Here is a 144,179-nt window from a genome sequence, read left to right on the forward strand (position 1 = left end):
CTGATGAATACTGCATTTTTGTAAAGTTTAACGATTCCGTGAGTGTAGACCGCTTTCTGGCAAAATTTGGTTATGAAACGGAATTCATACACCTTGATGGTACTAAAAGTACTGTAAAACTCCGGAATTCCGAGTCTGTAATTAGGAATGTTAGGGTTTTGAATATTCCCATAGAAGTAGACAACTCGAAAATTAAAGATGTCCTTTCAAAACATGGGGTTGTCAGGCAAATGGTCAACGAAAGGTGGGCTTCGCATTTCAAGCTGCAGGGCTTTAACGGCATTCGCTCCGTTGAGATGGAAGTGAAGGTAAACATTCCCTCCGACATCTTTGTTGACGGGCACAAGGCGCATGTTATGTACTCAGGGCAAACCCCTGCATGTCATGTATGTAACGAGTCTGGTCACCTCCGTCAGGACTGCCCTCGCCGTGTCTTTGTGCTAACAAATAACCTTACGCAACGTCGGAAATTAACACTCAACGATTTGTTGCCAGCCAGTAATACAACAGAGCCGGCGGCTGTCGTGGATCCTGTTACTACCTCTGAAAATGTTGCACTTAATGTTAATGACTTTCCGTCTTTAAAACCTGCATTAACTGCTGAAATTCCGTCCCGTGACAGCGAGATTCCCACTAAAAAGCGTCCTCTAGAGGACACTGAAAAAAATGTTGATGAGGACTCTTCCTGTGAAACACCCGTTGCCAGGAGGCCGAAGCCAAGTCCTGAAGATCTGTTGGAAGCGGAAAAAGGAGATGGAATGCAGGTCGATGTGGCTCCCACTTCCGCACAATGACTTACACCGCCACGAACAAATAGTGACGCAGCTGGTAGTGGCCTTTCACGGAAATGTGACCCTGAGCCTGAGGTCACGACTGAAATAACCGCATCAAGTGCACAGCCCATACAGTGCGAACAGTACGAGGAAGTACCAAGTAAACAACCTGCTGACTCCGAAGCGCAACGCCTCGCCGAAGGAGGAAATACACAAGCATCACCGCCTCGCCAGCAAGACAGCACAACAGACACCACGCCGGAACCAAATATTGACGACTCGCAAGCCACGGCCGTTGCCCCATTCAGCCACTGCCGGCGGCAGCGACCGACACCGGGTCTTGCTGCCCCGCGTCATCAAGCGAAAGCCACACCAAAGAAGAAAGATTGGTTGGTTGGTTTGGGGGATTAAAGGGACCAGACTGCTACGGTCATCGGTCCCTTTGTTCAAGTACTAAAAAAACACCCACAGAGAATAAAATACGAGTAACAGAATAGAGCACAGACGACACGGAACAAGAGAAACTGAGACAAAGACCAGACAAAACGAACTAAAAGCACACAGAGTGTGACGGTGGTTGGCCGACCAGAGAAATAAAAAAGGAAAAGCCAACCACTTGAAACACATTAAAAAATCAGTTTAAAACCGGAGGCCAAAGGCCAGAATCAACACAAAACAATAACATAAAAACAGAAACACTCAGATTAAAGAATAAAAACCCCCTGCCCGGAGAAAACGTAAAACTAAGTCAGCCATAGCCGAGTCATCTGTTAGAAGGGCAGGGAGCGAGTCAGGCAGTGCGAACGACTGCCTGAGCGCAGCTAAAAACGGACACTCCAATAAAACATGAACCACGGATAATACGGAGCCGCAGCGACATAGAGGCGCGTCCTCACGGCGCAGTAAGTGGCCGTGCGTAAGCCGAGTGTGCCCAATGCGCAGCCGGCAGAGGACAACAGACTCCTTGCGAGAGACCCGCAAGGAGGAGCGCCACACACCGGTAGCCCACTTGATGGCCCGAAGTTTGTTGCGTGAAGGCAGGGCGCGCCATTCAGTGTCCCAAAGGTCCAGAATTTTGCGGCGTAGGAACGCTCGCAAATCTGTCTCCGGGAGGCCAACGTCCAGAGATGGTGCACTAGTCGCCTCTTTCGCCAGCCGGTCAACATTCTCGTTGCCGGGGATCCCTACATGGCCTGGGGTCCACACGAAGACCGCAGAGCGGCCGCAACGCGCAAGAGTATGCAGGGACTCATGGATAGCCATCACCAGACGGGAACGAGGAAAACACTGGTCGAGTGCTCGTAAACTGCTCAGGGAATCGCTACAGATGACGAAGGACTCACCTGAGCAGGATCGGATATACTCTAGGGCTCGAAAGATGGCGACCAGCTCAGCAGTGTAAACGCTGCAGCCAGCCGGCAAGGAACGTTGTTCGGTTGGTTGGTTGGTTTGGGGGATTAAAGGGACCAGACTGCCATGGTCATCGGTCCCTTTTTCCAAAGACAAAGAACACCCACAGAGAATAAAAACAAGGAACAGAAGAGATCACAGACGATACAGAACAAGAGATACTGAGACAAAGACAAGACAAAACAAACTAAAACCACACAGAGTGTGACGGTGGTTGGCCGACCATAGACATAAAAAAGGAAAGGCCAACCACGTAGAAACACATTAAAAAATCAGTGTAAAACCATAGGCCAAAGGCCAGAATCAACACAAAACAATAAAATAAAACAGAAACACTCAGAGTAAATGATAAAATCCCCCTGCCCGAATAAAACGTAAAACTAAGTCAGCCATAGTGGAGTCGTCTGTTAAAAGGGCAGGGAGCGTAGCAGCCAGCGCAAATGTCTGCCTGACCATAGCTAAAAGGGGGCAGGCCAGCAAAATGTGGGCCACTGTCAAAGCTGCCCCACAGCGACATAGAGGAGGGTCCTCCCAGCGCAGTAAATAACTGTGTGTCAGCCGGGAGTGGCCAATGCGGAGCCGGCAAAGAACTACTGAGTCCCTGCGAGTGGCTCGCAGGGATGACCGCCACACAGCCGTCGTCTCCTTGACAGCACGGAGTTTATTGCGCATTGGCAGTTCGCGCCATTCATCGTCCAATAGCGCCAAGATTTTGCGGCGGAAGACTGCCCGCAAATCAGTCTCTGGGAGGCCAACGTCCAGAGATGGCTTACTGGTGGCCTCTTTCGCCAGGCGGTCAACATGTTCGTTACCCGGGATACCGACATGACCGGGGGTCCACACAAAGACCACAGAGCGGCCGCAACAGGCGAGAGTATGCAGAGACTCGTGGATAGCCATCACCAAACGAGAACGAGGGAAACACTGGTCGAGAGCTCGTAAACCGCTCAGGGAATCGCTACAGATAACGAAGGACTCACCTGAGCAGGAGCGGATATACTCTAGGGCACGAAAGATGGCGACCAGTTCAGCAGTGTAAACGCTGCAGCCATCCGGCAAGGAACGTTGTTCGGAAAGGTCCCCTAGAGTGAGCGCATATCCGACACGACCAGCAACCATCGAACCGTCGGTGTAAACAACACCAGAGCCCTGATACGTGGCCAGGATGGAATAAAAGCGGCGGCGGAAGGCCTCTGGAGGGACTGCGGCCTTAGGGCCCTGTGCCAAGTCGAGCCGAAGGCTAGGGCGACGAACACACCATGGGGGTGTATGCAAAGTAGCCCGGAAAGGAGGTGGAACAGTGAAACCCTGGAGCCCAGAGAGAAGCTCTTTGACGCGGACCGCTATTGTACAACCAGACCGGGGCCGACGTTCTGGCATACGGACGACCAACCGCGGGAACAGGAGGCGATAGTTTGGATGCCCGGGCGAGCTTAGAACATGGGCAGCATAAGCGGCCAGCAAACGTTGGCGTCGGAACCGCAGTGGAGGTACACCTGCCTCCACTAGTACGCTGTCCACAGGGCTGGTGCGGAAAGCACCAGTGGCAAGGCGTATCCCGCTGTGGAGAATCGGGTCCAGCACCCGTAACACAGATGGGGATGCTGAGCCATAAGCCAGGCTCCCATAATCCAGACGGGACTGGATTAACGCCTGGTAGAGCCGCAACAGTGTAGACCGGTCGGCGCCCCAGCGGGTGTTGCTCAAGCATCTCAGAGCGTTTAGATGCCGACAACACGTCTGTTTCAGCTGCCGGATATGAGGCAGCCAAGTCAACCGGGCATCGAAAACCACCCCCAAAAACCTGTGGGTCTCCACCACAGCAAGGAGTTCGTCGGCAAGATAAGGCCGCGGCTCAGGATGGACTGTTCGGCTCCGGCAGAAATGCATAACGCAGGTCTTGGCTGCCGAAAACTGAAACCCATGCGCTACAGCCCAAGACTGCGCCTTACGGATAGCGCCCTGTAGCTGACGTTCAACAGCTGCAATGCCAGTAGAGCTGTAATAAAGGCAGAAGTCGTCAGCATACACGGAAGCGGAGACAGAATTTCCCACGGCCGCAGCAAGCTCGTTAATGGCTATTAAAAACAGACAGACACTTAAAACAGAGCCCTGTGGCACACCGTTCTCCTGGACGTGGGAGGAACTATACGAGGCCGCGACTTGCACACGGAAGGTACGACACGACAGAAAATTGCGGATAAAAATCGGCAGAGGACCCCGAAGACCCCATCCATGAAGCGTAGAAAGAATGTGATGACGCCATGTCGTATCGTACGCCTTCCGAATGTCGAAAAAGACAGCGACCAGGTGCTGACGGCGGGCAAAAGCAGTACGGATGGCCGACTCCAGACTCACCAGATTGTCGGTGGCGGAGCGGCCTTTACGGAACCCACCCTGAGATGGAGCCAGAAGGCCCCGAGACTCCAGTGCCCAATGCAAGCGCCGGCTCACCATCCGTTCAAGCAACTTGCGAAGAACGTTGGTGAGGCTAATGGGACGGTAGCTGTCCACCTCCAGAGGGGTCCTCCCAGGTTTCAAAACGAGGATGACAATGCCTTCCCGCCATTGCGACGGAAACTCCCCCTCGACCCAAAGACGGTTGTAAAGATCGAGAAGGCGCCGCTGGCAGTCCACTGAAAGGTGTTTCAGCATCTGACAGTGGATGCCATCTGGCCCAGGAGCGGTATCAGGGCAATCAGCAAGGGCACTGCCAAATTCCCACTCACTGAATGGAGCATTGTAAGATTCCGGGTGGTTGCTGCGAAATAAAAGGCTCCGACGTTCCAGCCGCTCTTTAATGGAGCGGAAGGCCTGGGGGTAATTCGCAGAAGCGGAACTCATAGCAAAACGCTCTGCTAAGCGATTTGCAATGACGTCGGAGTCAGTACAAACTGCTCCATTCAGTGACAGCGCAGGGACGCTGGCAGGGGTCCGATAGCCGTAGACGCGTCGAATCTTGGCCCAGACCTGCGAGGGAGTGACATGGAGGCCAATGGTGGACACATACCGCTCCCAGCACTCCTTCTTGCCTTGGCGGATAAGGAGGCGGGCCCGCGCACGCAGCCGTTTGAAGGCGATAAGGTGGGCTAAGGAGGGATGTCGCTTGTGACGCTGGAGCGCCCGCCGGCGATCTTGAATCGCTTCAGCGATCTCAGGCGACCACCAAGGCACAGCCTTCCGCCGAGGGTACCCAGAAGAACGGGGAATGGCAGATTCGGCGGCAGTAACGATGCCGGTGGTAACAGATTGAACCACCGCATCAATGTCATCAGTAGAGAGAGGCTCAAAGGGGCAGTGGAGGAGAACAAATCCCAGTCAGCCTTATTCATAGCCCATCTGCTAGGGCGCCCAGAAGAGTGACGCTGTGGTAGTGACAAGAAGAGCGGAAAGTGGTCACTACCACACGGGTCGTCATGCACACTCTATTGGACAGACGGTAAGAGGCTAGGGCTACAGATGGAAAGGTCAATGGCGGAGTAGGTGCCATGCGCCACACTGAAGTGTGTGAAGGCGCCATCATTTAACAGCGAGAGATCGAGCTGCGACAACAAATGTTCAACGATGGCGCCTCGACCTGTGGCCACTGACCCACCCCACAGAGTGTTATGGGCGTTGAAGTCGCCCAATAGCAAAAAAGGCGGCGGCAATTGGGCGACCAGTGCAGCCAGGACATGCTGCGAGACATCACCATCCGGTGGAATGTAAAGACTGCAGACGGTAATAGCCTGTGGCGTCCATACGTGTACAGCGACAGCCTCTAAAGGCATCCGGAGAGGGACAGACTCGCTGTGCAGAGTATGAAGGACACATATGCAGACGCCACCAGACACCCTTTCATAAGCTGCTCGGTTCTTGTAATAACCCCGATAGCCACGGAGGGCGGGGGTTCGCATCGCTGGAAACCAAGTTTCCTGGAGAGCAATGCAGAAGAAAGGGCGAAGGCTGAGAAGTTGGCGGAGCTCAGCTAAATGGTGGAAAAAGCCGCCGCAGTTCCACTGGAGGATGGTATTGTCCATGGCTGAGAAAGGCGTGAAAGGACTGGGAAGGCAATTTACGCCGCTTGTTCACTCACTACCACCGATTCAGTACCCGTACGAGAGGCATCCATGGCGTCTGAGGGACCAGCGAGATCAAGGTCCTCAGCGGACGCTAGAATCTCGACTTCATCCTCAGACGCAGAGCGCGAAAGGTGCGGTGGTGTTGGTGCCACCGCAAGTTCTTTGGCCTTAGAGGTCTTTCTCTTGGACTTCTCTCGCTGAACCTTGGGTTTCACTGGCTGGGAAGGCTTCACCGATTCAGTCTCCGGGACAGAGGAGGATCGTGAAGCCCTACGCCCGGCCGCTGGTGAGGACCTATGCCACTGATGGCCGTCATCCTTCCCGCTGGTGGAACCCTGGGAAGGGAGGGTCCCAAGGGAACTCTTACGGGCGAGAGTAGCCGAAGAAGTTAGACGCTTCTCCGGCTGAGAAGCGGGGACGGACGTCCCCGACGGGTGGGAGGAGGTTGATCCTGAGGTAGGTGGTGCAGGAGCAACCTGTTGTGTAGAGCCCCCCACGGGCAAGGGGGCAGGAGGAGTCTTACTGCTTATCGAGCTGGCTGGAAGTCTCGAAACTGATGGAGCTAGCACAGATGTTGTAGCAGCTGCATAAGAAGATGTCATTCTCACAGGATGGAGTCTGTCATATTTCCGTTTGGCCTCAGTATAGGTCAGCCGGTCCAGGGTCTTATATTCCATGATTTTGCGCCCTTTCTGAAAGACTGTGCAGTCAGGCGAGCAAGGTGAATGGTGCTCCCTGCAGTTGACGCAGATGGGAGGCGGGGCACATGGAGTATCGGGATGAGATGGGCGTCCGCAATCTCGACATGTGAGGCTGGAAGTGCAGCGGGAAGACATATGGCCGAACTTCCAGCACTTGAAGCACCGCATCGGGGGAGGGATATAGGGCTTGACGTCACATCGGTAGACCATCACCTTGACCTTTTCCGGTAACGTATCACCCTCGAAGGCCAAGATGAAGGCACCGAAAGCAACCTGATTGTCCCTCGGACCCGATGAACGCGCCGGACGAAATGAACACCTCTACGTTCTAAGTTGGCGCGCAGCTCGTCATCAGACTGCAAAAGGAGATCCCTATGGAAAATAACACCCTGGACCATATTTAAACTCTTATGCGGTGTAATAGAAACGTTAACATCCCCCAACTTGTCACAAGCAAGTAACCTGCGGGACTGGGCGGAGGATGCCGTTTGTGTCAGTACTGATCCAGAGCGCATTTTAGACAAGCCCTCCACCTCCCCAAACTTGTCCTCTAAATGCTCGACGAAGAACTGAGGCTTTGTGGAAAGAAAAGACTTCCCATCAGCTCTCGTGCAAACTAAGAATCGGGGCGAATAACTGTTACCTCCATCCTGAGACTTACGCTCTTCCCACGGCGTGGCTAGGGAGGGGAACGTTTTCGGATCGTACTTCTGAGCATTAAATTGAGCCCGAGAACGCTTAGAGACTGCTGGCGGCTGGCCGCCAGCGAGAGATGATGTACCACGCTTCATTGCGGGTCATCCGCCCTGATGCCACCTACTGCGACCAAGGGCCCTCCCCACGGGCGCCACCCAGCCACAGGAATAGCCACCTGGCAGGATGGCCATTGCCGGGAGTCCTGATGCCCCAGGGAGATGGGCATCTACTCCTTGGCATACGTGGGGAGTGAACGGCGCAGGCATCAGTAGAGCGATCCCTGTGTCGTCAGGGGGCTACAACCAAGAGGGTACATGGCGGCCCCACCACAACGGACTGGCTACCGTGCTGGATGTTAGGTGACATGTGGTCCATGGGCGTCGTCAGTGCACAGTGCACAGTGCTTGGCAGAAAGTGCACGCAGGGGCACATCGATGCCCAAGAGATGGAGAGCGGGCAAGACTGCAATGCAACGACGAATAAGATGGCGAAAGTTCTCAACACAACATGGACACAATGCACCAAGTAAGGCGCCCTTCCCCAATCGGCTCGCTATTCGGAAAAATTTTGAGATATGGAGGTCAAACCCGACAGGGGACCATCACATAAGGCCGAAACGTTTGAGACTCCTTTTAGTCGCCTCTTACGACAGGCAGGAATACCGCGGGCCTATTCTAACCCCCGAACCCGCAGGGGGGGAACGTTGTTCGGAATGGTCCCCTAGAGTGAGCGCATAACCGACTCGACCAGCAACCATCGAGCCGTCGGTGTAAACAATGCCAGAGCCCTGATACGTGGCCAGGATGGAATAAAAGCGGCGGCGGAAGGCCTCTGGAGGGACCGAGTCCATGAAGCGTAGAAAGAATGTGATGACGCCATGTCGTATCGTACGCCTTCCGCATGTCGAAAAAGACAGCGACCAGGTGCTAGCGGCGGGAAAAGGCAGTACGGATGGCCGACTCCAGGCTCACCAGATTCTCGGCGGCGGAGCGGCCTTTACGGAACCCACCCTGAGATGGAGCCAGAAGGCCCCGAGACTCCAGTACCCAATTCAAGCGCCGGCTCACAATCCGTTCAAGCAACTTGCAAAGAACGTTGGTGAGGCTAATGGGACGGTAGCTGTCCACCTCCAGAGGGTTCTTTCCAGGTTTCAAAACGGGGATGACAATGCCTTCCCGCCATTGCGACGGGAACTCCCCCTCGACCCTAAGACGGTTGTAAAGATCGAGAAGGCGCCGCTGGCAGTCCACTGAAAGGTGTTTCAGCATCTGACAGTGGATGCCATCTGGCCCAGGAGCGGTATCAGGGCAAGCAGCGAGGGCACTGCGAAATTCCCACTCACTAAATGGAGCATTGTAAGATTCTGGGTGGTTGGTGCGAAACGAAAGGCTCCGACGTTCCATCCGCTCTTTAATGGAGCGGAAGGCCTGGGGGTAATTCGCAGAAGCGGAACTCATAGCAAAATGCTCTGCTAAGCGATTTGCAATGACGTCGGAGTCAGTACAAACTGCTCCATTCAGTGAGAGCGCAGGGACGCTGACAGTTGGCCGATAGCCGTAGACGCGTCGAATCTTGGCCCAAACCTGCTATGGAGTGACATGGAGGCCAATTGTGGACACATACCGCTCCCAGCACTCCTTCTTGCCTTGGCGGATAAGGAGGCGGGCCCGCGCACGCAGCCGTTTGAAGGCGTTAAGGTGGTCGAGGGAGGGGTGTCGCTTGTGACGCTGGAGCGCCCGCCGGCGATCTTTAATCGCTTCAGCGATCTCAGGCGACCACCAAGGCACAGCCTTCCGCAGAGGGGACCCACAGGAATGGGGAATGGCAGATTCGGCGGCAGTAACGATGCCGGTGGTGACCGATTGAACCACCGCATCAATGTCATCGGTAGAGAGAGGCTCAAAAGCGGCAGTGGAGGAGAACAAGTCCCAGTCAGCCTTATTCATAGCCCATCTGCTAGGGCGCCCAGAAGAGTGGCGCTGTGGTAGTGACAAAATGATCGGAAAATGGACACTACCACACAGGTCGTCATGCACACTCCATTGGACAGACGGTAAGAGGCTATGGCTACAGATTGAAAGGTCAATGGCGGAGTAGGTGCCATGCCCCACACTGAAGCGTGTGAAGGCACCATCATTTAACAGCCAGAGATCGAGCTGCGACAATAAATGCTCAACGATGGCGCCTCGACCTGTTGCCACTGACCCACCCCACAGAGGGTTATGGGCGTTGAAGTCGCCCAATAGCAAGAAAGGTGGCGGCAATTGGGCGACCAGTGCAGCCAGGACAAGCTGCGCGACATCACCATCCGGTGGGATGTAAAGACTGCAGACGGTAACAGCCTGTGGCGTCCACACGCGTACAGCGACAGCCTCTAAAGGCGTCTGGAGAGGGACAGTCTCGCTGTGCAGAGTGTGAAGGACATATATGCAGACGCCACCAGACACCCTTTCATAAGCTGCTCGGTTCTTATAATAACCCCGATAGCCACGGAGGGCGGGGGTTCGCATTGCTGGAAACCAAGTTTCCTGGAGAGCAATGCAGAAGAAAGGGTGAAGGCTGGTAAGTTGGCGGAGCTCAGCTAGATGGTGGAAGAAACCGCTGCAGTTCCACTGGAGGATGGTGTTGTCCATGGCTGGGAAAGGCGTGACGGGACTGGGAAGGCAGATTACGCCACTGGGTCACCTGCTGCCTCCGATGGAGCATCCGTGCAAATGCCATCCATTGCGTCCGCGGGACCGGCAAGAGCGAGGTCCTCAGCGGACGCCAGAATCTCCACCTCGTCTTCAGAGGCAGAGCTTGTAGGAAGCGGTGGGATCGGTGCCACAGCAATACCGTTGGTCTTGGGGACTTTCTTCTTTTTCTGCTTGTCACGCTGTGCCTTCGGCGGTTCAGGCTGCATGGGCTTCACTGGGTCAGTCTCAGGGACAGACGACGACCGCGAGGCCCGACGACTAGGGACTGGCGGTTGTTTCAACCACTTGCGGGCTTCCGCTTTTCCACTGGTCGGAACTTGCGAAGGGAGGTCCCCAAGGGATCCCTTCCTGGCGAGAGCAGCCGAAGAAGTCTTACGCTTCTCCGGCTGGGAAGGGGGAGCTGATGTCCCCGAAGGTTGGGAGGGTGTTGCTCCTGGAGAAGATGGAGCAGGAGCAACAGGGTGTGAAGTGCCCCCCACAAGCAAGGGGGCCGGTGAATGCTGACCGATCTTAGAGCCGATTCGTGATGACGGGAGAACCGTCGTTGCAGCAGCGGCGTAGGTTGACGGCATTGCCACAGGATGGAGCCTCTCATATTTCCGTCTAGCCTCGGGGTAGGTCAGCCGGTCCAATGTCTTATATTCCATTATCTTCCATTCTTTCTGCAATATCCTACAGTCCGGCGAGCAGGGGGAATGGTGTTCTCCGCAGTTAACACAGATAGGAGGCGGGGCACATGGAGTATCGGGATGCGAAGGACGTCCGCAATCCCGACACGTGATGCTGGAAGTACAGCGAGATGACATGTGCCCGAACTTCCAGCATTTAAAACACCGCATCGGAGGAGGGATATATGGTTTCACATCACAACGGTAAACCATCACCTTAACCTTTTCGGGTAAGACATCACCCTCAAAGGCCAAGATGAAGGCACCGGTGGCGACCTGATTATCCCTCGGACCCCGATGGACGCGCCGGACGAAGTGAACACCTCGTCGTTCGAGGTTGGCGCGTAATTCATCGTCGGACTGCAGAAGAAGATCCCGGTGGAAGATAATACCCTGGACCATGTTCAGACTCTTATGCGGTGTGATGCTAACGGAAACATCCCCCAACTTGTCACAATTGAGCAACCTCCGTGACTGGGCAGAGGATGCCGTTTTTATCAACACCGATCCAGACCGCATCTTGGACAAGCCCTCCACCTTACCGAACTTGTCCTCTAAATGCTCTACAAAGAACTGAGGCTTCACAGATAGAAAAGATTCCCCATCAGCTCTGGTACACACAAGATACCTGGGCGAATACGTCTCACTGTCACGCAATGCCTGTCGTTCCTCCCATGGTGTGGCGAGGGATGGGAACGATTTGGGGTCATAAAGGTTACCTTTAAAATGGGCTCTCGAACGCTTAGAGACTGCTGACGGCTGGCCGCCAGCGAAAGATGATGTACCACGCTTCATTGCGGGTCATCCGCCCTGATGCCACCTACTCCGACCAAGGGCCCTCCCCACGGGCGCCACCCAGCCACAGCAAGGGCCACCTGGCAGGATGGCCAGTGCCGGGAGTCCCGATGCCCCAGGGAGATGGGCAACTACTCCTTGGTATACGTGGGGAGTTAACGGCGCAGGCATCAGCAGAGCGATCCCTGTGTTGTCAGGGGGCTACAACCAAGAGGGTACATGGCAGCCCCACCACAACGGACTGGCTACCGTGCTGGATGTTAGGTGACATGTGGTCCATGGGCGTCGCCAGTGCAGAAAATGGCCCTGCACAGTGCTTGGCAGAAAAAGCACGCAGGAGCGCATCCATGCCCAAGCGATGGAGAGCGGGCAGGACTGCAATGCAACGACGAATAAGATGGCGAAAGTCCTCAACACAACATGGACACAATGCACCAAGTAAGGCGCCCTTATCCAATTGGCTCGCTCTTCGGAAAAATTTTGAGATATGGAGGTCAAACCCGACAGGGGACCATCACATAAGGCCGAAACGTTTGAGACTCCTTTTAGTCGCCTCTTACGACAGGCAGGAATACCGCGGGCCTATTCTAACCCCCGAACCCGCAGGGGGCTGAGAAGAAAGACATCAAGAAAAAGAATATTAAACATGAAGTCATCAGGGCCAACACTGACGAGAAGAAAGAGAATGGCCACAGTGACATAGCAATGCATTGTCGGGATTTCAGGATACTTTTCTTCTCAAGCTCTTTGTTTAAAAGCAGTGCAAATTTTTCTAGGAATTTAGTACATGTAATGGGCACACAGCTTGTAAAGATCGTGCCCTGTAGGGAAGCACTTTGCTGCTATAATCATACTGATCCTCATCCCAAATAGCTTCTTATGATATGTCTGTGATGCAAGCTTATAGCATTACTGCTATTAACATTAATTAAATACAGTCACCCTTGAAATTGGCAGCACTAAAAGAATTCTTGTACCAGTCTGGGATGGATATCGCGTTGTTACAAGAAGTTGCGATAAAGGAATTTCGGATCCCAGGCTTTTTTGAAATTGTTAATGTTTCTACAGAAGCCAATATCGGTACAGCCATTCTTATAAGGGAAGGCATTCCGGTGACTGAAATCGAACGACTAGAATCAGGAAGAGCCATACGCATAAAAATATTCGATGTGACAGTGCTTAACCTTTACGCCCCATCAGGAAATTCCAACAAATTGGATCGTGCGAAGTTTTTTCAAGATGAACTGATTTATTTATTGAGGAAAAATCCGTGTTCTCTTATACTAGGTGGAGATTTTAACTGTGTTTTAAACCAGAAAGATGAACAACGCAACTTCAACTACTCGCCACAGTTATAAATGTTAATAAGTGATCTACACCTTAACGATGGTTGGTTTGTGGGATGAAAGGGACCAGACTGCGATGGTCATTGGTCCCTTTTTCCAAATACTAAGAAACACCCACAGGGAATAAAAACGATTAACAGAATAGATCACAGACAACACAGAACAAGAGAGACTTAGACAAAGACCAGACAAGACAAACTAACATCACACAGAGTGTGACGGAGGTTGGCCGACCATAGAAACAAAAAAAGGAAAAGCCAACCACCGAGAAACGCATTAAAAACTCAGATTAAAATCGTAGGCCAATGGCCAGAATCAACACAAAAGAACGTAACAAACACTTGGAGTAAACGATAAAAACCCCCTGCCTGAATAAAATGTAAAACTAAGCTAACCATGACAGGGTCATCAGAAAAAAGGGCAGGGAGCGTATCAGGCAGCGCAAACGTCTGCCTGACCACCGCTAAAAGGGGGCAAGCCAACAAAAGGTGGGCCACTGTCAAAGCCGCCCCGCAGCGACACAGAGGAGGGTCCTCCCGACACAGTAAGTAACTGTGTCTCAGCCAGGAGTGGCCAATGCGGATTCGACAAAGGACGACTGAGTCCTGGCGGTTGGCTCTCATGGATGACCGCCACACAGTCGTCGTCTCCATAATGGCACGGAGTGAACTTCGCGGCGTAAGACTGATTTGCGGGCAGTCTCCGGGAGACCAATGTCCAGGATGGGTTCACCAGTGGCCTGTTTGGCCGGCCGTCAACATGTTCATGTTCATTGCCCGGGATAGCGACATGACCGGGGGTCCACACGAAGACCACAGAGCGGCCGCAATGGGCAAGAGTATGCAGGGACTCATGGATAGCCATCACCAGACGAGAAAGAGGGAAACACTGGTCGAGAGCTCGTAAACCGCTCAGGTAATCGCTACAGATAACGAAGGACTCACCTGAGCAGGAGCGGATATACTCTAGGGCACGAAAGATGGCGACCAGCTCAGCAGCGTAAACGCTGCAGCCATCCGGCAAGGGACGTTGTACGGAATGGTCCCCTAGAGTAGGCGCATAACTGACACAACCAGCTACCATCGAACCGTCAGTGTAAACAATACCAGAGCCCTGATACGTGGCCATGATGGAATAAAAGCGGCGGCGGAAGGCCTCTGGAGGGACTAAGTCCTTCGGGCCCTGTGCCAAGTCGAGCCGAAGGCAAGGGCGAGGAACACACCATGGGGGTGTACGCGAGGTGGCCTGGAAAGGAGATGGAAGAGAAAATCCTAAGCCCAGAGAGGAGCTCTTTGACGTGGACCGCGAGCGTGCAACCTGACCGGGGCCGACGTTCTGGCAGATGGACGACCGATTGCAGGACGAGGAGACCATAGTTTGGATGCCCGGGCAAGCTAACAACATGGGCAGCATAAGGGGCCAGAAAACGTTGGCGTCGGAACCGCAGGAGAGAGACACCTGCCTCCACTAGTATGCTGTCCACAGGGCTGGTGCGGAAGGCACCAGTGGCAAGTCGTATCCCACTGTGTAGTATTGGGTCCAGCACCCACAACGCAGATGGGGAAGCGGAGCCATAAGCCAGACTCCCATAATCCAGACAGGATTGGATTAACACCTGGTAGAGCCGTAACAGGGTAGATCGGTTGGCGCCCCAGCTGGTGTGGCTCAAGCATCACAGAGTATTTAGATGCCGCCAACAGGCCTGCTTAAGCTGCCGAATATGAGGCAGCCAAGTCAACCGGGCATCAAAATCTACACCCAAAAACCTGTGGGTCTCAACGACAGCAAGGAGTTCGTCGGCAAGATAAAGCCGCGGTTCAGGATGGACTGTTCGGCGCCGGCAGAAATGCATAACGCGGGTCTTGACAGCCGAAAACTGAAAACCATGCGCTACAGCCCAAGACCGCGCCCTGCGGATGGCGCCCTGTAGCTGACGTTCAACAGCTGCAATGCCAGTAGAGCTGTAGTCAAGGCAGAAGTCGTCAGCATACACGGAAGCGGAGACAGAATTTCCCACCGCTGCAGCGAGCCCGTTTATTGCGATTAAAAACAGGTAGACACTTAAAACAGAACCCTGTGGCACACCATTCTCCTGGACGTGGGAGGAACTATATGAGGCCGCGACTTGTACGCGGAAGGTACGACACGACAGAAAATTGCGCATAAAAATCGCCAGAGGACCCCGAAGACCCCATCCATGAAGAGTAGAAAGGATGTGATGACGCCATGTCGTATCGTACGCCTTCCGAATGTCGAAAAAGACAGCGAACAGGTGCTGACGGCGGGCAAAGGCAGTACGGATGGCCGACTCCAGGCTCACCAGATTGTCGGTGGCGGAGCGGCATTTACGGAACCCACCCTGAGATGGAGCCAGAAGGCCCCGAGACTCCAGTACCTAATTCAAGCGCCGGCTCACCATCCGTTCAAGCAACTTGCGAAGAACTTTGGTGAGGCTAATGGGACGGTAGCTGTCCACCTCCAGAGGGTTCTTTCCAGGTTTCAAAACGGGGATGACAATGCTTTCCCGAAATTGCGACGGAAACTACCCCTCGACCCAAAAACGGTTGTAAAGGGCGAGGAGGCGTCGCTGGCAGTCCACTGAAAGGTGTTTCAGCATCTGACAGTGGATGTCATCTGGCCCAGGAGCGGTATCAGGGCAAGCGGCTAGGGCACTGCGAAATTCCGAATCACTGAATGGAGCATTGTAAGATTCTGGGTGGTGGGTGTGAAACTGAAGACTCCGACGTTCCATCCGCTCTTTAAAGGAACGGGAGGCCAGTGGGTAATTGGAAGAAGCGGAACTAAGAGGAAAATGCTCTGCCAAGCTGTTGGCAATTTCGTCGGAGTCTGTACAAACTGCTCCATTCAGTGAGAGCGCAGGGACGCTGACAGGGGTCCGATTGCCATAGAGGCGTCGGATCTTGGCCCAGACCTGCGATGGAGAGACATGGAGGCCAATGGTGGACACATACCGCTCCCAGCACTCCTGCTTGCTTTGGCGGGTAAGGCAGCGGGACCGCGCACGCAGCCATTTGAAGGTGATGAGGTGTTCAATGCAGGGATGTCGCTTGTGACGCTGTAGCGCCCTCAGGCGACCACCAAGGCCCAGTCCGCCGCCGAGGGGACCCAGAGGAACGGGGAACGGCAGATTCGACGGCAGTAACGATGCCGGTGGTGACGGATTGAACCACCGCATCAGTATCATCATTAGAGAGAGGCTCAATAGCGGCAGTGGAGGAGAACAAGTCCCAGTCAGCCTTATTCATAGCCCATCTGCCAAGGCGCCCCGAAGAGTGACGCTGTGGTAGTGACAGGAAGATCGGAAAGTGGTCACTACCACACAGGTCGTCATGCACACTCCATTGGACAGACAGTAAGAGGGTAGGACTACAGATCGAACGGTCAATGGCGGAGTATGTGCCATGCGCCACACTGAAGTGTGTGAAGGCACCATCATTTAAAATCGAGAGATCGAGCTGTGACAATAAATGCTCAACGGTGGCGCCTCGACCTGTTGCCACTGACCCACCCCACAGAGGGTTATGGGCGTTGAAGTCACCCAGTAGCAAGAAAGGTGGCGGCAATTGGGCTATCAGCGCTGCCAGGACATGCTGTGAGACATCACCAGCCAGTGGAAGGTAAAGACTGCAGACAGTAACAGCCTGTGGCGTCCACACCCGAACAGCAACAGCCTCGAAAGGTGTCTGGAGAGGGACAGACTCGCTGTGCAGAGTGGGAAGGACAGAGGCAGACGCCACCAGACACCCTTTCATAAGCTGCCCGGTTCTTATAATAACCCCGATAGCCACAGAGGGCGGGGGTCCGCATTGCTGGAAACCAAGTTTCTTGAAGAGCAATGCAGAAGAAAGGGTGAAAGCTGATAAGTTTTTTTTTTTGTGGTTTTAGGGCGCACAACATCAATGGTCATTAGCGCCCTGACTACGTTAAGAATGCACCGCGAAGCACAAGTTTAAAACAACTAAAATGGAAAACACGATAAAAGACAGACTGACAGGCATAGGATTAAAAAACAGCATCATCAAATGTCCTTAGAGAGGTTTGTCAAATTGATAAAACGAAGAACACAAGCAGCTGCTTGTGGGTCATCCGCTAAAATGGCATCTAAAGTACATGGCAGGTTAAGATCTAGACGCAGTGTGTTAAAATCCGGACAGGACATTAAAATGTGGCAGACCGTCAGCAATTGCCCACATGGGCAGAACGGCGCCGGCGCAGCCGTCAGCAGATGGCGATGGCTGAACCGGCAGTGTCCAATGCGTAACCGGGCCAAAACGACCTCCTCCTGCCGAGAAGGGCGGGAGGAGGACGTCCAAGCCGCGGGAAGAGGTTTCAAGGCCCGAAGCTTGTTGTCTGTAAGTGCAGCCCAATCGGCATGCCACAGCGATAAAATGCGCCGACAAATGACCCTACTACAATCTGATGAAGGGACACGACAAGAAGCTGTCCGAGGCTGGAGGACAGCAACCTTGGCCGCGGCATCTGCAGCTTCGTTCCCAGGGATACCGACATGGCCAGGGACCCACATAAAGCTAACCGGAGAACCGACGTCCACCAGCTGCTGAAGAGAGCGTTGGATCCGGTGCACGAAAGGGTCAACCGGATACGGATCACTGAGGCTCTGGATGGCGCTCAGGGAATCGGAGCAGATGACATAAGCAGAATGTCGGTGGCGGCAGATGTAAAGAACAGCCTGGTAGAGGGCAAAGAGCTCAGCTGTGAAGACCAAACAATGGCCATGGAGCTGGTATTTGAAACTTTGTGCCCCGACAATAATAGAACACCCAACCCCGTCATTGGTCTTTGAGCCATCTGTATAAATGAAGGTCATATTGATGAACTTTGAACGAAGTTCAACAAAACGGGAGTGGTAGACCGAACCGGGGGTAACCTCTCTTAGGAGCGAGCTGAGGTCAAGGTGAACGCGGACCTGAGCCTGGAGCCAAGGTGGCGTGTGGCTCTCGCCCACTCGAAAGGTTGTAGGGAGTGAAAAATTAAGGTGTTGAAGGAGGCGACGAAAGCGAACTCCAGGGGGTAGCAGGGCAGAGACATACAACCCGTATTGACGGTCGAGAGAAACGTCAAAAAAGGAACGATAAGACGGGTGGTCGGGCATTGACAGTAGCCGACAGGCATACCGACAAAGCAGTATATCGCGCCGGTAGGTGAGTGGCAATTCGCCAGCGGCAGCATGAAGACTCTCTACGGGACTAGTATAAAACGCTCCGATCGCAAGTCGTAAACCCCGATGTTGTATGGAGTTGAGGCGGCGTAAGATGGATGGCCGTGCAGAGGAGTATACGAAGCTCCATTATCCAGCTTGGAGCGGACGATCGACCGATATAGACGAAGCAGGACGGTTCGATCAGCTCCCCACGACATACCACTGCGAACACGGAGGACATTTAAAGAACGGGTACAACGGGCAGCCAAATATGACACATGTGGAGACCAGCTAAGTTTCCTGTCAAATGTAAGACCTAAAAATTTTGTCGTCTCCACGATTGGGAGAGCAACGGGACCGAGTCGTAAGGACGGTGGTAGAAACTCTTTGTAGCGCCAGAAGTTAATACAGACCGTCTTCTCGGCAGAAAAACGGAAGCCATTGGCGACACTCCAGGAGTAAAGACTGTCAAGAGAACGCTGAAGATAGCGCTCCAGGACACGTGTACACTGGGCGCTGCAATAGATGGTAAAATCGTCCACGAAAAGGGAGCCTGATACATCAGCTGGGAGGCAATCCATTATTGGATTGATCGCGATGGCGAAGAGAGCGACGCTCAAAACTGAGCCCTGTGGCACCCCATTCTCCTGGCGAAAGGTGTCGGACAGGACAGAACCCACACGTACCCTGAACTGTCGATCCATTAAAAAAGAACGAATAAAAAGAGGGAGGCGACCGCGACGGCCCCATGTATGCATGGTGCAGAGAATGCCCGCCCTCCAACAGGTGTCGTAAGCCTTCTCCAAATCAAAGAACACAGCCGCGGTCGGGCGCTTCCGCAAGAAGTTATTCATAATGAAGGTCGACAAGGTAACCAGATGGTCAACAGCAGAGCGGCGCGTACGAAATCCACATTGTACATTGGTAAGTAGGCGTCGAGACTCGAGCAGCCAAACCAATCGAGAATTAACCATTCGCTCCATCACTTTACAGATACAGCTGGTAAGCGAGATGGGTCGATAACTGGAAGGCAAGTGCTTGTCCTTCCCCGGCTTAGGAATCGGGACAACAATAGACTCGCGCCAGCATGCGGGAACATGTCCCTCAATCCAGATGCGATTGTAAGTACGAAGAAGAAAACCTTTACCCGCAGGAGAAAGGTTCTTCAGCATCTGAATATGAATAGAATCAGGCCCTGGAGCGGAGGACCGTGATCGGCCAAGTGCGTTTTCGAGTTCCCGCATGGTGAATGGGGCATTATAACTTTCACGTTTCGAGGAGCGGAAGTTAGGTGGCCTAGCCTCCTCTGCCTGTTTGCGGGGGAGGAAGGCAGGGTGGTAATGAGCGGAGATCGAAACCTCGGCGAAAAAGCGGCCGAAGGCATTGGAGACATCCTCAGGGGCCACAAGGACGTCATTCGCGACCGTCAAGCTAGAAACTGGTGAGTGGACCTTAGTGCCAGTTAGCCGGCGCAGGCTACCCCAGACAACAGAAGAAGGAGTAAAACTGTTGAAGGTGCTTGTGAAAGCAGCCCAGCTGGCTTTCTTGCTTTCTTTAATAATACGACGACACTGAGCACGTAATCGTTTATAATTGATACAATTCGCCACTGTAGGGTGGCGTTTAAAGGTGCGTAAAGCACGTCGACGAGCACGTAAAGCGTCTCTACATGCTGCAGTCCACCAGGGGACCGGTACGCGACGTGGAGAAGTAGTAGGGTGAGGGATGGAATATTCAGCAGCAGCGAAAATGACTTCCGTGAGGTGTGCGACCTGACGATCGCAGCTTGTGAAGGTTTGATCCTGAAAGGTCGCCCTGGAAGAGAAGAGCCCCCAGTCTGCCTTGGAGATGGTCCAACTAGAGGAGCACGGAGAGGGGGTATGCTGCAGGAGATGGATAACACACGGGAAGTGGTCGCTCGAATATGTATCAGAAAGTGCATACCACTCAAACTGGCGTGCAAGTTGGGGAGTACATATAGAGAGGTCTAAATGGGAATAGGTGTGAGATGTGGCCGAAAGAAAAGTAGGGGCGCCAGTATTGAGGCAGACAAGATTGAGCTGGTTGAAAAGGTCTGCTAACAGGGAGCCCCTCGGGCAGGATGCTGGAGAGCCCCAAAGGGGATGGTGGGCATTGAAGTCTCCAGTTAACAAAAATCGGGCAGGTAGCTGAGCAATAAGCTGCATCATGTCTGCCCTGGTAACGGCAGATGACGATGGAGTGTAAACGGTACAAATGGAAAATGTAAAAGTGGGGAGAGTAATGCGGATGGCAACTGCCTGCAGGCCGGTGTGCAACGTGATGGGATCGTAGTAAATATCATCCCGGACCAGCAACATAACCCCTCCATGAGCCGGGATACCTACCACAGGGGGTAGGTCAAAACGCACAGTGGTGTAGTGTGCCAAGGCAATTTGATCGCATGGGCGTAGCTTCGTTTCCTGAAGGGCTACGACGAGCGGACGGTGCAAGCGGAGCAGCAACTTCAAGTCCTCTCGGTTGGAGCGAATGCTGCGAATATTCCAGTGAACAAGTGCCATCGTAAGAAGAAAAGGAAGATGAAAGAAGGGGTCACCTCGAAGGCCGCTGAGGGCCTGGCTTCGAGCAAGCACTGCCGCCGCTATCAGTAGGCGGACAGTCATCGTCCACTGGGTCTATAGGTTCATCGGCCATCTTGGGAAGATGGCCGGGAGGGGGAGCTTCCTCCGCCGGTGAACGGCCAGATGTTCGGCTACCAGCGGTGCGGCAGGGCGAAACGGATGACGGCCTGGGGCGGCAACCGCTGGGTGGCGCAGGAGAAGAAATGCGCCGTGGCGGAGAAGGAGAACTGTGCTTCCTATGAGCCTTCTTGGAAGGACGTTTGGTGGAAGTACCGGTCGAAGGCTGGGAGGTCGAGGTACGTAGGAAGTCTGCACGGGACGGTTCCTTCTTGAAGGCCCGTGCATCTGACTTCTGGGTCTTCGTCTTGGCAGAAGCTGATGAAGGTGCTTGTGTCTGAGGGGTGACGGGAGGAAGAGGAGACGTCGACCGCGCGATCTTAGCACTGGCCGAACGGACGACCGTGGTGCTGAAGGTCAGATCGCATGTCTGGGTTGCCACCTTCCTGGTAGTCTGAGGAGAGGCGAGGACAGTACTGTATTTCCCCGCTGGGAGCAGCGTGGGCTTCCTACTAGCCAATAGCTTGCGAGCAGCCGAGGTGGACACTTTCTCTTTGACCCGAATTTCTTGGATACAGCGTTCTTCCTTATAGACAGGACAGTCGCGGGAGGATGCGGCATGGTCACCCTGACAGTTCACACAACGAGGAGACGGAGGTGGACAGTCACCCTCATGGGCATCCTTGCCACAAGTGACACATTTAGCCGCATTTGAACAAGACTGTCGAGTGTGATTGAAACGCCGACACTGGTAGCAGCGCGTAGGTGTCGGGACATAGGGGCGAACAGAAATAACCTCGTAGCCCGCCTTGATGCGCGGTGGCAGCTTAAATACTATCGAAGGTCAAAAAAAGTGTCCGGGTCAGTACAAGGTCATTGTTGACCTTTTTCATGACCCTATGGACAGCCGTCACGCCCTGCTCAGCGAGGAATGATTGAAGCTCCTCGTCAGTCAATCCGTCGAGGGAGCTAGTATAGACCACACCACGACACGAATTGAAAGTTCGGTGAGCCTCCACCCACACAGGGAACGTATACAGGAGTGTGGCCAGAAGCAGTTTTTGTGCCTGAAAGGCGCTCTCAGTTTCTAGTAATAAGGTACCGTTACGCAACCTGGTACAAGATTTGACAGATCCGGCTATGGCATCTACGCCCTTCTGGATAACGAAAGGGTTGACAGAGGAAAAATCCTTTCCGTCCTCAGATCGAGAAACGACGAGGAACTCTGGGGCAGGCGGTAGTACTTTTGTCACTGGTGGCTGGTGACGTTTCCATTTTTGGGCAGAAGTCGAGACAGATGGAGTGAAATCCATTGCGGAGGAATCCGCCATGATTGCCAGCGTCTCCGATAGCGCGCTCCTTCCTTGTGGGGACCCTCTCAGAGGGCACTCCCGCCTTAGGTGAATGTTTACACCTCAGGTCACACCTCCCGAGAAACAAACGGAGGGACCAATCGGCATGGTCAGAAGGTATCAGCTCAGGCAATCACCCCTCCCTGGGCCTGGCCTTTACCAGGGGGTACGTGCGTGCCTTACATGTCTACCCAGGGCGGGGAATTACGCGTTACCCAGTCACCGGCTACGCGTGCGAACGCGTGGGTCGGCCTTCAGGCACGCACAGGGAGGAAGGAAGAAGAGGAAAAAGGAGAGAGAGAGGGAGAGGGAGGACAGACTGTCTCAAACGCCGAGGCGGAGACCAGAGAAGGCAAGGAGAAGAAGGTAATGAGAAGGCAAGGAGAAGAAGGCAATGAGAAGGCAAGGAGAAGGCAAGGAGAAGGCAAGGAGAAGGCAAGGAGAAGAAGACAAGGGAAAGGGAAAGAGTAAGGAAGACAGTGAGGTGGAGAAGAGCAAAGAAAGGAACCAACCAAAGGAAGGAAGAAACGAGAAGTGAAAAAGCAAAATGACCGCAAATAGAGGTCGTGGAACCGTCCGTCTCCGGACGCAGGCGCTAACGACCCCCTTAAGGGGGTGGGATTCCTTTTAGTCGCCTCTTACGACAGGCAGGAACACCTCGGGCCTATTCTAAGCCCCGGACCGACAGAGGGGAGGGGGGGGGGCTGATAAGTTGTCGGAGCTCAGCTAGATGGTGGAAAAAACCGCTGCAGTTCCACTGGAAGATGATATTGTCCATGGCTGAGAAAGGCGTGAAGGGACTGGGAAGGCAATTTACGCCGTTTGTTCACTCACTGCCACCGATTCAGTACCCATGCGAGTGACATCCATGGAGGGACCGGCGAGATCAAGGTCCTCAGCGTACGCCAGAATCTCGACCTCATCCTCAGACGCAGAGCTAGAAGGTTGCGGTGGGGTCGGTGCCACCGGAAGGTCTTTGGCCTTAGAGGTCTTTCTCTTTGACTTCTCTCACTGAACCTTTGGTTTCACCGGCTGGGAAGGCTTCACCAATTCAGTCTCCGGGACAGAGGAAGATCGTGAAGCCCTACTACGCCCGGCCGCTGGTGGGGGCTTATGCCACTGTTGGCCGTCATCCTTCCTACTGGTGGGAGCCTGGGAAAGGAGGGACCCAAGGGAACCCTTACGGGCGAGAGTAGCCGAAGAAGTTAGACGCTTCTCCGGCTGAGAAGCAGGGACAGACGTCCCCGATGGGTTGGAGAATGCTGCTCCTGAGGTAGGTGGTGCAGGAGCAACCGGTTGGGTAGAGCCCCCCCACGAGCAAGGGAGCAGGAGGAGTCGTACTGCTCATCGAGCTGGCTGGAAGTCTCAAAACTGATGGGGCTAGCACAGTTGTTGTGGCAGCTGCGTAAGAAGATGTCATTCTCACAGGATGGAGTCTGTCGTATTTCCTTTTGGCCTCAGTATAGGTCAGCCGGTCCAGGGTCTTATATTCGATGATTTTGCGCTCTTTCTGAAAGACTTTGCAGTCAGGCGAGCAAGGTGAATGATGCTCTCCCCAGTTGACACAGATGGGAGGCAGGGCACATGGAGTATTGAGATGCGACGTGCGTCCGCAATCTCGACATGTGAGGCTGGAAGTGCAGCGGGAAGACATATGGCCGAACTTTCAGCACTTAAAGCACCGCATCGGGGGAGGGATATAGGGCTTGACGTCACAATGGTAGACTATCACCTTTACCTTCTCCGGTAATGTATCACCCTCGAAGGCCAAGATGAAGGCACTGGTAGCAACCTGATTGTCCTTCGGACCCCGATGAACGCGCCAGACGAAATGAACACCTCTACGCTCTAAGTTGGCGCGCAGCTCGTCATCAGACTGCAAAAGTAGGTCCCTATGGAAAATAACACCCAGGACCATATTTAAACTCTTATGTGGTGTAATGGTAACGCTAACATCCCCCAACTTGTCACAAGCAAGTAACCTGCGTGACTGGGCGAAGGATGCCGTTTGTATCAGTACTGACCCAGAGTGCATTTTGGACTAGCCCTCCACCTCCCCAAACTTGTCCTCTAAATGCTCGACGAAAAACTGAGGCTTTGTGGATAGAAAAGACTCCCCATCAGCTCTCGTGCAAACTAAGAATCGGGGCGAATAACTGTTACCTCCATCCTGAGACATACGCTCCTCCCACGGCGTGGCAAGAGAGGGGAATGTTTTCGGATCGTACTTCTGAGCATTAAATTGAGCCCGAGAACACTTAGAGACTGCTGGCGGCTGGCCGCCAGCGAAAGATGATGTACCACGCTTCATTGCGGGTCATCCGCCCTGATGCCACCTACTCCGACCAAGGGCCCTCCCCACGGGCGCCACCCAGCCACAGGAATAGCCACCTGGCAGGATGGCCATTGCCGGGAGTCCTGATGCCCCAGGGAGATGGGCATCTACTCCTTGGCATACGTGGTGAGTTAACGGCGCAGGCATCAGTAGAGCGATCCCTGTGTTGTCAGGGGGCTACAACAAACAGGGTACATGGCGGCCCCACCACAACGGACTGGCTACCATGCTGGATGTTAGGTGATATGTGGTCCATGGTCGCCATCAGTGCAGAAACTGGACTGCACAGCACAAGGTGGAAAGTGCACGCAGGAACGTATCCATGCCCAAGAGATGGAGAGCAGGCAGGACTGCAATGCAACGACAAAGAAGCTGGCGAAAGGTCTGATCGCTAGATGGACACAATGCACCAAGTAAGGCGCCCTTCCCCAATCGGCTCGCTCTTCGGAAATATTTTGACAGATAGAGGTCAAACCCAACAGGGGACCATCACATACGGCCGAAAAGTTTGAGACTCCTTTTAGTCACCTCTTACGACAGGCAGGAATACCGCGGGCCTATTCTAACCCCCGAACCCAGAGGGGGGGGGGGGGCAAGAGTTCAGAAAGGGAATAGCCTAAGACGGTAGGTACAAGAATTGCCAGCAGAAAGTAGGTGCCTGGACTTCGATACGTCTGAGTATGTACAGGCACACAGGAAAGGCTCATGCGACGTCCTGACTCTCTGCAGACGTAGAGTAGCGCATCAGGAAGGGTACACTTGGCAAGTGTTGATATGAGCGAGCACACCGCCAGCTTAACGCCAGTCAGCCTCTGTGGCCTAATGGATACAGTCAGCCGGCAGCGACCGTAGCGGTCGGACGCAGGTTGTTTACGCTCTCGCCTTTGGCGGTCGCGTATTGTTTGTTAAGTGTGCGGTTAGCTGCGTTGTTTTAGTGTGGAGTGATGAATTGCACTCGATTATAATGGATCAACTTATACAGTAAGACACGTTGAAATTGAGTTTTGACACAAACTATGCACGACTCAAGTCCTTTGAAGTTGAGTTATTTATTAGAGACGTTATGAAAATCACTATTGATATTGTTGGCATTCACCTTTCTATCGTCAGCAGTACGGTGTACCTATAATTGTTGAGACCCGAGAAATGCGAGAAAGTAATTCAATCTTGAGAAGGAGTTTTAAAGTTCAACCATTCTGACGGCAATGTTGGTGATGTCAGAGTTTCGCTTGCTGGTCTTTGAGTGAGAACTGTTCGAATATTTGAATTACACTTTCAAATATCCGCTGACCAAATTAATGCCAAATTGAGGGAATATGGAACGGTCATCAGCAATATGGCAGAAAAGTGGTCGAATATGCACATTTTCCCGGCGTTAAACGGTGTCCGGCAGGTGAAGATTGACATGTTGAAGCACATTCCGTCCTACATCACTGTGTATGGTGGTGGTAGTGGTGGTGGTGGTGGTTATTGGGATGGGTAAGGAGGACTAAACAGCGAAGGTCCTCAGTCCCCCATTCCGAAAACGACAGATTCACGAAGCAGGTAAAACCCCAAGGGGAAGGAGACTCCCCCCAGGCTCTAAAAGAACACAAATGCAGCAACGAACACTACAGACACGAAGAGTACAGATGAACACCAGACAAAAACAAACACATGAAAAGAAGATGGCCGGAGACTGGTTGACTGACCACGAGAACAAAAAAAAGGGAAAGAGTCAACTATCTGACGACACACCAAAACAGCAACAATTATTGAGAGACGCGAGGACAAAAGACACAGAAAGGGAAAGGTGCAGCACCTCCCTAAATGGAACCATAAAAAGGACTACCACGGATAAAATGTAAAACGTCATCAGCCATGGAGGCATCGTCGCATAAAACCAAAGGCAAATTGCCCGGGAGATTAAAAGACTGCCGGAGGGTGTGCAGTCGGGGACACTCCAACAAAATGTGGGCGACCGTCAGCCGGGACCCACACCGACACAGGGGGGATCCTCCTGACGCAAAAGATGACCGTGCGTCAGGTAGGTATGGCCGATTCGGAGCCCACACAGGATAACAGAGTCCCTGTGAGAAGCCTGCAGGGAGGACCGACACACATCAGTCGTCGCCTTAACAGCCCGCAGTTTATTCGGAAATGTCGTGCCAGGCCACTCAGCAGTCCACATCCCAAGCACCTTATGGCGCAACACCAACTGTTGATCGCGAGCCGTGAGGCCGATCTCCAAAGCTGGGACGTCGATCGCCCCTTTGGCCAGCCTGTCAACACGTTCGTTCCCCGGGATGCCAACGTGACCTGGCGTCCAAACAAAGACCACCGAACGACCAGAACGGGCAATGGCGGAAACAGACTCCTGAATGGAGGACACCAGAGGAGAGGAGGGTTAGCAGCGGTCGATGGCCTGAAGGCTGCTCAGGGAGTCACTGCAGATGACTACGGACCTACCTGAGCAGAAACGCATATGCTCAAGAGCGCGCAATATGGCCACCAGCTCTGCAGTAAAAATACTGCTGCCAGCCGGCAAGGAGCGCTGCTCAACATGGGCACCATGAGCAAAAGAGTAGGCAGTGCGACCATCAACCAGGGAACCATCAGTGTAGACAGTCTCACAGTCCGAAAATGAGGCGAGGAGAGCAAGAAAACGGCAACGGAGGGCCACAGGCGGAACCGAGTCCTTGGGTCCCTGTGCCAAGTCCAGACGGATGGACGGCCGGGACAAACACCAGGGAGGCGTAGGTGCACGGACCCGGAAGGGAGGCGGAAGAGGGAATGAACCCAGTTCCGACAGCAGGTACTGGACGCGGACAGCTATGGAAAGCCCAGACCTAGGGCGCCTCTCGTGTAGATGGAGGACCATGGCAGGGAAAAGCAGGCGACGATTGGGATGGCCTGGCGAGCAATGCACGTGGACAGCATAGTCGGCGAGCAAGCGATGGCGGCGAATCCGCAGTGGGGAACCCCGGCCTCCACCAGTAGACTATCCACGGGGCTCGTACGAAAGGCGCCAGTTGCAAGCCGAACCCAACAGTGGTGTATGGGGTCTAACAACGTTAACACTGAGGGTGATGCAGACCCATAGGCCAGGCTCCAATAATCAAGCCTGGACTGCACAAATGCCCTGTATAATCGCAACGAAGTGCAGCGATCTGCACCCCAAGATGTGTGGCTCAGGCAGCGGAGGGCGTTGAGGTGCCGCCAGCCCTTTTGCTTCAGCTGAGTAATGTGAGGAACCCATGTGAGGCGGGCATCAAAGACGAGTCCTAAGAAGCGGCAAGTGTCCACCAATTCAAGCAGGTGGCCATCGAGGTAAAGTTCAGGATGAGGGTGGACCGTCCGACGCCTGCAGAAGCACACAACTCTAGTCTTGGCTGCAGAGAACTGAAAACCATGAGTCAGAGCCCATGATGCTGCCTTGCGAACAGCTACTTGCAGCCTGCGTTCGGCAACTCCCGTAGTCGTGGAGCTACAGGAAATGAAGAAGTCGTCAGCATAGAAAGAAGTAGACACCGACGACCCCACAGCTGCAGCCAGACCATTAATGGCCACTAGAAATATGGACACGCTCAACACTGAGCCCTGCGGGACCCCATTTTCCTGTGTATAAAATGAACTAGAGGCGGCACCGACTTGCACCCGGAAACAGCGTCGCAATAGAAAGGTTTGAAGAAAAGCCAGGAGCCGATCACTAAGACCCCACTCATGCAACGTAGCAAGGATGTGATGCCTCCATGTGGTGTCATACACCTTCCGCAGATCAAAAAATACAACAACGAGATGCTGACGTCGGGCAAAAGCCCAATGGATAACCTATTCCAGCTGCACCAAATTGTCCGCAGCAGACCAGCCCCGACGTAAGCCACCCTGAGATGGAGCGACGAGACCGCGCGACGCAAGGACCCAACACAAAGGCCGCCCCACCATACGTTCGAGCAATTTGCACAAAACGTTGGTGAGGGTAATGGGACGATAGCTGTCCACCGCCAGTGGGTCCGCACCGGGCTTCAAGATGGGGACAGTAAGACCCTCTCGCCATTTCGACGGGAACACGCCCTCGCTCCAAATGTGGTTAAAGATGGTGAGAATGTGACTCTGGCAGTCCCTGGAGAGATGCTTCAGCATCTGGGCGTGGATGCAGTCTGGTCCTGGTGCTGTATCAGGGATATCGGCGAGGGCAGCGAGGAATTCTCTCTCGCTGAAAGGAGCATTGCATTTTTCAGAACGATGTGTAGAATGATAACGGCGTCTGCTCGGCTCGCTCCTTTAGAGAGCGAAAGGCGGGGGGATAAGTTGCAGTCGCAGAGCTCTTAGCAAAGTGCGCAGCAAGGTGTTCAGCAATGGCGGCAGCGTCCGTGCAGACAGCGCCGTCCAAGGAGATCCCAGGGACACCCATAGGGGTCTGGTATCCATAAATCCGCCGGATCCGGGACCACACGAGTGAGGGGGAGACAGGAGCACAAGGATGAGACATACCTCTCCCAGCACTCCTGCTTACGCCGTGCAATAAGACGACGGTCCAAGGAAGGCTCAGAGCCTCTTAAAGGCGATGAGGGTCTCCAGAGACGGGTGCCGCCTATGACTCTGGAGAGCCCGCCTATGGTTGCGAATAGCCTCAGAAATCTCCGGCGACCACCAGGCTACAGCCTTCCTCCAATGGAGTCCAGAAGAGCGGGGGATGGCAGCCTCGGCCACCGAAATGATTGACGTGGTCAAGACACGGACCACCTCGTCAATGTCACGCTGTGGGGGAGACTCAATGGTTGCAGCGGAAGTAAAAGCCGGCCAGTCTGCCCTGTGGAGAGCCCAGCGGGGCAGGCGCCCAGAAGAATGACACTGGGGCAGTGACAGATGGGTTGGTCACTACCACACAGGTCAGGATGCACTCTCCAGTGGAGGGATGGGACAAGTCCGGGGCTGCAAAGAGAGAGATCGATGGCCGAGAACGAGCCATGGGCCACACAGAAATGCGTGGGAGCACCGGTATTCAAGAGGCTAAGGTTGAGCTGAGCCAACACATGCTACACGGGATGACCGCGGTCATCGGAGACAGTCCCACCCCATAGAGGATTGTGGGCATTGAAATCGCCCAGCAGTAAGAAAGGTGGCGGCAATTGGGCTATCAGTGCAGCCTGGACATGCAGCGCGACATCACCATCCGGTGGAAGGTAACGACAGCAGACGGTAATAGCCTGCGGCGTCCACACCCTAACAGCGACAGCCTATAAAGCTGTGTGTAGAGGGACAGACTCACTGTGAAGAGAGTTAAGGACATATGCAGACGCCACCAGACACCCTTTTATAAGCTGCTCGGTTCTTATAATAACCCCGATAGCCACGGAGGGCGGGGCTTCACATTGCTGGAAACCACGTTTCCTGAATAGCAATGCGGTAGAAAGTGTGAAGGCTGATACGTTGTCGGAGCTCAGATGATGGAAGAAATCGCTGCAGTTCCACTGGAGGAGGATATTGTCCATGTCTGAGGAAGGCATGACGGGACTGGGAAGGCAGATTACGCCACTGGGTCACCTGCTGCCTCCGATTGAGCAATTGTGCTAGTGCTTTCCATGGCGTCGGAGGGACCGGCGAGATCGAGGTCCGCAGCGGACGCCAGGACCTCCACCTCATCCTCAGACGCAGAGTTGGAAGGTTGCGGTGGGACAGATGCCACTGCAATGTCAGGATGCTTGGGAGCCTTTTCCTTCAACTGCTTTGCATGCTGTGCCTTTGGAGGGCCTGGCTGGGAGGGCCCCACTGGGTCAGTCTCAGGGACAGACGACGACCGTGAAGCCCTATGACCAGCAATCAGTTGTTGTTTCAGAAATTTGCGGGTGTCCGCTTTGGCACTGGGCAAAGCCTGGGATGGGAGGGCCCCAAGGGACCCCTTCCCGGCTAGAGTAGCTGAAGAAGCCTCACGCTTCTCCGGCTGGGAAGGGGAGACGGATGTCCCCAACGGTTGGGGTGGCGTTGCTCCTGGAGTTGATGGAGCAGGAGCAACAGAGGGGGAAGTGCCCCCCACAACAAAGGGGTCTGGTGCATTCTGACATAGCTGAGAGGCAACAGTATGTGATGACACGGGAGAGGTTCGAATTGGTGTTGCAGCAGCGGCATAGGTGGGTGTCATTGGCACAGGATGTAGCCACTCATATTTCCGCCTCGCCTCGGTGTAGGTCAGGTGGTCCAGGGTCTTACATTCCATTATCTTCCTTTCTTTCTGGAAGATCCTACAGTCCAGCGAACAGGGGGGTGGTGTTCTCTGCAGTTAACACAGATAGGGGGCAGGGCACATGGAGTATTGGGATGGGAAGGACGTCCGCTATCTCGACACGTGATGCCGGAAGTACAGCGAGATGATGTGCCCGAACTTCCAGCATTTAAAACACCACATCAGAGAAGGGATATACCTGTATAACTTCACATCACAACGGTAAACTATCACCTTAACCTTTTCGGGTAAGACATCACCCTCTAAGGCCAAGTCCAAGGCACCCGATTAACCCTCTGACCCCGATGGATGCGCCAGACGAAGTGAACACCTCATCGTTCTAGGTTGGTGCGTAGTTCATCGTCGGGATGTAGACGAGGATTCCTGTGGAATATAATACCCTGGACCATGTTTAAACTGTTATGGGGAGTGATGGTGACGGAAACATCCCCCAACTTGTTACAAGTGAGCAACCTCCATGACTGGGCAGAGGATGCTGTTTTGATGAGAACTGACCCAGAGCGCATTTTGGACAAGCCCTCCACCTCCCCGGACTAGTCCTCTAATTGCGCCACAAAAAAGTGAGGCTTGGTTGGCATAAAAGATTCACCATAGACCCATGTACAGACAAGGTACCAGTGTGAATAATTTCCACTGCTGTCTTTAGCCATGCGTTCCTCCCATGGAGTGGCCAGGGAGGGAAATAATCTTTGATTGTATTGCTTGCCATTGAGGTTAGACCTCGATCGCTTAGAGACTGATGGTGGAGGCCCACCAGCGAGAGATGATGTACCATGCTTCATTGCGGGTCATCCGCCCTTATGCCACCCACTCCGACCAGGGGCTCTCCCCACGGGCACCACCCAGCCGCAGCGAAGACCAACTGGCAGGATGGCCTTTGCCAGGAGTCCCGATGCCCCAGAGGGATAGGCATTTACTCCTCTGCATACGTGGGGAGGTAACAGCTCATGCATCAGCAGTGCGATCCCTGTGTAGTCAGGGGGCTACCACGAAGAGGGTACATGACGACCCCACCACAACGGACTGGCTACCGTGCTGGATGTCGGGTGTTGAGATATCCATGTACATCACAAGGGTAAAGATGGAAGTGCACAATGGAGGGAATGTATGCTATCCGGAACACCCTGCAGCAGATGTGGCTGGAAGCTCGATGTGAGTCCAACTCCATGAAAATATCAGGTTTGCCAGATCTTAGGGCAAGATGGATTTAAGATGCGCCACATACGGTGTCCTTCCCCAAAAGGTACGCACTAACGGATAATTTGGAAGGGTAGTGGTCAAACCCCTTAGGGGACCATCACATTAAAGGCCAAAACAGATTAGACTCCTCTTGGTCGCCTCTTACGACAGGCAGGAATACCTCGAGCCTATTCTTACCCCCAAACCCACAGGGGGAGCGCCCAGAAGACTGATGCTGTGGCAGTGACAGAAAGATCGAAAAGTGGTCACTACAACACTGATCGTCATGCACACTCCAGTGGACACTAGGTAAGAGGCTAGGGCTGCAGATCGAAAGGTCGATGGCGGATTATGTGCCATGCGCCGCACTGAAGTGTGTGAAGGCACCATCATTTAAAATCGGAAGATCGAGCTGTGCCAAGAAACGGTCAATGGTGGCGCCACGACCTGTCGCCACTGACCCACCCCCAGAGGGTTATGGGCATTGAAGTTACCCAGTAACATGAAAGGCGGCGGCAATTGCGCTATCAGTGCAGCCAGGACATTCTGTGGAACATCACCATCTGGTGGATCTCCAGCTGGGAAGGGGGAACAAATGTCCACGATGGGTTTGGGGGGGGGGGGTGGCTCCTGAAGAAGATGGAGCTGTAGCAACAGAGCGTGAAGTGCCCCCCCACCATCATGGGGGCCGGTGGATTCTGACGTAGCAGAAAAAAAATGGTTCAAATGGCTCTGAGGACTATGGGACTTAACATCTATGGTCATCAGTCCCCTAGAACTTAGAACTACTTAAACCTAACCAACCTAAGGACAGCACACAACACCCAGCCATCACGAGGCAGAGAAAATCCCTGACCCCACCGGGAATCGATCCCGGGAACCCGGGCATGGGAAGCGAGAATTCTACCGCACGACCACGAGCTGCAGACTGACGTAGCAGAGATCCAGCTGTATGTGTCAACACGGGAGATGATGATGCAGCAGCAGCAGCATAGGTTGATGGCACTGGCACAGGATGTAGCTGCTCATATTTCTGCGTAGTCTCAGTTTATGTCAGGCGGTCCAGGGTATTATATGTCATTACCCTCCGTTCTTTCTGGAAAAGCCCACAGTACAGTGAGCTGGGGGAATGGTGTTCTCCATAATTAACACATACGGTAGGCAGTGCACATGGAGTATTGGGATGCGAAGGATGTCCACAATCTCAACACGTGATTGCGGAAGTACATCGAGATGACGTATGCCCAAAATTCCAGCATTTAAAATACCACATTGGAGATGGGATATACGGTTTCACATCACACCGGTAAACCATCACCTTGACCTTTTTGGGTAAGGCGTCACCACCGAAAGCCAAGTCGAAGGCACCGGTGGCTACCTGATTATCCCTCGGACCCCGATGGACGTGCCAGACAAAATGAACACCTCGTTGTTCTAGGATCGCACGTAGTTCAACGTCTGACTGCAGAAGAAGATCCCTGTGGGATATAACACCCTGGACCATGTTTAAACTCTTATGGGGCGTGATGGTAACTGAAACATCCCCCAACTTATCACAACCGAGCAACTCCCATGACTGGGCTGAGGATGATGTCTTGATTAGAACTGACCCACAGCGCATTTTGGACAAGCCCTCCACCTCACTGACTGTCCTCTAAATGCTCCACAAAATACTTGGGCTTGTTCGCCATAAATGGTTCACAATCAGCTCGCGTACAGACTATGTACCGGGGTTAATAATCTGCACTACCTTCTTTAGCCATACGTTCCTCCCATGGAGTGGGCAGGGAGGGCAATCATCTCGGATCATATTTCTTCCCGTTGAGGTTACACCTCGACCGCTTGGAGACTCCTGGTGGAGGCCCACCAGCGAGAGATGATGTACCACGCTTCATTGTGGGTCATCCGCCCTGATGCCACCCTCTCCGAACAGGGGATCTCCCCCACAGGCGCCACCCAGCCACAGCGAAGACCACCTAGTAGGATGGCCTTTGCCGATAGTCCTGATGCCCCAGAGGGATAGGCAGCTAATCCTTGGCATACGCGGGGAGGTAACAGCTCAGGCATCAGCAGTGCGATCCCTCTGTAATCAGGTGGCTACCACCAAGAGGGTTCATGACGACCACACTACAACGGACTGGCTACCGTGCTGGTTGTTGGGTGTCAAATATCCATGTGTATAGGGAGCAAAGATGGAAGTGCACAATGGAAGGAATGTATGCTACCCAGAAACCACTGCTGCCGATGTGGCCAGAAGCTCAGTCTAAGTCCAACTCGATGACAATAACGAATATGACAGATCTTAGGGCAAGATGGACAGATAATGCACCACGTAGGACGTCCTTCCCCAAATGGTACGCACTAACAGAAAATTTTGAAAGGTAGTGGTCAATCCCTTAGGGGACCATCACATCTAGGCCGAAACGTTTGAGACTCCTTTTAGTCGCCCTTTACAGCAGGCGTTAATACCGCTTAGTGGCAGAAAGGTAAAACTTCTATTGCTTTAATGTAGCTCCATTTATATTTACGCCAAGCATGTGTTTTATTTCATAAGGGAAAAACCAGTACAAACAAATACAAACTCCTTTTTCCTCTATTTTAACTATTTTAAGTAAAGATTGTCACACAGGTGAAAATGTGGGAGTATCTCAGGAACGGGTATGGGGAGACATCGGGCCCAGTTCTCAAATTTTTGATGTATGCTTGCCGTGCCCCCACCTGCCTGGCACGGATTATTTTCACAGAAAAAAATGGTATATCAATGGCAAAAAATATGCACAGCGCACTGAAAAAAGTGGCTAAGGATCTGAGAGAAAAGTAGTTAACCCTCCGAAAAATGTGGTTAAGGTGCTGAATAAACAGGTAAGGCGTCCGGCTTGGATAAAGAAAAAGGAAAGAAGCAAAAGTCATTGGGTGTCCTAAACTGGGGAATGTGGCTTCCAGTCCCCCAGAGGTACCCGTTTTGCTCACTGGGGCAAAACCACTCTCTCCACACTCAGAAATGTCGTCTGCTTCAGCCATTACATATACGAGTGCTTACAGCGATCACAGTTATAGGAATATATAAACTTAGCGATAGCCTTAAACGAAAGAACGGCCATACATCCATTATTAATCGGCAGCGACATAGAGGAGGGTCCTCCCAGCGCAGTAAAAAACTGTGTGTCAGCCGAGAGTGGCCAATGCGGAGCCGACAAAGGACTACTGAGTCCCTGTGGGTGTCTTGCAGGGATGACCTCCATGCAGCTGTGTCTCCTTGACGGCACGGAGTTTATTACGCGTGGCCAGTTCGCACCATTCATCGTCCCATAGCGCAAAAACTTTGTGGCGTAAGACTGACCTCAAATCAGTCTCTGGGAGGCCAACGTCCAGAGATGGTTTGCTGGTGGCCTCTTTCGCCAGGCGGTCAACATTTTCATTGCCGGATACCCCAACATGGCCCGGGGTCTAAACAAAGACCACAGAGCGGCCGCAACGGGCAAGAGTATGCAGGGACTCCTGGATAGCCATCACCAGACGAGAACGAGGGAAACTCTTGTCGACAGCTAGTAAACCGCTCTGGGAATCGCTACAGGTAACGAAGGACTCACCTGAGCAGGAGCGGATATACTCTAGGGCACGAAAGATGGCGACCAGCTCAGCAGTGTAAACGCTGCAGCCAGCTGAGAAGGAACGTTGTTCGGAATGGTCCCCTAGAGTTAGCGCATAACTGACACGACCAGCAACAATCGAACAGTCACTGTAAACAATGCCACAGCCCTGATACATTGCAAGGATGGAAAGAAAGCGGCGGCGGAAAGCCGGCAGAGGGACTGAGTCCTTCGGGCCCTGTGCCAATGCCAGCTGAAAGCGAGGGCGAGGCACAAACCACGGGGGTGTATGCTGAGGTGCCCGGAAAGGAGGCGGGAGAGGTAAAGCCCCAAGCCCTGGGAGAAGCTCTTGGACGCGGGCCGCGATCGAACATCCAGCCCTGGGCCTGTGTTCTGGAAGATGGATGTGCGACTGTGGGAATAGTAGCCGATACTTAGAATGCCCGGGCAAGCTGAAAACATGGGCGGAATAAGAAGCCGGCAAACGTTGGCGGCGTAATCGCAGTGGAGGGACACCCGCCTACACAAGTATGCTGTCCACTGGGCAGGTCCGGAAGGCACCAACGGCAAGGCGTATTCCGCTGTCTAAGATGGGGTCCAGCATCCGCAACACCGATGGGGATGCTGAGCCATAAGCCAGGTTCCCATAATCCAGCCGAGACTGGATTAATGCCTGATAGAGCCGCAACAGGGTAGATCGGTCGGCGCCCCAGCTGGTGTGGCTCAAGCATCGAAGAGCATTTAGATGCCACCAACATGCCTGCTTAAGCTGCCGAATATGAGGCAGCGAAGTCAACCGGGCATCAAAAAGTACACCCAAAAACCTGTGGGTCTCCACCACAGCAAGAAGTTCGCCGTCAACGTAAAGCCGCGGCTCAGGATGGACTGTTCGGCGCCGGCAGAAATGCATAACGCTGGTCTTGGCAGCCGAAAACTGAAAACCGCGCACTACAGCTCAAGACTGCGGCTTCCGGATTGCGCCCTGTAGCTGACGTTCAGCAGCCGCAATGCCAATAGAGCTATATTAAAGGCAGAGGTCGTCAGCATACAGCGAAGCGGAGACAGAAGTTCCCACCGCTGCAGCGACACCGTTTATTACTATTAAAACAAGCAGACACTGAGGACAGATCCGTGTGGTACCCCACTCTCCTGGACGCGGGAGGAACTGTGGGAGGCTGCGACTTACACGCGGAAGGTACGGTACGATAGAAAATTGCGGATAAAGATCAGCAGAGGGCCCCAAAGACCCTATCCACGAAGCGTAGAAAGGATGTGATGACGCCATGTCGTATCGTACGCCATCCGCATGTCGAAAAAGACAGCTACCATGTGCTGACGGCGGGCAAAGGCCGTACGGATGGCAGACTCCAGGCTCACCAGATTGTCGGTGGCGGAGCGGCCATTACGGAACTCACCCTGAGACGGAGCCAGAAGGACCCGTGACTCCAGTACCCAGTTCAACCGCCAACTCACCATCATTGAAACAACTTGCAAAGAACGTTGGTGAGGCTAATGGGGCGGTAGCTGTCCACCTCCAAAGGGCTCTTGTCCGGTTTCGAAACGGGGATGACAATGCTTTCCCGCCATTGCGACGGAAACTCACCCTCGATCCTGAGACGGTTGTAAAGGTCGAGGAGGCGTCGCTTGCAGTCAACTGAAAGGTGTGTCAGCATCTGACAGTGAATGCGATCTGGCCCAGGAGCGGCATCAGGGCAAGCGGCAAGGGCACTGTGAAATTCCCACTCACTGAATGGAGCGTAGGATTCATTAACACCCGAAGAAGATGTTGCCGTTGAGGAGCGCTGAGATGTTGAAGCAGTTGGTTATGAATGGAATCTGGGCCAGGGGCCGTATCATGAGAAGAAGATAGAGCAGAAAGAAATTCCCATTCAGTAAAAGGTTCGTTGTAAGATTCTTACTCTCAGGTGGTGAAACATAAGGTGGGAGCTTCAACCCGCTGTTTTTGATGAAGGAAAGCAGCTGGATAGGAGGCTGACGCTGATGCCACTGCAAAATGGGTCGCAAGATGCTCTGCAAGAACTAATAGGTCCGTACAAATGCCATCTGGGAGGTGAAGGCCTGGGAGGGTGGACTGCCGATGGCAACCTTGGAGAGAGCGAAGTGTTTTTTTTTTGTGGTTTTAGGGCGGAAAACTTCTATGGTCATTAGCGCCCAGCCCGTGACTTAGGAAACAGTAAAAAACCGAAATTGAAAACCAGCAGCAATGGGAACAAAGTCATAAAATTGGAGAAACTAAAAACAGAAGGAATGCTTAAAAATCTACTACAGAAAGGGGTTGGTTGTCCCCAAAAAAATCTTCAAATGACTGACGTCATTTCACTGTCACGAATAAACTGGAGAACGCGGTCGGCTGAGCGCGTGTCATCTGCTAAAATCAACGATAGATCAGGCGATAGCTGTAGACGGGAGCGTAACGGATTAAAATAGGGGCATTCAATTAAAAGGTGTCTTACCGTCCACAGCTGAGAGCAGTGAGGACAGAGTGGGGGAGGATCGCCGCTTAAAAGATGCCGATGGCTAAAAAGACAGTGCCCTATCCGGAGTCTAGCTAAAATTACCTCCTCCCGACGACGCGTTCGGGAGGAAGAGGTCCAAGCGCAAGGAAGGGCTTTCACTTCCCGCAATTTATTATGGGGAAGTGTTGACCAATGCGCATGCCATAAATGAGCAACTTTGCGACATAAACCGCTCCGTAGATCGATGAAGGGAAGCGACTGAATAGCTGGCCGAGGAAGAGAGACTGCAGCCTTGGCCGCTATATCAGCCGCCTCATTCCCACAGATACCAGCGTGTCCCGGGAGCCAGAGGAACGCCACCGAGACGCCCCCCAGGTGGAGCAAGCGCAGACAGTCCTGAATCCGGTGGACCAGAGGGTGCACAGGGTAAAGAGCTTGCAGACTGAGGAGAGAGCTGAGAGAATCTGAGCAGATTACATACTGTATCCGCTGATGGCGGCGGATGTAGTGGACAGCCTGGAGAACAGCGTAATGCTCCGCAGTATAAACCGAACACTGGTCGGGAAGCCGAAAGTGATTTGGGGTGTCGCCAACAATATAGGCACTCCCTACACCTAACGATGTTTTCGAGCCGTCTGTGTAAATAAATGTGGCGTCCGTCATTTGTGCACATAGAGCAGCAAATGCCCGACGATAAACAAGTGAAGGGGTACCATCCTTTGGAAATCGACTAAGGTCACGGAGCAGGCAGATCCGGGGACGGAGCCAAGGCGGTGCTGTACCCCAAGTTGTCAAGAAGGTTTTAGGAAAGCGGAAGGAAAGAGAATGGAGCAGCTGACGGAAGCGGACTCCCGGGGGTAGTAGGGAGGAGGAGCGGCCTGCATACCCTACATCAAAGGAGGCGTCGAAAAAAAAGGTCATGGGCTCGATTAGCAGGCATGGAAGACAGATGGCTAGCATAACGACTCAGAAGGACTGCACGCCGATTGGACAGCGGAGGTTCAGCAGTCTCAGCATAAAGGCTTTCCACAGGGCTGGTGTAAAAAGCTCCAGACACTAAACGTAATCCACGGTGGTGGATAGAGTCGAGACGCCGAAGAATAAACGGCCGAGCAGAGGAGTAGACTATGCTTCCATAGTCCAATTTCGAGCGCACTAAGGTGCGATAGAGGCGGAGAAGGACCACTCGGTCCGCTCCCCAGGAGGTACCATTCAGGACACGGAGGGTGTTAAGGGATCGCAGACAGCGAGCCGAAAGATAGGAAACGTGGGAGGACCAGCACAGTTTTCTGTCAAACATAAGACCCAAGAATCTAGCGACGTCTGAAAACGGAAGGGTGACAGGACCTAGATGTAAGGAGGGCGGAAGAAACTCCTTACGTCGCCAAAAATTGACACAAACGGTCTTACTGGGTGAGAAACGGAAGCCGGTTTCGATGCTCCACGAGTGGAGGCGATCGAGACATCCTTGAAGACGTCTTTCAAGAAGGCGGGTGCGTTGAGAGCTGTAGTAGATCGCAAAATCGTCCACAAAGAGGGAGCCCGAGACATCAGGAAGGAGACAATCCATAATTGGATTTATGGCGATGGCAAACAGTACAACACTCAGCACGGAGCCCTGGGGTACCCCGTTTTCTTGGGAGAAAGTACGGGAGAGAGTAGTGTTCACCCGCACCCTAAATGTGCGCTCCGCCATAAATTCGCGAAGAAAAAGGGGCAGCCGGCCTCGAAAGCCCCAAGAGAACAGTGTGCGGAGGATGCCTGTCCTCCAACAGGTATCGTATGCTCTCTCCAGATCAAAAAATATTGCTACCGTTTGGCGTTTCCGGAGAAAATTGTTCATGATGTAAGTGGAGAGAGCAACAAGATGGTCAACTGCAGAACGATGCTTTCGGAATCCGCATTGGGCTGGTGTTAAAAGACTGCAGGATTCCAGCCACCAAGCTAAACGGTAATTCACCATATGCTCCAAAACCTTACAGACACTACTCGTGAGAGAAATGGGGCGATAGCTAGAGGGGAGATGTTTGTCCTTTCCAGGTTTCGGAACGGGAACGACAATAGCTTCCCGCCATCGTCTGGGAAAGGTACTGTCGGTCCAAATTCGATTATAAAGGCGAAGGAGGTAACGCAGACTATGGGTTGATAAATGCAGCAACATTTGGACATGGATACCATCCGGTCCTGGGGCGGAGGAGCGAGAAGAAGAGAGTGCATGTTGGAGTTCGCGCATGGAGAAAACAGTATTGTAGCTTTCGCGATTTTGAGAGGAGAAAGCAAGATGTCGCACTTCCGCTGCACGTTTCTTCGGGAGAAACGCTGGCGGGTAATTTGAAGAGCTCGAAATCTCAGCAAAGTGCTGACCCAATGAGTTAGAAATTGCGACGGGGTCCACTAAGGTATCATGCGCGACAGTGAGCCCAGAGACCGGGGAGAAACTAGGCGCGCCTGAGAACCGTCGAAGCCGACTCCAAACTTCCGAGGCGGGAGTGAAGGTGTTAAATGAGCTAATAAAGAATTGCCAGCTTGCCTTCTTGCTATCGCGGATGACGCGACGGCATCGCGCACGGAGCTGCTTATATCGGATACAGTTGGCCATAGTTGGACGGTGACGGAAAATGCGAAGAGCACGTCGCCGCTCACGTATTGCGTCACGGCATGCCTCGTTCCACCAAGGAACTGGGGGGCGCCGGGGCAATTCGGAGGTGCGTGGTATTGAACGTTCCGCAGCTGTGAGAATAACGTCGGTAAAATGTGTCACCTCATCGTCGACGCTGGGAAAGCGACGGTCATCGAATGTCGCTAGAGACGAAAAAAGTGTCCAATCGGCTTGGGCAAACTTCCAGCGTCGCGAGCGCAGATATGGCAGTTGAGGCTGCAGTCGAAGGACACATGGAAAGTGGTCACTCGAGTGTGTATCATCAAGAGCGAACCATTCGAAGCGCCGAGCTAGCGGAACAGTACCGACCGCAAGGTCCAAATGAGATAAATTGGTCGTGGAGGCAGACAAAAATGTCGGGACCCCAGTGTTGAGGCAAACTAGATCCACACGTAACACATTTGGCCGGATTGGAACAGGACTGGCTGGTGTGATTGAACCGCTGACATCGATAGCAACGCGTAGGGTTTGGGACATAAGGGCGAACGGAAATTATCTCATAGCCTGCTTTGATTTTCGATGGGAGTTGAACTTTGTCAAATGTCAAGAAGACAGTGCGGGTTGGAACGATGTTCGTGTCAACCCTTTTCGTAACCCTATGAACAGCCGTTACGCCCTGGTCAGACAGGTAGTGCTGAATTTCTTCGTCAGACAATCCATCGAGGGAGCGTGTATAAACGACTCCACGCGAGGAATTTAATGTACGGTGCGGTTCGACCCGGACAGGGAAGGTGTGGAGCAGAGAAGTACGCAGCAATTTTTGTGCCTGGAGGGCACTGTTTGCTTCTAACAACAGGGTGCCATTCCGTAATCTGGAACAAGACTTTACAGGACCTGCAATTGCGTCGACACCTTTCTGAATAATTAAAGGGTTGACCGTGGAGAAGTCGTGACCTTCGTCAGACCGAGAAACAACAAGGAACTGTGGCAACGATGGAAGAACTGACTGTGGCTGAGACTCAGTGAACTTACGTTTGTGAGCAGACATAGTGGAAGGTGAAGCAACCATTGCGGAAGAGTCCCCATGATTACCGGCGTCTCTGATGGCGCGTTCCTCCCTTGTGGGGGCCCTCACTGAGGGCACACCCGCCTTAGGTGATTGTTCACACCTCAGGTCACACCTCCCGACAAACGGACGGAGGGACCAATCGGCACTTTCGGAAGGTATCAGCTCGGGTAATCACCCCTCCCTGGGCCTGGCCGTTACCAGGGGGTACGTACGTGTCCTACCTGTCTACCCGGGGCGGGGAATTACGCGTTACCCCGTCACCGGCTACGCATGGAAGTGCGTGGGTCGGCCTTCAGACACGCACAGGGAGGAAAAAAGAGAAAGGGAAAGGAAAGAAGAGGGGGGTCTCAAACGCCGCAGCGGAGAAAAGGTAAAGAGAAGAGGGAAGGAAGAGGGAAGGAAAAGAGAAGGACAGAGGAAGGACGAGGACTTGCAAGTGTAGAAAGCAAGGAATTTGGAACAGTTTCGAGCATCCGTCTCCGGACGTAGGCACAAACCATACTCCCAGAGGGGGAGAAAGGGAAGGAAAGAGCCAGAGGTGAGGGGGGGGGGCGAAGATGGGGGACGGGGAAGGATACAGAAAGGGAAGGGAAGGTATGCAGCCCGGAAAGGAAGGAGGGCCACATTAGCTCGGGGTCCCATGCTCGCTACGCACGTGTCCACAAAAGATTTGTGGACCCCCTGGGGGAAGAGAGCGAAGTGTAGCCCATACGCGTGACAGAGGGACAGTAGAACCAAGGGAAGAAACGAATCGTTCCCAACATATCCGCTTGCTCTGTTTGATTAAATAACGGGCTTTAGCGCGAAGGCGTTTAAAGGTAGTGAAGCTGGCAACGGATGGGTGCCTCTTAAAGTGTTGCAAGGCTCGACGGCGATCACGGATGGCAATGGCCGTACTCCACCACGGGACTTGCCGACGACGAAATGGTCCAGATGAGCGCGGGACAGCAAGGCTAGCAGCGCGAACAATCGCGTCAGACACGTCACGTAGGACGTCATCAATACAACCCGACAAAGAGGGAGAAAACTCGACCTGTGCAGTATATAGAGGCCAATCGGCGCGGTGGAAAGACCAACGAGGTAACCTCTCCATCGGGGAGCGGGAAGGGAGCGTGATAATCAACGGGAAATGGTCACTATCACAAAGGTCGTCGTGTGGCGACCAGTGTAATGAAGGGAGGAGAGAGAGAAAGAGCAATGGCAGAAAAGGTACCATGACCAGCATTGAAATGACTAGGGGAGCCATCATTAAGAAGGCACAGGTCGTGGTCAGCAATAAATTGGTCTATAAGAAGACCTCGTCTATATGGAAAGGCACTGCCCCACAAAGGATGATGAGCATTAAAATCCCCCAGGAGGAGGAAGGGAGGAGGAAGTTGCTGAAGACGGGTGGTTAAGGCAGCAGGTGTAAGAGCCCTGTCAGGATGGAGATAAAGATTGCAAACTGTGACTGCAGAGTCTAGGTGGACCCTAACAGCAACCGCTTCCAATGTAGTTTGAAGAGGAATCCACGTGATAGCAATGTCTGTATGGACCAATGTACCAACGCCACCAGAAGCCCGAAGGGGTCCGACCCGATTTCAACAGAAAACACGGAACCCACGGAGGGTCAGTGAGTGAGCATCAGTAAAATGATATTGCTGGAGAACCACACAAGCTGCAGAGTAGCACGAAAGAAGGGATTTCAATTCCGGAAGGTGACGATAGTATCCATTACAATTCCATTGGAGAACCACAGAACGATGGTTTAAATGGGGGCTGAACACGCTAAATCCAGTCATACCGCCGGGTCCCCACCCGTCACCCACAAGGAGGGGGCGACATCCATGAACGACACGTCAGAATCCGGTTGTGAAGTCGGGGGAGGGACCTCCGGTGACACCAGAGGCTCTTTGTCCCGGGACTATTTGTTTCTTCTTCTCTTCAGGCTGAGATCGAGGAGGGCTCTGTGGCATGAAGGAGCCAGCTGCAGCAAGATCAGGAACAGAAAGAGACCGGGCGACCTGGGGGGCCGACAGACCGTGGCTCTCGCGGTCGTCGCGCGGCAGCAGACCTTTGGCCTGGAAGGTGCTGGGAAGGGGCATCCTGGGAGGGCGCCCTTGACCGGCAGACGCCGAAGGAGTGGGACACTTCTCCGGCTGGGGAGGGGGAGCGGCGCCCATAGGAGAAGGTGTGGGAGCCGCAGGGGGGGGGGGGGAGGAGAGGGGTCCGGGATGGGGGTAAGGAAGGGGGAAGAAGGGGTGAAGATGTAACCAAGGCTTAACTAGATGTCATGGACACAGGGTTAAGTCGTGCATATTTCTTACGGGCCTCTGTGTAACTTAAACGATCAAAGGACTTATACTCCTGTATCTTTTTTTCCTTCTTATATACTGGGCAATCTTGTGAACGTGGAGAATGACTACCATGACAATTTACACATACAGGAGGGGGAACACAGGGACTCCCCTCATGGAGTGGACGTCCACTGTCACCACAGAGAGGGGCCTGGGAACAGCGGGAAGACATGTGGCCAAAACACAAGCACTTAAAACACCTCATAGGAGGTGGGATGTACGGCTTCACATCACAGCGATAGACCATAATCTTAACTTTCTCAGGAAGGGTATCCCCTTCAAAGGCCAGGATAAAGGCACCAGTATCAATACGATTGTCTTTAGGACCCTTCTGAACACGCCGAACAAAGTGAACACCCCGCCGTCCGAGATTGTCCCGAAGTTCCTCATCAGTTTGAAGGATGAGGTAAAAAATCACACCTTGTACCATATTTAGAGACTGGTGGGGCGGTAATGGACACAGAAATTGTGCCAAGATGGGTACAGGCACGAAGGGCCGCAGATTGGGCAGCTGAAGCAGTTTTTATCAGCAACGAATCCGACCGCATCTTGCTCAGGGAGTCCACTTCGCCAAACTTGTCTTCAATGTGTTCCACAAAGAATAAAGGTTTGACACTAGTGAAAGTATCTCCATCAGTCCTGGTGCAAACTAGGTAACGGGGGAAAGGTTTTGCTCCTAGACGACGGGCCTGACCCTCTTCCCAGGGGGTAGCCATGGAAGGGAAGGCTGAAGGGGCAAGAGAAGCAGCACTTGAGGAATCAGTTCCATGCCGAGACACGGCCTCAGAAGAACGGTCAGAGCTCTGGACCTGTATGCGTTTCATTTGCATAGCGTCCGCCCTGATACCACCCACTCCGATCAGGGGCTCTCCTCACGGGCGCCACCCAGCCACAGCAAGGGCCGTCTGACACGGCGGCCATTGCAGGGAGTTCCGATGCTCCAGGATGACGAGGAACCACTGCAAGGCATGCATGAGGAGGTCACAGCTCAGGCATCAGAAGTGTGATCCCTGTGTGTGCAAGGGGCTCAACCAAAAGGGTACATACATATCAACCCCACCACACGGGCTGGCTACCGTGCTGGCTATGCACCCTAGTATCAGACAACGACGTGAACGAAAAGGTGGAATGTACCAGGAGGGCGCACGTCAGAGACACTAGGTAACTTGCTCTTCCCCAAATGGCTCACACTACGAAGGAGAAATTTTGTAATGGAGGTCAAAACCCAGAGGGGGACAAAGGACTGCCAAAAGGAAGAAATGATTATGCAACAAAGCCGAATTGGAAAACCAACAGAAACAGGAGGATAGTGGGGCCAACATAAGCAGGGACGCCAAGAGGGAGAGGAGAGGGCGAGGGGAAAGGAGCAAGGAGGCGAAAGGATGGGACGGGAAAGGAAATGCAGCCCTGGAGAGAAAGAAGGCTGCAATGGCTCGTGGCCCCGTGCTCGCCACGCACGTATCCACAAAAGAGTTGTGGACCCCCTGAGTGGTTTCTGTAAGAACCTGCAGTCTGGCGAGCAAGGTGAATGAGGCTCTCCATAGCTGACACAGATGGGAGGCAGAGCACATGGAGTATCGGGATGAGATGGGCCTCCACAATCTCGACATGTGAGGCTGGAAGTACAGTGGGAAGACATATGGCCGAACGTCCAGCACTTAAAGCACCGCAAGTATCGATATGAGAGATCGCACCGCCGACTCAGCTCCAGCCAGCCTCTGCGGCCGACGATGGTACTTGAAGTATGTCGTGGATTTATGTTTGATTATGTACATACCGTGATTTGTGGGGTTATCTTTAGCTTTCATTTTATACAATAAGATATTGATTCGTAATGGACATACTCAGAGATGAAGTACCTGTTTTGTGGTATTATTTTCGTTAGGCAATTCTATATTTGCAATGTAGGAATTTAGTGAAACTGGTGGCGAACACTTGAGTTATTGTGTACCCCCCAGTGGAATGATTATTGTAAAATATGGCGAACTGAATGATCCTTGTTCATCTTCGTGTGCCTGCTTTGGACAGTTTATTGACTGTATTAGGGGAATGTGCAACACATACCAGCCGATTTGCGAACCTTGACAAAAGAACTGAGTTTGAATAAAATTACTTAACTGAAATACAGCTGTGGGTGCTCATTTTAATCTCAGAACAATGAGCCTGGCTCACAATCAAGCTTGAGAAATTGATGTAAATGCACTTTACAATCTTCCCACACTTAAGGCACTGGATGTATGTTATATTAATATAAGAGAAATGACATTGGAAAGCTTTATGAACAACTCTTCAATTGAAATTATAAATCTTTAGAGCTACAAAATATTTGATACTGAGGGACATTTGTGAAGCTCTCAGCCTTGTAGGAACTGGAGATCAACACGCACCATTTGACAGGATCAGTTAAGAAGCTATTCAAGAACTTGGTCAATTTGAAAGTATTGGAATTAAACAGAAGCAGCATTACTGAAATTGAAAGCCTTTCGTTTGAGAAGAAATTTCATCAGCTTGCCATTGAGATGGCGCCTTTTTTAAAATGGAAAATTTACATACACTATATCTTGATTTCAACAGTGTAAATGCCATTAGAGAAGGATGGTAGTATGGTCTAGTGTTACTAAATCATTTTAATTTCAGTATTAATCAAATTTCAGGCACTGAAGCTGAAGAATGGGAGTTCTCCCAACAGTTAGCAAATATGTATCTTTTTCAGAACTGGTAAAATTACAAATTCTTCGTTTGAATGGCAATATAATTTAGTGTATTGCTGATGGTGCTTTTTAAGGCGTGATATCACTGGAAGTTCTAGATCTAAGTAGTAATAGAACTGCATGGACAATTGAAGATGATTTTATTGAATATGTATAAAGCAGTTTACAACAATTAACAGAACTGAGCTTACTCTCTAATGAAATGAAGACAGTTAGCAAGAAAGCATTCATAGGACTTGACCGAATCACTCGACTGGATCTCCAAAACAATACTATCGTATCCATTCACGAAAATAGCTTCAGTGCTATTCAACATCCGAAAGAAGTTCGCATGAATACGAGTGACATTTTATGTGATTGTAAAATGAAATGGTTTTGCTATTTGGTTGAAACAATTTAGTTTTAACAAGTGAGTAATGGCTGTTTGTGCATTTCCTGAGAGGTTGAGAGGTGTACCAGTTTTGCAAGTTTCTGTAAATGATTTTACTTTTGAATAATTTCCTAAACCCGACAGAATTGTAAGTCCACAGAGCCTTGTAGCACTGTAGGGAGATAACATTACATTGCACTGCATGTCATCTTCTTTGTCTCTACATTCAGTGGTTTTTCACGAGGAGGACAATGTTAATCTTAATTCTGCAAGTACAAAAAAGGCAGCAAAATGTTTTGGATGTGGCTTCGATAGTTACGATGCCACAATGTAGGTGCACTACGAGAGAAAACTAACTACGTCGTATAGCTCAGGGACTGCCGTCTTGATTTCCGGCCCATTTCATCAAGAGCAGACGGCTTGGAAATATCGCTTTTACTACCAAGTGGGCTAGCTTGCAATTGAAACTTTGTATTAGTTACGTTCAGTTAAAGTTCGGACAGCAACAAGTATTTGTTAGTTTTGAGATTATACAGAACAGTCATCCAAACTTCATAGGACTAGACCTGGACTGCGACTTCACACCTACGTGCTCATCCTAGTCAGAGTTATGTACGGATTTGATATTTACTTGTGTGTTTGACTCTATTAAAAGCGTTTTAGTTAAATGCAATACCGAAGTGCTTCACCTCTCCTGTTCCTACTTTCTTCCTTCACTCTCGGCCTATATTGCAGAAGCAGTTAACACGAGCAGACCCATGCACCGCCTATCCGGGCGGGATACAAAATTGGAGATAAAGGTTGTCAACAGACTTCAGGGCTACTGATATTCAATATCAGTCTGCGTGAAACCGGCAGATACCAGTGTGTGGTTTCAAACAATTTTGGATCTACATCCTCGAACAAATCCAGGATAACTGTTATAGCGTTTCCTAACTTTACAAAAAATCCTACTGATGTAACTAAAAAGGCTGAGAGTACAGTCCGTTTGAAATGTACAACCACCGGTCTGCCCCTTACAGGAACAGTATATCGGAAAGATGGTAGAAATGACTTTCCAGCAGCAAGAGAATGCTGCATTTATGTAACGCCTATAGATCATGTCTTTTTCATTGTTTGTGTTAAGGTATCTGGTAAGGGGGTATACATTTGCACTGCCAACTACACCGCTGGATTCATTGTAAATGCTGCCTTAAGTGTTCTGGAACTTAGATCAATTGTGAAACCGATGGAGAGCAAGGAAACAACAACAGGATAACCAATTGTTATAGAGTGCATGGCATCGGGCTCAGTTAAACCAAAACTAGTTTGGAAGAAAGATGGAGGAAATTCGATTACAACAGAAAGACAATTTTTACTGCAGAAGATCAGCTGTTGGTGATAGTTAACACAATACCTTCTGATGCAGAAAACTGTAAGTGTGAGATATGCAGTACTCTTGGAACCGAGAGTGGTTACACCACGCTTACTGTTGTTCCAGCATCTGCTGTTGGTGTTACAGATGGTGATACAACAGGAATCATCATAATAACTGTGGTGTGTTGTGCAGTTCGGATTTCGGTGATTAGACTTGTCATTATCTATCATACACGTAAAAGAATGAGTTTAATGGAAGCCGGAAATGATGCCTGTCCTTATCCGAGCACACTGTTGCGGTCACATCCGGACTGCTGAGGTTCTGTTCCCAATCTCTATATTGATGTCAAATCATAAGAGTCAAGTGATAAAAGTAGTGCGACGGGTGATTCTGCACAGCGAAGTAGTGACGATTTCCTTTTATAGAATGGGAATGCTGTAGCTCTAGAAGAAGTGAGTGAGCACGCAAGTGTCACGAATTCTCTGCTGCCAAATTGTGCTATACAAGGAATGGGTGGTGCATTGCTGCTGTACAGCTTGCACCGACCGGTCACGACAGGCGACAAGACTCAAAGGAAGTGAGCGCGAATTCCTCACAGAGGTGGTCGGCTCTTTTGGTAGAGAATCCACTGCTGCCTATGTTCCCCACTCATGTTTGTATCATAGCCTGCCCCTGGATATACAGATTCGTACCGAGGATACAGTGGGAGATGACACCCAGTAACAGTAGTAAGTACAGTACTAGGCATACGTAACTGTTATGAATGTTCTACACATTTAATGAAAGAATGGGATACATAACAAAATATGGTAATTGCATTTGGTGTGAATGCTGCGTTTTTCTTTAAGAGAGTTGTTTTAAACTCTACTAACTGGTGTGTTTAAATCAGACTATCAGATAGGCAAAGTTACACAGATGAATGTGTAACTGTGGGTCCTAATTTCACTGAAATGTAATTGATGTATAAAGTGTACAACTCCAAATCAATATATTCCTTGTGAAATACTTGTTACAAAATTAGGGCTGAGGTGTAGAGATATAAATATCAGGTGAGCGGTAATGTATGTATTAATTGATTATTTAAAAAAGGAAGTATTTTGTTACAGTCTTAACATTTAACTCCACATGAAATACTATACATCTGCAATTTATTTGGTAATTATATTTTTATAGTATTCTGATTTGATGGATCATTATTCTTGTCTGCTTTTTTGTTTAAGTGTATTCGTTGTTACATCTAATAATCCTGAAAGTGTTACAGATAAAAAAATTGAGTGTTTTGCCAAAATCTGTGCTTAGAGATAAGTCTATGAAGAATGTGGCTCAAAAAAAGAATGGATGAGGCATCGTGGTCTCCTAAATAGGGGATTACGGGTACGAGTCCCAGCAGAGGAACACGTTTTACTCAGTGGAGCAAAATCACTCTCACCATACACAGAGGTAACAACTGAGGTAGGCGTTTCTGAGTGCCTACAGGTACGACGACGATATGAATATATGAACTTAGCGACAGCCTTAAACGAAAGGACGGCCATACATCCATTATCAATCGACCAGTTAGTGCCATCAAGTTTTGGAACATACTGGTAGCTAAACTATGAAAAAGAACGCTATTTTAAAATCATATTTTGGTCACCATTATAACCCATATTAAAAGTTGGTTGGTTGGTTTGGGGGATTAACGGGACCAGACTTCTACAGTCATCGGTCCCTTGTTCCAAAACGTAAAAACACCCACACAGAATAAAAACAACAGAAAAGACGACAGACAACACAGGACAAGAAAGACAGACAGAGAACAGACAAAAGGAATTAAAATCACACAGGGTGTGACAGTGGTTGGCCGACCATAGAGACAAAAAAGGAAAAGCCAACCACCGAGAAAGACATTAAAAACTCAGTCTAAAATCGTAGGCCAAAGGCCAGAATCAACACAAAAAGAGCAAACGCTAAGCCCGCCATAGTGTCATCTCTTAGAAGGGCAGGGAGTGTGTCAGGCATCGCGAACGTCTGCCGGAGCATAGCTGAAAGAAGACACTCATACAAAATGTGGGCAACTATCAAAGCCGACCCGCAGCGACATAGAGGCGGATCCTCATGGCGCAGTAATTGGCTGTGTGTCAGGAGGGTGTGACCAATGTGGAGCCGACAAAGGACTACTGAGTCCGTGCGAGTGGCTCGCATTGATGACCGGCACACATCCGTCGTCTCCTTCATAGGACGGAGTTTGCTTGGCATGCTCAGGTTGCGTCATTCAGTGTCCCAGAGATCGAAAATTTTGCGGCGTAAGATAGCTCGCAAATCAGTCTCCAGGAGGCCAATGACCAGAGATGGTTTACTGGTGGCCTGTTTGGCCAGGCTGTCAACACGTTCATTGACGGGTATCCCAACATGGCCTGGAGTCCACACAAAGATCACAGAGGGGCCGCAACGGGCAAGAGTATGGACGGACTCCTGGACAGCCATCACCAGATGAAAGCGAGGGAAACACTGGTCGTTAGCTCGTAAATTGCTCAGGGGTCACTACAGATAACGAAGGACTCACCTGAGCGGGAGTGGATATACTCCAGGGCACGAAACATGGCGACCAGCCCAGCAGTGAAAACGCTGCAGCCAGCCGGCAATGAATGTTGTTCGTAGTGGTCCTGTAGTGTCAGAGCATAACCGAAGCGACCAGAAACCATTGAACCGTCAGTGTAAACAATGCCAGAGCCCTGATACTTAAGGAGGATGGAATGAAAGCGGCGGCGGAAGGCCTCTGGAGTGACAGTCCTTTGGATACTTGAGGAGGATGGAATGAAAGCGGCGGCGGAAGGCCTCTGGAGTGACAGTCCTTTGGGCCCTGTGCCAAGTCGAGCCGAAGACAAGGATTGGGCACACACCACGGGGTTGTACGCAGAATGGCCCGGAAAGGAGGAGGAAGAGGGAAAACCCCAAACTTGTCCATTCAGCGACAGCGCAGAGATGCTGACAGGGCTACAATAGCCATAGAGGCGTCTAATCTTGGCCCAGACCTGCGATGGAGAGATATGGAGGCCAATGGTAGAGACATACAGTTACCAGCCCTCCTGCTGGTGTTGGCGAATGTTTAAAGGCGATGAGGTTTTCGAAAGATGAATGCCGCTTGTGACGCTGAAGCACCCGCCTGCGATCTTTAATCGCCTCGGCGATCGCAGGCGACTACCAAGGCACAGTCCTCCGCCGAGGGGACCCAGAAGAACGGGTAAAGGCAGATTCGTCGGCAGTAACGATTTCGGTGGTGATCGAGTGAACCTCAGCATCAATGGCTTCATTAGAAAGAGGCTCAATAGCAGCAATGGAGGAGAACAAGTCCCAGTCTGCCTTATCCATAGCCCATCTGCAAGGGCGCCCAGAAGAGTGACGCTGTGGCAGTGACAGAAAGATGAGAAAGTGGTCACTACCACACAGGACGGCATGCACACTCCACTGGACAGACGGTAAGAGGCTATGGCTGCTGATCGATAGGCCGATGGCTGAGTACGTTTCATGCGCCACACTGAAGTTTGAGAAGGCACCATGATTTAAAAGGGTAAGGTAGAGCTGTGCCAATACATGCTCAATGTTGTTGCCTCGGCCTGTTGCCACTGTTCCACCCGACAGAGGGTTATGGGCGTTGAAATCTCTCACTAACAGGAAAGGCGGCGGCAATTGGGCTATCAGGGCAGCCAGTATATGCTGCGGGACAGCACCATCCTGTGGAAGATACAGACTGTGTGTGTGTGTGTGTGTGTGTGTGTGTGTGTGTGCGTTTTTGAGGTTTACAGGCGCTGAACAGCGTGGTCATCAGCGCCCAAACGCATAAAAACAGGAACACATGCAGTGAAGGGACTAAGACGAACAGCGAACAAGGAGAACGGATAAAAGACACAGACCTGACGCAGTTCCAAATCCTCACATACAGAGGCAAAACAAGAGGAGAAGGAACACGCTAAAAAGGAAAGGAAACAAGGAAAAAGAGAACAGAAACCGAAGGCAAACAAGGAGGTAATCGTGACTGGCTGACCTCTTACCTAAAACCTGGGTGAGACAGTCACCCAGCAGCACATTAAAACCCTCTCCCTAAAATCCGAGGCAACAAACTGGACAGGACACAAAACCGTAAGACCTTAACCACAGTCGTTGCATCATCTTGCAAAATAGAGGGCAAATCCGGTGGCGAGGAAACCACCGCCCTCTGGTCAGAGAATAAAAGACAGTCAAGTAAAATGTGGCGGACAGTAATCTAGACGCCACAAGCACTGCAGATTGGGGGGGGGGGGGGTCCTCCCGCCGGAGTAAAAAACCATGCGTTAAGGGACTGTGCCCGATGCGGAGGCGAGTGAGGAGAACCTCATCCCGCCTGCATGACTGGTAGGTAGGACGTACGCCATGGCCGCGTGGTGGCCTGGACCAGACGCAGCTTATTTTCACCGACTGCCAGCCACTCCTCTTCCCACTGACGCAGAACGCGGATACGCAGGAGGGAGGTAACAGCATGGAGGGGGACGGCACATGCAACAACGTGAGGGAGGGAACATGCATCTTTGGCAGCCCCATCCGCCAGTTCGTTTCCCCTAATACCCACGTGCCCCGACACCCAGCAGAAGGAAACCTCCTTCCCCTGCCGTTGCAGGTGGAGGAGGGCATCATGGATGTTCTGGACGACCGTATCCGCTGGGTACAAGTGTTGCATGGTCTGAAGGGCACTCAGGGAGTCAGATGAACTTAAGACTGGGAACACACCTAATCTGCTCCAAAGCCCGCAATATCGCAAAAAATTCGTCATCGAAGATGGTAAACGCCGCAGGAAGCCGTAACTTGACGATTCAATCAGGGAAAACAACAGCACAACCAACAGAGTCCCCTGTTTAGAGCCATCCGTAAATACTGGTACATGGTCGGGATGCTGGTGAAAAATATCGGAAAATAAGAAGGTAAAAACAAACGCAGGAGTGCAGCTCCTCCGGTACTCCGAGAAGCCTAAAAGGACGCTGGGCCTCTGGAGCAACCAGGCAGGCGAGTAAAACCTTGTCGTTGGGGGGGCCACACGCTCCACACCAAGGGACTCAAGCAAATGCTTGGTACGAATCCCAAATGGTCTCGTTGCCCTGGAACGACTGGAAAAGAGACGTTCCATAGGCGGTCGGGCAACGGTAGGGTACGCAGGGGAGGTAGGACAGGCAAGGAATTGACACACCCGTCGCACCATGAGGAGTTTTCGCCGGATGGCGAGCGACGGTTCCCCTGCCTTAGCACACAGGCTGGGGATGGGACTGGTACGGAAGGCACCAGTGGCCAGCCTGATACCCTCATGGTGTACTGCGTCAAGAATCTTCGTATCTGAAGGCCTTGCTGACCCATACACGGTGCAACCATAGTCAAGACGTGATCGGACGAAAGCCCTATAAAACTGCAGCAGACGCACCCGATCTGCTCCCCAGGATCGATGGCTCAGACACTTCAAAATATTCAGTGCCTTCAGGGCCCGCACCTTGAGGTCTTTAAGGTGAGGCAACCACGACAACTTTGAATCAAAAGTGAGGCCCAGGAACCGCACAGTGTCGCTAAAAGGAAGAATGGTGTCCCTCAGACGCAATTCAGGGGAGGTAAAAAGACGTCGAGAACGATTAAAATGAACACACACACATTTGTCTGCAGAAAAGCTAAAACCCGTCTTCGCAGTCCATGCCTCTAATCGCTGTATCGTAAACTGCAACTGCCAACTAGCAGTGACAAGACTGGAGGAAGAACAGAAAACAGCAAAATCGTCCACAAACAAGAAGCATTGGGCAGGACTCCGGATGGTGGACCTGATACTGTTAATGGCGACGGCAAAGAGGGTGACACTTAAAACGCTTCCCTGAGGAACACCATTCTCCTGCACATACAAATCAGAAAGCACATTACCAATCCTATATCGAAAGAGGCGGTGGGAAAGATAGGACCGAATGAAGATGGGGAGACGGCAACGAAAGCCCCACTCATGGAGTTGATTGAGGATATGGCGGCGCCAAATAGTGTCATACGCCCTATGAATGTCAAAGAATACACCTAGACAATGCTGGTTACGTAGGAAGGCCTGCTGGATGGCCGCCTCAAGCAGGGTCAAGTTGTCTATAGTTGAACGACATCTCCGAAAGCCACACTGAGAGGGGCTAAGGAGCTGCCTGGTCTCGAGCAGCCAAACCAGGCGACGGTTGACCATGCGTTCCAACGTCTTCCCGACACAGCTCGTCAAAGCAATACTCCGATAACTACTGGGATGCATTCGGTCCTTCCCCGGTTTGAGGAGGGGAATCAAAATCGCCTCCCTCCACGAGTCAGGGTACGTGCCGGATAACCATAACATATTAAAACAATTCAGGAGAGCTTCCTTGGTAGGCAGTAACAAGTGCTGCAGCATGCCGTACCGGATTTGATCATGACCAGGCGCAGTATCATGAGCCACAGACAGCGCCGAATCCAGTTCTCACATTGTGAAGGGGCAGTTGTAGGGCTGAGAATTTGGAGACCAGAAGTCCAAGTGACCCCTCTCGATGGCAGTGCGGTAGTGGCAGAAATCTGGATCACAGTTAATAGTGGCGGTAGATGCCGCAAAAAGCATGGCCAGTGTCTGGGCAATGTCTCTCGGCGCCGTGAGAAGACTTCCCTGATGCAGCAATACCGTGACAGGTAGTTGGCTGCGTTTCCCGGAAATCCTCCTGATGGCTTCCCATACTTTCGTAGAATTAGTGGAGCGGGAGATTGAGTTCAAGAACGATTGCCATGACCGTCGTTTGCTCTCTTTAATCACGCGCCGCGCTTTGGCGCAGAATACGAGCAGCTGCTCGAGCGTCATCAGCTAAAACATCCGGTAAGGTAGATGACAGGGACAGGACAACACGAAATTGACTAAAACGGGGACACGACAATGAAACATGGCGCACCGTTAATGCCTGAACACAAGGGCACTGCGGGGCTGGGTCACCGGAGACCAGGTAGCGGTGGCTAAACCGGCAATGCCCAATCCGCAACCTGGTCAGAAGGACCTCCTCGCGCCGAGATGGTCGGGAGGAAGTTGTCCAAGCAGTTGGGAGCGGTTTTACTGCCCGGAGCTTGTTTCCTTGGAGGGATGACCAAGCATCCCACCACAACGACACAAGCCTCTTACATACATCCCCACAAACGTCAGATGACGGGACACAATGGGAGGCTGGCCGAGGCTGGAGGACTGCAGCCTTGGCTGCAGCATCCGCAGCCTCATTCCCAGGCACTTCTACATGTCCGGGAGCATACAGAAAGCTGACAGAACCGCCATTATCAGCGAAAGAATGGAGGGACTGCTGTATCCGTTGAATCAATGGATGGACCAGATAGGGAGCCCCAAGGCTCTGAAGAGCACTGAGTGAGTCAGTGCAGAGTACATACGATGAATGGCGGTGGCGGCGGGCATACTGAACGGCCTGATGGAGAGCAAAAAGCTCGGCCGTAAAGCTGGAACATTGGTCAAGGAGCCGGTATTTAAAGGTGACGGCCCCGACGACAAAGGCACAGCCGACACCATCGTCAGTTTTGGAGCCATCGGTGTAAATAGAGGTGTGACCGGCAAGTCGAGCACGAAGTTCGACAAACCGTGAGCAATACACTGCAGCCGGAGTACCCTCCTTCGGGAGTGAGCTGAGGTCGAGATAAATACGAACCGGAGCCAGGAGCCAAGGTGGTGTCGGGCTCTCACCCTCTCTGAAGGTGGTAGGGAGGGCAAAATCCAACTGTCGAAGCAGGCGACGGAAGCGGACTCCGGGGGGCAGCAGGGCAGACACATACAACCCGTACTGACGGTCGAGAGAATCGGCGAAGAAGGACTTGTAAGAGGGGTGTTCGGGCATAGACAACAGCCGGCAGGCATACTGACACAGCAGTACGTCGCGCCGGTAGGTCAATGGTAACTCGGCAGCTTCAGCATAAAGACTCTCGACAGGACTAGTGTAGAAGGCTCCGGTCGCAAGACGTATCCCCCGATGGTGGATGGAGTTGAGCCGGCGTAAGAGGGATGGCCGAGCGGACGAGTAGACGAAGCTCCCATAATCCAGCTTCGATCGGACTATGGACCGATACAAGCGAGGCAGGACAGTGCGATCCGCTCCCCAAGATGAACCGCTAAGAACTCTGAGGACATTAAGGGAACGTGTACAATGGGCCGCCAAATAAGAGACATGTGGAGACCAACACAGTTTCCTGTCCAACGTGAGCCCTAGAAACTTAGTTGTGTCCACAAATGGGAGAACAACGGGACCGAGATATAAGGATGGCGGAAGGAACGCTTTATATCGCCAAAAGCTGATACAAACCGTCTTCTCTTCAGAGAACCGTAAGCCATTTGCCATGCTCCATCAGTAGAGGCTGTCTAGACAACGCTGAAGGCAGCGCTCCAGGAGGCATGTTCTCTGGGCACTGCAGTAGATCGCGAAGTCATCGACAAAGAGAGAGCCTGTAACATTAGGTGGAATGCAATCCATAATTGGATTGATCGCGATGGCAAAAAGGGCTACGCTCAAGACGGAGCCCTGAGGCACTCCGTTCTCCTGGAGGAAGACGTCGGACAATACAGAACCCACACGTACCCTAAACTTTCGATCCGTTAAAAAGGAATCAATAAAAAGGGGCAGACGACCGCGTAGGCCCCACTTGTGCATAGTGCGGAGGATACCACCTCTCCAACAGGTATCATAAGCCTTCTCCAAGTTGAAGAACACGGCTACCGTTTGGCGCCTTCGCAAAAAGTTGTTCATGATGAATGTCGACAAGGTGGTCAACAGCGGAGCGGCGGCGACGAAAGCCGCATTGGACATTAGTAAGTAGTCGTCGAGATTCAAGAATCCAGACTAACCGAGCATTAACCATGCGCTCCATCAGCTTACAGACACAGGTTGTAAGAGAAATGGGGCGGTAACTAGAAGGAAGGTGTCTATCCTTCCCGGGTTTGGGTATAGGAACAACAACGGCGTCACGCCAACGCATGGGGACTTGACCTTCGGTCCAGACGCGATTGTAGGTACGAAGAAGGAAGCTTTCGCCCGCCGGAGAAAGGTGTGCCAGCTTCTGAACGTGAATGGCATCTGGCCCCGGAGCAGAGGACCGGGACAGTGCAAGCGCACGTTCGAGTTCCCGCATAGTAAAGGGGGCATTATAAGTTTCCAGATTCAGCGAGTGGAAGGAAGGTCGCCGAGCCTCGTCTGCCTCTTTCCTGGGAAGGAAGGCAGGATGGTAATGGGCGGAGCTTGAAACCTCCGCGAAAAAGCGGCCAAAGGCGTTGGAGACATCCACAGGATCAACAAGGACCTCATTACCTGAGGTCAGGCCAGGTACCGAGGAGTGGGCCTTAATGCCCGACAGCCGGCGCAGGCTACCCCAAACGACGGAAGAGGGAGTAAAACTGGTAAAGGAGCTCGTGAAAGAGGCCCAACAAGCTTTTTTGCTGTCTTTGACGACTCTACGGCATTGCGCTCGGAGTCGTTTGTATTGAATACAATTCGCCAACGTAGGATGGCGGCGAAAGGTGCGTAAAGCACGTCGTCGAGCACGGATAGCGTCCCTACAAGCCTCGTTCCACCAGGGGACGGAAACGCGACGTGAAGAAGAAGTAGTAGTAGTACGAGGTATGGAACATTCGGCAGCATTGATAATAACAGCCGTGAGGTATTCGACCTGACTGTCACAACTGGGAAGATCGTGGTCCGGAAAGGTCGCCAGGGAGGAGTAAAGTCCCCAGTCAGCTGTCAGTATGTTCCAGCTCGAAGGACGTGGGGATGGGGTGTGGTGCAGGAGACGAACGACACAGGGGAAGTGGTCGCTCGAATAGGTGTCAGAAAGGACATACCACTCGAACCGATGGGCAAGAGTGGTAGAACAGATCGAGAGGTCCAAGTGGGAGTAGGTATGAGTAGAGTCCGAGAGGAAATTCGGGGCGCCGGTATTGAGGCAGACAAGATTGAGATGGTTGAAGACATCCGCCAAGAGTGAGCCTCTTTGACAGGATGCAGGAGAGCCCCAAAGGGGATGATTGGCATTGAAGTCGCTAAACAATAAGAACGGCGGGGGAAGCTGAACGATCGGGTGCATGATGGCAGCCCGACTAACAGCAGATGACGGTGGAGTGTAGATGGTACAAACTGAAAAAGTAAAAGCCGAAAGAGTAATGCGGATAGCTATTGCTTGGAGTGGGGTGGTCAATGGGATGGGATGGTAATAGACATCGTCCCGAACGAGCAACATGACCCCACCATGAGCTGGGATACCGTCCACAGGGGTGAGGTCATACCGCTCCGAGGTATAGTGGGAAAAGGCAATACAGTCAGTCGGGCGCAACTTGGTTTCCTGGAGACCAAGGACGAGCGGACAGTGCAGGCGGAGGAGCAGTTCTAATTCCTCCCGATTAGATCGAATACCTCTTATGTTCCAATGAAACAACGCCATTGCTAATCAAAAAGTTGGGGGAACGAGACAGCGGAAGAGCTGGTCACCTCGATGGCCGCGGAGGGCCAGGTTGCGAGGGAACAACGCTACAACCGACAGGAGGCGGATCCGGTTCCATCGACTCGTCGCCAGCTGCGGCCGCTGTCCCTGGTGGTGTAGGAGGGGCCGCATCATTTGCCGACGAAAGGCCGGCGGAGCGCCTGGCAGCAGAGCGTCCCAGCGGAATTGAGGACGGCCGGGAGCAGCGACTCACGGATGAAGTGTCAGACGAAACGCGCCGGGGTGGAGAGGGGGATAGAGACTTCTTCTTGGAGGCCTTCTTGGAAGGCAGAGGAGGCACAGGGATGGTGGGCTGGACCCAAAGAAGGTCCTCACGCGCGGGGTCCGTTTTGGAATGCCGGACCTCGGAAGCTGGGGTCCGGAACGTTTCCCCGATGGACGCCTGAGAAGAGGATCGCTTCTCAGGTGGCGTGGGGGGAGGAGGAGGAGGAGGAGGAGGAGGAGGAGGAGGAGGAGGAGGAGGAAGGGTGGCCCCTGTGGCAGAGGGGGTGGGGGCCACAGGGGAGGAGGATTTGGAAGGGAGGGATTTGGGAGGCGGAGGCAGAGCCCCCTGATGGGCAGAGGAGGCGGAGGGGGGACAGGATAGGGGTGAGGATACTGCGGAAGGAGTGGACAAAACTGAGGCAAACGAAGTGGTCAGTGACACGGGATGAAGGTGGTCATACTTCTTCCTGGCCTCAGAATAAGAGAGCCGATCCAAAGTTTTGATTTCTTGTATCTTCTTCTCCTTCTGATAGGCGGGGCAGTCTGAGGATCTAGGCGAGTGGATGCCAGGACAATTAATGCATCGAGGTGGTGGGGTGCAAGTATGTTCCTCACGAAGAGGACGTCCACAATCGCCACAAAGGGGCTCAGCCTCACACCAGGACGACATGTGCCCAAAGCGCAAACACCTAAAACAGCGCATAGGAGGCGGGACGTAAGGTCGCACGTCGCACCGGTAGCACATCACCTTTACCTTCTCCGGGAGAACGTCCCCCTCGAAGGCGAGGATAAAGGCCCCTGTGTCAATGCGACGGTCTTTGGGGCCGCGCTGGACTCGCCGGACGAAATGCACGCCGTGGCGCTCCAGGTTCGCCCTGAGCTCCTCATCAGATTGTAGCAGGAGGTCACGATGAAAAATGACCCCCTGCGTCCTATTTAGTGCCAGATGTGGGACAATGGATACTGGTATGTGCCCTAGGCGGTCGCACGCCTGGAGTGCCGCCGACTGTGTGGCAGAGGTGGTCTTGATAAGAACGGACCCTGATCGCATCTTGCTGAGAGCCTCGATTTCCCCGAAGACGTCCTCAATGTGCTGAACAAAGAACATGGGCTTGGAGGTGGCGAACGTCCCCCCATCGGTTCGAGAACAGACCAAATAGCGGGGGAAGTACTTCGCCCCAAGCCGGCGGGCCTGTCCCTCCTCCCATGGAGTGGCCAAGGGGGAAAGGGCAGGAGAACCAGAACTAGAAACGGTACCTTTTCTTTTGAAAGACTCAGCCGCAGAGCGACCTGATACGTGTTGACGTTTCATCTGCGAAACGTCCGCCCCGATACCACCCACTCCGACCAGGGGCTCTCCCCACGGGCGCCACCCAGCCGCAGCAAGGTCCACCTGGCAGGATGACCATTGCCGGGAGTCCTGATGCCCCAAGGAGACGGGCATCTACTCTTTGGCCAACGTGGGGAGGGTGTAGCTCAGGTATCGGCAGTACGATCCCTGTGTTGTCAGGGGGCTACAACCTAAAGGGTACATGACGACCCCACCACAACGGGCTGGCTGCCGTGCTGGATTTCTGGTGCCATGGAAAGTCCATCATGATCGCTGGTGCAGAGGGAGATGCACTATGGGCGTAACTTGGACAACTCATCAGGCGTTTAGGCCCAATTTGAGGAACAGTGGGTATGGTTACAACGCCGGTGCAATGCTAAGTGCCAAGGTCTTAGTGCACTTAGGACCAGTGGTACAACATGTAAGGTGTCCTTCCCCAAAAGGCTCATACTTCTGTAGAATTTTGAAAAATGGGGGTCAAACCCCAAGGGGGACCATCACATAGAAGGCCGAAACGGTTGAAACTCCTTTTAGTCGCCTCTTACGACAGGCAGGAACACCTCGGCCTATTCTTATCCCGGACCCGCAGGGGGGGGGGGGGGGAGCGGCACTCAGTGGTCCACCAAGGGACAGGACGCCTCATGGGATGACCGGATGACCGTGGGATTGACAATTCAGCAGCATGGGAGATCACGGCTGTAACATGGTCTACCCATTCGTGGACGCTGGCACGGTGTTACAAAACAGCCAGTTGGCTGAAAAGTGTCCACTCAGCTCGGCAGAGGTGCCACTGGGGTGACACTGGTAATGTCATAGCCTCATCCAGGAGGCGAATCCAAAGGGGGAAGTGGTCACTAGAATGGAGGTCAGCAGCAACCTCCCACAGAGCAGAATCCACGAGTGCTGGAGAGCGAAAGCAAAGGTCAATAGCTGATGACGACCCAGAAGCAGTACAGAATTGAGTGGGAGCACCAGAGTTGAGGATGCACAGTTCTTCAGACATCATGAGGCTTTCCAGAATGCGACCCTTGGGCCAAGTAGTCGAAGAGCCCCATAAGACATTATGAGCATTGAAGTCCCTCAGAAGAAGAAATGGGCAGGGGAGTTGGCTAATAAGTTCTGTGAGAGCCTCAGAGTCTATCACATCCTGAGGTTGTAAGTAAAGTGAACAGACTGTGAGCCTCCGACCCACAAGAAGGTCAACTGCAACTGCTTGCAAGTCTGTAACAAGAGGGAGCTCAGATGAGTGGTGCATGTCACGGACAAAAACCGCAACACCACCCTTTGCTCTTTCCCCGTCAAACCATCTTTTCGATATACTGTATAGCCCCGTAAAGAAGGATCATCAATGGCCCGAAAATGTGTCTTGTGGAGACATAAGCACAAAGGGCACTCTCGTACAAGGAGTTGTAATTCGGCCACATGCGTCCTGAACCCATTCAGGTTCCACTGTAATATGGGAGCCAGTGATCAGGGGGGCTGAACTCTCACCCTGCCTCTGTGCTTTGGAGGAGAGCCCGTACTGGCCGGAGATTTATTCCTGGGGCGAGAAGATCGCCCCCGGGCGACATCAATGTCCATCAGCTCCGAATACAACCCACGGGAGATGCAGACAGTATGATGGCCTCGTCATCGGACCAACCCTGACTAGTCTTTGCAGGTGGCAAAACCTTCAGCTTCGGCGTCTTTGTCTTGGGGGGCTTAGAATGCAGAGCCTTGTCAACAGGTGGAGCATTACTCGCCTGGGCAGAAGGTCCCATATGGGGAGAGGAAGTATCCCAATGTCAGCAACCACAGCCTTGTCTGACGTTGCGGGGAGAGCCGCAGGTTGCAAAACAACCGCAGCAGCACAAGTGCACTGGCAAATGCAGATATTAGTGCTAACACTAGCAACCTCCGTTTGCGTAGCAACAGTGGCCAGTTGTACCGGTTTTTTCAGAGCGGAAGCTAAAGATGTAGTAAACACAGGAGGTTGCATGGCCTTAAAAAGCTTCTTGGCCTCACCATAGGGGATGCGTTTGATGTTTTAATCTCCTGTATCTTCCGTTCGTCGAGATAGATGGGGCAGACCCGGCTCCAGAATGGGTGACTCCCAGAGCAATTCACGCACTTCACAGGCGATGAACGATCAGCTCCTTCATGGGCAGGCTGACCACATCTACCAGGAGTGGCTATCCTATTGCATCCCAACGTAGTATGCCCAAAGCGCTGACATTTAAAACAGCGCATTGGGTTGGGGAAATATGGCCTTACTGGCAAACGTAAGAACCCCGCTTTAACATGCTCTGGGAGTCGTGGGCAACTGAACGTGAGAATAAACGAGTCGGATTTGACTAGGTCCCCATCGACTCATTACATAATATGCTGCACGTCAACAATACCTTCATCAGCCCATTCAGATTTTAACTCGTCTGTAGGGATATCCACCAAGTCCCTACATGTCACAACACCCTTACTGTAGTTCAGAGTGGAGTGGAGCTCGGTCTCGATAGCGTACTCACCGAGACAGGTTGCTTTCCGAAGAGAAGCGACTTGACGGGAACTAGATGTCTCAACTAACAGAGTCCCATTGCGCAGTCGCTTCACATATTTCAGTGTTCGTGGAATTCCCTCAAGACCATTGTGGATGTAAAAGGGAGAAACCCTCTCAAAGCTACCCTCCTTCCGTTTAATAATCAAAAACACATTCTGATTATCAGCATGTGCTGTGCTCTGTTACGGAGTCTGATAAATCTCGATCAACACTAGGTGCTAGAGGACTCGCAGCACGAAGTCTCTTCTTCGATGGGGTGTGTTTTCCTACCAGTGGTAGGGGGAATGTAGAGGTCGAAGGGTCCATTGCGGTCCCACGAGCAGCTAGGGAACTGAAGGTCCGCTCACACAGAGCCCCGCGTGCCTGAGTAAGCCTTATACAACTGGGGTGCGGCAGGTGCCCCAGAGGTTGCCCGCTTGCAACTGTTCCACCTCAACAGCCATGCATCTCATAGGCGCGGAGCACACCAGAAGACTGAGGGGTTTTTATAGAGGTTGGCCTTCCTCTCAATCCAGGTGGTCAAGCCAAGATTACCATTCCCCGCAGCACACAACATTCCACTGCCGCGCCATACGGTGGTCGCTGAAGCATGTCCGGGGGTTACAGTGACAGGAGACTGGCGGCGCCGACCAGTCCCCAGCTCAGGACCCCAGGGTCGCCAAGCCCGTACTCAGCAAATGAATGCTGACCCCCTGGGGGCGATACAGACTGCAAGTAGTAACAGCTTGAGGCGTCCACATCCGATCAGGGATAACCTCTAAAGGTGTTTGTAGAGGGACAGACTCGCTGTAAAGGGAGTGAAGGATATAGACGCAGAGCCCCTTTCATAAGCTGCCCAGTTCCTGTAATAATCCCGATAGCCATGGAGAGCAGGGGTGCACATTGCTGGAATCCAAGTTTCTTGAAGAGCATTGCAGAGGAAAGGGTGAAGGCTGAGAAGTTGTCGGAGCTCAGCAAGATGGTGGAAAAAACCGCTTCAATTTCACTGGAGGATGACATTAGCCATGGCCAAGAAAGGAGTGAAGGGACCGGGGAGGCAGACTACGCCACTTGGGCACCTGCCGCCACTGACTGAGCACCTGTGCAAGTGCTATGCATTGCGTCGGTGGAACCGGCAAGATCCATGTCCTCAGTGGACCTGAGAGGCGGGAGAACCGTTGTAGCAGCTGCGGTGTAGGTGGATGTCATGGGTACAAGATGTAGCCTCTGATATTTCCACTTAGCCTCAGTGTATGTCAGGCGGTCCAGGGTGATATATTCCATTTTCTTTCTTTCTTTCTTTCTGGGAAATCCGACAGTCTGGCGAGCAAGGGGAATGGTGTTCTCTGCAGATAAGACAGATAGGAGGCCGGGCACATGGAGAATTGGGATGTGAAGGACATCCACGATCTCGACATTTAATGCCGGAAGTACATGAGGATGTCATATCCCAAACTTCCAGCATTTCAAACACCGCATCGGGGGAGGGATATGTGGCTTCATATCACAGCGGTAACCCATCACCTTGACCTTTTTGTGTAAGGCGTCACACTCTAAGGGCAAAATGACGGCACCGGTGGCTACCTGATTATCGCTCGGACTCTGACGGACGCGCCGTACGAAGTGAACACCTCGTCGTTCTAGGTTTGGGCGCAGTTCGTCTGACTGCAAAAGAAGATCCCTGTGGAATATAATACCTTGGACCATGTTCAAATTCTTATGGGGCATGATGGTAACTGAAACATCCCACAACTTGTCACAAGTTAGCAACCTTCGTGACTGGGCAGAGGACGCTGTTTTAATCAAAACTGACCCAGAGCGCATTTTGGACAAGCCCTCCATCTCCCCAAACTTGTCCTCTAAATGCTCCAGAAAAAACTAAGGCTTCGTCGACGTAAATGATTGGCCATCAACTCGAGTACAGACAAGGTACCGGGTGGAATGAACTTCACTGCCTTCTCTAGCCATGCGTTCCTCCCTTGGAGTGGCCAGGGAGGGAAATGATCTCAGATCGTATTTCTTGCCATTGAGGTTAGACCTCAATCGCTTTGAGACTGATGGTGGAGGCCCACCAGTGAGAGATGATGTACCCCTCTTCATTACAGGTCATCTGCCCTGATGCCACCCACTATGACCAGGGGCTTTCCCCACAGGCGTCACCCAGCCGCAGCAAAGACCACCTAGCAGGATAGCCTATGCAGGGAGTCCCGATGGCCCTGGGAGCTAGGCACCTGCTCTATGGCATACGTGGGGAGTTAACGGCGCAGGCATCAGCAGAGAGATCCCTGTGTAGTCAGGGGGCTACCACCAAGAGGGTACATGACGACCCCACCACAACGGTCTGGCTACCGTGCAGGTTGTCGCATGTCGAATATCCATGTAGATAGGGAGCAAAGATGGAAGTGCACAAAGGAGGGAATGTATTCTACCCGGAACACACTGCAGCTGATGTGGCCGGAAGTTCGGTGAAAGTCCAACTCCACGAAAATAACGAATGTGCCAGATCTTAGGGCAAGATGGATATATAATGCACCACGTAAGGCGTCCTGCCCCCAATGGTGTGCACTAACGGAAACTTTTGAAATGTAGTGGTCAAACCCCTGAGGGGACCATCACATGCAGGCTGAAACGTTGAATACTCCTTTTAGTCGCCTCTAACGACAGGCAGGAATACTGCGGGCCTATTCTTACCCCTGAACCCGCAGGGGGGCAGGATGGACTGTCCGTCGCCAACAGAAGTGCAAAATGCAGGTCCTGTCGGGAGAGAAGTGAAACACATGGGCGGGAGCTCATGACTGCGCTGTCTGAAAGGCTCCCTGTAGTCGGCGTTAAGTAACACTAAAGGATGAGGAACTGAAGTAAAGTCAGAAATCGTCTGCTGCTAGGCCATTGATGGCGACCAAAAACAGAGAACGCTCACTACAGAGCCATGCAAGACCCCATTCTCTTGGATATGGGAGGAGTTAAAGGAGCCTGCAACTTGAACAAGGAAGGTACGTAGGGAGAGAAAGTTCCGTATAAAAATCGAGAGCGAGCTACAGAGGCACCACTCATGCAGCGTGGGAAGGATGTGGTGGCGCTAGGTCGTGTTGTAGGCCCTCCGCAAATAAAAAAAAAAACGGCTACCAGGTGTTGGTGCCTGGAAAATGCCGTTCGGAAGGCAGACTCAGGGGACACCAAATTAGCTGTCGTTGAGCGGCCTCGGTGGAAACCACCGTCGGATAGAGCGAGAAGGCCCTAAGACTCCAGGAGACAACACAACCTCCGGCTCACCATTCGTTCTAGTAGTTTGCAGACAACTTTGGTGAGGCTTATTGGGCGGTAGCTGTCCATTGCTGGAGGGTTCCTCTAATGTTTCAACACTGGAACAATGATGCTCCCTTGCCACTGGGTCGGGAACACTCCCTCACCCCACACGCGATCCAAGAAAGAATCTGACGCAGTGAGGTCACAGACAGATGTTAGAGAAAAATACATTTTGTCAATGGAGTGAGTGATTGATCAATTTGTAAAATTTTTTTGTTATTTATAGACGCAATCACATTCTTATGACAGTCATAACCGGGTTCGGCCATACAATGACCATGTTCAGATTCTAAAACAATACAAAAGAAAATTTATATTAAAACTTAAAAATAGCAGAAGTGAACAGTTAATTATTGCAGCCAAAAGTGAAAAGTTCTTAAAAAGATCCCAAAATCTTTCACGAAAGCGGATCACCGAGGATATATTTATTACAAAGCTGAATAATAAACTTTAACATCACAGAGTTCTCGTCACCACAGTAGATAAAGGCAACACATCCGTTTTGATTCATGACACTGATTACATAAAAAACAGAAGGTTTATTTAAGAAAAGTTACATTTTGGAACTTAAAATGGACCCGACAAATAGATTCCAGAAAGAGTTAAACAAAAGGAGAGAGAATTTGAATGTTTTCAGATAAAGAAAAAATTTGCCTGAAGGTAATGAACGCGCGTACACCAAACCTAAGAGCTCAAAGCTTCATAAATAAGAAAAACCCTCTAGGCTAGTTATGAATAATATAGATTATCCCACATATAAGATTAATAGGGAACTCAACAAAATTTTGAAAGCTAATTTTGTTCACGAAGAATCATACAGTGTCAAAAACAGTGCGGCATTTACGCAGGTAGTAAAAGATATCGAGATACCGGAGGGTGACATTCTCATCAAATGATATCGGGAACTTACATACAAATATTCTCATCGATGAAGCCTTAGAGGTAATAAAAACTAATCTATTACGTAACGGGCGTCTACGCCAAACTGAAGTTGTAGAACTGGTTGAAATATTTCGGTTTGCTCTGTCGTATAACTACTTTCTGTTTAGCAATAAATGTGTAACAAGGCGATGGACTCGCTATGGAAAACTGCTTAGCGGAAACAATAGCAGACATTTTTTTATTAACCAGCTATAAAAAGACCGAGACGAATCCAGAGATTCTGACGAATCTAGTATATTACAGAAGATATGTCGATGACTCAAGTACTCTTTATAGAAGTAGTAAAACGCAAATAGAAGATGTAGCTACAAGTTAAGCAGTATGCATTCCAAGATAAAATTCACGACAGAAAATGAAGTAGCCATAAAGATAAAATTCCTAGATCTGATGATAAAAAAAATGGTAGACATGCGTTCCAATTATTTAGATAACCATCATGTACGGACGTGATTATCAATGCCCACCCCAAACACCCACTACGTCAGAAATACGCATATTTTTATTCAATGTTACACAGAATAGTAAGACTTCCATTATGTCAAACTGAAGTGAAAAATGAACTTGACATATTACGGCAGGTCGACTTGCAATTGATTATGACCCAGATGTAGTTACCTCCATACATAGCAAAATCAAAAAGATAAAAAGGAGCGAGAAACGGCAGGTAAAACTGACATCAAAAAAGGGTAAGTACGCCGCTATGAAATAGATAGCCAACTCATCAGATAAAATCGAACATACAATCCGAAGAAACGGGGTTAAAATGGCATTTAGGACTTCCGATAATTTAAAAAGACTTGCCACGGAAAAAGCAATAAATATATTAAATCGGGGGGGTTTACAAAGTATCATGTCACGAATACGAAAAAAAGCTCTATAGGACAGACAGGCAGGTCATTTGATGTAAGGTTTGAACAACATACGTACCGCTTACATATGCAAGAGGATGGCCATAATACTGGTAACATCGAAGAACAGCTTCAAATTTTACATGAAGTTACAATAAGTAAACGGTTAGACATTTTAGAACTGGAGATTTATGTTACGAGACGCAGAGAACCTGACAAACTCCTCAATGAACAGAATGAATTTGCAACAGACGCATACTTCAACATTTACGACGATCTGTTCACCTGAGCGAATCGTTTATACTACATACGTGCTTCAGCTGAGGATGGTACCTTCCGGCGGTCGAGTACTGCACTGTCTACTGCGGGCAGCAGCAGATGTCAACAACCTCTGAGGCGGAGGAGCGTGCCATCCACCTGCAGCAGAGCACCACACTCGTCGTCCTGCCCGTGTCGTCCCTGCCGGACGAATGGACAACGGCATAAACAGGCAATAGCCGGGAATACAGCGCCATCGGGCGTCAGAAATACACTCTACAAGTGCTACTACTATTTTCATCTATAGCAATGTGTTCTCCTTGTTCTGAAATCTTAATTCACTGATATAACGATCTGTTCAGTAATTTAAAATTTTATATACATTTGACCTAAATATTAATAGGAAATAGGCTTTTGAAAAATAGAGGCTATCTTATAGAGGACGCGGGCAGCTAATATATATGTATGAAGACCGGTGTTTTACATTCTTATAGCTAGTTTGGCAACGTATGAACCAGTGTTCAGTGCATGCCGCATTTACGTATGAACTATAAGTAATTCGCAAAAATTCAGTGAGATTACTAATAAGCCTGGTTAAATATTGCACTTATTTTTAGGTTTTAATATAAATTTTCTTTTTATTGTTATAGAATCTCACGATGGTCATTATATGGTCGAATCGGGTTATGACTGTCGTGAGAATGTGATTGCGTTTATGAATAAGCAAAAATGTTTACAAGATGTTAGAGAAATTGGGAGTGAATTCGGTGGGGGCCTGGAGGTTTGTCAGAGCAATGGGCAAGGGGAAGGGCACTGAGGTACTCCTACTTAGTAAAACCCGCAACAAACCAACCAACCAACTTAGAGATGGGATAGTAAACTGCCTAAATCGAAGGGTGTGAGAAGTGGTTGGTTGGTTTGTGGGATGAAAGGCACCAGACTGCTACGGTCATCGGTCCCTTTTTCAAAAAAAAAAAACTAGAACCACCCAAAGAGAATAAAAAACGAACAACAGAAAAGACAGCAGAAAACACAGGACAAGAAATACTCCGACAGAGATCAGACAAAACAAATTAAAACACACAGAGTGTGACGGTGGTTGGCCGACCATAGAGAAAGAAAGAGGAAAAGCCAACCACCAAGAACACATTAAAAACTCAGTTTAAAATCAGAGCCTAAAAGCCAGAATCATCACTAAAAAACAAACACTCAGATTATACGATGAAAACCCCCTGCTCAAATAAAACGCTAAACTAAGTCCACCATGGGAGAGTCATCTATTACAAGTGCAGAGAGCGAGTCAGGCAGCGCAAATGTCTGCCTGAGCACAGATAAAAGTGGACAGTCCAACAAAATGTGGACCACTGTCAATGCCGAGCCGCAGCGACAAAGAGGGGGGTCCTCACGGCGCAATGAGTGGCCGTGGGTCATCCGTGTGTGCCCAATACGCAGTCGGCAGAGGACGAAAGACTCCTTGCGAGAGACGCGCAAGGAGGAGTGCCACACAGTCGTCGTCTTCTTGACGGCACGGAGTTTGTTAGGGGTGGCCAGACCGCGCCATTTAGCGTCCCAAAGCGAGATAACTTTGCAGCCTAAGACTGCGCTCAAATCAGTCTCCGGAAGGCCAATGTCTAGAGTGGGTTCACTGGTGGCCCGTTTGGCCAGGCGGTCAACACGTCCATTGCCCGGGATACCGACGTGACCGGGGTTCCACACAAAGACCACACAACGGCCGCAACGGGCAAGAGTATACAGGGACATGGATAGCCATCACCAGACGAGAACGAAGGAAACACTGGTCGAGAGCTCGTAAACCGCTCAGGTAATCGCTACTGATAACGAAGGACTCACCTGAGCAGGAGCGGATATACTCTAGGGCACGAAAGATGGCGACCAGCTCAGTAGCGTGAACGCTGCAGCCATCCAGCAAGGGACGTTGTACGGAATGGTCCCCTAGAGTTAGCGCATAACCGACACGACCAGCAACGACAGAACCGTCAGTGTATACAACGCCAGAGCCCTGATACGTGGCCAGGATGGAATAAAAGCGGCGGCGGAAGGCCTCTTGAGGGACTGAGTCCTTCGGGCCCTGTGCAAAGTCGAGCCGAAGGCAAGCGCGAGGAACACACCATGGGGGTGTACACAAAGTGGCCAGGTGGTGGTGGTTGTTGGGATGTTTAAGGGGGACTAAACAGCGAAGGTCATCAGTCCCCCATTCCAAAATCAGGCGAGCCGAAAATCGACGGAGCAGGTAAGAACCAAAGGGGGAGGAGACGTCCCCCCAGGCGCTAAAAGAACACAAATGCAGCAACAAACACAACAGACAAGAACAGGACAGAGGAACACCAGACAGAAAGAAACAGAAGAAAGGAAGATGGCCGGAGACTGGTTGACTGACCACGAGAACAAAAATGGGAAAGAGTCAATCATCTCATGGCACACCAGAACAGCAACAGACACAAGGACAAAAAGACACAGAAAGGGAAAGGTGCAAGACCTCCCTAAATCGAACCATAAAACGGACTACCACGGATAAAATTTAAAACGTCATCAGCCATGGAGGCATCGTCGGATAAAACCAGAGCCAAAGTGCCCGGGAGATTAAAAGATTGCCGGAGTGTGCGCAGTCGAGGACACTCCAGCAAAATGTGGCCGACCGTCAGCCGGGACCCACACCGACACAGGGGGGGATCCTCCTGACGCAACAGATGGCCGTGCGTCAGGTACGTATGGCCGATGCGCAGCCGACACAGGACCACCGAGTCCCTGCGAGAAGTCCGCAGGGAGGAACGCCACACAGCGGTCGTCTTCTTGACAGCCCGCAGTTTATTCGGGGCTGTCATGCCACGCCACTCAGCAGCCCACATCCCAAGCACCTTACGGCGCAACACCAGCTGCTGGTCGCGAGCCGTAAGGCCGATCTCCAAAGCTGGGGCGTCGATCGCCCCTTTGGCCAGCCTGTCAACACGTTCGTTCCCCGGGATGCCAACATGACCTGGCGTCCAAACCAAGACCACCGAACGACCAGAACGGGCAATGGCGGAACAGACTCCTGAATAGAGGACACCAAAGGAGAGGAGGGATAGCAGCGGTCGATGGCCTGGAGGCTGCTCAGGGAGCCACTGCAGATGACGATGGACCTACCTGAGCAGAGACGCATATGCTCAAGAGCGCGCAAGATGGCCACCAGCTCTGCAGTAAAAATACTGCAGCCAGCCGGCAAGGAGCGTTGCTCAACATGGGCAGCGTGAGCAAAAGCGTAGGCAGTGCGACCATCAACCAGGGAACCATCAGTGTAGACAGGCTCACAGCCCGGAAATGATTCGAGGAGCGCAAGAAAACTGCGACGGAGGGCCACAGGCAGAACCGAGTCCTTAGGTCCCTGTGCCAAATCCAGACGGACGGACGGCCGGGACCAACACCAGGGAGGCATAGGTGTACGGACCCGGAAGGGAGGCAGAAGAGGGAATGACCCCAGTTCTGACAGCAGGGACTGGACACAGACAGCTACGGAAAGCCCAGACCGAGGTCGCCGTTCGGGCAGATGGTGGACCATGGCAGGGAAAAGCAGGCGACGATTGGGATGGCCTGGCGAGCAATGTACGTGGACAGCATAGTCGGCGAGCAGACGATGGCGGCGAATTCGCAGCGGGGGAACCCCGGCCTCCACCAGTAGACTATCCACGGGGCTGGTGCGAAAAGCGCCAGTGGCAAGCGGAACCCCACAGTGATGTATGGGGTCTAACAACTTCAACACTGAGGGTGACGCAGACCCATAGGCCAGGCTCCCATAATCAAGCCGGGATTGCACAAGGGCTCTGTACAATCGCAGTAGCGTGCAGCGATCTGCACCCCAAGACGTGTGGCTAAGGCAGCGGAGGGCGTTGAGGTGCCGCCAGCGTTTTTGCTTCAGCTGAGTAATATGAGGAACCCATGTGAGCCGGGCATCAAACACGAGTCCCAAGAAGCGGCAAGTGTGTACCACTTCAAGCAGGTGGCCGTCGAGGTAAAGGTCAGGATGAGGGTGGACCGTCCGACGCCTGCAGAAGTGCATAACTCGAGTCTTGGCTGCAGAGAACTGAAAACCATGAGTCAGAGGCCATGACGCTGCCTTGCGAATGGCTACTTCCTGCCTGCATTTGGCGATTCCCGTAGTCGTGGAGCGAAGTGAGATGCAGAAGTCGTCGGCATACAAAGAAGGAGACACCGACGACCCCACGGCTGCTGCCAGACCATTAATGGCCACTAGAAATAAGGAGACGTTCAACACCGATCCCTGCGGGACCCCATTTTCCTGTATATAAGATGAACTAGATGCGGCACCCACTTTCACCGGGAAAGAGCGACGCAATAAAAAGGTTTGAAGAAAAGCCGGGAGCTGACCACGAAGACCCCACTCATGCAACGTAGTAACGTTGTGATGCCCAATGTGGTGTCATACGCCTTCCACAGATCAAAAAAGACAGCAACGAGATGCTGACGACGGCCAAAGGCCGTACGGATACAGATTCCAGCCGCACCAAATTGTCCGCTGCAGACCATCCCCGACGGGAGCCACCCTGGGATGGAGCGAGGAGACCGCGCGACTCAAGGACCCAACACAAACGCCGCTCCACCATACGTTCGAGCAATTTGCATAAATCGTTGGTGAGGGTAATGGGGCGGTAGCTGTCCACCTCCAAAGGGCTCTTGGCCGGTTTCAAAACGGGGATGACAATGCCTTCCCGCCATTGCGACGGAAACACACCTGCAACCCAGAGACGGTTGTAACCGTCGAGGAGGCGTCGTTTGCAGTCCACTGAAAGGTGTGTCAGCATCTGACAGTGGATGCGATCTGGCCCAGGAGCGGTATCAGGGCAAGCGGCAAGGGCACTGTGAAATTCCCACACACTGAATGGAGCATTCTAGGATTCAGAATGGTGGGTGCGAAAAGAAAGGCTCCGACGTTCCATCCGCTCTTTAATGGAGGCGAGGGCCAGTGGGTAATTGGAAGTAGCGGAACTCAGAGCAAAATGCTCGGCCAAGCTGTTGGCAATTTCTTCATTGTCAGTACAAACTGCTCCATTCAGTGAGAGCGCAGGATGGTGAAAGGGGTCCGATAGCTGTAGACGCATCGTATCTTGGCCCAGACCTGTGATGGTGTGACATGGAGGCCAATGGTGGACACACACCGCTCCCAGCACTCCTGCTTGCGTTGGCGGATAAGGAGGCGGGCTCGCGCACGCAGCCATTTGAAGGTGATAAGGTGGTCGATGGAGGATTGTCGCTTGTGACGCTGGAGCGCCTGCCAGCGATTTTTAATCGCTTCAGCGATCTCAGGCGACCACCAAGGCACAGTCCGCCGCCGAGGGGACCCAGAAGAACGGGGAATGGCAGATTCGGCGGCAGTAACGATGCCGGTGGTGACCGATTGAACCACCGCATCAATGTCTTCATTAGAGAGTGGCTCAATAGCGGCAGCGGAGGAGAACTAGTCCCAGTCAGCCTTATTCATAGCCCATGTGCTAGGGAGCGCAGAAGAGTGTCGCCATGGCAGTGACAGAAAGATCGGAAAGTGGTCACTACCACACAGGTCTTGGGCAAATCGTAAGAGGCTAGGGCTGCAGATGGAAAGGTCGATGGTGGAGTACGTGCCATGCACCACATTGAAGTGTGTGAAGGACCCATCATTTAAAAGCGAAAGATCGAGCTGTGCCAAGAAATGCTCAATGGTGGCGCCACCGACCCACCCCACAGAGGGTTATGGGCGTTGAAGTCGCCCAGTAACAAGAAAGGAGGCGGGAATTGGGCTATCAGCGCGGCCAGGGCATGCTGCGCAACATCACCATCCAGTGGAAGGTAAAGGACTGCAGATGGTAAGCCTGCAGCGTCCACACGCGAACAGCGACAGCCTCTAAATGTGTTTGTAGAGGGACAGAGTCTCTGTGAACAGAGTTATGAACATATATGCAGGCGCCACCAGACACCCTTTCATAAGCTCCCCGGTTCTTAATAATAAACCCGATGGCCACTGAGGTCGGGGGTGCGCGTTGCTGGAAACCAAGTTTCCCGAAGAGCAATGCAGATGAACGGGTGAAGGCTGATAAGGTGTCAGAGCTCAGCTAGATGGTGGAGGAAACCGCTGCAGTTCCACTGGAGGATGTTATTGCCCACGTCTGAGAAAGGCATGACAGGACTTTGAAGGCAGATTACGCTGCTGAGTCACCTGCAGCCTCCAATTGAGCACCTGTGCTAGTGTTATCCATGGCGTCTGACGGACAGGCGAGATCGAGGTCCTCAGCGGACGTCAGAATCTCCACCTCGTCCTCAGACGCAGAGCTGGAAGGTTGCGGTGGGGTGGCTGCCACCGCGAGTACCTTGGGCTTAGAGCTGCTCTTCTTGGATTTCTCACACTGCGCCTTGGGTGTGACTGGCTGGGAGGGCTTCACCGAGTCTGTCACCGGGACTGAGGAGGATCGTGAAGCACTACGACCAGCTGATTGTGGGCACTTACGCCACTGTCGGTCGTCAGTCTTCCCACTGGTGTAAACCTGGGAAGGGAGGGACCTAAGGGATCCCTTGCGAGCGTGAGAAGCCGAAGAAGTTTTACTACTCGCCGATCCGGCCGGAAGTCGCAAAACTAATGGGGCTAGCACAGGTGTTGTAGCAGCGGCGGAGGAAGTTGTCATTCTCACAGGATGTAATCGGTCGTATTTCCTTTTGGCCTCAGTATAGTTCACTCGGTCCAGGGTCTTATATTCCATGATTTTGAGCTCTTTCTGGAAGATTCTGCAGCCTGGCGGGGAAGGTGAATGGTGCTCCCCGCAGTTGACATAGATGGGAGGCGGGGCACATGGAGTATCGGAATGAGATGGGCGTCCGCAATCTCGACATGTGAGGCTGGAAGTGCAGCGGGAAGACATATGGCCGAACGTCCAGCACTTTAAGCACTGCATCGGGGGAGGGATATAGGGCTTGACGTCACAATGGTAGACCATCACCTTGACCTTTTCCGGTAACGTATCACCCTCGAAGGCCATGATGAAGGCACCGGTAGCAATCTGATTTTCCTTCAGACCCCGACGAACGCGCCGGACGAAATGAACACCTCGGCGCTCTAAATTTGCGTGCAGCTCGTCATCAGACTGCAAAAGAAGGTCCGTATGGTAAATAACTCCCTGGACCATATTTAAACTCTTATGGGGTGTGTTCGTAACAGCAACATCCCCCAACTTGTCACAAACAAGTAACCGTCGTGACTGGGCAGAGGATGCCGTTTGTATCAGGACCGATACAGTGCGAATTTTGGACAAGCTGTCCACCTCCCCAAACTTGTCCTCTAAATGCTTGACAAAGAACTGAGGCTTTGTGGAGAGAAAAGACTCCCCATCAGCTCTCGTACAAACTAAGAATCGGGGCGAATAACTGCTACTGCCATCCTGAGATTTACATTCCTCCCACGGCGTGGCCAGAGAGGGGAACGTTTTCGGATTGTACTTTTGAGCGTTAAATTGAGCCCGAGAACGCTTAGAGACTGCTGGCGGCTGGCCACCAGCGAGAGACGATGTACCACGTTTCATTGCGGGTCATCCGCGCTGATGCCACTTACTCCGACCAAGGGCCCTCCCCACGGGCACCACCCAGCCACAGCAAAGGCCACCTGGCAGTATGGCCATTGCCATGAGTCCTGATGCCCCAGAGAGATGGGCATCTACTCCTTGGCATACGTGGGGAGTTAACGGCGCAGACATCAGTAGAACGATCTCTGTGTTGTCAGGGGGCTACAACCAAGAGGGTACATGGCGGCCCCACCACAATGGACTGGCTACCGTGCTGGATCCTAGGTACAAAAATGTCCAAGGTCGTCGTTGCAGCTAAAAGCAACACTGCACAGTGCAGCGTGGTAATCGCACCCAGGGACGTATCCTCGCCAAAGAGATGGAAAACGAGCGGGACACCATTGCAACGACGAGAAAGCCAGCTAAAGGTCTCAATGCACGACGGATACAGTGCACCATGTAAGGCGCCCTTCCCCAATTGGCTCGCTCTTCGGAATAATTTAGGAAGATGGAGGTCAAACCCGATACGGGACCATCACATAAGGCCGAAACGTTTGAGACTCCTTTTAGTCGCCTCTTACGACAGGCAGGAATACCGCGGGCCTATTCTTACCCCCGAACCCGCAGGGGGGGGGGGGGGGGGGTATGAGAAGTGGAAGCAGATGGATTTTGCATGGGACTCGGTAAGTCTGAGAGTGTACAGCAGCGCAGTAAACGCTCGTGAAAAGTCTTGCCTCCCGGCTGAAGGAGCCTAGTACATCAGTAAGAGCACTCGGTGGCAAATTTCGATTTGATTAGGTACACAGCCACTTCAGGTCCACCTACCATCTGCGGCCTAATGGAGGGCAGAGCCATCTAAGATATCCGTGTAATAATGGTCTGTCTGCACTTTGCGTTATAAATCATAGAACGTCAACCAAGTCGGAAAGACATGATAACGTATACAAAGCCAAATTTGCGGAATAGGCTAAAAGACATGACGAGGTGGTGGAAGCCATGAAGAAAGCGGCATCACTAGATGTGGAGTCTCGTGTCAGTCGCCTACATCAATGTAATTTGAGATCAGCGTGCAAGCTGGAGGATAATCAGTTCTATTCAGGAAGGGGAGGAAAACAAAGGAGCAGAAAAACGGCTCGAAGTGCTTAGAGGATGAATATAGAGCACAGGTGGAGAAAGAGTTTATATATAATGCTCGTATACTCCGTCGTTGGCTATTAGGCAGCCAGTGATATCGCAATGACGGAACAACCGTGTACCAAGCCCACTAGGATGAGCTCGGTACTGAATTTCTCCATATTCTATTTTGAGATTGTGAACTCGCCTGAAAGAGCCTCCACGCTAGCAAAAGCCGCAACTGCAAAAATTGACAGTCATAGTGGAGAAAGACTCAATACTGGTCTTGCGACTTCTGAGGGACAGTCTGATGCTGTGGACATCTGACATGCAAGGCGACAGTAAAACAGAACGGGAAGAAGGACTACGAGATGTGGAAGATCAGAACGTGTTGTAACTTTTGTGTCATTAATTCTTAATTACATCAAAGAAAGGTTTAAAAACATTAACTTTGAACACCATCTTGTTTGTCTGTGCTCAAAACTAAAATCGAATGGCTAAATAATAATGGACACAAGGCAAAACTTAATATAGACACATGATGTGTTCGGAGGTTGTAAGAATCAAGTGCGTTACCGGAACGACTAGCAAATCAGGACGGAGGATGGGGATGGAACTGAAGGGTAGCCATGTCAAACATTTCACTGCTGTAATTTTGCAACTAATGCACTGTTACAGGAGACAATACGACTTATTCCTATGTCTGCGCGTCAGAAAACATCTTTAGAAGCAGGCCAGTGCTATGTGTAAAATTTATCTCTATCACAGTATTAATAGGCACGTAAAAAGTAATTTAAAACTAAGAATGTTGAACGGTTTTGTACAGAAAATTACTTTCAGGGTATACTTAACAGTGATGCCTCACTTATAACTAGGAGAGGTAGCTCCAGCAAGTAGTGTTCCACCTTCGTAGTGTCGTCTTCATAATTCATTGCCACTACAGATTCGTTTTGTATTCAGTTCCTACTTAACATTACAAAAGTTTAATATTTGGTTTGTACTGAGAGCATTGAAGTAATGGCCTCCGTTTTACATTTAAACCTGTGTAGCGTAGACTGATCTTGTCTTTAACACTTTCCCCTCACCTTTGCGCCGGCCGAGTGGCCGAGCGGTTCTAGGGGCTACAGTCTGGAACTGCGCTACCGCTATGGTCGTAGGTTCGAATCCTGCCTTGGACATGGATGTGTGTGATGTCCTTAGGTTAGTTAGGTTTAAGTAGTTCTAAGTTCTAGGGTACTGATGACCACAGCAGTTAAGTGCCATAGTGCTCAGAGCCATTTTGAATCTCACCTTTGCCAAAACCTGGCACATCCTGTTGAGTGAAATCAGAAAACATTTTCACTTGGTCTTTGGCTTTTTCTACGAAGGATATCTTGTGAAATGAGTGCAAATACTCTATAGTTATAGAAGAGGCAGAAAGATTTTCTTCTTAAATTCTGTATTTACCATCCAATATGTAATACATCTACTAGATAAAGATATGGAAAATGCAATTAAAAAAGTAAACGGAACTGATTTAATCCTTTGTGCTATAGAGTTGTGATATTTTTTATCATCCTGGTGGAAGCTTCTGCGGTAACAGCATTTCTGATTGGTACTGAGGCTTCCTACCTACATCACAGTCTTCCTTCAGAGAGATGCTCACTGCCGAAGGTGGCTGTAAGTCATAGGATTGCCACAGTGGGCGGTGATAAAATCTGTAACAATGGAGTCGATTTTGTACTGATGTCTTCAGATTTTTTTGGCAACGGCCTTGCCGCAGTGGAAACATCGGTTCCCACGAGATCACCGAAGTTAAGCGCTGTCGGGCGTGGCCGGCACTTGGATGGGTTACCATCCAGCCGCCATGCACTGTTGCCATTTTTCGGGGTGCTCTCAGCCTTGTGATGCCAAATGAGGAGCTAGTCGACCGAATAGTAGTGGCTCCGGTCAAAGAAAACCATCACAACTACCGGGAGAGCGGTGTGCTGACCCCACGCCCCTCCTATCCGCATCCTCAAGTGAGGATGACAAGGCGGTCGAACGGTCCCGATGGGCCACTTGTGGCAGAAGACCGAGTGCTCTCTCTTCAGTTTTTAGTTTACTCATGTGCTTCAAGAAGTGGTGTTCAGCATTTCATCCTAAACTGTCATATTTATATTTTTCGTGAGTGTTATATGTATGCCTTTACCGTTTAATCTTAGTTACAAAATTGTGTGTATGAATCATAAACGAAGTGGGAGAGTGTTCGTGTAGAGCTTCGGTACCATTATTTTAGTTTTGATCGACTTAATTTAAAAAATCCGTAATTTTTATTTCAGTCCCTAGTTAATTTAAATTTGTTTATTTTGACGTAGTTGAATGCACTGCTGCGACATAAAACTTTAAGACTCCTTTGGACTAGCAAACAAGGCATTGAAAAATGTGTGTCCTGCAATGAAACAAGTACGTACCTGCTGTTTCATAGCCATTGTACTTGCATATTATCATTTTGGCTTCATTGAATGTACAAAACTGTTAAAAGTGCATTCTTATCCGTTATAAATTTGAATATTTTTCCTTAGAAGCAATTGTCTCGAATGTTATTTAAAATTTACATTTGTGTTTGTCTAGTTTATTCAAATATATTCATTCTAGTCGATAAATGAATAAGTCATCCGTCCCCTAAATTCGGTATTGTGGTTTCGAGTCCCACCAGAGCTACACGTTTTACTTAGCCCAACTCACTCCCAGGACACACATCCATAATAGCTAAGGCAAATGACGTTTCTGAGTGCCTAAAGGTATCACACACGATATGAAAATACATACTCACCGACAACCTTCAACAGTAGAATGGCCATACAACTATTATGAATCGACGTGTTAACTGTGAATGTGCCTCATAACGTGATTGCGCTTTGACAGGGACTGCCATTTTAAAATCCTTGTCAACAAACGGCATGGCCCATATGAGTAGTAGTTTAAGTTCGTTGTGCAGAGGACTTAGTCCAGATAGCGAACTGTGTAAGTCGACAAGTATAAGAAGTGGAAGGAGATAGCTGGTGCGCAGGATTCGATATGTCTGAGTGTCTACAGGGACACAAGAAACGCTCGTGAGGTGAGGTGACGTGCCTGCCTGCCGACGTAGCATAGCAAATCAGTAAGGACAAAAAAATGTGTGTGTGAAATCTTATGAGACTTAACTGCTAAGGTCATCAGTCCCTAAGCTTACACACAACCTAAATTATCCTAAGGACACACACACACACACACACACACACACACACACACACACACACACACACCCCTGAGGTATGACTGGAACCTCCGCCGGGACCAGCCGCACACTCCATGACTGCAGCGCCCTACACGCTCGGCTAATCCCGCGCAGCCAGTAGGTTGGCCGACCATAGAGACAAAAAAGGAAAAGCCAACAACCCAGAAACACACTAAAAAACCCAGTCTAAAAATGTAGGCCACAGGCCAGACTCAATACAAAAAAAAAACAGCAAACACATAGACTAAGTGATAAAAGCCCCCTGCTCGAATAAAACGCAAAACTAAGCCTGACATAGCATCGTCATCTGTTAAAAGGGCAGGGAGAGTATCAGGCCGCGCAAACGTCTGCCTGACCACAGTTAAAAGGGGACAGGTAAACAAAAGCTGGACCGCCATCAAAGCCGACCCGCAGCGACATACAGGCATGTCCTCATGGTGCAATAAATGGCTGTGTGTGAAGCGGGTGTGGCCAAGGTGGAGCCGACAAAGGACAACTGAGTCACTTCGGGGGGCTCGCATGGAGGACCGCCATACATTCGTCGTCTCCTTGACAGGACGGAGTTTGGTGTGTTCAGGTTGCGCCATTCAGTGTCCCAGAGTTCGATGATGATTAGTGATGATGATTAGTGTTTGAGGGCGCACAACAGCGAGGTTATCAGCATCCGTTCCCAAAAGAAATATTGACGAGTGCAGCCAAGATCTGTTAAGCAAAGATCAATTCGGAGCCGATCATTGCGAGAATTGGAAATGCTCAAATTGTAAGATTGAACACAGCACATCAAAACAGGTAGATAAAACTAAAGATAAAATAGCAGTACAAAACAGGTGAAAATAATTAACGGTGGCTGAGAGACCACTTACAAATAATGGGTGACCAAACCACTGTACAGCACATTAAGACCTCAATCCCAATATTTTGGGAAGCAGACATCACACAAAAACGTAAAACCCTAGTGACAATCGCCTCATTATTAGTTAAAAGAGGGGGCAGGTCTGGTGGGAAACTAAAATAATCTCTCAAACCCGCATTTAAAACAAAGTCAGTAAAAATATGTCGTATCGACAGCTGTGTCCCTCATGTCTGACACGTTGGTGGCTCCTCACGACGTAACAGAAAACCATGTGTCAACCGACAATGTCCTATTCTAAGCCGTATAAGGGCTACTTCCTCAGCTCGTCGTTGTCGGAAGGAGGTGAGCCAGGGTCGGACAGAATCCTTCATAACTATTAACTTATTATCCCTCACTTCCAGCCACTGAGCCTCCCACCAACGCATGACCTTCCGAGTCACGAATGATGTTAATGCCTGCAGGGGCACGGCACAGCGAGTAGGAGGTGGGATGGAGCAAGAGTCCTTGGCAGCCGCATCAGCAAGTTCATTTCCAGGAATCCCTATGTGCCCTGGAACCCAGCAGAAAATTACATCCTTACCCAGCTTTTGCAAGAGCAGGAGTGCGTCCTACATTTCTTGCACCATCCGATCTGCTGGGTACATCTGTTAAAGAGCGTGTAGAGCACTTTGGGAATCTGAGCAGATGATGAATTTCGTGCTATGCTGTCGGCGCTTATGCTGTAATGCTTGCAGAATGGCAAACAGTTCTGCATAGTAAATTGACAACTGCTCAGGGAGCCCTATCCGACGGACGGTATCGGGAAACACAACAGAGCAGCCCATAAAATCCCCCCGTTTAGAACCATCCGTGTAAACAGTAATAAAATCTGAATGGCGGTCTAAAATCTCAGTTTAATTTTAAAATGGTGGTCCGGGGTACAATACTTCTTGTAAGCAGCCAGATCAAGAAGTAATCTTGGCCTTTGTAGTAGCCAGGGACATCCCCTACTCCATCCCTGGTGGAGGACCTTAATGCTCTCCAGGTGTACTGACTCGAGAATCTCCTTTGCGCGGATGCCAAACGGCTTTGTTGCCTTCGGACGGTGGCGGAAGAGACGTTCCAGTGCTGGCTGGGAAAAAGTGTTGGACGCCAACGAAAGAGGAGTGGACTTGGCCCTATATGCTTGCCGAACCACGAGGAGAAGACGCCGAATGGCCAGTGGACGCTCTCCCGCCTCGACACATATACTAGCAACTAGACTCGTGCGATAAGCCCCCATTGAAAGCCTAATACCCTCATGGTGAATCACATCCAACATTTTGAGGTATGAAGGTCTTTCAGATCCATAAGGTTGACATCCGTATTCCAGTCGAGGTCGCACAGAGGCCTTATAAAGTTGGAGCAGACGTGCCCTGTCAGCGCCACAGGATCTATGACTGACGCATTTAAGGACGTTTAAAGCCTTGAAACAGCGGACAGTGGCAACCATGTGAGCTTCTCATCAAAAATAAGCCTGAGATATTTCACCTTTTCCGTAAAGGTGAGAACAGTGTCTCCTAGTTTTAAAACAGGGAGATTAAAAAGATCGGGAACGGTTAAAATCTACACTAACAGTCTTCTCCAAAGAGAATTTAAAGCCTGTGGTCTTAGACCATTCCTCCAATCGCAGGATTGTCAGCTGTAATTGGCGTGTAGCAGCTGTGAGGGAGGAAGACGCACAGAAAATGGAGAAATCGTCCACAATCAAGGAGCACCGCACGGGCCGTCTTTTTATGGGCGCAATACTATTGATGGCAGTCGGTCGGTCGGTTTGAAGAATAAAGGGACCAAACTGCATAGGTCATCGGTCCCATGTTTCATAAACACACGGAGAACAGTGAAACCATCCATGAGTCATTCGAAGCACAAGAGAAAAATTCCAGGGGAAGAAAATCCCAATGGTCAATAATAAAGCAACATGGAAAACGGAGCACAGCAACAAAAACAACAGAAGAAAGGCAGAAAGAAGTAAACTTGTACAGCAAAGGATCGTGACTGGCTGATCACGAAAATAATAGGATGAGCCAGCCACTCTGCAACACGTTAAAATCTCCAGCCTAAAAGATTAGGGTGGAGTGGAATTACAACACAAAACTAATTACAAGATACAGCTCAAAAGAGGGTGATGTAATAAAATTAAATGGACCTATAAAAGCCGCTTGCGCGAATAAAACTTAAAACCCGATCTGCCATAGAGACATGGTCACCTAAAAGAGATGATAAATCGCCCACGAGAATAAAAGCTCGCCTGAGAGAGGTTAAAAGAGGACATTCCAACAACATATGGGCCGCCGTTATGGTTGCACCACAGCGACAATGAGGGTGGTCCTCTCGACGCAACAGATGACCATGCGTCAGCCAAGAGTGACCAATGCGGAGCCTACAGAGAGTAACAGAATCTCTGCGAGAGGCCCGCATGGAGGAACCCCACACAGCCGTGGTCTCCTTTACTCGCCGCAGCTTGTTGGGTACAGAGAGTGCGCCATTCGTCCACCCACATCCAAAAGACCCAACGGCCCAACATCGATCGGAGATCTGTTGCCGTGAGGCCGATCTCCAACGGCAGTTTGTGGGTAGCTTCTTTATCTAACTTGTTGGCGAGTTCGTTTCCCGCTATCCTAATGTGTCCTGGGGTCCATATGAACAGCACTGAATTTCAACGCTGTTCAGGAGCATGAACGGACTCCTGGATGGCAACAACAATGGGATGGCGTGGGTATCACTGGTCAAGAGCCTGTAGACTACTGAGAGAGTCACTGCAAATGACAAATGACTGTCCAGTGCTGGTACGAATACGCTCAAGGGCACGAAAAATTGCTGCTAGCTCTGCGGTGTAAACACTGTAGCCTTCCGGCAAGGAGCGCTGGTCTACATAGTCCGCATGAGCATAAGCGTACCCCACACGGCCATCAACAATCGAACCATCGGTATAGATAACCTCTGAGTCATGGTATGCGCCTAGGAGAGCAAGGAATTGGCGGCGCAAGGCTGCAGGAGGAACTGAATCTTTTGGCCATTGGAAAGTTCCAGCCGAAGCTGCGACCGACGAATAAACCAAGGTGGTGTATATGGGCGGACCTGGAAAGCAGATGGAAGAGGCAAACACTCGAGTTCACTAAGGAGCGACCAAACACGGATCCCAATTGTATGGCCTGATTGCGGCCGCCGGTGTGGGATATGGACTGACGCATTAGCGAAAAGGAGACGGTAGTTAGGGTGACGGGGTGAACAACGGACGTGTGCAGCATAGTTGGCTAACAGTTGTTGACGCCGAATACGAAGCGGAGGAACCCCAGTTTCAGCAAAGAGGCTATTGGTTGGTTGGTTTGTGGGATTAAAGGGACCAGACTGCTACAGTCATTGGTCCCTTTTTTCAAATACTAAAAACACCCACAGAGAATAAAAACGATTAACAGAATAGAGCACAGACGACACAGAACAAGAGAAACAGATAAAGACCAGACAAGACGAACTAAAATCACACAGAGTGTGACGGTGGCTGGTCGACCATAGAAACAAAAAAGGAAAAGCCAACCACCGAGAAATATATTAAATACTCAGACTAAAATCGTAGGCTGAAGGCCACAATCAACACAAAAGGACAAACACTCAGATCAAACGATAAAAACCCCCTGCCCAAATAAAACGTAAAACTATGCCAGCCATAGCAGGGTCATCAGATAAAAGGGCACGGAGCGTATCAGGAAGCGCAAATGTCTGCCTGACCACAGCTAAAAGGGGGCAGGCCAACAAAAAAAAATTTTTTTTTGTGGGGTGTAAGGGCGCTCAACTACTGAGGTCATTAGCGCTCAGTCACTGTTGTTAGAGCACATGGAATCTGGTAAAACTCAAGGGGATGGGGGGGGGGACACCAGAAGGAACTGACAGAGATGCAGATAAAATAAGTAAAAAGGTTAGATGTCTTTCGACAAGCCAGTCAAAGTTATAAAACGCAGAATACGAGCAGCTGCTCGAGAGTCATCAGCTAAAACATCTGGTAAAGTAGATGGCAGGGACAGGACAACACGAAATTGACTAAAACGGGGACACGACAATAAAACATGGCGCACTGTTAATGCCTGACCACAAGGGCACTGCGGGGCTGGGTCACCGGAGAGCAGGTAGCGGTGGCTAAACCGGCAATGCCCAATCCGCAACCTGGTCACAAGGACCTCCTCTCGCCGAGATGGTCGGGAGGAGGTTGTCCAAGCAGTTGGGAGCGGTTTTACTACCCGAAGCTTGTTTCCTTGGAGGGATGACCAAGCATCCCACCACAACGACACAAGCCTCTAACATACATCCCCACGAACGTCAGATGACGGGACACAATGGGAGGCTGGCCGAGGCAGGACGACTGCAGCCTTGGCTGCAGCATCCGCAGCCTCATTCCCAGGCACTCCTTCATGTCCGGGAACCCACAGAGAGCTGACAGGAGAACCATTATCAGCGAAAGAATGGAGGGACTGTTGTATCCGTTGAATCAAGGGATGGACCGGATAGGGAGCTCCAAGGCTCTGAAGAGCACTGAGTGAGTCAGAGCAGAGTACATACGATGAATGGCGGTGGCGGCGGGCATACTGAACGGCCTGATGCAGAGCAAAAAGCTCGCCCGTAAAGCTCGGACATTGGTCAAGGAGCCGGTATTTAAAGGTGGCGGCCCCGACGACAAAGGCACAGCCGACACCATCGTCAGTTTTGGAGCCATCGGTGTAAATAAAGGTGTGACCGGCAAGTCGAGCACGAAGTTCGACAAATCGTGAGGAATACACTGCAGCCGAAGTACCCTCCTTCAGGAGTGAGCTGAGGTCGAGGTAAATATGAACAGGAGCCTGGAGCCGAGGTGGTGTCGGGCTCTCACCCTCTCTGAAGGTGGTAGGGAGGGCAAAATCCAATTGTCGAAGCAGGCGACGGAAGCGGACTCCGGGGGGCAGCAGGGCAGACACATACAACCCGTACTGACGGTCGAGAGAATCGGCGAAGAAGGACTTGTAAGAGGGGTGTTCGGGCATAGACAACAGCCGGCAGGCATACTGACACAGCAGTACGTCGCGCCGGTAGGTCAATGGTAACTCGGCAGCTTCAACATAAAGACTCTCGACAGGACTAGTGTAGAAGGCTCCGGTCGCAAGACGTATCCCCCGATGGTGGATGGAGTTGAGCCGGCGTAAGAGGGATGGCCGAGCGGACGAGTAGACGAAGCTCCCATAATCCAGCTTCGATCGGACAATGGACCGATACGAGCTAAGAACTCTGAGGACATTAAGGGAACGTGTACAACGGGCCACCAAATAAGAGACATGTGGAGACCAACACAGTTTCCTGTCCAACGTGAGCCCAAGAAACTTAGTTGTTTCCACGAATGGGAGAACAACGGGACCGAGATGTAAGGATGGCGGAAGGAACGCTTTATATCGCCAAAAGTTCATACAAACCGTCTTCTTTTCAGAGAACTGGAAGCCATTTGCCATGCTCCGTGAGTAGAGGCTGTCTAGACAACGCTGAAGGCAGCACTCCAGGAGGCATGTTCTCTGGGCACTGCAGTAGTTCGCGAAGTCATCGACAAAGAGAGAGCCTGAGACAGTAGGTGGAATGCAATCCATATTTGGATTGATCGCGATGGCAAAAAGGGCTAGGCTCAAGACGGAGCCCTGAGGCACTCCGTTCTCCTGGAGGAAGACGTCGGACAAAACGGAATCCATACGTACCCTAGACTTTCGATCCGTTAAAAAGGAATCAATAAAAAGGGGCAGGCGACCGCGTAGGCCCCACCTGTGCATAGTGCGGAGGATACCTCCTCTCCAACAGGTATCATAAGCCTTCTCCAAGTCGAAGAACACGGCTACCGTTTGGCGCCTTCGCAAAAAGTTGTTCATGATGAATGTCGACAAGGTCACAAGGTGGTCAACAGCGGAGCGGCGGCGACGAAAGCCGCATTGGACATTAGTAAGTAGCTGTCGAGATTCAAGAATCCAGACTAACCGAGCATTAACCATGCGCTCCATCACCTTACAGACACAGCTTGTAAGAGAAATGGGGCGGTAACTAGAAGGAAGGTGTCTATCCTTCCCGGGTTTGGGTATAGGAACAAAGACAGCGTCACGCCTACGCATGGGGACCTGACCTTCGGTCCAGACGCGATTGTAGGTACGAAGAAGGAAGCTTTTGCCCGCCGGAGAAAGGTGTGCCAGCATCTGAACGTGAATGGCATCTGGCCCCGGAGCAGAGGACCGGGACAGTGCAAGCGCATGTTCAAGTTCCCGCATAGTAAAGCGGGCATTAGAAGTTCCCAGGTTCAGCGAGTGGAAGGAAGGTCGCCGAGACTCTTCTGCCTCTTTCCGGGGAAGGAAGGCAGGGTGGTAATGGGCGGAGCTTGAAACCTCCGCGAAAAAGCGGCCAAAGGCGTTGGAGACATCCACAGGATCAACAAGGACCTCATTACCTGAGGTCAGGCCAGGTACCGAGGAGTGGGCCTTAATGCCCGACAGCCGGCGCAGGCCACTCCAAACTACAGAGAGGGAGTAAAACTGTTAAAGGAGCTGGTGAAAGAGGCCCAACAAGCTTTTTTGCTTTCTTTGATGACTCTACGGCATTGCGCTCGGAGTCGTATGTATTCAATACAATTCGCCAACGTAGGATGGCGGCGAAAGGTGCGTAAAGCACGTCGTCGAGCACGGATAGCGTCCCTACAAGCCTCGTTCCACCAGGGGACGGAAACGCGACGTGAAGAAGAGGTAGTACGAGGAATGGAACGTTCGGCAGCATTGATAATAACAGCCGTGAGGTATTCGACCTGACTGTCACAACTGAGAAAATCGTGGTCCGGAAAGGTCGCCAGGGAGGAGTAAAGTCCCAGTCAGCTGTCAGTATGTTCCAGCTCGAAGGGCGTGGGGATGGGGTGCGGTGCAGGAGACGAACGACACAGGGGAAGTGGTCGCTCGAATAGGTGTCAGAAAGGACATACCACTCGAACCGACGGGCAAGAGTGGTAGAACAGATCGAGAGGTCCAAGTGGGAGTAGGTATGAGTAGAGTCCGAGAGGAAAGTCGGGGCGCCGGTATTGAGGCAGACAAGATTGAGATGGTTGAAGACATCCGCCAAGAGTGAGCCTCTTTGACAGGATGCAGGAGAGCCCCAAAGGGGATGATGGGCATTGACGTCGCCAAACAATAAAAACGGAGGGGGAAGCTGAACGATCAGGTGCATCATGTCAGCCCAACTAACAGCAGATGACGGTGGAGTGTAGATGGTACAAACTGAAAAAGTAAAAGCAGAAAGAGTAATACGGACAGCTATTGCTTGGAGTGGGTTGGTCAATGGGATGGGATGGTAATAGAGATCGTCCCGAACGAGCAACATGACCCCACCATGAGCTGGGATACCGTCCACAGGGGTGAGGTCATACCGCTCCGAGGTATAGTGGGTAAAGGCAATACGGTCAGTCGGGTGCAACTTGGTTTCCTGGAGACCAAGGACGAGCGGACAGTTCAGGCGGAAGAGCAGTTGTAATTCCTCCCGATTAGATCGAATACCCCTTATCTTCCAATGTAACAAGGCCATCGCTAGTCAAAAAGTTTGGGGAACGAGACGGGGGAAGAGCTAGTCACCTCGACGGCCGCGGAGGCCCAGTTTGCGAGGGAACAACGCTACAACCGGCGGGAGGAGGATCCCGCTCCATCGAGTCGTCGCCAGCTGCGGCTGCTGTCCCTGGTTGTGTAGGAGGGGCAGCATCATTTGCCGACGAGAGGCCAGCTGAGCGCCTGGCAGCAGAGCGTCCCAGCGGAACTGAGGACGGCCAGGGGCAGCGACTCACAGATGGAGCGTCAGACGAAACGCGCCGGGGTGGAGAGGGGGATAGAGACTTCTTCTTGGAGGCCTTCTTGGGGGGCCTTCTTGGAAGGCCGAGGAGGCACAGGGATGGTGGGCTGGACCCGAAGAAGGTCCTCACGCGCGGGGTCCATTTTGGGACGCCGGACCTCGGAAGCTGGGGTCCGGAACATTTCCCCAATGGACGCCCGAGAAGAGGATCGCTTCTCAGGTGGCAGGGGGAGAGGAGGAGGAGGAGGAAGGGTGGCCACTGGGGCAGAGAGGGTGGGGACCACGGGGAGGAGGATTTGGAAGGGAGGGATTTGGGAGGCGGAGGCAGAACCCCCTGATGGGTGGAGGAGGCAGAGGGGGGACAGGATAGGGGTGTAGATACCGCAGAAGGAGTGGACGCAACTGAGGCAAACGACGCGGTCAACGGCACGGGATGGAGGTGGTCATACTTCTTCCTGGCCTCAGAATAAGAGAGCCGATCCAAAGTTTTTAGTTCTTGTAGCTTCTTCTCCTTCTGATATGCGGGGCAGTCTGAGGATCTAGGCGAGTGGATGCCAGGACAATTAATGCACCGAGGTGGTGGGGTGCATGTATGTTCCTCACGAAGAGGACGTCCACAATCGCCAAAAAGGAGCTCAGCCTCACACCGTGACGACATGTGCCCAAAGCGCAAACACCGAAAACAGCGCATAGGTCGCACGTCGCACCGGTAGCACATCACCTTTACCTTCTCTGGGAGAACGTCCCCCTCGAAGGCGAGGATGAAGGCCCCGGTGTCGATGCGACGGTCTTTGGGGCCGCGCTGGACTCGCCGGACGAAATGCACGCCTCGGCACTCCAGGTTGGCCCTGAGCTCCTCATCAGATTGTAGCAGGTCACAATGAAAAATAACCCCCTGCGTCCTATTTAGTGCCAGATGCGGGACAATGGACACTGGGATGTCCCCTAGGCGGTCGCACGCCTGGAGCGCCGCCGACTGTGTGGCAGAGGTGGTTTTGATAAGAACAGACCCTGAATGCATCTTGCTGAGAGCCTCGATTTCCCCGAAGATGTCCTCAATGTGCTGAACAAAGAACATGGGCTTGGAGGTGGCGAACGTCCCCCCATCGGTTCGAGTACAGACCAAATAGCGAGGGAAGTACTTCGCCCCAAGCTGGCGGGCCTGTCCCTCCTCCCAGGGAGTGGCCAAGGGGGAAAGGGCAGGAGAACCAGAACTAGAAACGGTACCTTTTCTTTTGAAAGTCTCGGCCGCAGAGCGACCTGATACGTGTTGACGTTTCATCTGCGAAACGTCCGCCCCGATACCAAACACTCCGACCAGGGGCTCTCCCCATGGGCGCCACCCAGCCTCAGCAAGGGCCACCTGGCAGGATGACCGTTGCCGGGAGTCCTGATGCCCCAAGGAGACGGGCATCTACTCCTTGGCCGACGTGAGGAGGGTGCAGCTCAGGTATCGGCAGTACGATCCCTGTGTTGTCAGGGGGCTACAACCTAGAGGGTACATGACGACCTCACCACAATGGGCTGGCTACCATGCTGGATTTCTGGTGCCATGGAAAGTCCATCATGATCGCTGGTGCAGCTGGGGACGCACTATGGGCGTAACTTGTACAACCCATCAGGCGTTTAGGCCCAATTTGAGGAATAGTGGGTATGGTTACAACGCCGGTACAATGCTGATTGCCAAGGTCTTAGTGCACTTAGGACCAGTGGTACACCACGTAAGGTGTCCTTCCCCAAGAGGCTTGTACTCCTGTAGGATTTTGAAAAATGGAGGTCAAACCCTAAGGGGGACGATCACATGGAAGGCCGAAACGGTTGAAACTCCTTTTGGTCGCCTCTTACGACAGGCAGGAATACCTTGGGCCTATTCTTAACCCCGACCCGCAGGGGGAGGCCAACAAAATGTGGGCCACCGTCAAAACCGCCCAGCAGCGACAGAGAGGCGGGTCCTCACGTCGCAATAAATAACCACGCGTCCCACGGGTGTTGCCAATACGGAGCCGACAAAGGGCAACGGAGTCGCTGCGAGGAGCTCGCATGGAAGAACGCCACACAGACGTTGTCTCCTTTATAACACAGTTTATTGGGCGTGTGTAGATAGCGCCACTCAGCGTCCCAAAGCGAGAAAATTCGTCAGCAGAGGACTGCTCGCACATCAGTCTCTGGGAGGCCAATGTCCAGAGGTGGTTTACTGGTGGCCTCTTTCGCCAGGTGGTCAAGATTTTCACTGCCGGGTATCCCAACATGGCCCAGGGTCTAAACAAAGACCACAGAGCGACCGCAACGGGCGTGAGTATGCAGGGACTCCTGGATAGCCATCACCAGACAAGAACAAGGGAAACACTGGTCGAGATCTCGTAAACCGCTCAGGGAATCGCTACAGATCACCTAGGACTCACCTGAGCAGGAGCGGATATGCTCTACAGTACGAAAGATGGCGACCAGCTCAGCAGTGTAAACGCTGCAGCCAGCTGGCAACGAACGTTGTTCGGAATGGTCCCCTCGAGTTAGCGCCTAACCGCCACGACCATCAACCATCGAAGCATCAGTGTAAACAATGCCAGAGCCCTGATACGTTGCGAGGATGCAAAGAAAGCGGCGGCGGGAATCCTCCGGAGGGACTGAGTCCTTCGGGCCCTGTGCCAATTCTAGTTGAAGGCGAGGGTGATGCACACACCACGGGGGTGTATGCAGAGGTGCACAGAAAGGAGGCAGAAGAGGTAAGGCCCCAAGCCCGGAGAGAAGCTCTCAGACACGGACTGCAATTGTACATCCAGCCCTGGGCCTGCATTCTGGAAGATTGACGTGCGATGGTGCTAATAGTAGCCAATAGTTAGGATGCCCGGGCAATCTGAAAACATGGGCAGCATAAGAAGCGAGCAAACGTAATTGGCGTAATTGCAGTGGAGGGACACCCACCTCCACAAGTATGCTGTCCACCGAGCTGGTCCGGAAAGCACCAGTGGCAAGGTGTATCCCACTATGGAGGATTGGGTCCAGCACCCGTAACGCAGATGGGGATGCTGAGCCATAAGCCAGGCTCCCATAATCCAGACGAGACTGGATTAATGCCTGGTAGAGCCGTAACAGGGTGGATCGGTTGGCGCCCCAGCTGGTGTGGCTAAAGCATCTCAGAGCGTTTAGATGCCGCCAACACGCTAGTTTAAGCTGCCGAATATGAGGCAGCCAAGTCAACCAGGCATCAAAAACTACACCCAAAACCCTGTGGGTCTCCACCACAGCAAGGAGTGCGTCGGCAAGATAAAGCCGCGGCTCAGGATGGACCGTTCGGCGCCACCAGAAATGCATAACGCGGGTCTTGGCAGCCGAAAACTGAAACCCATGCGCTACAGCCTAAGACAGCGCCTTGCGGAAACCGCCCTGGAGCTGACGTTCAACAGCTGCAATGCCAGTAAAGCTGTAGGAAAGGCAGAAGTCGTCAGTATACAAGGACGCGGAGACAGAATTTCCCACCGCTGCAGCGAGCCCGTTTATTGCGATTAAAAACAGGCCGACACTGAGGACAGATCCCTATGGTAGCCCGTTCTCCTGGACTCGGGAGGAACTATGAGAGGCCGCGACTTGCACGCGGAAGGTACGATGCGACAGAAAATTTCAGATAAAGATCGGCAGAGGGCCCCGAAGACCCCATCCATGAAGCGTAGATAGGGTGTGATGACGCCACGTCGTATCGTGCGCCTTCTGCATGTCGAAGAAGACAGCTACCAGGTGCTGACGGCGGGCAAAGGCAGTACGGATGGCCGACTCCAGGCTCACCAGATTGTCGGTGGCGGAGCGGCCTTTACAGAACCCACCCTGAGACGGAGCCAGAAGGCCCCGAGGCTCCAGTACCCAATTCAAGCGCTGGCTCACCATCCATTCGAGAAGCTTGCGAAGAACGTTGGTGAGGCTAAAGGTACGTTGTCCAAGGCGCGACGCACACTAGCGACTGCGACGGGTCGCTACGTGACGTCAGAAGTTGTCCGCTGGCGCATGCGCAGTTCGAGTTTGGGATGCGACGCGCGACTGTTGCGGCAGCTGTCGCAGCACTGCACCAGTGAGCAGTGTTGCGACGGAAGTCGCACGACACAAAGCAAAGACGTACGGCTGCGAGAAAGATGTCGAGCCAGTCAAGGAAAACTGAAATGAGCCACTCACAGGATGCGATGCTCTGTGAGCTGGTCTCGCAACAGCCTTGCCTTTACGATTTGAAGAACCCTAAATATAGAGACACTATGTTCAGAGACAAAATTTGGGAAGAATTTGGTGCACAGTTGAAACTGGCAGGTGAGTGAAATATATAATATTTTCCCATTAATGCAAATTTTTCAGGCCTGTTATGAAAATCAGTATAATCCATGCAGATGTAGAATTAGAATGATGAAAATGAACTTGAAGGTCAATTTTCGCATTACTCTATTTTGTGACGTTAAAAATTGAAAACGGCAAATACATTATAAAATGAACAATCTAAAGTACAACGAGAAAGTTACATTTTACAATACCTTCTCTTTGAAAGTAAACGGTAGATTGGTGTCTTGATGATACCTTCTAGTTGTGAAAAACCACCACCAGATTGTTGTACAGCTTTCTGTAATCAATAGATGTTCGTTTTTGAGGAAGGCGTTTCTCAACAGATTGCGCAAACAGTATGCTGCAATAAGTAATTTGTCACATTCAGTTAAATTCATTGGTAGAAGATGGTGCTCAAAAAACTTGTGCCAAAAGTGCACTACTGTTTTACAAGGCCCTTCTGGTCTGACACAGTTCACAATTGAAATTCGTCTTTTGTAAATCCTGGAGTCATCTTTTGAGTGCAGCTTGGCAAGATTAAATGTTGATGTCATTCATAACGATGTATGCTGTCAGAATACAAGAATATGGAAGTTCATTTCGATGGGAATAAAGATTCAGTCGGCTATGAAAGTTGCCTTAGCTTGTTCCAAAAGTTTCTGCATGGGAGAAACTGACAAGTATAATTTGGGGAAATTTTGTGAACAAGCATGGACATTATTTCTTCCACATTTCTGCCAGTGTATACTGTAGACGTTCAGAATCAAAATTCTAGAAATGTTTAAGGTGTAACCCCATCTTGTCAAGAACTTTAAACAATGCAATGAAGCTAGCGTGCGCTTATTGTTAATAAACTTATCTTTCATTGGAATTTTAGGTGAAATGTGCAAAAACAGATGGAGGAATATTCGGGACTCGTATCAGAGAAATAAACGAGATAGAAAGCTTGGAACAGGTTCAGATGCCTCAGCAAAACCAAGAAAATGGGTTCTGCTTGATCACTTGGCTTTAAGAAACCTACGTTTGGTGGCATTTTAAATGAAATTGTCAAGAGCATATGGAGAAATATTAGTAACTCACACCGGAGGAATATGACATAAAATGGTTTCATTAGGTCCAAATGTGTCAGCGAAACAAAACAAATGCATTCTCTATCGTGTGATGACCACACGATTCTCGTTGCGCGTCGACAGAACTGGCGGCTAGTCGCGACGCTCCCGGAGATATATGAGCCCAAATCTCGGAAACGGAGATCGATATCAATCTGATCTCAACTTAAAAAGTAATTTCGATATGTTAGCTTCTTTTCATCGGCAACGATGTATGACCTAACGTGAACCATACGTAAAGTAGCCAGCGACCACATTTTTCACTGTACACAATTCAAATTTTATGCACTAGGTTACTTGTAAATTAAGTATCGGGATAACTGTGACGAATATCGGAAAAATAGACACCTCATTATCAAGCTGTGATGTGAAACTGTAAGATACGAAAACATCAATTTTTTGTGCCTTTTACTTTCCTCGCAATTGATAGAGAAGTAATATACAGCGAAAAAAACATGCAAAACCGGAAGAGATACTTTTCAATTTTTTAAAGTAAAAGGAGAATCTGTATCGAAAAACTAACTCTGGGAGCCGATGTAACTTTGTTGCATTAACATACAGTATTTTTTACAGCAAGAAAATCGGAATTCTTATTTTTCTTATGTATTTGAATCCGCCGCCGCCGACCGGAGCTTGGGAAACGGCGACGACTCCTGTCGTGTTGCGGCCGTGTCGCCGTCTGCCAGGGTGGGAAAAGAGGAGGGGGCAGCGTCGCAGTCGCAGCCAACTGTCGCGTCTTGCACAACGTAACTTAATGGGGCAGTAGCTGTCCACCTACAAAGGGCTCTTGCCCGGTTTCAATACAGGGATGACAATGCTTTCCCGCCATTGCGACGGAAACTCACCCTCGGCCGAAATGCGGTTGTAAAGGTCGAGGAGCCGTCGCTGGCAGTCCACTGATAGGTGTTTGAGCATCTGACAGTGGATGCTGTCTGGCCCAGGAGCGGTAACAGGACAAGCGGCGAGGGCACTGTGAAATTCCCACACGCTGAATGGAGCATTGTAGGGCTCAGAATGGTGGGTGCGAAGAGAAAGGCTCCGACATTCCATCCGTTCTTTAATGGAGTCGAAGGCCAGTGGGTAATTGGAAGAAGCGGAACTAAGAGCAAAATGCTCTGCCAAGCTGTTGGCAATTTCGTCAGAGTCTGTACAAACTGCTCCATTCAGTGAGAGCGCAGGGACACTCACAGGGGTCCGATAGCCATAGAGGCGTCGGATCGTGGCCCACACCTACGATGGAGAGTCATGGAGGCCAATGGTGGATACATACCCCTGCCAGTACTCCTGCTTGCTTTGGCGAATAAGGCGGCGTGCCCGCGCACGCAGCCGTTGAGGGTGATGTGTTCAATGCAGGGATGTCGCTTGTGACGCTGTAGCGCCCGCTGGCGATCTTTAATCGCCTCAGCGATCTCAGGCGACCACCAAGGCACAGTCCTCCTCCGAGGGGACCCAGAAGAACGGGGAATGGAAGATTCTGCGGCAGTAACGATGCTGATGGTGACCGATTGAACCACCGCATCAATGTCGTCATCAGAGTGAGGCTCAATAGCGACAATGGAGGAGAACAAGTCCCAGTCAGCTTCATTCATAGCCCATCTGCTGGGGCGCCCAGAAGAGTGACGTTGTGTCAGTGACAAAGATCGGAAAGTGGTCACTGCCACACAAGTCGTCATGCACACTCCATTGCACACACGGTAAGAGGCGAGGGCTACAGATCGAAAGGTCGATGGCGGAGTATGTGCCATGCGCTATGCTGAAGTGTGTGAAGGAACCATCATTTAAAAGCGAAAGATCGAGCTGTGCCAATAAATACTCAATGGTGGCGCCTCGACCTGTTGCCACTGACCCACCCCACAGAGGGTTATGGGCGTTGAAGTCACCCAGTAACAAGAAAGGTGACGGCAATTGGGCTAGCAGCGCAGCCAGCTGAGACTGCACGATATTACCATCCAGTGGAAGGCAAAGACTGCAGACGGTAATAGCCTGTGTCGTCCACACCCTAACAGCGACAGCCTCTAAAGCCGTTTGTAGAGGGGCAGACTTGCTGTGAAGAGAGTTAAGGACATAGATGCAGACACCGCCAGACACCCTTTCATAAGCTGCTCGGTTCGTATAGTAACCCCGATAGCCATGGAGGGCGCGGGTTCGCATTGCTGGAAACCAAGTTTCCTGAAGAGCAATGCAGAAGAAAGGGTGAAGGCTGGTAAGTTGTCGGAGCACAGCTAGATGATGGAAGAAACCGCTGCAGTTCCACTTGAGGAGGATATTGTCCATGTCTGAGAAAGGCGTGACGGGCCTGGGAAGGCAGATTACGCCGCTGGGTCACCTGCTGCCTCCGATTGAGCATCTGTGCTAGTGCTATCCATGGTGTATGGGGGACCAGCGGGATCGAGGTCCTTAGCAGACGCCATCTCCACCTCATCCTCAGACGCAGAGTCGGAAGGTTGCAGTGGGACAGGTGCCACCGCAATATCAGGATGCTTGGGAGCATTTCTGTTCGACTGCTTTGCACGCTGTGCCTTTGGTGGGTCTGGCTGGGAGGGCCTCACTGGGTCAGTCTCAGGGACAGATGACCACCGTGAGGCCTTACGACCAGCGATTGGTGGTTGCTTCAGATATTTGCTGGTGTCCGCTTTGGCACTGGGCAAAGCCTGGGATGGGAGAACCCCAAGTGACCCCTTCCTGGCATGAGTAGCTAAAGAAGTCTCACGCTTCTCCAGCTGGGAAGGGGGAACTAATGTCCCCAATGGTTGGGGTGGTGTTGCTCCTGAAGGACATGGAGCAGGAACAATTGGGAGTGAAGTGCCCGCTACAACCGAAGGGGCCAGTGAATTCTGACACAGCTGATAGGCAGCTGTATGTGACGACACGGGAGAGGTTCGGACCACTGTTGCAACAGCGGCATAAGTTGATAGCATTAGCACAGGATGTACCAGCTCGTTGGTTGGTTGGTTGGTTGTTTGAGGTTAAAGGGACCAAACAGCAAGGTCATCAGTCCCTTGTTTCAAATAGACTCCATTCTGCTAACGGGACATCTCAGTATAGTCAGAAAAATAAAACGGATAAAGGGGAAACGTAAAAGGGCAGTCACGTTGTCATTAGTAAAAACAAATGAGGGAAGTTGGCAAGAGAACGAACCCAACACTATGCTGAAACAGCATAGGCAAGACCACCTGTGACTTAAAAGGTACAACTGCTATAATGCAGAAAGTACGTATGGGAATAGAAAAACTAACCAAGCCTTAAAAAGAAGGGGTAAAAACAGAGTAAAAGGGAAAGAAAAGAGGATTCCAGTCAGGGAGGTGAATCGGGAATCTCTGAACACTGCCTACAGTGGGGGACACCCAAACACTCACCGCCCTGCCCCAACACCAGAGGGAGATTAAAAACTTTAAAACTGAGAATAAAAACCACTCTCCCGGAGGAAACCTAGAACCAGAGAGACCATCCGGGAATCGTCAGCCAACATCAAAGGTAAAGTGTGGGGGAGTCTGTACTTAGCACGCAGAGCCAAAAGAAGGGGGCATTCAACCAAAATGTGGGCCACTGACTGGAAGGCTCCACAACCACATAGCGGGGGTGGCTCATCACGCAAAAGGAAACCATGGGTCAGCCTGGTATGGCCAATGCGGAGACGACACAGTGTGGTCGAGTCCTTGCGGGAGAGGCTAAAGGAAGAACGCCATGGGCCTGTATTCACCTTAATGGCACGAAGTTTATTAGACAGTGGAGTAGCCTCCCAAGAATTGGCCCATGACTGTGCAAAGTGGGATTTGATGTGAAGCCGTAAATCCGCTGCAGGAGGGGTTACAGAAAACGGGGGGTAAGTAACTGCTCCCCCAGCCAAACGATCAGCGAGCTCATTACCCGGGATACCCACATGGCCCGGGACCCATAAGAAGTCAATGGAACAAGCAGCACGGTGAAGATCAGCGAGATGGTCATGGATGGCAGAGACCAAGGGATGGCGCGAAAAACACCGGTCAATAGCAAGAAGGCCACTCATCGAGTCCGTACATAACAAAACGCAGTTGTGTTGGGATTGTTTAATAAAGGTAAGGGCCCGGGAAATTGCAATCAATTCCGCAGTAAACACCCCACATGAGGGTGGCAGTAGATGATTTTCCGTTCCAACGAAGGACGTGAAGGCATACCCAACATGATCAGCAGATTTAGAGCCATCAGTGTAAAAAACAACAGCATCCCGAAACTCCCATAAAATTTGGCGGAAAAAGGAACGGAACACCACAGGGGGGATGGAATCTTTCGGACCGCGGCGGAGATCCATCCGAATTCGAGGCCGAGGAACTAACCAAGGAGGGGTGGAGGGGAGGGAGCGAGGAAGACAGGACAAAGAAGGAAGCCGAAAATCACGGGTAAGAGACGCAAGGCGCAGCCCAACCGGTAAACCCGCCCGAGGGCGGGAGTCAGGCGGGCGACGTCCATGGTCTGGGAATAGGATAGAATAGGAAGGATGAGCGGGAGAAGAACGGATAGTAAGGGCATAAGACACCAGAAGCTGGGACCGCCGAACAGAAAGGGGGGGGGATCCCAGCTTCAACCAGGAGACTATCAACAGGGCTAGTAGGGAAGGCACCGGTGGCCAAACGGATACCACGATGGTGGACTGGATCCAGCACGTGCAGCGTGGAAGGAGCAGCTGAACCATAAACTTGACAACCATAGTCTAAACGTGACAGAACTAGAGCACGATAAAGACGGAGGAGGAGGGAACGGTCCGCACCCCAGGAGGAGTGGGCAATGTGGTGGTGGTTGTTGGTATGTTTAAGGGGGACTAAACAGCGAAGGTCATCAGTCCCCCATTCCAAAATCAGGCGAGCCGAAAAGCTAAGGAGCAGATAAAAACCAAAGGGGGAGGAGACGTCCCCCCAGGCGCTAAAAGAACACAAATGCAGCAACAAACACTACAGACAAGAACAGGACAGAGGAACACCAGACAGAAAGAAACAGAAGAAAGGAAGATGGCCGGAGACTAGTTGACTGACCACGAGAACAAAAATGGGAAAGAGCCAACCATCTCACGGCACACCAGAACAGCAACAGACACGAGGACAAAAGACACAGAAAGGGAAAGGCGCAGGACCTCCCTAAATCGAACCATAAAACGGACTACCACGGATAAAATTTAAAACGTCATCAGCCATGGAGGCATCGTCAGATAAAACCAAAGCCAAAGTGCCCGGGAGATTAAAAGATTGCCGGAGTGTGCGCAGTCGAGGACACTCCAGCAAAATGTGGCCGACCGTCAGCCGGGACCCACACCGACACAAGGGGGGATCCTCCTGACGCAACAGATGGCCGTGCGTCAGGTAGGTATGGCCGATGCGCAGCCGACACAGGACTACCGAGTCCCTGCGAGAAGCCCGCAGGGAGGAACGCCACACATCGGTCGTCTCCTTGACAGCCCGCAGTTTATTCAGGGCTGTCATGCCACGCCACTCAGCAGCCCACATCCCACACAGCTTACGGCGCAACACCATCTGCTGGTCGCGAGCCGTAAGGCCGACCTCCAAAGCCGGGGCGTCGATCGCCCCTTTGGCCAGCCTGTCTACACGTTCGTTCCCTGGGATGCCAACATGACCGGGCGTCCAAACGAAGACCACCGAACGACCAGAACGGGCAATGGCGGAAACAGACTCCTGAATGGAGGACACCAGAGGAGAGGAGGGATAGCAGCGGTCGATGGCCTGAAGGCTGCTCAGGGAGTCACTGCAGATGACGATGGACCCACCTGAGCAGAAACGCAGATGCTCAAGAGCGCGCATGATTGCCACCAGCTCTGCAGTAAAAATACTGCAGCCAGCCGGCAAGGAGCGTTGCTCAACATGGGCAGCGTGAGCAAAAGCGTAGGCAGTGCGACCATCAACCAGGGAACCATCCGTGTAGACAGGCTCACAGCCCGGAAATGATTCGAGGAGCGCACGAAAACGGCGACGGAGGGCCACAGGTGGAACCGAGTCCTTAGCTCCCTGTGCCAAATCCAGACGGACGGACGGCCGGGACAAACACCAGGGAGGCGTAGGTGTACGGACCCGGAAGGGAGGCAGAAGAGGGAATGACCCCAGTTCTGACAGCAGGGACTGGACACGGACAGCTATGGAAAGTCCAGACCTAGGGCGCCGTTCGGGCAGATGGAGGACCATAGCAGGGAAAAGCAGGCGACGATTGGGATGATCTGGCGAGCAATGAACGTGGACAGCATAGTCGACAAGCAGACGATGGCGGCGAATCCGCAGTGGGGGAACCCCGGCCTCCACCAGTAGACTATCCACGGGGCTGGTGCGAAAAGCGCCAGTGGCAAGCCGAACCCCACAGTGGTGTATGGGGTCTAACAACTTTAACACTGAGGGGGACGCAGACCCATAGGCCAGGCTCCCATAATCAAGCCGGGACTGCACAAGGGCTCTGTACAACCGCAGCAGCGTGCAGCGATCTGCACCCCAAGATGTGTGGCTAAGGCAGCGGAGGGCGTTGAGGTGCCGCCAGCATTTTTGCTTCAGCTGAGTAACATGAGGAACCCATGTGAGCCGGGCATCAAACACGAGTCCCAAGAAGCGGCAAGTGTCCACCACTGCAAGCAGGTGGCCGTCGAGGTAAAGGTCAGGATGAGGGTGGACCGTCCGACGCCTGCAGAAGTGCATAACCCGAGTCTTGGCAGCAGAGAACTGAAAACCATGAGCCAGAGCCCATGATGCTGCCTTGCGAACGGCGACTTGCAACCTGCGTTCGGCGACTCCCGCAGTTGTGGAGCTAAATGAGATGCAGAAGTCGTCGGCATACAAAGAAGGAGACACCGACGACCCCACTGCTGCAGCCAGACCATTAATGGCCACTAAAAATAAGGAGACGCTCAACACCGAGCCCTGCGGGACCCCATTTTCCTGTATATAAGAGGAACTAGAAGTGGCACCGACATGCACCCGGAAAGAGCGGCGCAATAAAAAGTTTTGAAGAAAAGCCGGGAGCCGACCACGAAGACCCCACCCATGCAACGTGGCGAGGATGTGATGCCTCCATGTGGTGTCATACGCCTTCCGCAGATCGAAAAATACAGCAACAAGATGCTGACGTCGGGCAAAAGCCGTACGGACAGCAGATTCCAGCCGCACCAAATTGTCCACTGCAGAACGGCCCCGACGGAAGCCACCCTGGGCTGGAGCGAGGAGACCGCGCGACTCAAGGACCCAACACAAACGTCGCCCCACCATACGTTCGAGCAATTTGCACAAAACGTTGGTGAGGGTAATGGGACGATAGCTGTCCACCGCCAGTGGGTCCGCACCGGGTTTCAAGATGGGGACAATAACGCCCTCCCGCCATTGCGACGGGAACACGCCTTCGCTCCAAATGCGATTAAATACCGCGAGAATGTGTCTCTGGCAGTCCCTGGAGAGATGCTTCAGCATCTGCGTGTGGATGCAGTCTGGGCCTGGTGCTGTATCAGGGCAATCGGCGAGGGCGGCGAGGAATTCCCTCTCGCTGAAAGGAGCATTGTATGTTTCAGAACGACGCGTGTGGAATGAGAACGGCGTCCGCTCGGCTCGCTCCTTGAGAGAGCGAAAGGCAGGGGGATAGGATGCAGTCGCAGAGCTCTGAGCAAAGTGCACGGCTAGCCGTTCAGCAATGGCGGCAGCGTCCGTGCAGACAGCGCCGTCCAAGGAGAGCCCAGGGACACCCATAGGGGTCTGGGAGCCATAAATCCGCCGGATCCGGGACCACACGTGCGAGGACGAGACACGGGAGCCCAGGGAGGAGACGTACCTCTCCCAACACTCCTGCTTACGCCGTGCAATAAGACGACGGGCGAAGGCACGGAGCCTCTTAAAGGCGATGAGGGTCTCCAGAGACGGGTGCCGCCTATGACGCTGGAGAGCCCGCCTACGGTCGCGAATAGCCTCAGCAATCTCCGGCGACCACCAGGGGACAGCCTTCCGCCGAGGGAGGCCAGAGGAACGGGGGATGGCAGCCTCGGCCGCCGAAATGATGGACGTGGTGAAAACACGGACCACCTCGTCAATGTCACCCTGTGGGGGAGACGCAATGGTTACAGCGGAAGTAAAAGCTGGCCAGTCAGCCCTGTGGAGAGCCCAGCAGGGCAAGCGCCCAGAAGAATGACACTGTGGCAGTGACAAATAGATGGGAAAATGGTCACTGCCACACAGGTCAGGATGCACCCTCCAGTGGAGGGATGGGACAAGTCCAGGGCTGCAAATAGAGAGATCGATGGCCGTGAACGAGCCATGGGCCACACTGAAATGCGTGGGAGCACCGGTGTTCAAGAGGCTAAGGTCGAGCTGAGCCAACACATGCTCCACGGCCCGACCGCGATCATCGGAGACAGTCCCACCCCATAGAGGATTGTGGGCATTGAAATCGCCCAGAAGCAGCAATGGTGGCGGGAGTTGAGCCAGCAGCGCAGCCAAGACATGGCGGGGGAGCTCCCCATCCGGAGGAATGTAAACAGAGCAAACAGTAATAGCCGGCGAGAGCTCAACCCTGGCAGCAACTGCCTCTAAAGGCTACAGACAGAGTGGTGAACAAAGAGGCAAACCCCACCTGACGCTCGTTGACAGGCAGCACGGTTCTTATAGTATCCCCGATAACCGATAAGGGCGGGGGTCCGCAGTGCAGGAAACCAAGTTTCCTGCAGAGCAATGCAGAGAACAGGGGAATCACTCAGAAGCATCCGGAGCTCTGGCAGGTGGCGGAAATAACCGCCGCAGTTCCATTGGAGAATGGAAGCAGGAAGGGACTGGGAGGGCGTGAATGCGACTAAGAGGCAGACAGCGCTTCAGAGCCAACCGCCGCCACTGGGGGAGAGTCAGCTGAGTCCATAGGAGAGGCCCCCAAGGGTTCCGTGAGGGCGAGATCCGCGGCAGAGGCGAGGATCTCCACCTCATCCCCGGAGCCAGGACTATGTACAGCAGGCGGTGCTGAAACCGCCGGAACGTCCTTCTTCTTGGACACATTCCGTTCCTTCTTCTCACGTCTGCCCTTAGGGTGAGAGGGCTGGGAGAGCTTCTCTGAAGGAGCGTCGGAGGCTGACGACGACGCAGAAGCCCTACGACCAGCAGCTGGCGGAACCTTCAGCCACTGGCTGACATCTGGCTGACATCTGGCTGGGAAGGAGAAGAAACGGAGGAAGGGAGAGCCCCGAGGGACCCCTTCCGCGAGAGAGGAACCGGCGGAGGCAACGCCGCCGGAGAAGGAGGGGGAGGAATCGAGCCTCCAGATTGTGGAGCAGATGTCACTCCCGAAGTAAGCTTGGGGGGAGCGACAGAAGAGGGTTTGCCCCCAACTGCTAAGGGGGCAAGAGAGGAAGGCTTGCCCCCAGGCACGAGGGGGGCAGACAGAGATACATGGCCCCGAGGGCCCACTGAAGGCGGCACAGATGAAGCGACAACCGTCGCTCGTGCGGGCGACGATAACGTGGCTGCAGCATAAGATGTTCGAAGGGAAGCTGGATACAACCTTTCATATTTCTGTTTAGCCTCTCGATAAGTAAGCCGGTCCAGGGTCTTAAATTCCATGATCTTCCGCTCCTTATGAAGAACGGGGCAATCCGGCGAGCATGGAGAGTGGTGCTCCCCACAGTTAACACATACAGGTGGAGGTGCACATGGAGAATCAGGATGAGAGGGGCGTCCGCAATCTCGACATGTAGCGCTGGATGGGCAACGGGAGGACATATGCCCAAACTTCCAGCACTGGAAGCACCGCATCGGGGGAGGCACGTATGGCTTGACGTCGCAACGGTAAACCATCACCTTGACCTTCTCGGGCAAGACATCACCCTCAAAGGCCAAGATAAAGGCACCGGTGGCCACCCTGTTTGTCTTGGGTCCTCGATGGACACGACGGACAAAATGCACACCACGTCGTTCCAAGTCGGCTCTCAGCTCGTCATCGGATTGCAACAAGAGGTCACGATGGTAAATAATCCCCTGGACCATATTTAAGCTACTGTGGGGAGTGACGGTAACAGGGACGTCACCCAGCTTATCACACAAGAGCAACGCTCGTGACTGGGCTGGGGAGGACGTCTTGAGGAGGATGGACCCATTCCTCATTTTTGACAACCCCGCCACTTCCCCAAACTTATCCTCCAGGTGTTCCACAAAAAACATAGGCTTCGTCGGAAGAAAGGAGTCACCATCAGTCCTGCTGCAGACAAGGTATTGCGGTACGTAAGGCTCCCGCTTGGCACTAGATCGGCGTCCCTCCCATGGCGCAGCCAACGAGGGGAACGTCTGAGGGTCATACTGCGCAGCATCGAAGTCGACTCTACCTCGCTTAGAGACGCTGGTGGCCGTGCGACCACCAGCTTGATGTGATTTATTGCGCTTCATTGCGCCACATCCGCCCAGATGCCACCTACTCCGAACGAGGGCTCTCCCCAAGGGCGCCACCCAGCCAAAGCAACGGGTACCTGGCCGATATCCCGTTGCCCGGAGTCCCCGTGCCCCAGACAAGATGGGCACATACTCCTTGGCTTGCATGGGGAGGAAACAGCTCAGGCATCTGTAGTGCGATCCCTGCGTGGTCAGGGGGCTACCACCAAGAGGGTACATGACGACCCCACCACAACGGACTGGCTACCGTGCTGGATTTTAGGTGTTTAAAGGGTCCACAGTTGTCGTAGGCGCTAAGAAGAAGAGTGCGCACAAGGCGAGAAGGAGACCACCCAGAAGATGTTGGGCGTAGTCCCCCCCACACGACAATAGGTAACATGCAAGACGGTGGAGCATGATGGACCAATACAAAAACACCACGTAAGGTGTCCTTCCCCAAATGGCACGCACTGACGACGGAAATTTGGAAGAAAAAAGGACGTCAAACCCAAGAGGGGACCATCACAGAAGGCCGAAACGTTTGAGACTCCTTTTAGTCGCCTCTTACGACAGGCAGGAATACCGCGGGCCTATTCTTACCCCCGAACCCGCAGGGGGGGAGTGGGCAAGGAAGCGAAGGACATTGAGTTTACGGAAACATCCTACCTTCAGGAGTCTGATATGGGGCAGCCAAGTGAGCTTGTTGTCGAAAAGAAGACCTAGGAAACGAAACTGTGGAACCACAGGCAATCTTTGTGCAGCGAGATAGAGCTCTGGATCAGGGTGGACCGTAGTACGGCGACAGAAGTGGACCACCCGCGATTTTAAAGGAGAGAATTGAAATCCGTGGGAGAGGGTCCATGCAGAGGCACGCCGTATAGCCACCTGGAGCTGCCGTTCTGCAGATGGCATCGAGGAGGAACTAACCCAAATGCAGAAATCATCCACATACAGGGCAGGGGCGACCAAGGGACCGACAGAGGCCACAAGTCCATCGATAGCAATGAGGAAAAGAAGGACACTCAAGACAGAACCCTGTGGGATGCCCGTCTCCTGGGTCCGTGGAGAACTAAAAGCAGTACCAACTCGAACTCTGAATGACCGATGGATCAGGAACTGGCGGATAAAAATCGGGAGTGGGCCCCGAAGACCCCACTGATGAAGGGTTAGTAAGATGTGATGGCGCCAGGCCGTGTCATAGGCCTTGCGAAGGTCAAAAAACACTGCAACCAAATGCCGGCGCTGGGAAAAAGCCTGCCGAACTGCGGATTCCAAGCGAAGCAAATGATCGATTGGAGATCGTCCCTCTCGAAAGCCACACTGGTAAGGGGACAATAGATCCCGAGATTCGAGGACCCAAGTGAGCCGACGGGCTACCAGCCGTTCAAGTAACTTACAACCAACATTGGTCAAACTAATTGGCCGATAGCTGTCAACAGATAGGGGGTTCTGACCAGGCTTAAGGACAGGAACCACAATGCTATCCCTCCACTGAGAAGGGAAGTCACCCTGGAGCCAGATACGGTTAAACACCCGAAGAAGATGGTGCCGTTGTGGAGCACGGAGATGTTGAAGCAGCTGGTTATGAATGGAATCTGGGCCAGGAGCCGTATCATGAGAAGCAGATAGAGCAGAAAGAAATTCCCATTCAGTGAAAGGTTCGTTGTAAGATTCTGACTCACAAGTGGTGAAACATAAGGTGACAGCTTCAGCCTGCTGTTTTTGATGAAGGAAAGCAGCTGGATAGGAGGCCGACGCTGATGCCACTGCAAAATGGGTCGCAAGATGTTCTGCAAGAACTAATGGGTCCGTACAAATGCCATCTGGGAGGTGAAGGCCTGGGAGGGTGGACTGCCGATGGCAACCTTGGAGAGAGCGAAGTGTAGCCCATACCCGTGACAGAGGGACAGTGGAACCAAGGGAAGAAACGAATCGTTCCCAACATATCCGCTTGCTCTGTTTGATTAAATAACGGGCTTTAGCGCGAAGGCGCTTAAAGGTAGAAAGGCTGGCTACAGATGGGTGCCTCTTAAAGTGTTGCAAAGCTCGACGGCGATCACGGATGGCAATGGCAATGGCCGTACTCCACCACGGGACTTGCCGACGACGAAATTGTCCAGATGAGCGCGGGACAGCAAGGTTAGCAGCGCGAACAATCGCGTCAGACACGTCACGTAGGACGTCATCAATACAACCCGACAAAGAGGGAGAAAACTCGACCTGTGCAGTATATAGAGGCCAATCGGCGCGGTGGAAAGACCAACGAGGTAACCTCTCCATCGGGGAGCGGGAAGGGAGCGTGATAATCAACGGGAAATGGTCACTATCACAAAGGTCGTCGTGTGGCGACCAGTGTAATGAAGGGAGGACAGAGGGAGAAGAAAGAGAAAGATCAATGGCAGAAAAGGTACCATGACCAGCACTGAAATGAGTAGGGGAGCCATCATTAAGAAGGCACAGGTCGTGGTCTGCAATAAATTGGTCGATAAGAAGACCTCGTCTAGATGGAAAGGCACTGCCCCACAAAGGATGATGAGCATTAAAATCCCCAAGGAGGAGGAAGGGAGGAGGAAGTTGCTGAAGAAGGGTGGTTAAGGCAGCAGGTGTAAGAGTCCTGTCAGGAGGGAGATAAAGATTGCATACTGTGACTGCAGAGTCTAGGTGGACCCTAACAGCAACCGCTTCCAATGTAGTTTGGAGAGGAATCCACGTGCTAGCAATGTCTGTACGGACCAACGTACAAACGCCACCAGAAGCCCGCAAGGGTCCGACACGATTTCGACAGAAAACACGGAACCCACGGAGGGTCGGTGAGTGAGCATCAGTAAAATGAGATTCCTGGAGAACCACACAAGCTGCTGAGTAGGACGAAAGAAGGGATTTCAATTCCGGAAGGTGACGATAGTAGCCATTACAATTCCATTGGAGAACCACAGAACGATGGTTTAAATGAGGGCTGAACACGCTAAATCCAGTCATACCGCCGGGTCCCCACCCGTCACCGACAAGGAGGGGGCGACATCCATAAACGACAGGTCAGAATCCGGTTGTGAAGCCGGGGAAGGGACCTCCGGTGACACCAGAGGCTCTTTGTCCCGGGACTTATGTTTCTTCTTCTTTTCAGGCTGAGATCGAGGAGGGCTGTGTGGCATAATGGAGCCAGCTGCAGCAAGATCAGGAACAGAAAGAGACCGGGCGACCTGGGGGCCGATAGACCGCGGCTCTCGCGGTCGCCGCGCTGCAGCAGACCTTTGACCTGGAAGGTGCCGGGAAGGGGCATCCCGGGAGAGGCGCCCTTGACCGGCAGACGCCGAAGGAGTGGGACACTTCTCCGGCTGGGGAGGGGGAGCGGCGCCCAGAGGAGAAGGTGTGGGAGCCGCAGGGGAGGGGGGAAGGAGAGGGGTCCGGGACGGGGGTAAGGAAGGGGGAGGAAGGGATGAAGATGTAACCAAGGCGTAACTAGATGTCATGGACACAGGGTGCAATCGTGCATATTTCTTACGGGCCTCTGTGTAGCTTAAACGATCAAGAGACTTATACTCCTGTATCTTTTTTTCTTTCTTATAGACTGGGCAATCTGCTGAACGTGGAGAATGACTACCATGACAATTTACACATACAGGAGGGGGAACACAGGGACTCCCCTCATGGAGTGGACGTCCACAGTCACCACAGAGAGGGTCCTGGGTACTGCGAGAAGACATGTGGCCAAAACGCAAGCACTTAAAACACCGCATAGGAGGTGGGATGTACGGCTTCACATCACAGCGATAGACCATAATCTTAACTTTCTCAGGAAGGGTATCCCCTTCAAAGGCCAGGATAAAGGCACCAGTATCAATACGATTATCTTTAGGACCCTTCTGAACACGCCGAACAAAGTGAACACCCCGCCGTCCGAGATTGTCCCGAAGTTCCTCATCAGTTTGAAGGATGAGGTCTCTGTGAAAAATCACACCTTGTACCATAGTTAGAGACTGGTGAGGGGTAATGGACACGGGAATTGTGCCAAGATGGGTACAGGCACGAAGGGCCGCAGATTGGGCAGCCGAAGCAGTTTTTACCAGTAACGAACCCGACTGCATCTTGCTCAGGGAGTCCACTTCGCCGAACTTGTCTTCAATGTGTTCCACAAAGAATAAAGGTTTGACACTGGTGAAAGTATCTCCATCAGTCCTGGTGCAAACTAGATAACGGGGGAAAGGTTTTGCCCCTAGACGACGGGCCTGACCCTCCTCCCAGGGGGTAGCCACGGAAGGAAAGGCCGAAGGGGCAAGAGAAGCAGCACTTGAGGAATCAGTACCACGCAGAGAGATGGCCGCAGAGAGATGGCCGCAGAAGAGCGGCCAGAGGTTTGGACCCTTATGCGTTTCATCTGCATAGCGTCCGCCCTGATACCACCCACTCCGATCAGGGGCTCTCCTCACGGGCGCCACCCAGCCACAGCAAGGGCCGTCTGGCACGGCGGCCATTGCCGGGAGTTCCGATGCTCCAGGATGACGAGCAACCACTCCAAGGCATGCATGAGGAGGTCACAGCTGAGGTATCAGAAGTGTGATCCCTGTGTGTTCAGGGGGCTCAACCAAAAGGGTACATAGCGACCCCACCACACGGGCTGGCTACCGTGCTGGCTATGCACCCTAGCATCAGACAACGACGTAGAAGAAAAGGTGGAATATACTAGGAGGGCACACGTCGGAGACACTAGGTAAGGTGCTCTTCCCCAAATGGCTCACACTACGGAAGAGAAATTTTGGAATGGAGGTCAAACCCCAGAGGGGGACCAAGGAATGCCAAAAGGAGGAGATGATTACGCAACAAAGCCAGAGTGTAAAACCAACAGAACCAGGAGGATAGCGGGGGCCAACATAAGCAAGGACACCAATAGAGGGAGAGGAGAGGGCGAGGGGAAAGGGGTATGGAGGGGAAAGGAGGGGAAGGGAAAGGAAATGCAGCCCGGGAGAGAAAGAAGGCTGCAATGGCTCGGGGCCCCGTGCTCGCCACGCACGTATCCACGAAAGAGTTGTGGACCCCCTGGGGGGGTACCAGCTCGTATTTCCGCCTAACATGGCGGTAGGTAAGGCAGTCCAGGGTCTTATATTCCATTATCTTCCTTTCTTTCTGGAATATCCTACAGTCTGGCGAGCAGGGGAAATGGTGTTCTCCGCAGTTAACACAGATAGGAGGTGGGGCACATGGACTATTGGGATGCAAAGGACGTCCACAATCTCGACACGTGATGCCAGAAGTACAGCGGGATGACATGTGCTCGCAATTCCAGCATTTAAAACACCGCATTGGAGGAGGGATATATGGCTTCACATTACAACGGTAAACCATCACAATCTTTTCGGGTAAGACATCACCCTCCAAGGCCAAGATGAAGGCACCAGTGGCTACCTGATTATCCCTTGGACCCCGATGGATGCGCCGGACGACGTTTTTTTGTTGTTGTTATGTTATGTTTTGGTTTTAAGGGCGCAAAACTGCTATGGTCATTAGCGCCTGACCGGCCTGCCGGACGACGTGAACACCCCGTCGTTCTAGGTTGGCGCGTAGCTCATCGTCCGACTGTAGAAGAACATCCCTATGGACGATAACACCCTGGACCATGTTGAGACTCTTATGGGGCGTGATGCTAACTGAAACATCCCCTAACTTTTCACAAGCGTGCAACCTCCGTGACTGGGCAAGGCATGCTGTTTTGATGAGTACTGATCCAGAGCGCATTTTGGACAAGCCCTCCACCTCCCCGAACTTGTCCTCTAAATGCTCCACAAAAAACTGAGTCTTGGTTGATGTAAAAGATTCACCATCAACCTGCGTACAGACAAGCTACCGGGGTGAATAATCTACACTGCTATTTTTAGCCATGTGTACCTCCCATGGAGTGGCCAGGGAGGGAAATGAACTCTGATCATATTTCTTCCCGTTGAGGTTAGACCTCGATCGCTTGGAGACTGCTGGTGGAGGCCCACCAGCGAGAGATGATGTACCACGTCTCATTGCGGGTCATCCGCCCTGATGCCACCCACTCCGACCAGGAGCTCTCCCCACAGGCGCCACCCAGCTGCAGCAAAGACCACCTGGCAGGATGGCCTTGCCGGAGGGATAGGCGTCTACTCCTCGGCATATGTGGCGAGGTAGCAGCTCAGGCATCAGCAGTGCGATCCCTGTATAGTCAGGGGTCTACCACCAAGAGGGTACGTGACGACCCCACCACAATGGACTGGCTACTGTGCTGGATGTTGGGTGTCGAAATGTCCATGTACATCAGGAGGGCAAAGATGGAAGTGCACAATGGAGGGAATGTATGCTACCCAGAACACACTGCAGCTGATGTGGTCAGAAGATCGATGTAAGTCCAACTCCATGGCAATATCGGGTGTGCCATATCTTAGGGCAAGATGGATTTAAGATGCACCATGTAAGGCGTCCTTCCCCAAATGGTGCACACTAACGGAAAATTTGGAAAGATAGTGGTCAAACCCCTTAGGGGACCATGACATTAAAGGCCGAAACAGTTGAGATTCCTTTTACTTGCCTCTTATGACAGGCAGGAATATCGTGGGCCTATTCTTACCCCCAAACCCACAGGGGGAGTGCAGGGGCTTCATGTGATTTGAAGTGTGTTTCCTGCCAACAGAAGCAGAGAGTGCGATGCTGCACTAGGAGTTTCAGTTTCTCCATGTGCGTCCTGAATCCATTCATGTTCCACTGTATAATGGGATAAAACTTCCATCCGGACACACTGACGAGGAGGGGAGCCCACAATGAGAGGGGGCTCTGTTTTAGGGCGAGACAGTTGATCGAATCCGACATGAAGCTCCATAGCCTGTAAAGAAGAATAGACGTCAGAGATCGATGTCGACATCGTCAGGCTGTTTTCTGCCCGATTCCACCAGCGTTTGAAATTTTGCATTGGATTTTTTCCTCTGGGTATACTTTGTAGCCACAACTTCAGTTGAGGGTGTGGCAACATTGGACACTGTACCAGACAGAACCTTTGGAAGGGCAGGGAGCGTGACAAAGTCAGCAACCACAGCTTTGAAGTCCTTTGGGGAGGGACAGGCTTACAAGGGAACCTCCCCATCGCACCCCCCCTCAGATTTAGTTATAAGTTGGCACAGTCGATAGGCCTTGAAAAACTGAACACAGATCTATCGAGGAAACAGGAAGAAGTTGTGTGGAACTATGAAACAATAAGCAAAATACATCAACTGAATAGTCCATGCTCAACATAGGCAATATCAAGGATCGAGGCAGCTCAGGAGCGCCGTGGTCCCGTGGTTGGCGTGAGCAGCTGCTGACCAAGAGGTCATCGGTTCAAGTCTTCCCTCGAGTGAAGAGTTTATTTTCTTTATTTTCGCAAAGTTATGATCTGTCCGTTCGTTCATTGACGTCTCTGTTCACTGTAATAAGTTTAGTGTGTGTTTTGCGACCGCTTCGCAAAACCGTTCGATTAGTAGACGAAAGGACGTGTATCTCCAATGGGAACCGAAAACATTTGATCGCAAGGTCATAGGTCAACCGATTCCTCCACAGTAAAACACATCTGATATATTCTATGACACTGGTGACGGCATGTGCGTCACATGACAGGAATATGTTGTCCACCCACCCAACGTGTACACTTGGCGAATGGGTAAAAAGATTCATCCATCTTGCCCGATTTAAGTTTCCTTGTGGATGTGATAATCACTCCCAAAAAAGTGATGAAAACAAGAGTGTTTGTCACAAACTGCAACAAATGAATGCAACAGTTTCACAGTCGCACAGTTTTCCCTGTGCTCTGTCAAAACATATGTTTTTAACGTTTTCAAATTTTTCCGTGTGTAGACCGTCAAATCCTGCGTATGTCCAAGCAAATCTGAACATGTCATGGAATCTTGGGGAGCGAAGTTGATTATGTGTGAGTGCCTGAACTTTGAGAATTGTCTGAAAATAAAAAATTAAACTTTTCACACGAGGGAAGACATGAACCACGGGACAACGGAGCTCCTAAGCTCAAAATAGCCTGAATGTTGCTTATGTGCGCATGGACTACTCAGTTTGTATATTTTGCTTATTTTTTTCATAGTTCCATACCACTTCTTCGTTTTCTCGATTGATCTGTGTTCAGTTTTTCAAGGCCTATCCACTGTGCCAATTTATAACTAACTATGAGGGGGGTGCGATGGGTAGGTTTCCTTGTTAGAAGTGACAGCAGCAGCATAACTGCAGGGACACACGCAGGTAGTAGCGTCTACACTAACAGCCTCTGTTTTTTTAGTAGCGTCAGCTTTCTGTGTGGGCTGTATAACAATGGAAGTGAAGTAGGTAGCAAAACATTGGGGCAGCATGGCTTTATAGAGCTTTTTGGCCTCAGTATAGGGGAAGCACTTAACCACATTGGGTTGGGTATATAAGACCGCACACGTAAGTGAAGGAAACCTGCCTTAATACGCTCAGGGAGTTTTGTGCTATTGAATGTCAGGATAAAGGAGGCTGACTTCACAAGAACCCCATCCACCCTCAAGATATTTTGCACATCAGCTAGTCCTGCTGGCGCCCTCTCATTTTTTAGTTCGTCTTGGGAATGTCCACCAGATACCTGCACGTCACATTACCTTTGCTGTAATTCAAGGTGGTGTGCAGCTCAGTTTCGATGGCATATTCCCCAAGGGAGTGTGCATTCTGGAGAGTCTTAGCTTGCTGGGGGCTAGTGGTTTCCAACAACAGCGACACTCTGAGATTGAGGGGTTTTTGATAGAGGTTTATTCCATTCTCGCGATTCGGGCAGTTAAGCCAAGATCCCCATTCTCTGAGACACACAACGTTCTACTGCCGCACCCCACGGTGGTCGCTGAAGCATGCCTAGAGCTTACAGTGACCGAGGACTGGCGGCGCTCACCAGTCCCCAGCTCAGGAACCCCACAGTCGCCAAGCCCGTACCCGGCAAATGAATGCCGAGCCCCTGGGGGTTGCTGTTTCGAAGGAACCTCGTGGTACACCAGAAAAGCATTCACAACGAAGTGTCCGAGTTTGACGCTCTACTAAAAAGCAGTGGAGCTCACGCAGAATTAGGTACAGGAAGCTGATTAAAATCGGCAGTGATATTTCTGGGGATATTTAAGGGTATATCGAAAGGGCAGGTTATCTAATAGGAAATTGAGGTAGTGTATTTTACGCAGCAGACAAACTCAGATTCACCGAAATAGAAAATTAAACTGCATGTGGCATCACGTGGACCCGAGTCAGTAACGAGGATGGACATAAAATTATGATTGGATCTTTCTATCCAACCCAAAACTCATCTCCCGATGTAATTCAAATCTTCAGAGTAAACCTTAGTTCACTTTTAAGTTCCCAATAACCCTGCAACCATCGGAGGATGCATTTATCATCCAGCAGTGAATTGGTACAAATATAGTTCTGTTCGTGGTGTCCGTGACAAGATAACCTGTTAAACATTTCCAAACTGTTGTCTTCTAGTTAGCTCGAGTAGGTGGTTCGGAACACTACTCATGACAACTACATTTGCTCCACTAGCAACAAATACCCTTCCAGTTTGAGGGTGTCCATATCTACGGTGGTGTCATCGACTGAGACAGTTGTAGCAACAATAATCAGCGGAGTACACAGGGCAACTAAAGCAAGTAAAGAGATTTACAAATTCCGCAAACTAGATAAAGAAGCAACAGTATTCCATCACAATGAAGAATTTAGGCCTTTAGTTAAGAACTGGAACACGTAGAGGAACTACAATGCATTACACGTACGAAACAATGCATTGGGCTATGGACAGCTAACAGCTGCATAAAACGCATTTGGCTGTCAAAATAGCAGTGCGTGAAGCCATCACTGACTACATAGCACACTACTGCCGAAATATCTAACAAAACCCGAAGAAATCCGAGTCAGATTGAAGGATGTTAGCGACACCAAAGTTAATGTCCCTTCACTACGACAGGAAGTGAAATGAAGGTAGCAAAACGGAAGTACAAATGCTTTATTCTGTTTTCGAACGTTACTTAACAGAGGAGAACCCAGGCATATTGCCCAACTTCTCTCTCATACCACTGGAAAGTTAAATTGTCAGTGAAGCTAAAAAACTGTTATAGTCAAAATTTAGTAAGACTGAAAGACCGATGGGATCCCTATCTGATCTGGTTACACACTGAATTTTCGGCTGAGTTGTCTCTCGTAACTGCAATCTACCGTGGGTCTCTTTCACAAAAATTATCTCCCATCACTTCAAAGAAAGCGCTGTTCACACCCTTCCACAATAAAGTTAAGAGAAGTGATCCACTGATCTGCCGTCTAATAGATAGCATTGGTATTTGTCATAGACTCTGAGAACATATCCTAGGCTCAAACATACCGAGGTATCTAGCTTGATGACCTCTGTGCCACCTAAGATTGAGTCTGAAAGTATCTGTCATCTGAAAATCATATCGCACCATTCTCACATGACATACTGAAGCTACGCATAAAGGGCATCACGTTCATAAGTATTCTTCGATTTTCGAAAGGCATTTGACTCAGTACTACATCTATGATTATTATGAAAAGTACTATCACAAGTGGTACCAAAAGAAATTTGTGATTGTACGTAATTTTTTGGTCGGGAGGGCGGAGCAAGTTATCTTGGATGGAGCATCGACAGAGAAAGTAACTTCGGGCGTGCCACTGGAAAGTGTCTTGGGGCCCTCGCTGTTCATGTACGTTAATGACGTTATGAGAAGTAGCCACGAACTTGTTCCAAATGATAACATGTGAAGTACTGCCCCTAAAGATGCAAAACTTTTCAGTCAGATTGTGATAGAGGTTCGAAATGATGAAAGATAGGTAACTTGCTTGAAATCTATGCACTTCATAAGTTAAAGCAGGCGCCAGACGGCGGTTCTTTGACAATACTAGGGAAATGCAAGACGTGTGCAACGGAGACTGCATACCAGACGCTCAAGCGATCCATCCTACAATATTTATCAGGTGTGTGGAACCGTGGAGGACCAACTGGGGACATTAAACGACTGCAAAGAAGACGGCACGAATTGCCACAAGTTTATTCGTCCAATTTGAGTGTGCCACAAAGGTACTGAACGATCTGCTAGCAAATGCTTTCAGACAGTCGCCAACTATACCTACTTAGTTTCTAGAAGCAGCGTTGTAAGCGACGACACACTGAATATATTACAACCCTCTATGTGTAGGTGCCCCGCAATTCTCGAAGACGAGATGAGATTAATTACAGCTCCCACATAGACACACGAAGAGTCATTCGCCCCGTGCTCCGTACGTGATGAAAAAAAGCCCTAAAACAGGGAGAATGTGTCTTACCATCTGCCATCCAATTCGCACTGGTTTGGGAAGTATAGTGAACGCACAAAAAATCATCCACAAGGTGTTTGTTCGTTAATACCACCGGTATAACGGTTGCTGAGGAATACCGTCAAATACGGTATACGTGCCTTTGCCAGGAGGAAGGAAGGAATTACAAGGCTACCAAAATTTGAAGATATGATAGAAAAACAACAAAGTCTAACAGGACGAATTAGCTACAGGGTGTAACCCGAAGGTACACCAGAAAAAATGCACAGTGGGTCACATACTGCGTGTGGCATTTACCTTAAAATTTGAGAGTTGCGTTAAATACCACACATGGGAGTCATATGTTAAGACTGTCCTGGTAAATTACTACTTCGTCATTTACGTGTAAGTATCGGTGCCTCTCTCGCAGTTTCATGGTGTTTGGAATTTTAACGATCAAAAATACAGAAAAAGAATAGCGTGCGCTTATAAAAAGGACATGGGAAAACTTAAACTTCATCGTGTTTCTCATTTTAAGCACAACAACCATTCAGAAAAAAGGCATGATTTTTATGAATGGCAAGTATACTTGCACACTTAATTTAACAAAGGAAGAAGAATCTTTACTAATTAAGAGGTCGAGTTACAATTTAAAACCTCTAAATTACAAGGAGAAGGTAAAGGAAACTAGTACTCGGGTGTATGATACATGCGAGAATGCAAAATTCAGTAGATCTGAAAAGTAATGCTACGTAAGTGAGGAAATTTTAGAGATTCAAAGGCCATCCCCAAAAGTCGATCACACTCATCGGATTTGGAAAATATAAATGACAAAATAAAACAAGCTATTGCTATCAGTCGAACAGCTGCCATGTCCAATGAAAAAGATTTCATACAAAAAAATTCTTTGCAGTTAACTATTAAGGTAGGCCAGTACTGAACTATGTCCAAGCCAAAAGAGGAAAGTAGATAGCTATGATACTTTTCTGACAGGTAGAAAATAAATATGTAAAAGTTACTAATCCATCCATACAGATATTACGATCTGTAAGTTCCGTAGAGAGGGTAAGAGTATTCGACCTGTCACCAAACAAATGAGTAGTCTCAGTTATCTCCTGGAACAGCTAAAAAACGGAACACGTGTAGACTTACCCACAAACCTTTATAACGACTAAGAATATTATGAACTTGTCGATCAAATTCAAGACCTTGATTTACCTCATGATAATGCAAAAGTAGCTATTAAATATACTATGGTCCTTTAATATTTCCATGTTTAAAATCAAGATGTACCAGCGGACTGATGTCTGCTGTAACATTGTGTGTCCTTCGAATTTAATTTGTTCAGTCTATTATTTAGACAAGTGCTTTACTACAGAAGATACGTCGATGCCGGAATAACCTTACTCCGTAGGAATGATGCCATCACGCAGGTCGCGGAAGAAATACGTGCAGCGCGTATTTCTGTACAATTACAAAGTATTGAAAAAATAATACCGTCAGATATCCTGAATTTACCATTCCAAAACAATAGTAAACACAAATTCACCATCTTTAGGAACCCGACATACACCAGTAATACAGTCTACACGAAATCGTATGATCGCTAACGATACGAAGAAACCTGTTTTCATTCAATATTCCGAAAAAATGTTCTAACTGCCGTATCATAGAACGAGAAACAAACTGACATCTTTTAGCAGATTGCGAGAACAGATAGATACGACAGCTCTACACTTACACGTACACACAAGTTACAACGAAGACAACACGAACCTAAGTTAAGGATGAAATTTCATTTTGTCAGCCAGACAGCGTGGGACCCCTTCCGATAAAATTTAAGAGGTTGCCACTTAAATCACACTTGAAAGTTGCACAAAAGAAGAGAAAATACGTTGCAGCATAAAGTTCGTCGTAACATCTCAGATGGAACGACCAAGTACTTACACCACAGTATTTGCAAGAGAACGTGTGGTCACTGGCGAAACAACCAGATTGCATATACCAGTCGAACACTAAAAATTCGCTCCAAGAACGCACTCTTGCACACAGTGAAACTGCGCTTAGTACAACACACACCCCTAGAATGAGTCGTATCGAAAATAACGTGGAGTGAACAGAGTAAATAAATTGGGTTGTTGAAGAGCTTTAAATTCATATTGCCGAAGAACGTGGCCAGAGTAGTAACGAACAGAATGAATTTTACCGTCACGTTTACTTTAGTATCTACGATTACCTCTTCCCTAAAACTCCAATGCCTAATATTCTCCCTCGTTGCGTTGAAATGGATGTGTTTCTACGCCCGTTGCCCGTAGCCGGCGGGCGCTCCGCACAGACTAAAGCGTTCTATCAAAACACAAACACACTCTATGGCCTGTGGCGCGCTCACGCGGCCGGATATGTAACATCGTTGTTAATAAGTTGCACAATTGTTCGACAGAGGTTATAGTTTTTTGTAACCAAATTCATGTTTCCTATTTTTATATTGATGCAAGAGTCGTAAGTATTTTTATTGATTAAATGACTGCCAGTTCTTCAAGTTATGTTTTAACAAACGGAAAACAAATAATTCTAACTAGAAGTATATGTTAATTTCGCAATGTCTTACGAAACCCATAATGCAGATCGCAAATGTACATTGTACAATTTACTATGAAATTAATTTGTACATTTATATTTTAAGCGCCTTGCACACGCATCAGTTTGTCGGCCGACCAACAGACCGACCAATTTCGTGACTGCTTACACAGGTACCGACCGACTACAGTCAGCGATTATAGCGTCGCCGGGTTGTGATCAGTTGATGTTTAAGGCTGTACATAAGCACCAACCGACAGACCGGCCAACTGGACGTCTGTCGGCATTTTGAGCGACCGACCGACCGACCGACAAACTTTCCTTCTCGTGATGTCAAGCGGGTAGGACCATCCGACAACCAACCACGCACCACTCCGCCCAACATACAGTGCCGTGCGTAGCCCTATCGTGCCAACCGCCCGACAAAAGTTCCTGTTCCCTCACTGCGCGTGGTATTAAATGCTGTTCAAATATACATGACAGGGAGCGAGGTGAACTAAACTTTTAGGACATAGTTTCTGGAGAAATTTAATGACTGCAGAGGCTTGTGGGACACGTCGTGCGAGGAGTATAGCAATAAAGATACAAGAAATAATTCACTCGTTTTAACGAATCCATAATGGTTTCGTGTCGACGTTGAGAGAATAAAGGCCGTGTTTCTGGTTTTAGATTTTACTTCCGTACTTTCGGAAATGAAAACTAACAACCATAGTGTCGATATTTAGTGGAGGTTAATTCATAAAATATACTTGCTTCTTTATTATAAATGTTAAAAAAGTCTTGTCTGTAGCCAGGCCCTCTGCTATGAAGAGCAAAGAGTGAGATTTTGTCTTGCAATTCTAAGAGTTGCTAAGGTCTTCATATGTTATGTATCTTTTATTATATTTACTAATTAATGTGCACGACCACCATGTGTACTCTTTCATCATCGAATCGGAAATTAGTTTATGAAACTTAAAGGTCCCTATTTGTGCTAGATCTAACTAAATTGATAACGCTCACATGGATATCTATTATTTCATTTTATTTGTTTTACCATGATATAGTTCCTCGATCACGCTGAAGCATTCAGCAATCATTTCAGTTAATAACAGTGGGGATACAACAGTACTGAATATGAGGTCCTCTTAACTTCAAGCAGTGCCTAGAAATCGGAATGTGCATTAAAACAACTCCTCACAGTTTACACCTTCTCTGATTACTGTATTTCTTTTCCTTGAGAATAGTCTGATGATGTTCAGCAGCTTCGAAATGGCACACATTTCAAAACTAGCAGAAAGTTGCCAAACGGTTCACAGCTCGTTCCAGGGCGAAAGAATCAATTTGGAATTTAACCTTCGACACCGCGACACAGCGCATGTGATTTTACGTTACGAATATGCGCCCAATGACTTAACTATGGCCGCGCGGGATTAGCCGAGCGGTTTGGGGCGCTGCAGTGATGGACTGTGCGGCTGGTCCCGGCGGAGGTTCAAGTCCTCCCTCGCGCATTGGTGTGTGTGTTTGTCCTAAGGACAATTTAGGTTAAGTAGTGTGTAAGCTTAGGGACTGATGACCTTAGCAGTTAAGTCCCGTAAGATTTCACACACATTTGAACATTTTTGAACTTAACTATGCTTTCCATTAATCTACATATAATTTACAACCATAGAAATACTCCGGAAGAATACCTTTTACCACTACTGGTAGCTGTCTTACAGTGAGGCTAAACTCAAATACGAAAGGCTAAACCCTGTTCAAATGCTGTCTTCCAATTCTGCCGCCATGACGGCGTCGTCATCAGTGACGTTATTATGCTCATCATCTTAGGTTATTCCAATGGGCTCTCAGAGCCACCCATCTTCCTGCCCCATTCAGCTGGCTGGAGGCAAGTCTCCTTCTGCTGCCCCAAAGCTTCTACTTCAGGAGCATCATCCCCTCAAATGCCAGGGACATCGGTCCACTCCCCCCATCCAGAGAAGCAATAGCCTCATCCAGCTCCTCTCAAGAGGAAGGGGTCCCCTGGGACTCTACATTCTACAATCCCCCCCCAGTGGTCAAGCGGGCGCCAGCCATTGACCAAAGGGCTCCATGGTCTTCCTTTGTCCCTGAAGCTACTGTCTAGAAGCACTGCCACCAAGCCCCTAAGGATCAGCGAGAGGGCAAACCGTCAAAGAGGTGTGTGTGTTTGATGTTTACGGGCGCTAAACAGCGTGGTCATCAGCGCCCAAACGCATAGAAACAAGAACACATGCAGTGAAGGGACTAAGACGGACAGCGGACAAGGAGAACGGCTAAAAGACACAGACCTGACGCAGTTCCAAATCCTCACAGACAGAGGCAAAACAAGAGGAGAAGAAACGCACTAAAAAAGGAAAGAAAACACAAGGAAAAGAGAACAGAAACCGAAGGTAAACAAGGAGGTAATCGTGACTGGCGGACCTCTTACCTAAAACCTGGGTGATCCAGCCACCCAGCAGCACATTAAAACCCTCTCCCTAAAATCCGAGGCAAGAAACTGGACAGGACACAAAACCGTAAGACCTTAACCACAGTCGTTGCATCATCTTGCAAATTAGAGGGCAAATCCGGTGGCAAGGAAACCTCCGCCCTCTGGTCAGAGAATAAAAGACAGTCAAGTAAAATGTGGCGGGCAGTAATCTGGACGCCACAACCACTGCATATTGAGGGGGTCCTCCCGCCGGAGTAAAAAACCATGCGTTAAGGGACTGTGCCCGACGCGGAGGCGAGTGAGGAGAATCTCATCCCGCCTGTGTGACTGGTAGAACGTACGCCATTGCCGCGTGGGGGCCTTGACGAGACGCAGCTTATTTTCACCGACTGTCAGCCACTCCTCTTCCCATTGACGTATTACACGAAAATGCAGGAGGGAGGTAACAGCATGGAGGGGGACGGCACATTCAACAACGTGAGGGAGAGAACATGCATCTCTGGCAGCCACATCCGCCAGTTCGTTTCCCCTAATACCCATCTACGTGCCCCGGCACCCAGCTGAAAGAAACCACCTTCCCCTGCCGTTGCAGGTGGAGTAGGGCATCATGGATGTTCTGGACGACCGCATCCGCTGGGTACAAGTGTTGCATGGTCTGAAGGGCACTCAGGGAGTCAGAACAGATGAGAAACTTAAGACTGGGAACACATCTGATCTGCTCCAATGCCCGCAAGATCGCAAACAACTCGGCATCAAAGATGGTAAACGCCGCAGGAAGCCGTAACTTGACGAGTCGATCAGGGAAAACAACAGCACAACCAACAGAGTCCCCCTGTTTAGAGCCATCCGTAAATACTGGTACATGGTCGGGATGCTGGTGTAAAATATCGGAAAATAAGGAGGTAAAAACAAACGCAGGAGTGCAGCTCCGCCGGTACTCCGACAAGTCTAAAAGGACGCTGGGCCTCTGGAGCAACCAGGGAGGCAGGCGAGTAAAACCCTGGAGTTGGGGGGCCACACGTTCCACACCAAGGGACTCAAGCAAATGCTTGGCATGAATCCCAAATGGTCTCGTTGCCCTGGGACGACTGGAAAGGAGACGTTCCATAGGCGGTCGGGCAACGGTAGGGTACGCAGTGGAGGTAGGACAGGCAAGGAATTGACAGGCAAGGAGTTTCCGCCGGATGGCGAGCGGCGGTTCCCCTGCCTCAGCACACCGGCTGGAGATGGGACTGGTACGGAAGGGATCAGTGGCCAGCCTGATACCCTCATGGCGTACTGCGTCAAGAATCTTCAGATACGAAGGCCTCGCTGACCCATACACGGTGCAACCATAGTCAAGACGCGATCGGACGAAAGCCCTATAAAACTGCAGCAGACGCACCCGATCTGCTCCCCAGGACCGATGGCTCAGACACTTCAAAATATTCAGTGCCTTCAGGGACTGCACCTTGAGGTCTTTAGGGTGAGGCAACCACGACAACTTGGAATCAAAAGTGAGGCCCAGGAACCTCACAGTGTCGCTAAAGGGAAGAACGGTGTCCCTCAGACACAATTCAGGGGAGGTAAAAAGACATCGAGAACGATTAAAATGAACACACACACATTTGTCTGCAGAAAAGCTAAAACCCGTCTTCGCAGTCGATGCCTCCAATCGCTTTATCGTAAGCTGCAACTGCCGACTAGCAGTGACAAGACTGGAGGAAGAACAGGAAACAGCAAAATCGTCCACAAACAAGGAGCATTAGGCAGGACTCCGGATAGTGGATGTGATACTGTTAATGGCGACAGCAAAGAGGGTGACACTTAAAACGCTTCCCTGAGGAACACCATTCTCCTGCACGTACAAATCAGATAGCACATTACCAACCCTATATCGAAAGAGGCGGTGGGAAAGAAAGGACCGAATGAAGATGGGAAGACGGCCACGAAAGCCCCACTGATGGAGTTGATCGAGGATAAGGCGGCGCCAGGTATTGTCATACGCCTTACTAATATCAAATAATACACCTAGACAATGCTGGTTACGTAGGAAGGCCTGCTGGATGGCCGCCTCAAGCAGGGTCAAGTTGTCTATAGTTGAACGATATCTTTAAAAGCCACACTGAGAGGGGCTAAGGAGCTGCCTGGTTTCGAGCAGCCAAACCAGGCGACGGTTGACCATGCATTCCAACGTCTTCCCGACACAGGTCGTCAAAGAAATACTCCAATAACTACTGGGATGCGCTCGGTCCTTCCCCAGTTTGAGGAGGGGTATCAAAATCGCCTCCCGCCACGAGTCAGGGTACATGCCGGAGAACCATATCATATTAAAATAATTCAGGAGAACTTCCTTGGAAGGCAGCATCAAGTGCCGCAGCATGCTGTACCAGAGTTGATCATGACCAGGCGCAGTATCATGAGCTACAGACAGCGCCGAATCCAGTTCCCACATTGTGATGGGGCAGTTGTAGGGTTCAGAATTTGGAGACCAGAAGTCCAAGTGACCCCTCTATGGCAGTGCGGTAGCGGCAGAAATCTGGATCACAGTTAATAGTGGAGGTAGATTCCGCAAAATGCATGGCCAGTGTCTGGGCAATGTCTCTTGGCGCTGTGAAAAGACATCCCTGATGCAGCAATGCCATGACAGGTAGCTGGCTGAGTTTCCCGGAAATCCTCCTGATGGCTTCCCATACTTTTGTAGAACTAGTGGAGCGGGAGATGGAGTTCAAGAACGATTGCCATAACCGTCGTTTGCTCTCTTTAACCACTCGCCGCGCTTTGGCCCTTGCCACCCGAAAGGCCGCAAGATTGTCAGCTGAGGGACGGCACTTGAAGCGGCGCAGAGCTGCACGGCGGGCTCGGATGGCTGAGCGGCACTCAGTGGTCCACCAAGGGACAGGACGCCTCTTGGGATGACTGGATGACCGTGGGATCGACAATTTAGCAGCATGGGAGATCACAGCTGTAACATGCTCTACCCATTTGTGGACGCTGCCATGGTGTTCCAAAACAGCCAGTTGGCTGAAAAGCGTCCAGTCAGCTGTGCAGAGGTGCCACTGGGGCGGCACTTGTAATGCCACAGCCTCATCCAGGAAGCGAATAAAAAGGGGGAGGTGGTCACTAGAATGGAGGTCAGCAGCAGCCTCCCACAGAGCAGAATCCGCGAGTGCTGGAGAGCAAAAGGAAAGGTCAATAGCTGATGACGAACCAGAAGCACTACAGAAATGAGTTGGAGCACAAGAGTTGAGGATGCACAGTTATTCAGACATCATGAGGCTTTCCAGAATGCGACCCCTGGGACAAGTAGTTGAAGAGCCCCATAAGACATGAGCATTGAAGTCCCCCAGAAGAAGATATGGGCGGGGGAGTTGGCTAATAAGGTCTGTGAGAGCCTCAGAGTCTATTGCATCCTGAGGCGGTAAATAAACTGAACAGACTGTGAGCCTCCGACCCACAAGAAGATCAACTGCAACTGCTTGCAAGTCTGTAACGAGAGGGAGCTCAGATGAGGGGTGCATGTCACGGACAAAAACCGCAACACCATCCTTTGCCCTTTCCCCCGTCACATCATCTTTTCGATATACGGTATAGCCCCATAAAGAAGGTGCATCAGTGGCCCGAAAATGTGTCTCTTGGAGACATAAGCACAAAGGGCACTTTCGTACAAGGACTTGTAATCTGCCACATGCGTCCTGAACCCATTCAGGTTCCATGGTAATACGGGAGCCAGTGATCAGGGTGGCTGAACTTTCACCCTGTCTCTGTGCTATGGAGGAGAGCCTGTACTGGGTGGAGATTTATTCCTGGGGCGAGAAGATCGCCCCCAGTCGACATCAATGTCCATCAGCTCCGATGACGACCCACGGGAGATGTCAGACAGTACGATGGCCTCGTCATTGGACCGACCCTGTCTAGTCTCTTCAGGTGGCAAAACCTTCACCTTCAGCGTCTTTGTCTTGGGGGGCTTAGAATGCAGAGCCTTGTCAACAGTTGGAGCGGTAATCTCCTGGGCAGACGGCGCCATATGGGGAGAAGCAGGAAGTACCCCAATGTCACCAACCACGGCCTTGTCCGACGTTGCGGGGAGACCCGCAGGTTTAAAAACAACCGCAGCAGCACAAGTGCACTTGGAAACGCAGATATTAGTGCTAACACTAGCAACCTCCGTTTGCGTAGCAACAGTGGCCATTTGTACCGGTTTTCTCAGAGCGGAAGCGAAAGATGTTGTAAACACAGGAGGTTGCATGGCCTTAAGGAGCTTCTTGGCCTCATCATAGGGGATGCGCTTAGATGTTTTAATCTCCTGTATCTTCCGTTCTTCGAGATAGATGGGGCAGACCCAGCTCCAGACAGGGTGTCTCCCAGAGCAATTCACGCACTTCACAGGCGATGAACAATCGGCTCCTTCATGGGCAGGCTGACCACATTTACCACAAGTGGCTATCCCATTGCACCCCAACGTAGTATGCCCAAAGCGTTGACATTTAAAACAGCGCATTGGGTTGGGGAAATATGGCCGTACTGGCAAACGTAAGAACCCCGCTTTAACATGCTCTGGGAGTCTCGGGCAACTGAACGTGAGAATAAACGAGTCGGATTTGACTAGGTCCCCATCGACTTGTTTCATAATATGCTGAACATAAACAATACCTTCGTCAGCCCACTCAGACTTCAACTCGTCTGTGGGGATATCCACCAAGTCCCTAATGTCACAACACCCTTACTATAGTTCAGAGTGGAGTGGAGCTCGGTCTCGATAGCATACTCTCCGGGACAGGTTGCTTTCCGAAGAGAAGCGACTTGATGGGAACTAGAAGTCTCAACTAACAGAGTCCCATTGCGCAGTCGCTTCACAGATTTAAGTGTTCCTGCAATTCCCTCAAGACCCTTGCGGATGTAAAAGGGAGAAACCCTCTCAAAGCCACCTTCCTTCCGTTTAATAATCAAAAACACATTCTGATTATCAGCATGTGCTCTGTTACGACAGTCTGATAAATCTCTCGCAACACCAGGCGCTGGAGGACTCGCAGCATGAAGCCGCGTTTTCGATGGAGTGTGTTTTCCTACCAGTGGCCCACCCAATCCACTGGTAGGGGGATATGTAGAGGTAGAAGGGTCCATTGCGGTCCCACGAGCAGCTAGGGAACTAAAGGTCCGCTCAGACAGAGCCCTGCGTGCTTGAGTAAGCCGTATACAACTGGGGTGCGGCAGGTGCCCCAGAGGTTGCCTGCTTGCGACTGTTCCACCTCAACAGCCAGGCATCTCATAGGCGCGAAGCACACCTTAAGATTGAGGGTTTTTTATAGAGGTTGGCCTTCCTCGCAATCCAGGCAGTCAAGCCAAGATTACCATTCCCCGCAGCACACAACATTCCACCGACGCACCATACGGTGGTCGCTGAAGCATGTCCGGAGGCTACGGTGACTCGAGACTGGCGGCGCTGACCAGTCCCCAGCTCATGACCCCAGGGTCGCCAAGCCCGTACTCAGCAAATGAATGCTGAGCCCCTGGGGGCAAACCGTCAAAGAAGAAGTCTGCTAAGAAACAGGAGCTTACAGTGGTCCTTCACACCAGCACTCTCCCACTGCTCTGCGCCCAAGGACGAGATGGAGATTCTGGCTACCCCTGAAAACCTAGATCTCACTGACAACTCGAATGCCATGGTGCTGGATATCAATACTCAACCAGTGGTGGCAGGTACTGCTGAGGCCTAATTTGCACCCTTGGTCACTTCATGCCTCTCAGACGGCAGAAAGCGTCAATTCCAATTGAACTTCTGCGGTTATTTCTCCCACCTGGTTGAGTTACATAAACTTTTAAGTGTTACACCTGCTTTTTGCATTGTCCTCCTGGAAACCTGGTTTCCCGCAATGCATACCTCCAGCTTTCGCGGCTATCAGGTGTACTCCAAAAACCGTTCTGCTTATGACAGATCATCAGGTGGGGTTTGCATCTTCGCCTTTACCTTAGTCTGTAGCGAATCTGTCCTCTTCAAACGCCTTTATGAGCTATGATTGTCAGGGTAAGGACAATGCAGCATATTACCATCTTTAACATCTACTTACCTCCACATGGTGATGCGCCACTGCCTGTATTGACTGCACTCATTTCGCAATTCCCCCACCTTTTCTTCTTCTGGGTGTTTTTAATGCCAATAACCCTTTGTGGGGTGGAACCGTGGTTACTGGCCATGGCAAAGATTTTGAGGCTCTACTTACTCAACTTCACATTTGACTCCTAAATACAGGCGTCTTCACACATTGCAGAGCGCCAAATAATACCTATTTGGCCATTCATCACTCGGTTTGCAGTCCTAGCCTTGTCCCATCTATCCACTGGAGAGCTCATGACGACTTGTGTGGTACTGACCACTCTCTACTCTTCCTGCCCCTACCCCTGTCCCTCATCTCGACGCTTGCCTACTTGGGCTCTTCCCAATGCTCTCAGGGACACGTTTACCTCCACTACCATCGTTGAATCTCTGTTGGATGCCCCCATCGATGAGGTGGTACCATTATCGCCGCAACTGAATCGGCAGTCATTTGTTTCTCTGGTTGGCGCCTGCGGAATTCAGTGCCTTGGTGGTCGCAGAAAATTGCTGCAGCCATTAGAGACTGTAGGCCTGCTTTCCACCGTCATAAGTGCCACACCTCCCTGGACAACCTTATTACCTTCAAATGGCTCTGTGCCCACGTTCACCTCCTCATCAAATGAAGGAAGCAGGAGTGTTGGGAACGCTATGTGTCAACCACTAGAAAATGAGTCTCTCCCTCCCAGGTTTGGACAAAGATCCGCCGACTTTATGGCTATCAGATATCTACAGGTGTACCTGGAATTTCCACAAATGGAGTTGTTTCTGGCGATCCAGACGTAATTGCAGAGCATCTTCCTGAGCATTATGCTCACATCTCTGCATCTGAAAATTACCACCTCACCTTTCACTCCTCAAACAGAGGGTACATTGACAACAATTCCCTTTTGATCCATGCCACCCTGAGCCACATAATGCTCCCTTCAGTGCGTGATAAATTCTCAGTGCCCTTGGTAACTGTTCTGACACATCCTCTGGCCCAGGTCACATCCATTCGCAAATGCTGAAACATGTGTAAGCGGATTCCCAACACCACCTCCTTGCCGTCTTCAACCGTATCTGGAGCGATGAATAATTCCCATCGTAATGCAGGGAAAGTATCATCGTCGTCCTGCTAAAGCATCATAAGAACCCACTAGGCACTGACAGTTAACGTCCGTTCAGCCTCAGTAACGTTCTATGTAAGCTGCTCGAATGTACGGTGAGTTGGTGGTTGTGTTGGCTCCTTGAATCTCAGGGCCTTCTGGCTCCGTCCAACAGCAGTTTTCCTCAACTCGGTGCACCTGGAGTCTGCCATTCGATTTGCCTTTTCCCAATGTCAACACCTGATTGCCATCATTTTCGACTTGACGGAGGCCTATAATACCACTTGGCGACAGTAAATCCTCACTACTGTGCTTGATTGGGGTCTCCAGGGCCTGCTCCCGATTTTTATACAGACCTTTTTGTCGCTCCGCACTTTCTGCACTTCTCACAGTGCACCCTTCACAAAAGAATAGGGTCAAGCAGGGCTATGTCTTGAGTGCGCCCCTCTTTCTAATTGCTGTCAATGGTCTCGCATCACTAATAGGATCGTTAGTATCTCCCCTCCTATATACTGACGACTTTATGTATTTCCTTCTGCTCCTCTTCTATTGTTGTAGTAGAATGCCGGCTGCAGGGAGCTATATGGAATGCATGATTGTGGGCACTCACTCAGCTTTCGGCTGCCAAGACCTGCATCATGCACTTCTGTCGTCGTCATACTGCCCACACTGCCCATTCAGAACCACAGCTCGATGACCAACTACTAGATGTAGTGGATACTTGCCACTTCTTGGCACTAGTATTCGACCCCCACTTAACTTGGCTTCGTCATCTATGTCAACTTAAGTACTATTGTTGGCAATACCTTAATATTATTCGATGCCTGGGCTACCATGACAGGGGTGCTGATCATAGTGCATTGCTGCATCTGTACAAAGCCCTCGTACAGTCCCATACTGACTATGGGAACCTGGTGTATCGTTCAGCATCGCACTCCGCACTGTGTCTGCTGGACTCGATCCACCACTGTGGATTACCCCTCATGATCGGAGCTTCCCGAATGAGTCCAGTGAACAGTCTCTTCATGGAAGGTGGTGTTACTCCATTGCTGCTCTGGCCTCATTTACTATTTGCCAGTTATGCTGCCCACATTTACAGTTCGTCTTGCCATCCAAATTACTGCCTCCATTGTCGCTCCATCTCCCGCAATGGCGGCCCAGAACTGAAAATCCCATCGCCATATGTATCTGGTCGTTTCTTACTGAATCGGACGCTTTCCGTCTACCACGTTTCCTGTGGTCCACCTCCATGGTACACAAATCGGCCGCAGCTTCGGCTGGACCTATTGCAAGGCCCCAAAGGCTCAGTTCCACCTAAAGTCCTTCACCAGCTACTTTTCTCTCCTCTTGGGGTGTTCCAGGGCTTAGAAATAGTCTATGACAGTGGATCAATGGTCCATCATTTTATTAACTTTGCTTAGGCGCACGTTGGACATACTGTGCAGCGTTCCTGGCCAGTTTGCTGCAGTGTTTTCACTGCAGAGTTGGTAGCCATCTGTCGACTCTGGAGCATATCCACTCCTGCACTGGTGAGTCCTTCACCATTTGCAGTGACTCCTTAAGCAGCCTGCAATCTCTCGACCAGGGCTTCACTCCAGATCTTTTGGTAATAACTATTGAGGACTCTCTCTATGCCCTCTGCAACAGTGGACATTCAGTGATTTTCATTTGGACCCCAGGACATATCAGGATACCGGTCAATGAACTTGCTGACCGCCTGGCCAAACAGGCTGGGAGACCAATCTGCAATCGGTCTTCTGCTGTAATGTTTTGGAAATATGGGATACTGATTGCACACCCTCTGTACACGAAATAAACGCCTTATTATCGAGGAGACAACAAGTGTGTGGCGGTCATCCATCCAAGACACTCGCAGGGAATCTGTTGTCCTGTGCCAGCTCTGCATTGGCCATAAGTGGCTAACACATGGTCACCTCCTCCGTCGCGAGGACCCGCCTTGGTGTCGCTGTGGTTCCCCTATGACTGTCGTCCACAGCTTGTTTGAGTGCCTATTTTAGTCGCTTTCAGCTGAATTTTAACCTTCCCAGCACCCTGCCTACGGTGGTGGGAGACAGTGAATCAACAGCAGTGGGAGTTTTTATCATATTATCTTAGGGCTGGCGTGTGGCCTTGTCTCCTAGATCTCCACCCTCCGTCTGATTTAACATTCTGTCACCTTTTCTTTGCAATTTGTTCTTTGCAATGTGTGTGTTCATGTCACATTGTCTTTCTGGGCTGGACGTTTTAGTGTGTTCCAGGGTGACTGGCTCATCTTCTTTTATTCTTGTGATCAGCCAGCACACACCATCTGCTCTATGGTTTATTGTCTTCCTCTCTTTTTCCTTGTTGTGTGTTTTTCCCCCTGTTTTGTTCGTTTCTTTTGTTTTCTCTTTCGGTGTGTTTCCCCATTCCTTAAACCACTCTTTTACTTTTCCAAACTAAATTAGGGTGTTGTTTTACCTTGAGCCTTGTTTGCTTCAGGAGAAAAGGACTGATGACACTACAGTTTGGTCCCTTTGTACCCCAAACCAACCAACCAATCTGAACTGCGGTATGTTGCTCCTCCTTCCATTCCTTCTCAATGGAATCCATCGTCTTATGTAACCACTCCATTGGTCATTCCTAATTAATTCAAAGTTTTATTTTATCTAATGAACAACGTCAACTTTTGGTTATGTGGCCTTACAGGCAGTAGCTAATATCCTGGTGGAACATCCCTCACTCTGGCTCTCCATGTTGAGTACAGACGAGCACGATGGCGGAGTGATTACCACACTGGATTCGCATTTGGGAGGACGATGGTTAATACCCACAGCCGGCCATCTTGATGCAGGGTTTCTGTGATTTCCCTAAATCACATCAGTCAAATGGTCGGTTCGTGTCTTTGAAAAGTCTCAGCCGACTTCCTTCCCCATCCTTCCCTAGTCTGCTGGGGACCGATGGCCTTGCTGTTTGGTCTCCTTGTCCAAATCAACCAACCAGCTTAGCGTGGTTGTCCGAACTCTAATACTTGCGGACGACTCATGGACAGTTGGACAGGTTCTCCATGAAGTGGATTTTGTTCACAGATGCTAGGTTTCAATTAAATGCAGGGTGAATGTTGGGGTGTCTCCTGCCTCATGCTGGGTCTTGGGGGTCCCTCGTCCATGTCTCCTTAACACTCTGCGTAATTGCTTTTAGATGCAGTTCGCCTCTTTTCCTATTGCTCCCAATTTTTTGTTCTTTTCAATAGTGAATGCTGTTCTCCTCTTTAACGCCTTGACTTTAATGAATCAAAGGGGAGACGGCTGCAGGACAGCCGATTTCTGTAGCAGGCAGTGCCCAGGGAAGCATCCACCTACTGCCTTAATTATTTCTCTCGCCATGTTTTATTACTAACAGTCCAACTGAAATTTATAACGTTTTTGCAGGGTGACACTTATTGAACTATATGAAAGAAACGGAAAGTAATTGGAAACTACGGCGTGCACACACTTTATTCGACATGTAAAAGTCAGTGCAGATATTCGGATTTAGATTATGACGCGTTCGATATATTTGCCATCATGAGCGATGATATGGCGTAGACGAATAACGAAATTGTCCATGACCCGCTGAAGTATCGGAACATCGAAGCTGTCGATGATCTGAATGGCTGTTTTCAGCTCGGCAGTAGTTTGGGATTATTGTTGTATTGCTGCAACCATAAATGTTTGAAGGGTAGCCAAATCATTAGTCCGAATTGTCCAGAGTGTTCTTGAGACCAGTCGCGAACGAGCAACACGGTGACATGGCGCATTGCGATCCATAAAAACTCCATCACTGTTTGGGAACATGGAGTCCATGAATGGCTGCAAATGATTTCCAAATAGCCGAACGTAACAATTTTCGGTCAATGATAGGTTCAGTTGGAGCAGAAGACCCAGTCCATTCCATGATGGAGCAATTACCATCTTGCATAGTGTCTCGTTGTCAGCTTCAGTCCATGGCTTCGTGGAGTCTGCGCCTCTCTCGAACCCATCTGCTTTCGCCAACTGAAATCGGGGCTCATCTGACCAGGTCATGATTTTCCAGTTGTGTAGTGTCCAACCGGTATGGTCAGGAGCCCAGGAGAGTCGCTGCAGACGATGTGTTGCTGTTAGCAAAGACACTCGCATCAGTCATCTGGTGCCAAATTCTACCGCACTGTCCTAACGGATACGTTCGTCATAGTTCCACGTTTATTTTTTTCTGTTGTTTCACGCAGCATCTCTTGTGTGTTGGGCCGGCCGATGTGGCCGAGCGGTTCTAGGCGCTTCAATTTGGAACCGCGCGACAGCTACGGTTGCAGGTTCGAATCCTGCCTTGGGCATGGATGTGTGTGATGTCCTTAGGTTAGTTAGGTTTAAGTAGTTCTAAGTTCTAGTGGACTGATGGCCTCAGACGTTAAGTCCCATAGTGCTCAGAGCCATTTGAACCTTGTGTGTTAGCACTGACAACTCTAGGCAAACTGCTGTTGGCGATTAAGTGAAGGCCTTTGGCTACTGATTTGTCCGTGGCGAGAGGTAATGCCTGACATTTGGTATTCTAAGTGCACTCTTGGCCCCGTGGATCTCGGAATATTGAATTCCCTGACGATTTCCGATATGGAATGTCCCAAACGTCTAGCTCCAACTATTCTTCTTCATTCAAAGTCTGTTAATTCACGTTGTGCGGCCGTAATCACGTAGAACACGTTTTCACATGTATCACCTAAGTAGAAATGACAGCTTCGCCAGTGCACTAGCGTTTCATACTTTGTATACGCCACACTGCCGTAATCAGTTCACGTTCATATCGCTGCCTCATGACTCTTGTCGCCTCATAGCGGATATCGAGGCGTAACGGTGCAGGAGCGACGTGAAACGAAACGATTACATAATTTCGGTAGTAGAGAAGAAGAATGGTGTTTGGGATCCCCACCAGGTCTGATTAGAGGAAGATATACCAGCAGTTCAGGAGCATGCGGTCAGATGTATTACCAGTAGGCTCGATCAATGTGCCAGTATTACGAAGCTTCTCCGTGAACTAAGTTCGGAAACCCTGGAGAGAAACCGATGTTCTTTTCGCGAAATACTTTTAGAGAACCAGAGAGAGCGATTAAAACAGGGCAGTGGGGACGACAGTTATACAGACACCAGGGTCGGTCGTCGTGACGGGGGAGGTGACCATGTGTTAGCCACGTATGGCCAGTGCAGAGCCGGCAAAGGACAACAGTTTCCCTGCGAGAGGCTTGGGTGGATGACGGACACATACTTGTTGTCTCCTTGATAACACGATTTCGTGTACTGAGGGTGTGCAATCAGTATCCCAGATCTCGAAAACCTTGCACCAGAAGACCAATCGCAGATCGGACTCTGGCAGGTCGGTCTCCAGAACTGGTTTACTAGAAGCTTGTTTGGCCAGGCGGTGAGGAAGTTCATTGACCGGTATCCTGACATGTCCTGGGGTCCAAATGAAGGTCACTGAATGTTCACTCTTCCAGAGGGCATAGAGAGAGTCCTCGATAGTCATTACCAAAGGATCTCGAAGGAAGCCCTGGTCGAGAGCTTGTAGTAGGCTGCCTAAGGAGTCACTACAGTGGGGGAGGGGGGGGGGGGACGACGACCGTGGAATGTAGAGCCCCAAGGGACTCCTTCTGCTTGAGAGAAGGTGGAGGAAGCTGTTGCTTCTCTGGCTTGGGGGAGTGGTCTGATGTCCCTGGCATTTGAGGGGGTGATGCTCCCAAAGTAGAAGCTTTGGGAACAACAGAAGGAGACTTGCCTCCAGCCAACTGAAGGGGGGAGGAAGTTAGGAGGCCCTAAGGGCCAATTGGAGTAACCTTAGATGATGGGCATAAGAGCATCATTGCTGTTGACGCCGTCATGATGGCAGCAAAGGAAGGCCGCATTTGAACATGGTATAGCATTTCATAGTTGAGTTTAGCCTCATGGTAAGACAGCCTACCCACGGTCTTGCACTTAATGATTTTCCGCTATTTTTGTAGTTGCAGGCATTCCGATGAGCAGGGAGAGTGGTGCTCTCCACAGTTGACACAGGTGGGATGAGGCACACATGGAGTATTCAGATGCAGTAAATGTGTGCAGTCTCTACATTTGGTGCTGTAATTGCACCAGGAGGACACGTGCCCAAATTTTCAGCACCTAAAGCACGTAGGGGGAGGGACGTAAGTTTTGTTGTCGCATCGGTACACCATTTTCTTGGCCTCTTCTGGAAGCGAATCACCCTCAAAGGCGAATATGAAGGCACTGGTAGCAAATGTATTTGAAACGCCCTGCTTAACCTGCAGGACAGAACACGTAGTTTAAATTGTGGGAAGTGGCCAAAATAAGGGACTATCTGTTACACTCGAATACAACTTTATTAATTGATCGAACATTACAAGAGCCCAAAAAAAAATTTTTTTTTTAAACACACAGCTTTAATCTTTGGGCCTTGATTACCGTCTAAAAGCTACTTTAATTTAAAAACGGCTGAAGGCCAATAACTTAAAACGCAAGCATATTCAGAAACTTAAAAGGTCAATCTTATATTACAACACTTCGTTATTTAGGCTGAAGGCCCAAAGAATCTGACATTTTCAGAGCAAATAATTTGAATCCTAAAATCGATCGAAAGGCCAACATTAAAGGTAAACAACATTAAACTTTTTTTAAAAAAAAGCCTTAAGTAAAACAGTTCTTAATTAGACAAAACTCAACCAAAATAGAAATTTAAAAGACAAGGCCTTATCTTAAAACACTTCCTTAGTTAGGCTGAAGGCCCAAAGAATCACACACTTCAAGAGCAAACATGTTAAATTCAAATCTGCTGAAGGCCTAACACTTAAAAGTCCATAACATTAATTTTTTTTTAAATACCAAAGGCCTTACGTGAAACAGTTCTTTAATTAAGACTGAAGGCCTTAAGAGCAAAACAACTCAAATTCAAAATCGGCTGAAGCCCAAACACCTAGAATTCAGTAACATTAAAACCTTTAAAATGCCTAAGGCCTTACACGAAACAGTTCTTTAAATTAGGCGGAAGGCCTAAAGAATCTGACGCCTTAAGGGCAAAACAACCTTAATTCCTTTAAAAAAATTGGCAATAAGCCATACAAGTACAAACAACAAGAACAAATTTAAAGAAAGGCAGTACACCCAAGGACTCACAGATGTTCGAGGGTCGGCCTGGAATTCAAACACTAACCCCCGGTTAGGTGATACAGACAGTCGGGCCTACCATTCACGATCCAACGACAACCCAACCGACAAATAGTCGATGGACCAAGCGACAGGATGTTCCAACAGCGCACAGCGAAATTCAAACGACACAATGTGAACAGTTGGGGCTGGCTGGAAGATTAAGTAAAGACTTAACATTCGTGTCCGGGATCGGTGAGCCACGGACCTCGTAGCAAAGGGAACAGCCCCTCACACCCCTTCTGCACGTGGACCCCGCCAGCGACGCCGGCCAGACACGCGCCACGGAGACTTCCTCGCTGCTCCACGCCAACCGATCAACTGCCCAGGCCCAGAAACGATGAAAGGACCAAATATACGTCGGCCGATGAGACGAGCAACCAAACGACCAACCAAGGGTCATCCTGTTCCTATCTCCCTGCGTCGGACAGTTCACGTGTGTCGCCAGCGGTCGGCAATCACTGGCTGTAGGCGCCTCACCGGCGCTCCGTTACCGACTTCAACGGTATTGTGTCCCGACTCGACTGCACAGCTGGTCCGTCCCGAGCTGACTGCCAGATACACGACGACCAGGAAACGAGGCGGCAGTAACGTAATGGAAGATGACAAACAATAAATGGGATAAACGCGAGCAGTACACGGCTCAGTATTGTCTTTAGGTCCCCCTTAAACGTGCTGGACGAAATGAACAAAAAATTATTCCCTGGAACGTTTTGGGGCTTTTATGGGGAGTGACTGAAAGAGAAATATCACCCATCTTGTCATAGGCGAGTAATGCTTGAGATTGGTTTGTGGATGCCATCTGAATCAGAACCGACCCATTGCGCATTTTAGATGGCGCAGTCAGTTCCCAAACTTATCGTCCATGTGCTCAACAAAAAACATAGGCTTCATATCCAGAAAGGAGTTCCCATCAGTTCTGCTGCACACTAAGTAATGAGGTGAATAGCATCTCGTCGTTCTGTAGCCCTACGTACCTCCCAAGGTGTTGCTATGGAGGGAAACGATTTAGGGTCATATCTATCAGCACCATAATCAACCGTAACTTTCTTAGAGACTGCTGGGGCTATTTGGTCCCTGGCAAAAGATGAATTGGTCCGCTTCATTGCCAGTCATCCGCCCTAATGCCTCCCACTCCAATCAGAGTCTTTCCCCGCGAGCACTAGCTAGCCACAGCAAAGGCCACCTGGCATGACGGCCGTTGCTGGAAGTCCTGATGCCGCTAGAAGATGGGCATTTTCTCCTTGGCATACGTGCGGAGGGTGCAGCTCTGGAATTAGCTATGTGGTCCCTTGTCGTCAGGGGGCTACCACCAGGTGGGTACGTGACAGCCATCACAACGGGCTGGCTACTGTGCTGGATGTTGGGTGCTAAGAAATCCATTACTGTCTCAGGCAAAAGAGGGCAGTGAAGTACGGAAGTAGATGATGTACCCTGTAATGCGTCCTTGCCCAGATAGCTGCATTGCATTTGGAGGTCTATATCCAGGACAGTATGAGGTGGAAGAGGGCTAACCGCACATTGGATATATGGCATATCACATAAGGCGTCCATCCCCAAATGGCCTGCACTTCGGATAATTTTGAATGAGGTGTAAGTCAATCCCTGAAAGGGGACCACAACTAAGTCGGCCGAAAAGTGTGAGACTCCTTTTAGTCGCCTCTTACTACAAGCAGGAACACCTCAGGCCTATTCTAACCCCCCCCCCCCCAACCCGCAGGTGGATGCAGCTGAGAGATTTATTGTACAAATGCTTTATGAGATTTAGCGGTAATTTAGTTACACTAAAATAACACTAGAACTCGACCACAGTTTTATTTTGCTTTGTTACACCTTGCGCATTTCGGAGTTATGCGATTTTAAAAGGATCAAATATATGACACATTTCTTGTGTGTCAACAAATAGCAAGAAATCTGAGTACAGACTTTTATTTACATTTCAAGAAATTCATACTGTCGAGCTACTACATATCTGTTGGACAGATTTATTCTTGTTATTTATTGAGCCATCAGAAATGTGTTTCATGTATTTCATCTAAAAATGGCGTAACGCCGAAACATGGAAGTCTCTTTGTCTACAATCTTCATCTACACCCACAAGTCCACACCTGGAATCGTGAAGTGAAGCAAAGGTGAAGTGTCTAATCGCTCCTCTAGGCAAAGCCCGACAACAGGTAGACAGTCAAGTAGGCTGGCAGTACGACCGCAGCCAGAGCGAAGATCATCAATAGTAGATATCGCTGGAGGGCAAGACAAACATCCATCAGTGGCCTCCTGTAAACTGCTCATTGAGTCACTATAAATGAAAACGCCATCAAAGACGGCCTGTTTAAGAGAACGTAGGGCTCTGTTAATGATTTCATCTCCATCGTAAAGACACTACTCGTTCGCAGCAACGAATGTTGTTCCCAATCACTATGAAATGTAAAAGCATATCCCATCCTATCCATGGTTTTAGAACCGCCAGTGTAAATGACGGTAGCACTCTCATATTCCTGGAGAGCTGAAAGGAATACATGATGGAAGTACATGGCACGATTGAAACTTTAGAACCTGGAAATATATCTGGGCTAATTCGTAGGCTGGTTACTAACCGAGATAAGTTGTCAGCGAAATTAGACCTCATCATTTTCACTTCAAGCATTACGCCTTTTTTTTGTTTTTTTTCTTTTGTTTTGCCTGTTATGGTGCCCATCGCTTCCTCGATCTTCTTTGACTTCTTCTTGCAACTGGTTTAAATCTTGTAATCTGGAGAGGTAATCATTCTCCACTCATTCCTTCAAGAGGTTCATTCCAGTTTCTCCTATTTCCTTGCTTTTTGTGATGGATATTAAATATGTCCCATTCTTCCCTAATATTTGAATTTGTGATTCTTTCAGCTCTCTGCGCATCTCACTACTGCTCTTAGGAAACTCATCTCTGATAAAATTAGAACAGGAAAATAGTCTTCGTTGTACATGGTAGGGTTATTAACCTTCACATGTGACGTGTTTTGCCTGTACCAGGCATCATCAGACAGTCTTGGGAAATTACAACTGGTAAAGTTGTTGCTGTTGTGATCTTCAGTCCAGAGACTGGTTTGATGCAAGTTCTTCATGCTACTCTATCCTGGGCTAGCCTCTTCATCACCGAATAACTACTGCAACCTACATCCTTCTGAATCTGCTTAGAGTAGTCGTCTCTTCGTCTCCCTCTGTGAATTTTACCCTCCACGCTTCCCTCCAGTACTACATTGGTTATCCCTTGATGCCTCACAACGTGTCCTACCAACCGATCCCTTCTTCTAATCATTTCCTCTTCTACTCAATTCTATTCACTACCTCCTCATTAGTTATGCGATCTACCCATCTAATATTCAACATTCTTCTGTAGCACCACTTGTCCAAAACTTCTGTTCTTTTCTTGTCTACATTGTTTATCGTCCATACTTCAATTCCATACATGGCTACAATCCATACAAATGCTTTCATAAAGGACTTCCTGACACTTAAGTCTCTACTCGATGTCAACCAATTTATCTTCTTCAGAACCACAGTCCTAGCCATAGCCAGTCTACATTTTATATCCTTTCTACTTCGACCAGCCGGCCGTTGTGGCCGAGCGGTTCTAGGCGCTTCGGTCTGGCACCGCGCGACCGCTACGGTGTGTGTGATGTCCTTAGGCTAGTTAGGTTTAAGTAGTTCTGAGTTCTAGGGGACTGATGACCGCAGATGTTAAGTCCCAGAGCCATTTGGACCATTTGAACTTCGACCGTCACCAGTTATTTACCTCCCCAAATAGCAAAACTCATTTAATACTTTAAGTGTCTCATTTCCTAATCTAGCTGCCTCAGCATCGTCTGATTTAATTCGAGTAAGTTACATTATCCTAGTTTTGCTTTTGTTGATGTTCATCTTATATTTTCCTTTCAAGACATTGTCCATTCCGTTCAACTGCTCTTCCAGGTCCTTTGCTGTCTCTGACAGAATTACAATGTCGTCGGAAAACCTCAATGTTTTTATTTCTTCTCCCTGGATTTTAATTCCTACTCCAAAGTCAATAACTTCTGGGATAGGCTACAACCCTGTCTCACTCCCTTCTCACTGTTTTCCTTTCATACCATGCGACTCTTATTACTCCCATCTGGTTTCTGTACAAACTGTAAATAGCTTTCGCTCCCTGTATTTTTCACCTGCCACCTTAAGAATTTGAAAAAGACTATTCCAGTCAGCATTGTCAAAAGCTTTCTATAATTCTACAAATGCTAGAAGCGTAGGTTGGCCTTTCCTTAACCTGACTTCTAAGGTAAGTCTTAGTGTCTGTATTCCAACATTTCTATGGAGTCCAAACTGATTTTCCCCGGGGTCAGCTTCCATTGGAAAGTAAGGAATTCGTATTAGTATTTTGCAACCATGAACTATTAAACTGATAGTTCGGTATTTTACACACCTGTCAACGCCTGCTTGCTTCGGGACTGGAATTAAAATATTCTTCTTGAAGTGTAAAGGTATTTAGCTTGTCTCATTTATTTTGCTCACCAGGTAGAAGAGTTTTGTCATGGCTGGCTATCGCAAGGCTTTCAGTAGCTATAACGGAGTGTGGTCTACACCCATAGCCTTGTTCCGACTTAGATTTTTCAGTGTTCTGTCACATTCTTCATGCACTATCATATGACCCATTTTCTCTTCATCTAGGTCCTCTTACATTTCCATAATATTGCCCTCATGTACATCGCCCTTGTATAGACCCTCTATATATACTCCTTCCACCTTTCTGTTTTCCCATCTGAACTCTTCAAATTCAAAGAGGTGGTTCTTTTTTCTATAAAGGTCTCTTTAATTTTCCTGTAGGCAGTATGTATCTTACCGCTTGTGATATAGGCTTCCAAATCCTTACATCTGTCTCCTAGCCATCCCTGCTTGCTATTTTGCACTTCCTGTTGATCACAATTTTGAGACGATTGTATTCCCTTTCACCTTATTCGTTTACTGTTTTTTTTATATTATCTCCTTTCAGCAATTAAATTCAATATTTCTTCCGTTACCCAAGGATTTCTACTAGCCTTCGTCTTTTTACCTACTTAACGCTCTGCTGCTTTCACTATTTCATCTCTCAAGGCTACCCATTCTCCTTCTGCTGTATTTCTTCCCCTTTTCTTGCCAACCGTTCCTACTGCGCTCTCTGAAACTTTCTACAGCCTCTAGATCTTTCAGTTTATCCAGGTTCCATCTCCTTGAATTCGCGCCTTTTTGTGGTTTCGTAAGATGTAATCTAGAGTTTGTAACCAATAAATCGTGGTCAGAGTTCACATCTGCTCCTGGTAATGTCTTACAATTGAAAACCTGGTCCCTAAATCCCTGTTTTACCGTTATATAATCTATCTGAAACCTTCCAGTTTCTCCAGGCATCTTCTACGTATACAACATCCTTTCATTAATCTTAAACCAAGTGTTAGCTATGATTAAGTTATGCTCTGTGCAAAATTCTACCAAGTGGCTTTCTCTTTCATTCCTTACCCCCAATACAGATTCACCTATTACTTTTACTTCCCCTCCTTTTGCTGCTATCGAATTCCAGTCCTCCATGACTATTAAATTTTCGTCTCCCTTAACTATCTGAATAATTTATTTCATCGCATCATACATTTCTTCAATCTCTTCATCATCTGCGGAGTTAGTTGACATATAAACTTCAACTACTGTGGTGGGCGTGGGCTTCGTGTCTATCTTGGTACAATAATGCGTTCACTATGCTGTTCGTAGTAGCTTATCCGTGTTCCTATTTTTTATTAATTATTAAACCTTCTCTTGCATTACCGTTATTTGACTTTTTATTATAGCTCTGTAAGCACCTGACCACCGAACTTCACAAATTCCCACCATATCTAACGTTAACCTATCCATTTCCCTTTTTCATTGTCTAACCTACCTTCCCGATTAAGGGATCTGACATTCCACGCTCCGTTCCATACAACACCAGCCTTGTTTCTCCTGATATCGACGTTTTCCTGAGTAGTCCCCGCCTGGAGATCCGAATGGGGGACTATTTTACCTCTGGAATATTTTCTCTGACAAGACGCCATCGTCATTTAACAACACAGTAAAGCGGCATGCCCTCGGGGAAAATTACGGCTGTAGTTTCGCCTTGTTTTCAGCTATTCACAGTATCAGCGCAGAAAAGCCGTTTTGGTTTATGTTACAGGGCAGATTAGTCAATCATCCAAACTGTAGCCCCTGTAACTACTGAAAAGGCTGCTGCCCCTCTTCTGGAACCACGCGTTTGTCTGGCCTGTCAACAGATATCCATCCATTGTGGTTTGCAGCTATGGTATGGCTATCTGTATCGCTGAGGCACGGAAGCCTCCCCTCCGATTGAATGGCCCAGGGCTCATTAGGGGGGTGGGGGATTGTAAGTATAAATTGCTATTAAAGGCAATAATAAATGAATAAATTAAAACATAACAAGAGGAAGACATACACCGATTGGACCATGGAGCACAGGGCCACGTTTGTGTTTCACGGAGTGGTGAAGGGTATCAATCCGTAAAATATACCACTGTAACTGGGATGGCGGATAAAAATTCTTGCTAACCGTAACCAAGGTGTCGAACGCAATTACGAGTCACACAGTACTGAGAATTAACAGTCAGATTGCCACTGCACAGCTTCATTAGATCACCTCAAAGGAACATGAAAACAGGTAATGCCAACAGGAGAAAGGAGGCCACTATAGTGTGCAAGGAGTACCTAACTTAGGCAAACAGGCTTACTCAGTGAGCCTAAAAACTTAGGAGCGAAAAGTACATCCATACAATGGCTAGGCTAATACACCATTGGTAAATAACTGAGCACTAATAAGAATAAAGAAACAGCTAAATATTTTTTGTGCAAATATGAGCCGGCCGAAGTGGCCGTGCGGTTAAAGGCGCTGCAGTCTGGAACCGCAAGACCGCTACGGTCGCAGGTTCGAATCCTGCCTCGGGCATGGATGTTTGTGATGTCCTTAGGTTAGTTAGGTTTAACTAGTTCTAAGTTATAGGGGACTAATGACCTCAGCAGTTGAGTCCCATAGTGCTCAGAGCCATTTGAACCATTTTTTTGCAAATATGAAGCAATGAAGCCAGAAGCAACGCTTGCCCATGAAGAAACGGCCCCACGAAGAGGAATATGATCTGTTTACAATACGGTGAACACGTGCTGTCATGCTGTCAATTAGACTGCCAAGGAAGTGTCAAGACCCCGTGGAGCCATAGTGAGGAAAGACTCACAAGGTGGCGCACTACACACCCCCTGAAACACAAGTGTGGCCCTGTGCTCCATAGTCCAATCAGTGTATGTTTTCCTCCTGTTATTTTTAATTTATTCATTTATTGTTACCTTTAATAGTAATTTATACTTACACCAGGTTGTAATTTCGCCAGATTGTCTGATGATCCCTAGAACAGGCATAACGCGTCACATGTGAAGATTAAATAAACCTATACTGTGCAACCAAGACTGTGTTTCTTGTACTAAGGAACTATTACGGTTGCTAGTGCTATTGCGGTAGTCGTGGAGTGCAGTGATTTTAATTGTCTTATCACACTTCTATTTCGTTTCTTTCCTCGTTTTATTTCTTATATGTCTATTTATTTGCAGAGTCTTGTATCGCAAGGAAGCAAGGAAGAGGATGTTGTTATGTGTGGCCAGTATCCTCTTTCTACAACACAAATGCACACGTGGATTAATAAGGTTCTTTATTCATATATTTTGTGGTAGAAGCTCATCAGTAATAGTCCTCTTGTAGACTAATACAATCCCAATATTGGTAATCTTCCTATTACAAAGTTTAGTTTCTCATTGCTAGTAAAGCAAAATTCTGGTTCAGGTAAACTACACTCATGATCATAAATTAAGGATAATTGCAGGATTTGGTGCCACACACCGTGGCACTACACAAAACTGGCGCTCACAGAATAGCCACATAGGGAACACACACGACACAGATCTGAACGTCCACGGTATTGGTGATGAGTTGAAAAAACCGTCTCGAAACACATGTGCTGCAAATCGCCACTGTTTCCTGCGCATGTACCCCACAACAATATGAGATATGATCACCACGCACTCGTACACGGGCCGCACAACGGGTTGTCATACTCTAGATCAGGTGGACTATAGCCTCCCATTCTTGCACCAGTACCTGTCGGAGCCCCTGACTTGTCCTAGGGGTTTGAAAACGTGCAACGATACGTAATCCGAGAGCATCCCAGACGTGCTCTATGGGGTTTAGGTCTGGAGAACAGGCAAGCTACTCCATTCCCTGATATCTTCTATTTCAAGGTACTCCTCCACGATGGCGGCTCGGTGGGGCCGTACGTTATCATCCATCAGGAGGAACGTGGGACACACTGCACCCCGGAAAAGGAGGACGTACTGGTGCAAAATGACGTCCCGATACACCTGACCTGTTACGGTTCCTCTGTCAAATACCTGCAGGGGTGTACGTGCACCAATCATAATCCCATCCCACACCATCAAACCACGACCTCCATACAGGTCCCTTTGAAGGACATTAACGGGTTGGTATCTGGTTCCTGGGTCACGGCCCATGAAAACCCTGCGAGAATCACTGCTCAGACTATACCTGGACTCATCCGTGAACATAACCTGGGACCACTGTTCCAATGACCATGTACTGTGGTCTTGACACCAGACTTCATGGGCTCTCCTGTGACCAGGGGTCATTGGAATAT

At 50.6% G+C, this 144,179-nt stretch overlaps 1 pseudogene; it reads left to right on the top strand.

The window, feature by feature from the left end:
• The first annotated feature begins 26,077 nt into the window (after positions 1–26,077).
• On the top strand, positions 26,078–77,543 carry LOC124782491 (annotated as a pseudogene).
• The last annotated feature ends 66,636 nt before the right edge of the window (positions 77,544–144,179 follow it).

This window comes from Schistocerca piceifrons, chromosome 1 (assembly GCF_021461385.2).
Source record: "Schistocerca piceifrons isolate TAMUIC-IGC-003096 chromosome 1, iqSchPice1.1, whole genome shotgun sequence".
Lineage (NCBI taxonomy): Eukaryota > Metazoa > Arthropoda > Insecta > Orthoptera > Acrididae > Schistocerca > Schistocerca piceifrons.